General features: G+C 42.2%; 13 protein-coding genes across 20 annotated transcripts in view; 7 read left to right on the plus strand and 6 right to left on the minus strand.

The window, feature by feature from the left end:
• The first annotated feature begins 7,635 nt into the window (after positions 1-7,635).
• Positions 7,636-11,108, plus strand: vsx1 (visual system homeobox 1 homolog, chx10-like). The gene is made up of 5 exons (XM_087803255.1): positions 7,636-8,055; positions 8,414-8,489; positions 8,936-9,059; positions 10,097-10,277; positions 10,828-11,108. The coding sequence occupies exons 1-5, from the start codon at positions 7,641-7,643 to the stop codon at positions 11,106-11,108; spliced, it is 1,077 nt and encodes a 358-aa protein (XP_087659381.1). The 5' UTR covers positions 7,636-7,640.
• Positions 11,109-19,021: 7,913 nt separating this feature from the next.
• LOC148069049 (adipocyte plasma membrane-associated protein-like) lies at positions 19,022-22,765 on the plus strand. 2 transcript variants are annotated; one of them, XM_087801950.1, is made up of 9 exons: positions 19,022-19,212; positions 19,585-19,701; positions 19,799-19,914; positions 20,082-20,174; positions 20,796-20,912; positions 20,973-21,147; positions 21,202-21,336; positions 22,117-22,309; positions 22,454-22,761. In XM_087801950.1, exons 1-9 carry the CDS (start codon positions 19,121-19,123, stop codon positions 22,664-22,666), a joined length of 1,251 nt encoding a protein of 416 aa, XP_087658076.1. In that variant the 5' UTR covers positions 19,022-19,120; the 3' UTR covers positions 22,667-22,761. The 2 variants fall into 2 exon arrangements, with proteins under 2 accessions (XP_087658076.1, XP_087658075.1); XM_087801949.1 differs by having other exon boundaries at positions 20,796-21,147; positions 22,454-22,765.
• Positions 22,766-23,341: 576 nt separating this feature from the next.
• On the minus strand, positions 23,342-24,465 carry cst7 (cystatin f). Its single transcript, XM_087801951.1, has 4 exons — positions 24,358-24,465; positions 23,729-23,913; positions 23,548-23,664; positions 23,342-23,487 (listed from the first exon to the last, which is right to left on the minus strand). Exons 1-4 carry the CDS (start codon positions 24,413-24,415, stop codon positions 23,410-23,412), a joined length of 438 nt encoding a protein of 145 aa, XP_087658077.1. The 5' UTR covers positions 24,416-24,465; the 3' UTR covers positions 23,342-23,409.
• Positions 24,466-26,507: 2,042 nt separating this feature from the next.
• cul9 (cullin 9) lies at positions 26,508-57,300 on the plus strand. 2 transcript variants are annotated; one of them, XM_087801948.1, is made up of 44 exons: positions 26,508-26,819; positions 28,580-29,272; positions 29,718-29,872; positions 31,560-32,150; positions 33,254-33,395; positions 33,467-33,654; positions 34,302-34,491; positions 34,789-34,977; positions 36,445-36,643; positions 37,489-37,690; positions 37,777-37,967; positions 38,036-38,232; positions 38,302-38,441; positions 38,906-38,994; positions 39,062-39,167; positions 39,295-39,522; positions 40,395-40,485; positions 40,560-40,731; positions 40,800-40,905; positions 42,037-42,132; positions 42,201-42,376; positions 42,449-42,582; positions 43,426-43,611; positions 44,592-44,716; positions 45,161-45,343; positions 45,408-45,565; positions 45,637-45,829; positions 46,814-46,982; positions 47,129-47,274; positions 47,345-47,471; positions 48,837-49,039; positions 49,098-49,339; positions 49,412-49,517; positions 49,941-50,189; positions 51,693-51,833; positions 51,890-52,054; positions 53,088-53,251; positions 53,320-53,413; positions 54,267-54,341; positions 54,405-54,515; positions 55,574-55,691; positions 55,765-55,898; positions 56,598-56,668; positions 56,735-57,300. In XM_087801948.1, the coding sequence occupies exons 1-44, from the start codon at positions 26,741-26,743 to the stop codon at positions 56,952-56,954; spliced, it is 7,734 nt and encodes a 2,577-aa protein (XP_087658074.1). In that variant the 5' UTR covers positions 26,508-26,740; the 3' UTR covers positions 56,955-57,300. The 2 variants fall into 2 exon arrangements, with proteins under 2 accessions (XP_087658074.1, XP_087658073.1); XM_087801947.1 differs by having other exon boundaries at positions 26,510-26,819; positions 56,577-56,668.
• Positions 57,301-57,534: 234 nt separating this feature from the next.
• On the plus strand, positions 57,535-71,688 carry LOC148069052 (uncharacterized). Of its 2 annotated transcripts, none has more exons than XM_087802000.1 (20): positions 57,535-58,360; positions 58,435-58,485; positions 58,553-58,707; positions 58,774-58,816; positions 60,076-60,201; positions 60,269-60,373; positions 60,443-60,655; positions 60,778-60,924; positions 61,017-61,235; positions 61,572-61,790; positions 62,108-62,410; positions 62,484-62,627; positions 62,961-63,218; positions 63,303-63,407; positions 64,683-64,820; positions 64,901-64,987; positions 65,119-65,156; positions 65,236-67,141; positions 67,882-67,966; positions 70,923-71,688. In XM_087802000.1, the coding sequence occupies exons 1-20, from the start codon at positions 57,746-57,748 to the stop codon at positions 70,961-70,963; spliced, it is 4,998 nt and encodes a 1,665-aa protein (XP_087658126.1). In that variant the 5' UTR covers positions 57,535-57,745; the 3' UTR covers positions 70,964-71,688. The 2 variants fall into 2 exon arrangements, with proteins under 2 accessions (XP_087658126.1, XP_087658125.1); XM_087801999.1 differs by lacking the exon at positions 70,923-71,688 and adding an exon at positions 69,938-70,658.
• Positions 71,689-72,245: 557 nt separating this feature from the next.
• On the plus strand, positions 72,246-82,676 carry znf318 (zinc finger protein 318). The gene is made up of 10 exons (XM_087801998.1): positions 72,246-72,601; positions 73,304-73,395; positions 74,347-74,815; positions 75,942-77,102; positions 77,176-77,275; positions 77,349-77,623; positions 77,932-78,123; positions 79,004-79,094; positions 79,191-79,309; positions 79,421-82,676. The coding sequence occupies exons 1-10, from the start codon at positions 72,368-72,370 to the stop codon at positions 82,367-82,369; spliced, it is 5,682 nt and encodes a 1,893-aa protein (XP_087658124.1). The 5' UTR covers positions 72,246-72,367; the 3' UTR covers positions 82,370-82,676.
• A 734-nt stretch (positions 82,677-83,410) lies between these two features.
• ppp2r5d (protein phosphatase 2, regulatory subunit B', delta) lies at positions 83,411-99,730 on the plus strand. 2 transcript variants are annotated; one of them, XM_087802241.1, is made up of 17 exons: positions 83,411-83,733; positions 87,683-87,787; positions 89,537-89,711; positions 89,782-89,981; positions 91,283-91,393; positions 91,497-91,589; positions 91,801-91,931; positions 92,121-92,180; positions 92,758-92,866; positions 92,980-93,033; positions 93,105-93,275; positions 94,252-94,379; positions 94,470-94,571; positions 94,631-94,703; positions 96,847-96,882; positions 97,158-97,268; positions 97,337-99,730. In XM_087802241.1, the coding sequence occupies exons 1-17, from the start codon at positions 83,707-83,709 to the stop codon at positions 97,472-97,474; spliced, it is 1,824 nt and encodes a 607-aa protein (XP_087658367.1). In that variant the 5' UTR covers positions 83,411-83,706; the 3' UTR covers positions 97,475-99,730. The 2 variants fall into 2 exon arrangements, with proteins under 2 accessions (XP_087658367.1, XP_087658368.1); XM_087802242.1 differs by having other exon boundaries at positions 87,686-87,787.
• On the minus strand, positions 99,630-101,879 carry mea1 (male-enhanced antigen 1). The gene is made up of 4 exons (XM_087802243.1): positions 101,702-101,879; positions 100,984-101,305; positions 100,183-100,288; positions 99,630-100,120 (listed from the first exon to the last, which is right to left on the minus strand). Exons 2-4 carry the CDS (start codon positions 101,287-101,289, stop codon positions 99,945-99,947), a joined length of 588 nt encoding a protein of 195 aa, XP_087658369.1. The 5' UTR covers positions 101,290-101,305; positions 101,702-101,879; the 3' UTR covers positions 99,630-99,944.
• Positions 101,880-103,548: 1,669 nt separating this feature from the next.
• Positions 103,549-107,502, minus strand: dlk2 (delta-like 2 homolog (Drosophila)). Its single transcript, XM_087802805.1, has 5 exons — positions 107,271-107,502; positions 106,274-106,331; positions 106,089-106,219; positions 105,881-106,025; positions 103,549-104,657 (listed from the first exon to the last, which is right to left on the minus strand). The coding sequence occupies exons 1-5, from the start codon at positions 107,323-107,325 to the stop codon at positions 103,964-103,966; spliced, it is 1,083 nt and encodes a 360-aa protein (XP_087658931.1). The 5' UTR covers positions 107,326-107,502; the 3' UTR covers positions 103,549-103,963.
• A 2,751-nt stretch (positions 107,503-110,253) lies between these two features.
• LOC148069057 (tight junction-associated protein 1-like) lies at positions 110,254-121,553 on the plus strand. 2 transcript variants are annotated; one of them, XM_087802728.1, is made up of 9 exons: positions 110,254-110,458; positions 112,890-113,012; positions 114,854-114,882; positions 114,946-115,107; positions 115,177-115,243; positions 116,663-116,770; positions 116,837-116,920; positions 117,387-118,055; positions 119,346-121,553. In XM_087802728.1, the coding sequence occupies exons 2-9, from the start codon at positions 112,899-112,901 to the stop codon at positions 119,937-119,939; spliced, it is 1,827 nt and encodes a 608-aa protein (XP_087658854.1). In that variant the 5' UTR covers positions 110,254-110,458; positions 112,890-112,898; the 3' UTR covers positions 119,940-121,553. The 2 variants fall into 2 exon arrangements, with proteins under 2 accessions (XP_087658854.1, XP_087658855.1); XM_087802729.1 differs by having other exon boundaries at positions 112,894-113,012.
• An 854-nt stretch (positions 121,554-122,407) lies between these two features.
• LOC148069058 (uncharacterized) lies at positions 122,408-128,096 on the minus strand. Of its 2 annotated transcripts, none has more exons than XM_087803124.1 (3): positions 128,016-128,096; positions 126,825-127,425; positions 122,408-123,978 (listed from the first exon to the last, which is right to left on the minus strand). In XM_087803124.1, the coding sequence occupies exons 2-3, from the start codon at positions 127,406-127,408 to the stop codon at positions 123,093-123,095; spliced, it is 1,470 nt and encodes a 489-aa protein (XP_087659250.1). In that variant the 5' UTR covers positions 127,409-127,425; positions 128,016-128,096; the 3' UTR covers positions 122,408-123,092. The 2 variants fall into 2 exon arrangements, with proteins under 2 accessions (XP_087659250.1, XP_087659248.1); XM_087803122.1 differs by lacking the exon at positions 128,016-128,096 and adding an exon at positions 127,497-128,009.
• Positions 128,097-129,328: 1,232 nt separating this feature from the next.
• Positions 129,329-137,795, minus strand: ncoa4 (nuclear receptor coactivator 4). 2 transcript variants are annotated; one of them, XM_087803029.1, is made up of 11 exons: positions 137,467-137,792; positions 133,919-134,027; positions 133,355-133,495; positions 133,195-133,286; positions 132,655-132,763; positions 132,532-132,582; positions 132,343-132,465; positions 130,895-131,545; positions 129,938-130,168; positions 129,784-129,876; positions 129,329-129,723 (listed from the first exon to the last, which is right to left on the minus strand). In XM_087803029.1, the coding sequence occupies exons 2-11, from the start codon at positions 134,024-134,026 to the stop codon at positions 129,718-129,720; spliced, it is 1,605 nt and encodes a 534-aa protein (XP_087659155.1). In that variant the 5' UTR covers position 134,027; positions 137,467-137,792; the 3' UTR covers positions 129,329-129,717. The 2 variants fall into 2 exon arrangements, with proteins under 2 accessions (XP_087659155.1, XP_087659154.1); XM_087803028.1 differs by having other exon boundaries at positions 132,532-132,763; positions 137,467-137,795.
• Positions 137,796-140,410: 2,615 nt separating this feature from the next.
• Positions 140,411-141,131, minus strand: part of LOC148069060 (adipocyte plasma membrane-associated protein-like) — a 3,676-nt gene continuing 2,955 nt past the window's right edge. Inside the window, exons 8-9 of the mRNA XM_087802498.1 lie at positions 140,878-141,070; positions 140,411-140,734 (exon numbers count right to left, since the gene is read on the minus strand). Coding sequence (XP_087658624.1) covers positions 140,522-140,734; positions 140,878-141,070 — 406 coding nt within the window. The 3' untranslated portion in view covers positions 140,411-140,521. The remainder of the gene's footprint in view (positions 140,735-140,877; positions 141,071-141,131) is intronic.

Genomic DNA, 141,131 nt, shown 5'->3' on the forward strand with positions numbered 1-141,131 from the left:
ATATTACTGTAGAATATCACTATCATAACATCATCATCACATAATTAAATTACTTTTGTTACAGTCCTTACAATGTTATTACTGTAGAATATCAGTACTATCATAACATAATCATCATGTAATTACATCACTTTCGTAACAGTTGTTACATTGATATTACTGTAGAATATCACTATCATAACATCATCATCACATAATTAAATTACTTTTGTTACAGTCCTTACAATGTTATTACTGTAGAATATCAGTACTATCATAACATAATCATCATGTAATTACATCACTTTCGTAACAGTTGTTACATTGATATTACTGTAGAATATCACTATCATAATATCATCATCACATAATTAAATTACTTTTGTTACAGTCCTCACAATGTCATTACTGTAGAATATCAGTACTATCATAACATAATCATCATGTAATTACATCACTTTCGTAACAGTTGTTACATTGATATTACTGAACATCATTATCACTATCATAACGTCATCCTCATCATCACATAATTAAATTACTTTTGTTACAGTCATATCTCACATCAGCAGCACCAGTACGCACTCACACCAAGAAGTGGAGGCCCCAGAATTGTCCGGGGACAGGATTGAGGTCAGGAGGGCGGCGGGGTATGAAAGGGAGTGGGGTGGGGCGTGAAAGGGACGGCTGGTGGTCGGGGGCGCGAGAGTCTTTCAGTGAAACCTAAACTCCCACTTAAATACATCCATCCATCGTCTTCTTTCCCCCTTCGTCTCCATCCGAGTCATGACACCGACTCAGCAGCCACACCTGTTGACACCTGTCATCAAGACTCACCTGGCGCCCCCTAGCTGCCATCATCATGGTTAAGATGTAGAGCGCCAAGAAGAAAAAGGAAGTTGCTAATTAAATTAATGAGCAAACTCATCGCATGCGTTCGACACGCGGGCGTGGCGGTGAATTAGCATAAATCCGGAGGTCGGCACGCGCTGGCGTCGGGCGGCGTCACGCCGGCTGGTTAGACCCCTGGGTTATGGTACAGTATTAAATTTTTTAATCATTAGCCTTTAGTGCTAATAGCGACGGGCAGTCTGTAGCTTTCCCTGCTTGTTTGTCTGGCGTCTGCACTTTCAGACCAGATTACGGATGTAAATGAGGCCGCGGCGGTGGCGTGGGGGGGGCATGTAAGAGTATATGGTCCAGACTTCCAGACTCTAATTTAAAAAACTTTAATCCCACAGTTGTTTACATCAGTGAATTAGGTTAATCTATCACAGCTATTTGCATAAATGTGCATTTATGAATAATTAGTGGGCCACAGGGCACCAAGGTGGTGGCCACGGGGTGTCTGCAGGCGGGGCCCCGGGGGGCGACGCGTGGCCAGACTTCTGCTGCCGTTAACAGCAGGAAACAATGGAGCGCAGAAACAATGAACAACTAACTGGCGGGAAGATGATGCCGTCTGGATCGCTTACAGACGACCCGCTGACCGCCGTGCAACCGCCTTCATTTAATCACAGCTGCCGCTCTAATTGGACTCATTAGCTTCCCGCGGCTCCTGCAGACACAGAGCTCAGACTCCTGGGCTTCACTGCAACTTTAAGGGCAACTAATGTGAAACTTTTCTGACTCACATGTTTCAAAAGTTGAATCTTCCTCTCCAGGACGCAGTCATCGTGTTTTCAACTTATTACTTTATAAAGTTGCTCTGAAATCTGGGCGAACGAGAGGTTACGAGAGTCCATTATGACGTAGTAATGGCTTCACTCCTCCTCCAGCTGTGATCACGCCCCGCTTTGTTTATACAACGAGTCCCTTGGAGGTGAAGACTTCAAAGATTGATAACACGCAGTGACAAACCTCCATGTTTGACCAATCACAGCAGAGTGGGTGTAGTTATGGTCAACAAGATTTCATCTCCAGAACAACAAAGTGTGTTCAGTGGGCGGAGCTTAAGATCATTTTCTAATGTCAATATTTCCATGAAAATAGAGTTTTGTACAAAAACACACTGATGATACAATAGAGTCACACATCACAACAACACACACACACACTGATGACACAATAGAGTCACACATCACAACAACACACACACACTGATGATACAATAGAGTCACACATCACAAGAACACACACACACACTGATGACACAATAGAGTCACACATCACAACAACACACACACTGATGATACAATAGAGTCACACATCACAACACACACACACACTGATGATACAATAGAGTCACACATCACAACAACACACATACACACTGATGATACAATAGAGTCACACATCACAACAACACACAAACACACACTGATGATACAATAGAGTCACACATCACAACAACACACAAACACACACTGATGATACAATAGAGTCACACATCACAACAACACACACACTGATGATACAATAGAGTCAAACATCAGAACAACACACACACACACTGATGATACAATAGAGTCACATATCACAACAACACACACACACTGATGATACAATAGAGTCACACATCACAACAACACACACACACTGATGATACAATAGAGTCACACATCACAACAACACACACACTGATGATACAATTGAGTCAAACATCAGAACAACACACACACACACTGATGATACAATAGAGTCACACATCACAACAACACACACACACTGATGATACAATAGAGTCACACATCACAACAACACACACACTGATGATACAATTGAGTCAAACATCAGAACAACACACACACACACACTGATGATACAATAGAGTCACACATCACAACAACACAGACACACACTGATGATACAATAGAGTCACACATCACAACAACACACACACACACTTATGATACAATAGAGTCACACATCACAACAACACACACACACTGATGATACAATAGAGTCACAAATCACAACAACACACACACTGATGATACAATAGAGTCACACATCACAACAACACACACACTAATAATACAATAGAGTCACACATCACAACACACGCACACTGATAATACAATAGAGTCACACATCACAACAACACACACACTAATGATACAATAGAGTCACACATCACAACACACACACACTGATGATACAATAGAGACACACATCACAACAACTCACACACTGATGATACAATAGAGACACACATCTATTTAAGACACACTTACATCAACACATTAGTTGAACTTTGACTCATATTCTTCTGATACATTATTTCAAACACTGTTACCATAACATGATAATAAAGATCATTTGATATTTAGAATTAATTGTTGATTCCACTGATGGCTAAACAATAATCTCTACTGTGAACTTTTGAATCTTGATTTAACACGACTCCTCCACAGCGCCCCCTACATTTTTTCAACAGATTGTCTTGCTGGACTCTGTAGAGAAAGTAAAGGTCATGACAGTAGTGATTCCCAACCATTCGCAGCAACACAGAAGTTCCTTGAGAAACAAAGGTGTGCCATGAAGAATAAAGAAAAAGAAGAAAAAATAATTTTAAATAAAGAAGAAAAGAAAAAAAAGATGCTACTCCAGGAGAGTCCAAGCAAAACTAGTTATTTTTGAAACAGGCTTCTAAAGTTTCCATCGTCTCCTTTGACTTGGTCTTCATTGACTCATTTATGCTCCAGATGTGTTGGTGGAGTATATTTTATTCAAATCCGTGGCGTGAAAACAGGCCCAGAAAGACCCACAATGGTCTTTTTGGGCCTGACCCTATTCCCGCTAGAGTCATTTTAAGGAAGTAGTCACTTCCTACTTCCTTGAAATGACAATAGCGGGAATAGGCTCAGTTTTTTTTTTAATCTGTTGCAATCGGTCGAAAAGTGACACTAACATATCTAAAACTTTAATTCATTTGAACTATTTATCATGGTTTTCTATCTTATGCCAGGTACTTCAGATACTTTTGTTTATACATGTCACAGTTCGGATCGGAATCTAGTAGGATCTGGAATCCTACTAGTACAGATTTAAATTCCTAATACGGAACTGGGATCTTAAAATTGGAATTCCAATCTGTCCTAGGAGAATTCCAGATCCTACTAGTGAATTCCAATCTGTACTAGAAGAGATTGGAATCCTACTATTGTATTGGGATCTGAATATTGGAATTCCAATCTATTCTAGGACAAATGGGAATTCTACCAGGACAATCTCCAATTCTAATTGGAGAAATTCGGATTCGTTGGCGTTTGATTCGTAATCAAACCCTAACCCTAACCCTAATCCTAGTTCAGTAGCAAGATTCCAATCTGTACTAGTACATTTTGGAATCCAATCTGTAATAGTAGGATTCCAGATTCTACTGGATTCCAATCTGTACTGTGACATATATATATATATTTTGCAATATTTCTGTTTGATGCCGTGTGATTTTTCCAACTTGAAATATGTGCCGTGACTCGACAAATGTTTGGAAACGCAGCAGAGATGTTAGGATCATCAGAAGCTATTACCCCACGAATGGGCTTCTACGTCTGAGACCAAAGTCGAGTCGAACGAAGGAAAAGCCTCATATTTTTTCAGTGATAGTCGCTTCACAGCTGGTTAATCCAGATATTGATCCTCGGGGTCAGTTAGCTGTTCGCCCCCACGGATGCAGAAACACAGCCAGTGAGATCCTGAGCTCCTTGACCTCTTCCTTCCTACGTGGGATTGAACCGTGGTCTCCAGACTGGAGATAGAACACCTGACTGTCTTTTCAAAGAACGATCTCATGACAATTATCCGTGGTCTTGTCATTAAACCAACACATTTGACTAACCCGTGGTCAGGGCACCAAATAAATGTATGTTTCCTGCCGGGAGGTTGGTTTAAAATCCAAGTATATTCATGTTGATATCATGGCCTATAAAGATACCAGTGATTAAGATAAGATAAGGAATAAAGATGATCCATTTCAACAATTGCAAAGAAATATAAAATGTGTTCAACCTGCCACCAAAAGTGCCAAAAGGTTTTGGCTCTTGTTAGTTTTACATCCTTGGTCTATGCTCATGGGCCATAATAGTGGTCAGGTAAAATGATTAGCTGTAACTTCTTTATTGATTAGATTAGATTAGATTAGATTAGATTAGATGGAGTTTATAAATCCCTCTGGAGATCTCCTTTAGGAAACACAGCAGATGATGTTTTCGTAAGAACAAGGTTCAAATGAAAAGAACAAGTGCAAGGGATGACAAAGTGCAAATAAAAAGTGATCTCTATTTGCAAAAGTCTTGAGCTGTGTCTCAAATCGCATACTTGCGTACTTAAACTTAATATGTTTAGTGCATAAGTGTGCATCTCAATTTTTAGTATGTGAAATGTAGTGCGCACTAAATTGTCACTAAAACGCCCATAAAACTGAGTCTGGATCGATGGACACTTTCTACCCTAAACGGCGTCATCTTAGTGACGATATATATATATATATACTTGTATACTTGTAAGTATATTCATATACTTACAGGTGTATTTTCAGCAGCAGTAGGAGGATGACACGTCTTCGCTGCTGATACCGGCATATATTTGGTTTCTAATATTTCTTGAAACCAAACGTGCTGCCAGCAGGTGTTGATAGTGTTCCTACAGTTGGTTGAAATCATCGTTAAAAAGTAGTAGAAGAAGAAGCTGTCGAGTCATTTCCTGTTAGTGTGTAGCAGCAGAGTTTGATTTGAGACATACTATCTGTGGAGAATTAGTTACTAGTTAGTATGTACACTATCCTGATGCATACTAACTTCTAGTTTACTGAGAGAAGTATGCGATTTGAGACACAGTACCTGGTCTTTCTCAGTGTTAACACTCTCAGGACGAGCTAGCATGTTAGCATAATTAGCATCTAGTTCTGGTTATTACCACTGCACACCTCAACCCAAACTGTAAAAATGTAGGTTGAAAGTTGTTTGTTAAGAGCGAGGCGCGGTGATTTAGGTTAAAATTAAAGTGATAAGAGACGAGATAAACTAGGGATAAGTTAAAAAATGTAATCAATGTCAAATATTAATTAATTGCTTTAAAAACATGTCGTGTCACGACAGAGTCTACGAAAGACAAGATGTTTGATTGACATTTACGTCGGACGATGACATCCCTCATTCACTTGTTCATTTACAGACAAAGACTATGAAGATGAAAGTTTAATCTGAAGATTATTAAAAGCAACAAAATCAATCAATCAAATCCTGGTAATCCAAGTCTGAACATAAGTTTCTCCCTGTCACGCCCAAACACACACGCACACACACATGCAGAGAAACACACACTCACCTACACATTAATCCAGCACCTTCTTTTCAGCTTAAACGAGTCAAACTGATGTGATTTTGTATAAACCTTTATAATCTGTGAAATTGGGAACAATCAAATCTATGATTTATTATGTGTGCATGTGTGTGTTTTGCGTGTGTGTTGTGGGTCTGCCTCTGTCCTTAAATGTTGCTTTAAACATCTGGACAACATCTCCACTTAAATAAACGGAAAATAAAGTAACAGTAATTATTGAACACAATTAAAATATATATATATATATTATTATATATTCTCGCGTATGACATAGTCCTGACCTTCAGCAATTACACTATAACCAAGTTTTCCGAACAGCAACAATCAAGTATATAAAAAAATTTTTTTCCTTTTGTTAAATGGCGATTAAAAAACCGTCAAAGAAAATATGATTTTTGAATAAATTATGAACAACCAACTGGAACTTTTAGATGATACAAATAAAATAAAATAAAATAAACACAAATAACAACAGGATAACTTTCAATTAAAAGTAAGAATTAATACTAAATAAAACAACACATTTTAAAATGTATATATTTAAGCATTTAAATCCTTGCAATCAAATTGTTTTAGGGCTTTTTAAGAAATGCAGTAAAAATAAAGCGTTCTTAGACGGAAATCTCGTACCTTTAAGGATCTAACTGCTCGATTTAATACGTTTATTACGTTTATCTCGTAATTATCTCGTAAAAAACATTATGCAGCGTTAAACAGAAAAGTATACTGTTGTCTCCGCGATCGAAAATTAAATATATGATCAAAGATCAAAAATATTATTCGATTTATATTTTTAATTATTTGTTTTTTTCTTGTCGGATAAAGAGCCTAATAATAATATATAATATAATATAATGTATGCTTTACTATTTTAACTATTACTATTACTACCATTAATAATATAAATAATAATAACAATAATAATAATACAGTATTATGATAATAATAATAATAATAATAATAATAATAATAATACAATATAATACAGTATAATACAGTATAATAATAATAATAATAATAATAATAATAATAATAATAATAATAATAATAATAATAATAATTGATATACATATTGTAAGAAGTTGAGCAAGAATGCGTGTGTGCACGTGTGCACGCGTGTCTCCCTGTGTGTGCGTGCGTATGTGTGTGTTTGTGCGCGCGTGTGTTTAAATTAAAAAACTCTGATCGGATTGTAGGAAAATTGGTGCAATTAATCCTCTGAGATTGAGAAAGCAGATCTGTGCTGTGATTGGTCGCCAGACTGATCCGTGTCCGCGCGGGTCTATAAAGTCAAGGCGGTCCAGCCCGGCCGGTCCTGTCCTCTCATCGGTCCAGTTTTTTTTTCTTCTTGAATCGCAGCATCAGCTGAAGTGAACATGGCGGGTCGGGAGGACGTTGGAGAAGAGAAGCCGAAAGTGAAGATCTTCTCGCCAGGTTTTGGACTCGATAAATCCCGCATCCACGGCTCAGGGTTCCGAGCGAAAGGATTCGCCATCACCGACTTGTTGGGCCTGGAGTCGGACCTACAGGTGCGCCAGCAGCCCGGGGGTCACCCGGGTTCGGTGCTGCCGTCCACTGGGACCTTGTCGGACCCGCAGGTTCCGTCCGGGCTCGGAGGCTTCTCGTTCCCCGGCGGGTCTCTGCCCCTCGGCCTCGGGTTCCTGTGCAGTCTGGCGGCCCAGCAACCGCCGGGGGCCCCCTGCTTCCTGCCGGGGCACCTGCCGCTCCTGCAGGCCCGGCCGGACCAACACTACCTGCAGAACCTGGAGGCCCAGAGAGACGCTTATTCCGGTACGACCCGTTTCTTCGTCCAGGACGGATTTATCCGTTTGACCTGTTGATTTAAAAGTGTTTCTACGAGCTCGGTTTGATAAAATGCGGATTTATTACACTAAATAAAAATGGAAATACTACTTCAAAACGACATTTTGCATTTTAAACGAGATTTATATTGAGATAAATTGTTTTTTTGACTTTTGTTTATTTATTAAATCCGCCAAAAATGTTATTATTATTATTTTTATTATCATTATCATTATTTCTATTTCGTATCGGTGAAATATTTCCATTTTTTTGGCCCTCGATACAACAGTTCAAAGTATTGTTTTCGTCGTAATATTTTTGGTACTAATGGTTGTACATGTTGCAGATGAAGAGTGTATGTCAGATCACGGTGAATCCAAAAATTCTGGCAATTCTCAGAAGAGGAAGAAGAGAAGACACCGGTGAGTGCGGATCATTTTTTCGATACAAATCCATCGAGTTTGTTTTAATCGAATGTTTTAATAACAAGAAAAAATGTTCATTTGTTTTACAAAACGGGTTTGATAATTGATAATTTAAAAAACGAATAATTATTTTCTAAAGAAAACCTTCAGTGATTTGCGATGATGTTTTAATTCCAGATGTTAAACAAAAAAAAAACGAATCGAAATTAAATTGTAGAAAAACGAACAAATACAGAAACGGTATTTAAAAATATTTATTTGAATGCAGCATATTTCTTGTTAATATTAAAATCAATGTATAACGTTTTTATATTTTAAATTTGACTTACTTTATAAACGCGCGGGAAAAAAGTGTTGTTTTTTTTATAATTAGTTTTATTGAATGACTTATTCATTTTATTGACTCAAACAAACTAACCACGTGACCTCCTCGGCTCGTGCAGGACGGTGTTTACGTCGCAGCAGCTGGAGGAGCTGGAGAAAGCCTTTCACGACGCGCACTATCCTGACGTGTACGCGCGGGAGATGTTGGCCATGAAGACAGAGCTGCCAGAAGATCGCATCCAGGTGAATATCTCGTTTTTATCCAACGGATATCAGTACCTTTTAATGACCAGAACACTACACACATCCGGGTCGGTACAAGAACCAGAACCAGGATTAAGACAAAATAGTGCAAAATAATTAAGTAAGTAAGTAATTCATATTTATAGAGCGCTTTTCTAGACCAGGCTCACAAAGCGCTTAAACAATCAAAACAATACTCAATAAAATATATACTTTAAAGGTCAAGATAACACAGAGACAAACACAAGAGTCTCAGAGAATCAAGGAAAATCCTGCACGAATAAAAATGTCTTGAGATGTTTCTTGAAGGAGTCAGTAGATCATCAAACACAGATGTTTCTTGAAGGAGTCAGTAGATCATCAAACACAGATGTTTCTTGAAGGAGTCAGTAGATCATCAAACACAGATGTTTCTTGAAGGAGTCAGTAGATCATCAAACACAGATGTTTCTTGAAGGAGTCAGTAGATCATCAAACACAGAGATGGTTCCAAAGCTTAGGAGCAACAGTCTGGAAGGATTTCTCTCCTCTGGTCCTGAAGTTCAGGAACCATCAGTAGATTCTGATCCACAGACCTCAGAGCCCGAGCTGGGGTGTAAGTCTGGATCAGATCACTGATGGAAGGAGGATAAATAAAAACAATTATAAAATTAAATTAAATTAAATTAAATTAAATTAAATTAAATTAAATTAAATTAAATAATAAATAATAAATAATAAATAATAAATAATAAATAAAATAAAGATTTATAGATTGTGACTAGAACACTACATTAGGCCTGGAAACAGATCCATAGGAAGACAATTGTAAGAAGACATCTTGGCAAAGTACACAACAAACAAGTCTGGAACATTTAAGGCCAATAAAGGTAAACCTGGGACTGGTTCTGGTCAGTTGGGTCACCTGGACTGTCAGTGAACTGAGATGAAATGTAGAAAATTATTTTGGGATCTTATTTTTAGCAACAACATTTTTGTCAGCCTGATGAGGGTTTTTTTTTTACCCATGGACTGAATCTGATCCATCTCTGTCTCAGGTCTGGTTCCAGAACCGCCGGGCCAAGTGGCGCAAGCGCGAGAAGTGCTGGGGCCGCAGCAGCGTCATGGCCGAGTACGGCCTGTACGGGGCGATGGTTCGACACTCGATCCCCCTCCCAGAGTCCATCCTCAACTCCGCCAAGAATGGCCTGGTGGGATCCTGCGCCCCCTGGCTGCTCGGTGAGCCGCATGCACGTCAGTGGCACGCACGCGCACCACACCAGCGCGCAAATAACACACACACACACTCACAAGACAGTTTGCACTAGACCTGAGCAAAGTGTGGCCCTTTGACTGTATTTATGTGGCCCTCGTAATGTCAAAGTATGATCATGTTTAAATGGTTCTAATGCATGTATTTTGTATTTATTATTCATTTACATTTTCCCTCCTTTCTTGTGTGTAATTTTTCGAGTATATATTAATCCCTCAAAACATTTTTTTTAATTAGTTGAAGAAATGTTTTGAAAAAAACTCATATATACAAGAATAAACTTGCAGCTTATTTATCTTAATAAAAGTCACGGCCTAATGACGAATGTCCTTTTTTGAGGGATTTTCTCGTCTTTCTTTTTTCTTGACGGCCCCTAACAACATTCACAGAATTTAATGTGGCCCCTTGAAGAATTCTAACCGCCAACCCCTGGTCTACACACTGACACACACACAGCTAATGATGACCTGATCGACCTCACAATGATATAAACTGAACGTGTGTTTGTTTCCACAGGAATGCACAAGAAGTCCATGGAGATGTCCAAGAAAGGTTCGAGTCCCGCCGAGTTGGCCTCGAGTCACTCGGACTCGTTCCGCGACGCGTCGGATCGCCTCGGCGCCAAGAGGCAGGAAGTCAAACACGAGGAGGACGAGGAGCCGCCGGAGGACGAGGAGCTGCAGGAGGAGGACATCGCCATCGACCTGTCCAGCTCCTCCAAGCAGCCGCAGGAGGAAGTCTTGCTAAGACCCGCTCCGTCACCCCTGAGGCCCGGCAGCCCTCAGTCCGACCACTGAAGACTTTTTGAAGGAGATGAAATGTTCGATTTCCTCCATATTGTGCGGAATATTCTCCGGGTCACGGCACCACTTGAGCTAACTTGCTAACAATGACCTTGATAGAAATAAAAAACATTTTTAAACACATTAATAGCACAACAATGACGTCTAAGCGTCAGGTTTACTTCCACCCTGGAACTCTAAGAAGCTACATTTCTACAACACAAGGCTCAATTGTCGACATAGCAAATGCTACAGTGATAAGCTAACAATGAGATTTTAAAATCCACTACATTCTACTGTATGACTGAAGATATCTGTGAGTTTTATCCATTCATGTCAGAGAAACCTTTTTATGACGACTTAAAAAAAAACACTAGGCTCATTTTAACATTGACTTATTGTTTGTTTTTTTGTCCGTGATCATGAATGTAACTAAATTATTGATTGTTTGTTTATTTATTGTTGTATACATATTTGTGTGGATCATGATTGTTTGTGTAAATATCGGTCGTTATTATCGTCAAAAATATTTAAGTATAATAAAAAGATCATATTTTTTCAATCGTTTTTTTCTGTCGACATTGAATTAATCACGCGACACTTTTTTTTTTGCAAATGTGGAATAAGTAGGACAGTTGTGTTGTTGTGTTTCTTCAACATGTGTGTTAAAAAAGTATAAATATAAATATTAATAAGTTAAAAATAGGGCAAAACAGAATAAATGAATTATGTTTTTAATATTGCATTTAATAATGAATGTATATAAAAGTATAAATATAAGAAGACATCTTAAGTACATAGCAAATAAGTCCAGAACATTTATGCCAAATATAAGTAGACTTTGGGAATGGTTGTTAATTGGATCAACTTCCTTTGAGACACTGTTTGTCTAAACATTCAATACAACATTCAATACTTTTAAATTCAGACTTTCCTCTCCCGGGCTACACAGTCCAGCTCTTTCAAGGGGACATTCGAAGGCCAGTTGAGGGACATAGTCTCTAAGGTTTATTCCGGGTCTCTTGCACGATTTAAAACGCTGACTCGACAAAACTTTTACACACAAAAAAGAATACAGAATATCAACATCAAAAGTTCCATCCAGGATTCATTATTACCACAAAACACCACAGGACCAAACACCAATTAGGACACACACCAGGGCCGGGTCTAGACAGGCATGTATGAGGGGGCAGCCACAAATCTTGAGGGGGCATTGTGCTGTTACTTACTTACTTACATGTAAGTTTGAGGGGGCACAACATTTATTTGAGGGGGCCAGGCCCCCTCTTGCCCCTGCCTAGACCCGGCCCTGACACACACAATAAAACATCCTCATCAACCACACAAGTTGCAAATGATTAATGGTCTCTTTGTTTTTTCCAAAATCACAGCAGGAAGTTCACTTAATAAGTATATTAAATGTACTGATAATGGACGATGAATATCAACAGGTTTGGTCCAAAAGTTCCAACAATAAATACAGTAATACAACAGGAAATGGTAAAAGCTGCACATAACAGAAAATAACAAAAAATACAAGGTAAGAACAAAAGTGAAATTCACAAAAATACATTAAATATAAAATAGAATGGATAAACTTTATTGATTTGTTTTTCCAGCACACAACAACACAAGACGATAGATTTAATAAACAAGAACAAGAACAAAGTGCAATAAAAGAAAGTGCAAGATAACACGATCTAACAACGATAATGACACGATAACAAAGAAAATAATATAAAGATTTACATAGAATATCATCTTTTCAATTCTGCCCCAAAACTCAGAATTAAACAATCTAATAACAAGAGGAATGAATGAGTCCCTGAGTCTATTAGTTTTGCATCATGGGAGGAGCATCTGTGCTCCATCTGCTTCTCTATTCACTGATGACAGTGTTCAGACGATGACTGTCAATCATCCATGATGGACACAAACACTGGCCGAAGACAAAATGAAAAGGTGCTTGACAAAAACAATTTGACAAAAACTGGTTTCCAATAACTTTCACTGCTTTTCTTTTGACGTACGATCATGTGTTTACGATTAAAAACCTACTTCATTCGTGACCATAAACAATATATCTCAACGGCTCGGAGCAGCAGACAATGACCACATCCTCAGAAGTGTTTAAGGGCTGTAACAACAAACCACAAATCGTGTCAAAACTCTAGTTTCCAGGCGAGAAAATGGCTGACGTTGACTGTCGTGAAGCGATGATCGTGGATTCAACCTGTCAACTCCTCAGTGGTGGTTCTGGGCTCAGGTGAGGAGTTGGTGATCTTCTTGAAGCAGGCGATTTCAACCACAATAAACCAATGAGACACAGCAATGATTTCCCTATTTGCGGCCGAGAGTGCCAAAAGATTTTGGCCCCTTGTATCATGGAGTTTGACACGACTGGTCTAATGTTTGGCAATGAGTTTGTATTCTGTAAACTAGAAAGAAAGTATGTAAAACACAATCTCTATAAGGCCGATGTTGTCGCAGTGTTTTGAAGGAGTGTATTTCTGATGCACTGAATTATTTGTCATGCCGTTTTATTTTTGACGTTTTTTTGCAAACACCTTAAAGGGCCCCTAATGTACTGATTTAAGTGTTTCTTGGTTTGTTCTAGAACCTCTATAGTACTCATCAGTTTCTTTTTGCACAAAACTCTCATTTAATAAAGATATTTACATTAGAAAAAAGGGTTAAGCCCCGCCCACTTAAAATGCGCTGTTTTGGCTGAGAAGAAATCTTGTCCAAGCAACCACGCCCACTCTGCTCTGATTGGTCACATAAACACAAGTTGCATTCAAGGACTCACGTAAGTTTCAAACTCACCCCTGAAACTCCCGTTTTGTACATTAAAAAGGAATAATAAAAATAAGGTTTCCTGCTTAATGTACACATTACAAAAACACCTAAAGGCAGAAGTAACTCTCACCATGTTTACATAAATATTTATTTTGTTTATTAACATGTAGGTTCTTAACTGATTTAGATCTTCTAGGGGAGGACACCTGCACCAGAGTGATGTCAGAATGTATAATTTAAACCGTGATCTGGTTTGGCGAGATTTCAGAGAGAACTTTATTAAGTAATAACTTCAAAACAGAGCAACGTCATGATGAATGAACTACTGCTTGAAGAAGACAAATTCAACATTTACAACATGTGAATAAATCAGGAGAGTTTTCACATTAGGTGCACTTTAAATTGTCTTCAAAGGCAGGATTTGAACAGTACCTAAGACTCCTCCTTCCAGGCATCGCCAATTTATCTCAACAAACACTGGTCAGTTGACAGATTAACAATCGCAAACGCAGCTTAACACTACGCTGACACGGACACACACAACTACTGTCTGTTTTCCGGACACACACACAGATCAGTGACCTGATTCTGGTTCAATCAGACGGCTTTCCTCTCTAATCTTAATTCTGCGACAGCTGCTGCTCTCAAGAAAGTCAACGAAGAAATTAAAGGAAATTAAAGCAGCAGGAGGGAAAACATTAGCTGGTCCAACCCCCTCCTATGGCCTGAGACCACCAGCCACAGCTGGATGTTGGAAGGTCTCCGCGGTTAGTTGCCTCACAGTCAACACAATTACAATGAGCATTATGACCACATGTATGGCGTTTACAAGTTAGTAAGTAAGTGATAGTTATTTGTGAAGATCTTTCTAGACCAGGGTCACAAAGTGCTTTAACAATTAAAACACAATACACAGTTAAAATGTATACTTTAAAAGATCAAAGATTTATGTACTGACAGTATCTAAACTTTAATCTTCTGTCAGTTTAAATATTTAATACTAGCTTTAAAGCACGTTTGCTGGGTATGATATGATGATTTTATAACTATGTTTCCGATGTTAAAAGTGAGAGATGAGGGAGATCTTGAACAGGGTCCCAGCTAGTCGGGGGGCTACACTTGTGGATGAACCATTTTTCTGACACAGCTATGGGCTATTTAGAATTAACGATTAACATTTTCCGATTGTGTCTAAATTATATGTCCCAGAAAATGCTATTTTAAAAAACGGTAGTCTTTAGGTTCTAAGGTTCGTCTTTTTATAGAAGCTCTATCCATTGGAAATTCTCATGAAAAGTTATGTTAAACTTTGCGAAGTTCTGCTACATTTTTTAAGTCTACATTAACGCCCAATTGTTGTTCATATTTGTAAAAAAAAAAAAACCCATCCATAGTGATGCAATCTGCCTAATCCTGGATTGACAGCTATCTTTCATTTCCAGAAGAAGGTTCTTTAGACTTTCTTTAATTGTCATTGCAGAGAAAACACAGTGAAACTGGCAACGAAATTCCGTTGCTTGGCAACCGTTAAAAAACACAGCATAGTGATGTATATATAAAAAGTATAGATATAAATTTTAAAAGTTAAAAATAGTGCAATATAGTATAAACAGAATAAATAAATAACATTATAAATATTGCATATAATAATTAATGTATATAAAAGTATAAATACAAATAGGTTAACAATAGTGCTAATATGTTTTAAATAGAATAAATACATAATTTTAAAATAGTGCATAGCTCAAGTCATATTTTCATTCAGCAGTCTGTTGGCAAGAGGAAAGAAGCTGTTTCTAAATCTTTCTGTTCTGCAGCAGATGCTGCGGAACCTTCTGCCAGACGCCAGGAGAGAGAACAGTCCATAGTAGCACAGTTCTGATTGAATGGAAGTCTATGCTTGTTCTACTTTGTGACTCACTTCTTTTCATTAACCAAGCTTGACTGAGCTACTATTTGGGTACAATTTACAGACACTTCAATTAATTCAATGAACCCATTTGTCTATCTTTATCTGAGCCTGAGAGACCTGGGTGTTGTATTTGACAAAGACATGTTTCTAGTTCAAGACTGAAGAAAACTGACCACAAACTGTTTCAACTGAGAAAAATCTCTAAACTTAGGAAAATGATGTCACAACATGATCTGGATCTTATAATCCATGTGTTTGTGTCGTTTACACTATTGTAACAGTTTATTTTGTGTCCAAACAAGAAGGATCTTCTCGCCTGCAGTTCATACAAAACTCTGCAGCCAGAATTCTGAGCCGCTCTAGTAGAAGAACTCACATTTCTCCGATCCTTAAAACTCTTCACTGGCTGTCAGTTTCTTTCAGGATGATCAGTGATCTGATCCAGACTTACACCCCAGCTGGGGCTCTGAGGTCTGTGGATCAGAATCTACTGATGGTTCCTGAACTTCAGGACCAGAGGAGAGAAATCCTTCCAGACTGTTGCTCCTAAGCTTTGGAACCATCTCTGTGTTTGATGATCTACTGACTCCTTCAAGAAACATCTGTGTTTGATGATCTACTGACTCCTTCAAGAAACATCTGTGTTTGATGATCTACTGACTCCTTCAAGAAACATGTTTGTTTGATGATCTACTGACTCCTTCAAGAAACATCTGTGTTTGATGATCTACTGACTCCTTCAAGAAACATCTGTGTTTGATGATCTACTGACTCCTTCAAGAAACATCTGTGTTTGATGATCTACTGACTCCTTCAAGAAACATCTGTGTTTGATGATCTACTGACTCCTTCAAGAAACATCTGTGTTTGATGATCTACTGACTCCTTCAATAAACATCTGTGTTTGATGATCTACTGACTCCTTCAAGAAACATCTCTGTGTTTGATGATCTACTGACTCCTTCAAGAAACATCTGTGTTTGATGATCTACTGACTCCTTCAAGAAACATCTGTGTTTGATGATCTACTGACTCCTTCAAGAAACATCTGTGTTTGATGATCTACTGACTCCTTCAAGAACCATCTGTGTTTGATGATCTACTGACTCCTTCAAGAAACATCTGTGTTTGATGATCTACTGACTCCTTCAAGAAACATCTCTGTGTTTGATGATCTACTGACTCCTTCAAGAAACATCTGTGTTTGATGATCTACTGACTCCTTCAAGAAACATCTGTGTTTGATGATCTACTGACTCCTTCAAGAAACATCTGTGTTTGATGATCTACTGACTCCTTCAAGAACCATCTGTGTTTGATGATCTACTGACTCCTTCAAGAAACATCTGTGTTTGATGATCTACTGACTCCTTCAAGAAACATCTGTGTTTGATGATCTACTGACTCCTTCAAGAAACATCTGTGTTTGATGATCTACTGACTCCTTCAAGAAACATCTGTGTGTTTGATGATCTACTGACTCCTTCAAGAAACATCTAAAGACATTTTTATTTGAGCTTTTCCTTGATTTTCTGGGATTCCTGTGTTTCTCTTATGTGTCTTGACCTTTTAAAGTATATGTTTTAACTGTGTATTGTGTTTGATTGTTCAAGTGCTTTGTGACCCTGGTCTAGAATGGTGCTTTACAAATAACCATTACTTACTTACTTGACTTATTTGTAAGTTAGGTATTATTGCAGCAGATGATCGTAGAATGAAGCGTATACATGATCGGATCAAACTGTGTCCGTAACTGAACGATCGTCTCCCATGAATCCTCTCGATCAATCAGTGTCTCCTTAGACCTCGGTGGCAAATTATCCTTTCGAGCAACACTTCTTAAGTCGGGTCTAATGACGCGAGAGCATCTGTTTGCTTTGATTAACAGATCAAATTAATTATCCGCTCGTTTGGTCCGTCTGCTAACGACTTTAATCTGTCGAGGTTTTCTCATCATCTCCTCGTTCCTGTGATCCTTGAGGAGGTCAAGATGACTTTCTCTGGAGCGTGTCAGTCACACGACGTGTACAGTTACTTGAAATATAGGTTTGATGTGTCATTACTCCACTTAAGATAAGTGTTTGCTTGTAATCCATTCAGGATTAAAGCTCTTTCAGGACGATTATGATGGAACATGTTAAGTTAAGTATAATAACTTTTGATCTTAGAGCTGGAATTCAGCTGATGCGAGGATTCTTATCGACGTCCCAGCGAGAATGTAGCAGAAAACTTACGGATTCCATGACGCTTCACATCTGTTGTTCTTCAAAATGATGATTCTAATGCCTCGAAAGACCCTGAAAAAAAGATAAATGAGGAAACTTGCAGAATATACTGAGCAAATACGTCAATAAACATCAGCACGTGCCCAAATGACATTTATTTCATATAATTAAAGACAATAGCAAAATAGCTACAAAATAAAAACAATTACTGCTAAGATACTTTATTATAACCGGAAAACCACAAATACTACCAAACTCACCCAACACCGCCCCCTGGTGACGTCAATCAACAACCACTTTAACTACTAACAGCAAACTGAAACATACTAAACAGACAAAAACAAACAACCAATGACTGAAAATAAGATATATAATATATAAGATACATAACATATCCACCTATGTAACAACTATGAAACAGAATTATATAAAACCGAATAATATTTGAAAGTGTTTTACTTATTTTAGAAATAGATTCTCCACAATTGAGTGTCCTGAACCATTTTTTTGTAACCATTCATTTAATTCACAATATTTTAGACACGTTAAAATTTAATTTAAAGTTTTTTTATTGTCAAATATACATGTATGCAAGACGTATATAAAAAATACTACTGTGGCTCAGAACTGCAAAACTCTGAAACAAATATAAAATTATCTGTAACAAATGACCTTAAAAATATTCAGAGTTTGTACATTTGTTTCAGTAAATCTATTCGGTTTAGATCGATATAAAAATCTTCCTAAGAAACGATCAAATTAATGGCGTTTACTTTTCTCTGCTGCCATCTGTTGGTCATTATCTAATACTGCATGATAACCTTGATAATTTCTCCTTTACCACCTCGAACTGCTTTTCTATGTATTCTCTCTTATTAACTGTATTTAAACTGACGCTGAATAAATGTGAACCGCAGCAATATTCTGATGATATTATGAACGTAGTATTTTATTGTGAAAGGAAACCGGAAGTCCAATCGAACGGTGTTTGGAGGATGATTCGGCGGCACCGCTGGATCCCTGACCTACTACCCGGCTACACGTGAACTGGGTCAGGACGACGGTACCGTTCCGGACCGGGGGGCAGCATGAATGAAGGGGCGGGGCTTCGCTTCCGGCGGCACCATCGACCCAAAATCATCACCGACGACCTGCCGGGGCATCGACACAAGAGCACCGGGTAAGCACGGAACCGGCGATCACGTGACGCCGCTGGTTCCGAAACGTGCATTAAAATAAATGTGATTTGACACATGAATAAAATGTGGAATAACATGAAGTCAACGCTACACATCAGAAGCTAGCGTTGATCTGACAGTAACGTCACTTCCGGTGGAGTCCAAATGGGTTCTGGTTGTTCTGTGATCTCCTGGTTCTTCTGTGACCTCCTGGTTCTTCTGTGATCTCCAGCTGGCAGTGGTCAGTGGTCAGTTCCCAACAGAAGCCAAATGAAAGTGAAACCATCCAAGAGAACATGTTTATCATTTAAAAGCATCCAATGACATCCATGTTTTAGTTTGACTTCACAAGGTCTGACGTCCTTGTGCTGCAGAACCTACAGCGGGAAAGTCTTCCAGGTGACGCTGCTGTCTCTGGGGGGTCTGGTGCTGCTGCCACTGCTCGTCATCACGCTGGTCCTGGAGTCCCCCATCCAGCCGGACGTCTTCAGGTGAGGCCCTGACAGAAGAGGGGGGTCAGGAGCTTTTTGGTGTGTTGGACCTTCATGTTCTGTGTGCGCCACCTGCTGGTGGTCTTCTGTGCTGCAGTCTGAAGGAGCCCCCGATAATGTCCGGCAGCTGGGCCCCCAACCTGAGACTACGAGAGGCTGAGAGACTTTTCAAGGACCAGCTCATTGGACCGGAGTCTATTGCAGCAGTGGGAGGTGTGTGCGTGTGTGTGTGTGTGTGTGTGTGTGTGTGTGTGTGTGTGTGTGTGTGTGTGTGTGTGTGTGTGTGTGTGTGTGTGTGTGTGTGTGTGTGTGTGTGTGTGTGTGTGTGTGTGTGTGTGTGTGTGTGTATCATTGTGTTCTAAGTGTTCTTCTCTCTGCAGATGTTTTGTTCACTGGAACAGCTGACGGCAAAATAGTGAAACTGATCGGTCGCAGGATCTTCACTCTGGCACGACTTGGAAAACCACCCTGTGGTGAGATGTCTGACCTTAATGACCTTTAACAGTGACCTACATATCTTAGTAAGTAAGTAATAGTTATTTGTAAAGATCTTTCTAGACCAGGATAACAAAGCGCTTGAACAAAACTTAGGAGCAACAGTCTGGAAGGATTTCTCTCCTCTGGTCCCGAAGTTCAGGAACCATCAGTAGATTCTGATCCACAGACCTCAGAGCCCGAGCTGGGGTGTAAGTCTGGATCAGATCACTGATGGAAGGTCTGACCATGAATAGATCTGAACGTAAGAACCAGAATTTTAAAATGATCCTGAAAGAAACTGGCAGCCAGTGAAGAGTTTTAAGGATCAGAGAAATGTGAGTTCTTCTACTAGAGCGGCTCAGAATTCTGCAGAGTTTTGTATGAACTGCAGGCGAGAAGATCCTTCTGGTTTAGACATGAAAATAAACTTTTACAATTAAGTGTAAACTAGAAGACACAAACCTTTGTTTGTTTTTGTTTGTTTCTGGCATGTTGTGTAGTACAGTTGTCCTTGGTTTATTAGGGGGTTACCTTCTGAACCCCCAGCCCTGGATTACTGAAGTCCATGATGTGTCATCAGACGATTCTAAGTGAGACTTTCGTCTGCACTGTTACAGGGTCTCTGGAGGAGGAGCCCACCTGTGGGAGACCTCTGGGCATCAGAGTTGGACCTAATGGCACTTTGTTTGTAGCCGATGCATACCTGGGCATTTTTGAGATGGACCCGAACACAGGTGAGCGTGTGACCTTGACGCTCTTCTTCATGTGTAGACGAGTGACAGGTGTGTTTGCAGGCGCCTCCACCCGGCTGGTGGCGGGGGGTCAGGAGGTCGCCGGCAGAAGGTTGTCCTTCATCAACGACCTGGATGTGACGCAGGACGGGAAGAAGATCTACTTCACCTCCTCCAGCAGCAGGTGGCAGCGCAGGGACTACTTGCACCTCCTGATGGAGGCCACTGCAGACGGACGGTAGGAAGTGATGTCACGCGTGAAGAGACGCAGCCACTGTTGTTGTGTCGTCAGAGTGCTGGAGTACGACCTGGAGAGCAGAGAACTGTCGGTGCTGATGGAGAACCTGCGATTCCCCAACGGAATTCAACTGCTTCCGGACCAGGAGTCGGTTCTGGTGGCTGAGACCACCATGGCCCGGATACGCAGGTACAACTACTGTGTATTGAAGGATATAAAGTACCATTAGAACATTGAATGGTTGACCTTAACATTTCAAATGTTGCCTTTGCAACGAACCATGTTCTGAAGTTGCTTCCTTGACTCAAGAGGCAACACAAGGGATACCTCAAACACATTTGTTTTCGGCCTTGGACCTGGGATAACACTAGGGTTGAGCATTTGAAAATTAATGTATGGTTGAAATTCGAATTCAAATATTTCCAAAAAAACTTTTTTAAAATTTAATAAACTTTAATTCGTAGCCTTTTAAATTTAATATAACAATGTTGTTATTATAGTTATAATCAGTGATGTGTTGATGAAGCTTCATGAAACAGTGTCATTATCTTCAGTGTCCACTAGATGGCGATTCTGCAATATTTTCCTTTGTTTTGAACAACTGTTCTGATGAAACATCTTTTTTAAACAGATGACGCCACCTACTGACCTCTGAACAACATGACACTGTTTCATGAAGCTTCACCAACTTATCACTACCATCTAGTGGACTCTGAAGATAATGACAGTGTTTCATGAAGCTTCATCAACACATCACTAGTTATAATAAGAGACGATACCAAAGAAGGAACTAAATTCAACCTTTCAATATACAAATAATTTAATTCAAATATACAAAAAAAAACCTCAATGCTTTGAAAAAAACATCAAAAATAAATACTGATGTACTTTCATGCTGGAGATGCATAAACCGTAGAATGATGACGAAAACAAACCAGTGACCTTGAGCCTCTGTCTTGTGACCTCCAGAGTCCACGTGGCCGGTCTAAACAAAGGTGGCATGGACACATTCATCGACAACCTCCCTGGTTTCCCGGACAACATCCGTCCCAGCTCCAGCGGAGGGTACTGGGTGGCTATGTCGGCCATACGCCCGAACCCTGGGTTCTCTCTGATGGACTTCCTGTCTGAGCGACCTTGGATCAAGAAGCTCCTTTTCAAGGTGAACCAACAACTGTCAGTTCAGTGTAAGGTAGACGAGCTTCTTGTCGAGAAGATAGTTCCTCGAAAAGGAAATAAAGTCACAGCAAGAGTATGTTGGACCAACACTAAGCAGCTGAGAATCAAATACTTCTTCTGCCTGCAGGTGTTCAACCAGCAGGTGCTGGTGAAGTTGGCTCAACCCTACAGTCTGGTGGCAGAGCTGCACGAGGGCGGCGTATGTTCCCGTAGTTTCCACGATCCAGGCGGCCTGGTGGCTCCGCACGTCAGCGAAGTCCTGGAGCACGATGGCAAACTGTACCTCGGGTCGTACCGCTCGCCGTTCGTCGTCAGACTGGATCTGCGAGAGGAAGATTGACCCGATCCTGGCTCTGACTACTGTGAGGGACACTAACTAACGCCCCCTGGTGGAGAGAATCACACTGTTTTATCTACGACTTCACAAATAAACATGTTTGTCTACACTTGTTCGAAATTGTGTGCGTCCTTGTGTCCATGAGAATGTGTACGTTTGTCAGATGGGTTACAGTGTATGCAAAGTTGTGTGTTTATTGTGCCCATTCTAATGAATGTGTACATGAATTTGATCGTATAAGTTAGTGCGTTTTCATAAGTTCAGTTGTGTGTTGAACTTTGTGTTAACATGTGTATCAGCCGTCATTATTGTCCTCCACAGCTCAAGGAACAATGAAATCCCTTGATATCCCTAGTGACTGAGGATGAGAGGATACAGTCGACTCAAGCTGGTTTTAAAAGCTGATGTTTGGGCATATTTTGCTGAAGGCTGCGTGGTTGTCGGCAAAACCACTGCTGGTGAATTTCAAAGGAAGGAGGTACAAATGGTGATGTTTTAAGAAAAGGTAGGACTTTCTACCTGCTGTTTCTCGGGGGCAGAAGTTGAATAAGTGGAATAAACATTTACTCCACTATTTTAAAGTGACCTTCAACAGTTTCAACACATTAATTTCAACCAGAAACCAATGCTGATGTCCGTATAATGCAGGTGGAGTAGAAATAAAGTCATCTTATGTCCATTCATTTTGGTTCGCTATTGTAAAACGGTCTTTATTTTCAGAATCTTTCCCACTGACACTGTTCACTTCAGGGTCTGCATTTGATTTGTGTCTGAGTCCGGTTCATCCAAGGAATCGACCAAATGTCAGAGTGACAGCGAAATGTCTGGAACCACAAAAACATGAATTAACGTCACATCGGGACTCGACACGGTCGAGGACTCACCTGGTGCAGGAGTCCGGGCGGTTGGAAGTCACACTGGCTCAGACTCATGTTGACTTGTTTTTTGCACACAGTTCTAGAAAGGTCCAAGTCCACGATGTAGAGAATCCCCTTGACGATCTGAGAGACACAACACCGTGGTTTCACTTTAATCTCACGTCGAGCCGCTTCCAAGGCGTCTCACCTGCCGCTGAGCGCCCAAGATGGCGGCTGGTTTGAAGAGAAAGGCGTCATTGGTTTCATTGTTGAACTCCTGGGCGGCGATGAAGACCAACTTCTGAAGGTGTCGGTCGTTCAAGCTGATGTTGCACGGAGATCCAGGGATCCGGCAGCCATTCTTGTGATGTCCTCCCACAGTAGCCATGACCTCTAGTAGGGAAGAGAAGGAAAAACTGGAAGTGAGTGGCAACCAGAAATAAACAATTATGAAACAATACTTGAATATATATGAATATTCATGAACAGACAAATGCACTTGAGTTAGAATTGATTTCCTACCAGCAGGGGGCGGTGTCTCCCTGGAACTATGTCGTTTGAAGATGACACATTTCTTTTGTAAATCAATAGAAACAATTAACAAAATGTCTAATTTTGCAACAGCTAACAATCCCAACACAACACGTGCTTTCCAACAGACATAAAAGCGAGACTCGTGGCACTATTTGTTGTATTTGTTTCGATCAGGAAGTAAATTATTGTTGTTGTTATTGTATTGTTTAAAAAAACAATTTACTACAAGGTTGTGTTCATTGAGTCACATTTGTCTTGTTGTTTAGAAGAATTGGAGAAGGTTCAGGGTCGTGAACGACTTACCGAGGACGAGGACGAGAGCAGCGAGAGTCGTCGTGCTTTTGATCAGCATCTTCACCATCTTTACTGCGACATAACTTCCTGTCTGTGTTGAAACAGCTGTCACCGGGTCTGCGATTATAGTCATTTTAGTGGATGGTTATTTTTCATTGGATTTTATTACGATAAGTTGTTTTTTTGTTTTTTAAATAATATGAAATCATTTTCAGACAGCTGACCCCTGAACATAAAGTAAATGGAAATTACTATTTGTTATAAATACACTGCGAATGTCAAGTGAAACAAACAATTGTGGCCCAAATACATGCAGTTTTTGAAAACAGGATTTTTCATCTGATTGTTTCTTAGATGAGTGGAAATAAATGCTGCTCAGAATTAAAATGTATCTTATTTATCTACCAAGATATCTTATTTATATACCGAGATATAATTTGCATTTAGACCATATATTGAAGACATTGCTTGGATGTTTTCAGATAGACCAAGAGTGGGTTTAATTTCTCAAGGGGACGCATATTATACTGTGAAATTCATGATATTCTTCAAACGTGCTTTGAATTAAATTAAAAACGAAAATATAGGCAGTGTCAAACTTGCCACCTCTGACCTCTGACCTTAATTACCATCAAGTACTCTCTGACAGGTGTTTTGTGCATCCAGATATAGCTCAAAATCTCAAAACACCAGCCCTGTTTACATTTCTATCACTGTGTAGGAGAATTTTACTTTAATCATCTGTAGAAGTTTAAATTAATATAGAAGAAAAACTATATTATTCATTATTTTACTTTAATCATCAAAAAAGGACAGGTTTTTTTTATATTTAATTTCGACAACAACAAAAGAAATCCCAGTAAATCCTATCAAATATAGTTCTTTCCAGTGTAACAGGGACTCCACGTGAACTGTTTCAAATGTAACTTTACAGCTTATTCACAAACATTATTATTATTCACTTCACCTTATCTCATTTCAGCTCACATTACTTTGCTTTGTTACCCACTAATTTAGGGGTCTCTAACCAGAGGCCATTTTTGAAGTTCATCTATGAAAAATTGCATTTATATATTGTTGATTAATCTTCTAGGATTTTTTCATTGTGAATTTTGACTAATTGTATGTGTAGTTTTATTGTAGGTTCCATCTTAACTATAATCCTGCTGATGTATTGCTTAGGTTTGTTGTGCATCCTCACTTTGTTGTTCATGTGTGTTTATTCCTGCAGGAATACTGTGGAAAGTAAACGTCTGCTCATATGTTCGTTTCATAGGCGGCGTCTGTCAAGAGTTCACCGGAGGCTCGACTGTCACCTGGAAGTTAGTGTTTGATATTTTGTTTAGTTTTAGTTCATTTTTCAAGTATTGTTGATTATTTATTTCATTTTGTTGATTATTTAAAAAAAATTAAAAAAAATTGAAATGTCCTTTCATTGTCTACTTCATGTTTTGCATCGTGGCTCTGAGAGGACTACAATTTCATCTATGCTCATTCATTCATTGTCTACCACTTTATCCCGGGGTCAGGGTCGCGGGGAGACTGGCGCCTATCCCTGTATCATAGGGCGAGAGGCAGGGGACACCCTGGACAGGAGGACAGTCTGTCACAGACAGACAACCATTCACACACACACTCATACCTATGGACAATTTCAGAATCAGAATCCTTTATTTGTCCCGCGAGGGGAAATTCGGTTCAACAACAGCCAGAGCAATATACCAACAAAATAAAACACCCAGAAATAAAAAATAATAAAAGTTCTCAATCAATCTCTGTATGTTCTTGGACTGTGGGAGGAAACCGGAGTGCCCGGAGTAAGCCCACACAACACGGGGAGAACATACAAACTCCATACAGAAAGGTTGTCTGTAATAATAAAATAAAAGATTCTTGAACTTTAACTTGAACAGGACGTTAGTGTAATTGCAGTTTCGCCTCCAGCCTGTAGGTGGCAGCACAGCGCTGTCGACCAATTGCTTCCCAGAATGGGGTCAGAGGATTCGTCACTGTTTTGTGCGCATGTGTCACTCACTGTGAACTTCTCTTCTCTGGGAATTGGACCGACAGTTCGCACCCAGGTCAGTGACAAATGTACAATTCAACCTGGAATAAACCGACAAAAAGGTGCGTTGACTAAAGCGTAGCTCGGAGCTCCAGCGCGCAGAAGAAGAGTCGCGGTTACTCAGCGTGTTCGCCTGAACATCAACTTTCCCACTGGACGAGATAAGCGAGTTAATCGTGACGCCTTCCGATGTGACGCGACATCTGTCAGCGAGCTTCCGCGTGACGTCCCTCGGTTGAAAAAAAACACCCTTTTGACGTGTCTCCGCTCGTCTGGACGTGTGTGGCCGCAGCAGGAAAGTAAACTTCCGCTTATTGACCGTCTCGTATGTTCGTGTCATGGGCGGCGTCTGTGGAGAGTTCACCTGAGGAACGACTCTCACCTGAGCAACGACTGTCACCTGGAAGTTAGTGTCACACGTAGCGCGGGGTTTGTTTCATATTCACGACGCTGAAGCCGAATATAAACACTATTGTTAGACTAGCTTGAGCTGCTCGAGGACAGTGGCTTTCGGTTTCCATTTTCCTGAAATCGTGGCGAAATGCAGTGACGTAGGTGCGAGAGCGTCATCGGAAAAAGGGTAGTTTTGCTTCTGTGGTCATTAGGTACGCCCTCCTTTCCAGTGTGTCCCTTCCCACTCAACCATTGTCGGCGTGGATTCAAAACAACACTGCTGGACCATGTTTATCTTTCATCCATCTTGCAGCACTTACCTGGCGTCAGGTTGAGGTTTTATAGATCGATTTTATAGATTTATTGATCCCTCAGGAGGTCTACTTTGGGAGATTGTTTTTCCAATTAGCACACAGCAATAATTCATAAAAATAAGAACAAGAACAAAGTTTCTATAAAAAGAAAGTATCAAATTGAATTAAAGGGGAAGAGACTATCCCGAATCCAGGGGCCCTCTTTCAGCTCCAACAGCCAGGGGCCCTAAATCTTTGGTCTAAGACAGATTTAAACAAGGTTTGGCACATGAGGCCCCTTCGCTTTATTTGTGTGGCCCTCAAGAGGTTGAAGTATGATTCTCTAACTCAGGGGCCAGATTATAATCTGTGGTAAGGGGCCGTCAGGAAAGACGGAACAAAGCCAAGAAACCCTAAAATAAAACAAAAAGATAAATAAGCTATTTAAAGAAAGTCATTATAAAAGGCTTGTTTTTCAAAACATTTCTTTGACTTTAAAATTGTTTTCAGGAAATTAAAATAGTAACCAAGGACTTAGTTCACTAATATAAGCTTGTCTAGTTCGATGATCATACTCTCTGTGTTTGATGATCTACTGACTCATACAAGAAACATCTGTGTTTGATGATCTACTGACTCCTTCAAGAAACATCTGTGTTTGATGATCTACTGACTCCTTCAAGAAACATCTGTGTTTGATGATCTACTGACTCCTTCAAGAAACATCTGTGTTTGATGATCTACTGACTCCTTCAAGAAACATCTGTGTTTGATGATCTACTGACTCCTTCAAGAAACATCTGTGTTTGATGATCTACTGACTCCTTCAAGAAACATGTGTGTTTGATGATCTACTGACTCCTTCAAGAAACATCTGTGTTTGATGATCTACTGACTCCTTCAAGAAACATCTGTGTTTGATGATCTACTGACTCCTTCAAGAAACATCTGTGTTTGATGATCTACTGACTCCTACAAGAAACATCTGTGTTTGATGATCTACTGACTCCTTCAAGAAACATGTGTGTTTGATGATCTACTGACTCCTACAAGAAACATCTGTGTTTGATGATCTACTGACTCCTTCAAGAAACATCTGTGTTTGATGATCTACTGACTCCTACAAGAAACATCTTAAGACACTTTTATTTGTTCTTTTCCCTGATTTTCTGAGACTCTGGTGTTTGTCTTATGTCTTGGCCTTATAGAGTTTTCAAATCTGTATTTATTTTTCACTGTGAATTGCTTTCGATTGTTCAAGCACTTTGTGACCCTGGTCTAGAAAGATCTTTACAAAAAACATTTACTTACTTGACGACCCCTTAAGATGGCATGTAAGGTGTTCCCTGGTCTGAGACATTGCTGCAGATACTCACATATTCACAAATAAATCCTAATTCGATGCACTTTAAAGTAAAAACATGTCTCCTCATTTAGTGGTATAAATGTAAATAACGATCATATGCTTCTTCTCCTGCAGCCATGATGGTTGGTGAACGGCGAAATGGAAATCTGTTGGTTCAACTCAGCCCACATCTGCAAGCTTTCCCAGAAGAACTGATTCGTCAACGCAGAACCTACGATGGCCAGACGGAGTACCTGATCCGCTGGTGTCTCATCAACACCGGTGAACGTTCAGGTGGAGCGGCTTGGGTCGCCAGCGGGGCCAACGGGGCCTGCACACGAAACGTTGGCTCCACCAGCTCCTCCTCGGGGGATGCCAAGCAGGAGAACATCCTCATGTGGATGACGACGGAAGATGTCTACGCCAACTGCCCCACCCTGCTGGGTAAGAGGAAACTCGACTCGCAGCGCCCCCTGCAGGAGAATCTGCACTCCAGGGATGCATCCGCGGGTGACGCGGGGCCGAGGAGTCTGGAGGAGATTTCCAACAACGTGACGTTCGACGAGGTGGAGCTGCTGGACATGAAGGAGGACGTGAAGAACCTGGTGCTTCGCGCCCGGCGGCAGATGGCCAAGACCAGCGAGTTCTCCATCAGCATCACGCACACCATCCACGTGCTGAGCGCCTACGCCAGCATCGGCTCGCTCGTCGGAGTTTTCAAAGAAACGGGGGCGCTCAACCTGCTGATGGAGCTGCTGTGCAACAAGGAGACCCAGACCAGGCGCAGTGCTAGCAAAATGCTGCGGGCGCTAGCATCGCATGATGCTGGTGAGTAGGTTCACTTATCCATTATTCCCAGTCTAGATCACTTGTTAAATAAAATATCAAAATTAGACTACAGTGTGGCCCAGGACTGAGACCGCTAGAGGATTTTTTCCCTTTTTGTCATTAAGTCTGACCCCCTCTGGTCTAGAGAAGATTCTTTTTACATGGATTTACAATTCAAGTGTACTTAAAGTTCAACTAACTGTTGAAGTTTTCCTCTCCAAGATGCAGTAGGTCCCTCATCATGACCATGTTTTTAACTTGTTACTTTATAAAGTTGCTTGGAAATCTGGGCGAACAAGAGGTTACGAGAGTGAAGCTCATTGTGACAGAATAATGGGCTTCACACATTAGTTGCCCTTTAAAAAAGCCCAGTTTTTCTGAAAAACTCCACTGATTTAATATTGAATATTTGTCAGATAATGACGATGTTCTTCATGTCCTGCAGGAAGTCGCGCCTACGTTCTATTGTCTCTCAGCCAGCAGGACGGAATTGAACAGCACATGGACTTTGACAACCGTTACACACTCCTGGAGCTGTTTGCAGAAACCACCTCGTCTGAAGAACACGGCATCTCATTCGAAGGGATTCACCTGCCTCAGGTAAACACAGTCTTTACACTTGTCCTGTAGGGAAATGGTAGAATTAATATAATTTCTGTGACCCATCCCTCTTTTCCTATCATCCTGTTTCATTTCATATACCACTTACTGTGTGATCCACTTAAAATGAATGGTCTATTTTTATCATTTTAACATTTCTGTTTGATGCATATGAAGACATAAATATAGAGTTCAGACCAACAATACACAATCATTGCGATGTAAAGCCACACTTATACATGGAAGGGCACTTGTTTGTTGCTGCTGTTGTTTACTATATACTTTGTTGTCAGTTGTCGTTGTCGATCTGTCATGTCGTCGATCTCTGTCTTTTCTTGTTATTGATCTCATTCTTGCTGCTGATGTTGTTGTTTTTCTTACTTTCTTTGTTTGCTTTCGGTACCGTCAATACTTTTAACAGTTACATGTTTTTAATATTCATACTTATTTATATTTTAGCTGTTGTTGTTTCTGCTCTCAATTTTTAAACTGGTGCACGTGATAACAATAACAGACAACACCTCTGGGTTCTGATGTAATTGGTTCTTAGGTTATTTAAAACTATAATGGTAAATCTAAAGATGTTAGGTATTGTGTATTGGTGTGTATTGTATTGTCGATACATTTTGCATCATGATACACTGGCAACCATATGATATCTTTTAATATATAGTGATACTGTAGTAACAAGGATATATTTGTAGTATTGTCGAGTACTTGACTCTGGTGTTGTGATACTGTAGTAACAAGGATATATTTGTAGTATCATCGAGTACTTGACTCTGGTGTTGTGATACTGTAGTAATGAGTATATATGTGTTGTATTGTCCAATACTTGACTCTGGTGTTGTGATAGTGTAGTAATAAGTATATATGTGTTGTATTGTCCAGTACTTGACTCTGGTGTTGTGATACTGTAGTAACAAGTATATATGTGTATTATTGTCCAGTACTTGACTCTGGTGTTGTGATACTGTAGTAATAAGTATATATGTGTTGTATTGTCCAGTACTTGACTCTGGTGTTGTGATAGTGTAGTAATAAGTATATATGTGTTGTATTGTCCAGTACTTGACTCTGGTGTTGTGATACTGTAGTAACAAGTATATATGTGTTGTATTGTCCAGTACTTGACTCTGGTGTTGTGATAGTGAAGTAATAAGTATATATGTGTTGTATTGTCCAGTACTTGACTCTGGTGTTGTGATACTGTAGTAACAAGTATATATGTGTTGTATTGTCCAGTACTTGACTCTGGTGTTGTGATAGTGTAGTAATAAGTATATATGTGTTGTATTGTCCAGTACTTGACTCTGGTGTTGTAGTATTTACAGACCACATGACTCTTGACGAAGTCGTAACTGCTTTCATTTGTTTTCAAACCAAAATATGTCCAAACATCAGCTTTAAAAACTGCTGGAGCTACTTGTATCCTCTTGTCCTCAGTCAATGCCGAATCTCACTGGATTTACCTGTCCTTTTAGCTGACGTAATGGCCTCCGCCATCTAGCGTCCGGAAGTTTAGTTGCAATACAAAAATGACATTTTGACGTGAATATTTGCATGTTAATTGTAAAATTTGTAATAATCAATAAATATGATTTAAAATGATCTGATTGAAGGAAAACACAAAAAGATAACTTTGAACCGTTTATCAAAACTTTGTGGTTTTTCTGTCTCCGTCCAGATTCCTGGAAAGCTGCTCTTCTCCCTGGTCAAGCGTTACCTGTGCGTCACGTCTTTGATGGACATGCTGAACTCTGCAGGGACCGAGCCCTGCTCCGAGAGACAGGAAGTCGGCTCCGCCTCTGCCTTCCCGTCGTGCAGCTCCTCTCCCCACTCCGAGCGCCTTCAGATCGAGCGGGAGTTCGAGTTCACCATGGCGATGGCGAACCTGATCTCGGAGCTGGTGCGGGTGATGGGCTGGGACCGGAACCGCCAACCGCCGGTTGTTCCTGGAGCGGCAGTCGATCCGGAGCCACAAGAGGACGACGAGTCCCGCCCCATCCTGTGCTCCATCTTTCAGCCTCGGTTCGGCACCGTGGCGGTCCCACAACACACCGACTCCAACGCCCCCCTGAATACGCTGCTCAAGAAAAAAAGCGGGAACGTATACAAGAGGCGCCCGGACTTCTCGTCCCGTTCTTCCTATGTGGAATATGTCCAGGATCACCTGAAGAGTGGCATGGCGGTGCGCATGCTTGAGGACTATGAGGAAGTTAGTAACGGAGATATCGGAGAGTTTCGCTACAGTAACGACGGCTCGCCACCTGTCCAGGTCAGTGAAATATCAAATCTTTTTCGGGTTTAGTTGTGTTTGTGTGTAAGTGTCATCATCACAATATTGAATGGTTGAGTTTAACATTCAAATTAGGGCTGCACGATATTTGATTTAAAAATGCAGAAGCAGGCGTGCAGGAGTGAGTACTGTAGGTGAGGTCCTGGGGTGTAAAGAAGGAAAACATTGCGATATTTCCCTTTTATTTATTACAGCACTTTTAGTGCCCCTGGACCGGAGAAAAATATCACTTATGACTTTCAGTTTGGCGGGACTTGCATCGGTTTCCCACGAAACTGAGCGACATCAGAGAGGAGCCGCCGGCGCATCATGATGTCACCAAATCAATAATAAATCCACCTCCTTGTACACACACGCATAACACTTTATAAATGACCTGAAGCTAACAACTTAGCTTGTTAGCATACGACGAAGATGGACATGTTTAAAACTTGTTTGGAAGTTCAAGATCTTATAAGAAAACAACTGAGACGAGATGAAAAGTTCTTACAATATGTTTCTTTAACAAAGAGGGTTGAAAGAAACGAGTGACTGGATCACTAGTGTTTGACTAGATCATAAGTTAGTATTACTTCCTTGTATAAACTGAGCCGATCTAAGCTGGCAAGATGTTGAAATTTTTTATTTTTTTTATTGAATTGTATTTTTAAGCATTTAATTATGATTGAATTCCATAACTTTTATATTTTTAATTCAACAAAAAATAGTTGGTAAAATGGTGGAGGCAGACAATACCAGAATAGTACAGAGCTACTTCATGTGCTCCTACGTGGTCACGTGACTGTCTGTGCGTCGCTTGATTGGCTGAAAGTTCAATACAATGGTTGGTGTTGTCTGTTGGCCAATATCAAACCATTTTATATAACTATGAATTATTAATAATTAGAAAATATTTAATTTAGCGTGTGTATTTTCAATATACTTTATTATATAATAAAAACAAATTTAATTGTTTAAATGTACATTTTGTTTCTATTAAATGATTTAAAAATATATATGCTTAATTATTTTTAAATGATAAAAAAACAAAGCATTTTAAAATCAAATACAACCATTCAATATTCTAATGGAACTTTTCCCAGGTTTACTGGAGGTCACTAAGCCGGACTTACTGGGTCCACTGGCACATGGTGGAGATCGTGGACGGAGACAGTAGTAGTCAAGCCGACAAGGAGACGCAGGAGAAGGCTTCCAAACTGGCCGAGACCATCAAGATGATTACCGGTGGGTTCTTATCTCTCCTGGCGGTGAGTTAGGTCTTCTTTCAGTCCTTCATTTCTGTTTGTCTTCCACAGTGAGCTCCAGCTTTTTTTCCAAACCCCCTGGTGGTCTGTACTCGTTGCCATACATGTCCAATGACCATCACACCATCACGAGTCTTAGTCGAGCTGAATGGTGGGAAGTTTTGTTCTTCATCAAGAAGCTGGAAACAAACCAGCAACAGGCGGCGAATGTCATACTGCAACAGTCTCTGGAGGTGCAGGTGAGGGTACAGAAGATATTTTAAATGTTCTCTATGTGTCTTTGACTTTTTTGTACCTGTACCGTGTCTCAAATCGCATACTTGCGTACTCAAAGTTACTATTTTTAGTGCATCTCAATTCTTAGTATGCGAAATTTATTGCGCCATACACACTAAATTGTCACTGAAACGCCCACAAAACTGAGTATGGTTCGATGGACACTAACTACCCTAAACGGCTCCATCTTGTAAACGGAAGTTACATCATATATATATATTTGAATATACTTACAGGTGCATTTTCAGCCAACAGTAGGAGGATGACAAATCTTCGGTGCTGATACCGGCGTAAATATCTTGCGTAAATATTTCTTCTTTCAAACTTGCAAAACGTGCTGCCAGCAGGTGTCGCTAGTGTTCCTACAGCTGGTTGCAACCATCGTTAAATAGTAGTAGAAGAAGAAGCTGTCGCGTCATTTCCTGTAAGTGTGTAGCAGCAGATTTGATTTGAGACATACTATCTGTGGAGAATTAGTTACTAGTTAGTACGTACACTATCCTGATGCATACTAACTTCTAGTATACTAAGAGAAGTATGGGATTTGAGACGCAGCACTGGTTTCCGTAGATTGGTTCGTTAAGCCCGTGTCTCTCTTATGGTCCACCAGGGGGCAGAGCTGGATAACGCTGCCCTGCTGAGCGCATCGGTGTCTGCGTCTGCGGCCAGGAATCTTCTTCACTTCTTGAAGCAGAACCTGCCACCAACATGTCTCAGTGACCTGCTCTGCTCTCATACCTTCTCCAAGTTCTACCTCCAGGAACAAGGAGGAGAAGCAGCACATGTGGAGATGTCTGGTGGTAAGACATTGAATCCCCAAATTCCTGTATCTTAGTGATTTAAAATCTTTTTAAATGTTTTATTAGTTTTATTTAAACACTTAAAATGGCTAGATCTCCAACCACAACTCACAGAAAACAGGAGGAGAAACAAAAGATAATGGTTTAAACATAATACTATTTACCAATTCCAGAAAAAGTGATTTAGCAGTGATTGTGTCAAATTAATTTTAATTTTTACATTTCCGGGTCCATCAGTCTAAGTTCAAATGTCAATTGGTCCAACTCACTGATTTGAATCTTTGTCTCTTCTTGAAGGATCGTTTGACTCGACAGCCGTCGACGGTCACTGCTCCTCCTCAGTGTTGTCCACGATGGGCTCCGTTTGTAAAAAAGCCAAGAAGGAGCTCTCTGTGGACTCGACCTGCAGCAGCCCCGAGGAGGAGAGCGAGCTCCCCACGCTGGACACCAGCATGTTTCCTGACGACCTGGAGGAGAAGATGAAGGGTGAGATATCCTGCTTGAGTTGGTTTCTGCCTTGGAGTTTAGAGAGTTCGAGACCAGGGGTGTCAAACTGAGTCACACAAGGTCATGTGCTGAAAAATGTACCAATCTTTCTGCACCAAGAATTGTGATGATGATGTTGACTTTATATTGTCTTTGTGTTTGGTATTATTTAAAAAACAAATGTATTTTCTTCAACACAGTTTTACTAGCATTAGAGATCTCTGTAGAACTGTAAACATCTCTAATCTCTTTTCCATAGTTTATTTTAAAGAGCAAATAATGTCAAAACACTCCCAAGTTAAATTCTCCGGACTCACTCTGATGTAGTAAATGTTGAATCTTCCTCTCCAAAGACACAGTAAGTTCCTCATCATGACCATGTTTTCCACTTCTTACTTTATAAAGTATGAAATCTGGGCGAACGAGAGGTTACGAGAGTCCATTATGACGTAATAATGGTTTCACTCCTACTCCAGCTGTAATCACGCCCCGCTTTGTTTATACAACGAGTCGCTTTGAGGTGGAGACTTCCGGGATTGATGAAGCACAGTGACAAACCTTCATGTTTAACCAATCACTGCACAGTGGGTGTGGTTATGGTAAACAAGATTTCATCTCCAGAACAACAAAGTGTTTTCAGTGGGCGGGGCTTAAGATCATTTTCTAATTTCAATATTTGAATGAAAAGAGAGTTTTGTACAAACACGCACTGATGATACAATAGAGTTACACATTTAAGACGCATTAAATCAACACATTAGTTGCCCTTTAAACATCTTCACAAAATGAGAATTGATCTAATGTTTAGGAAAACCAACTGGCGGGCTTCATAAAATGACCCAGTTTGACAGTGTTCTGTACTAAAAGATTTTGACGTAACAAAGTTTCAACTGTAAGTTTGTGAACACGTAAGAAACGCATCTTGCAAGAACAAGATCTCATTGGCACAATATTTTCTTTTTTCTTTGCAATTTGATATCGACTAAATATTCGACAAATGCAGCGCAAAATATTTTAACATTGAGTCTCTAAAACTAGATTTTTTTTAATATATGCAGTGATAAGATAAGCAAACGGCAATCATGGATATTATAAAACTCACTATTACATTTGAATGTCAAATTGTAACATTCACTCTAGAGCGCACTTGTTCTGTTGAGACAGAAGAGATGAAGATATATAAAACAATTTGTCTTGTTTATTTTACAAAAATGTCAACTAAAATTCATCCTTTTTTTGAGAGGTTGTGTATGCCAGAAAACAAACCGCATAGAATAACGGAAGAAGAACTGACAAATCAATGCATGCGGCTACACCGATCAGATGTCGATGGACCATCAAGAATTGCATTTAAGTGTAAATGAGTCATTGGCTATTTCTTAGAGCTCTCAGTCTAAAAGGGTAGTTGTCTGGGACTCGCGAACAGGGAACTGCTGCAGGTTTTTCTAAGTCTTCGTTCTCTTGCAGCTTTCAGTGTTTTGCACATCCAGGGCAGGAAGACGGTCTTGGAAAGGATCGGGGCGGTGGTGGACATCCTGAGGAAGAGCTGGACCACGTCTGACCAGGAGCAGCAGCTCGCTGCAGTCGTCGTCATCACCAGAATCCTGGAGGACAAAACTCCTCCGGACAAGAACTTTGGCAGGAGCGACTTTTCACAGACGATCAGGTGAGGCTCGACCACTCACAGCTGCTTGTGTACATTTAATACATACATGAATGTATACTTTTAAGGTCAAGGCAAGTGTTACCTTAAATAAGAGCATACATTTTAGGGCATCAAGGGAAACATTTCTTTCGAAGTAAGGGCACCAAAGTAAAAGTGAACAAGCATTTGAAAATGTTGAATTCAATAATGTTTATATATGGAAGGTTGTATTTTTTTATTTTATTATTATGTTGATTCAATGCTGTTTATTAAAAGGTTGAATTTGTTTTTTTAATAATATTTTCCAAATATTTTTCAACACAGAAATTAATATTTGAATCCCAATAATTTAAACCAAATATTATATTTATTAATCTACTACTCAATTTTAAATGCATAGCCTTTTAATTTCAATTTAATAATGTCTGTTTAATGAAGTCCCACTAGACGATCAAAGAGTCCAGAGCTACTCGACCTTTTGTAGTATTGTCTGGTGACACTTTATTAAACCCACTCTTTTAAATGTATGAAGAGGCCATTTAAAAATCTGAAGTGATTAATCAATTATTATTTTTGTTTTAATCATTGCAATTAAAATGTCTGTTTTGTGAACTATTTGGAGAATATTCATTTTTTTAAGTCAACAGTTTAATAAAGTTTTACCTTACCTTACCTTAATACACACATAAACACTAGAAATTAAAACATCATTAAATTATGAAAATGTATTTTCAATATTCAAATGATTGAGTTTAATTATTCAAAAGTTTTAACACTTGAAATGTTAAATCCAACCGTTCAATATTTGATGACACCGACATGCTTCCATGACAACGACTCACAAATCTGCTTTGACTCTGGACCAGAGACAAGGTCCTGAAGCTGCTGGTGGAGCTCTTGGCCTCGTCCAGCCGGACCGTCCTGGTCTCCACTCTGGCGCTGACGCACAAGCTGATGCTGCAATATGACTGGAGGCTGTGTTTCGCCACGGAGGGCGGGGTCAAGGCCGTCCTCACCTGCATGCAGGAGCAACCCACGGACACTCACCTGCAGCAGCTGGGACTCGTGGTGAGACATCAATGATGATGATGATGATGATGATGATGACGATGATGACCAAAGTGGTGATGTAACTTCCTTGCACCCCGCCTTAGACATTGAAGGTTGTTACTGGAGCCAGTAAACATGACATGCGCAGCATGGACGGAGGTCCTCCTTTATCTGAACCCGACTCTCAGATGATGTTGGAGATCTTCGCCAGCATCGGCTCAGCCACTCCTAAAGGCTCTCGCTGTCTTCTCGCCGCCATCCCAGCTGCCATCAGTCTCGCACTCAAGACCAAAGGGTACGATTCCCGTAGCCTGTCCATACTGACGCCTGCTGACCTGTTCTGTGTTTGTGTCTCGTCCACAGATGCATGTCTGCAGTCAGGAATGGTCTCCTGGTCCTCAATATGCTGGTGTCCACTCACAAGGGTCTGGCAGCTCAGCTCATCGCCTGTGACGTCTCTGAAGTCCTGGACAAGTGTCTGTCTCTGTCCCGCTCTGAAACCATGCTGGCCATCATCTGTCTCAACCACATATCGTCCGTGCAGAAGCCTGACAGAGAAGGTAGGAAACATCTGCTCCTTCACAGCTACTGACCCGTGTCTGGACTGACATGCTGTCGTCGCTCTTCAGAGGCTCAGTCCCCTCAGCTGGTCTTCAATGACCGCGAGCTGCGTGTGCTGATGATTAGTCTGAAGGAGCTGAAGGCCATGAAAGAAGTGATCCAGACCATGGAGAAGCTGCTCTGTCAAGATGGCACACATCTGGAGGAGGTGCGCACACACACACACACACACACCTATTTATACACAGCCATTCAAACACACACACAGGCATACACACCTATTTATACACAGCCATTCAAACACACACACACACGCACACACACACCTATTTATTCACAGCCATTCAAACATACACACAGACATGCACAAACACACACCTATATATACACAGCCATTCAAACATACAAGCTCACACACACACACACACCTATATATACACACAGCCATTATAAACATACATGCTCACACACATACACACACACTTGTACAAAAAGACACACAGAGACATACGGAAATGCACACGCACATATACACACCTTTGAAAAAATACATGCATATACCCACACGAAGACACACTTGCACAAAGAAATCACACACACACACACACACAAAGGACACAATATACACGAGAAGACACGCACATCTCTCTCAACGTGTTGTGGTGTCTCCAGGTGACCCACAGCCGGGACATCTACCAGGAGCTGGTTAAACTCTTGGAGCAGCAGAGATCGGACCGAACCATCTTCATCTCAATCATCAAGTCGGTTCCAGAACTTGATTCTTCTGTTGATTGTGTTGTTGTGTCTAACGTCAGTTTGTCCTCATAGAATTCTCATGAAATTCCTGGACAAGTACGTGGAGGACGTTCTGCCGTGGCACGAGAGCATAGAGGCCTGTGTCTCCTCCATGTCTTCCTTCATCGGTGACCGAGAGGTGAGGTTCTTGAAGTTGGAGGTGGCTCTGTGTCTTGCTCAGCCTTTTTTCCTCAAGAATTTTGCTTCACAACAAAAATGCTACGTTCTTCACACATGAGGTTAACGGCACGTCTCTGGTTCTCCAGGTGGTGCAGCTGCTGGTTCAATTTCTCTATCAGCTGGCGTCCCTGAACAAGGACTACGCTGTGGTCATGAGTTGCCTCGGGACAAAGGAGGTTCTGGTCAAAGCTGTGGATAAACACGGCTCTAGTCTGCTGCTGGTCACCGAGCTGCAAGACCTCATCTCTGACTGTGAGAAGTATGCAAACCTCTACAGGAAGATGACCACCAGTGTCCTGGCCGGCTGCATCCAGGTCAGTGGTCCACCTCTTTGGTGGTCTTCTACTTGTTGTTGACCTGCTACAGTGTTGTTATTGTCTGTAAATGGACACAAATGAATTAAGGTTTTACAAATATGTACATGTATCTGCAAATGCTTTACTGGATTTAGAAATGTAAAACAGATGTGTTGCTCAATTTATAAATGTGTAACTCGATTTCCTAATGCGTTACCAGATTTGAAAATGCATAACTGGATTTACAAATGAGTGACTCAATTTACAAAGGCATAACTTGATTTACAAATGCGTTACCAGATTTACAAATGCATACCTAGATTTACATATGCGTTACCAGAGTTACCAGATGTACAAATGCGTAACTCCATTTTCAAAGGCATAACTAGATTAACAAATGCATAACTTGGTTTACAAATGCATAACTTGATTTACAAATGTGTAACTTGATTTACAAATGCATTACCAGATTTACAAATGCATACCTAGATTTACATATGCGTTACCAGAGTTACCAGATGTACAAATGCGTAACTCCATTTTCAAAGGCATAACTAGATTAACAAATGCATAGCTTGATTGACAAATGTGTAACTTGATTTACAAATGCGTTACCAGATTTACAAATGCATAACTCCATTTACAAATGCTTAAATCCATTTACAGAGCATAACTTGATTTACAAGTACATAACTGGATTTATAAATGTGTTACCAGATTTACAAATGTGTAACTCTATTTAAAAATGCATAACTAGATTTACAAATGCTTAACTTGGTTACAAATGCATAATTAGTTGTTAGTGTTTTGCGCAATTTCGCATCAAAATGAACAATAATCAAAACGCAAGTCAACTTCATGTCGTTTTTACTTCCTGTTTAACCCCTCAGATGGTTCTGGGTCTCGTTGAAGACCACCGTCGGAACCACCTACCCATTAACATCCCCTTCTTTGATGTGTTCCTCAAGAACCTCTGTCAAGGTATGTGATTGGATTGTGTACCTGGTTCTGTCATCAGCAAGAACTTCATTATGATCAAATGTGTTCCTGCACAGGGTCCAGTGTGAAGGTGAAGGAGGACAGGTGTTGGGAGAAGGTGGAGGTCTCCTCCAATCATCACAGGGCGAGCAAACTCACGGACAAAAACCCCAAAACCTACTGGGAGTCCAACGGTTGCACGGGGTCACACTTCATCAACATCATGATGCACAAGAGTGTCATCATCAGGTACCGACTTCACTCACGACACGTACATCCTGAGCTCGGATGTGATCCGTCTCCGTTTGTGCCGGCAGACAACTGACCATCCTGGTGGCCAGTGAAGACTCCAGCTACATGCCGGCCCGGATCGTGGTTCTGGGAGGAGATAACCTGACCAATATTGACACCGAACTAAAGACTGTGAGTGTGTCGGTTGCTCCTTCAGTCATTCTGGTTCTGGGGGTGTGTCTTCAATCTTTTCATTCATGGATGGAAGTTTATTCTAGTCTCCAGCCAGTATGTGACACTTCACCTCAAAAGTCTGGGTTTGAGACGTGTCTAGTTATTGTCATTTTTACGTTATTGTTTTTAAAATCTTATTGTGACGTAAGAGATGGAGAAATATTACATTGTATGTTGTTAAAAATCTTGATATTGTTACAGAACTATTATAGATCATAATGTTGTTAAAGAGATTTTCATTTCTGCTTCAGATAAATGCAACTTTTTTCTCCAGTATTCCTGGTTAAGTACACACATAAAAACACACACACACACACATAAAAAAGACCAGAATATGGTCACCCTAGACCTGGCACGTGATACCTTTCCTGGACAGCTGGGTAAAAAAACCAAGCGCACCTTCACTGGAAACCACAACCAAAGTCTTTCCTATTCTGTGTAAATATTTTTTATAGTTTTTTAACAAAATGCAATGTAACATCCCTCCTTTAGTCCAACAAATGATTGTAATATTATGGTACTACATTCTTCAGAATAAACTCTCTGGTGTCAATAACTTGAGAATATAAATAATGTCTAAACAACAAAAAAAAAGAGTTATAATAATAATTATCGATTCTATCTGTATTGCTCTTTACATTTGGTTAACAAATCTCAAACTGCTACAGTTTTAAAGCAGGATATAGACATTAAAACAAGATAAAGACATTGAAAACGACATGAAACATTACACTATTACAAGTAACAATATTAAGTTATGATCAAAATTATCCACCATCTGAGGTGGTTAGGAAGGGGAGCAGAGACTTCAAATCTTAGCCTATTTTTAACGGCTATTTATTCCTCAAAACAATGTCTCTTATTGAGAATAATGACCTAAATATTTAACTCTCAACAACACAATGAGATTTTAAAAACAATCACGTAATCTTTGAGGTGACCATGTGAGCTGTAGCCATTAGCTATAGTAGCTGTTGACGTGAATGGGCTGAACTGCCATCCATGCATTCAAATATTGAAATCAACTCATTAATTTCGTAAGAAAACCACCGTGATATTTAACTTTGTTTTCTCTTGTTATTCTCTCAGGTGAACGTGGCTCCATCTGCCGGCCGTGTGGTTCTTCTGGAGAACATGACGCGGTTCTGGTCCATAATCCAGATCCGTATCAAGAGGTGTCAGCAGGTGAGAGGATGTCACAAACCTCTCTAGCCTCGTCCTTGAGTTAATCCGTTTCTCTGCGACGCTGACAGGGCGGCATCGACACTCGCATCCGAGGGATAGAGGTTCTGGGTCCGAAGCCCACGTTCTGGCCGGTGTTCAAGGAGCAGCTGTGCTGCCGCACCTTCCTGTTCCACAGAATCAAGGCTCAGAGCTGGTGTCAGCAGGTGGAGGAGGACCGGACTCAACTCCTGCACCTCTTCAACAAGTACTCCCCCGGGATCTCTTGCAGGACCAGCTGAGTCGACTCGCTCTCTAACATGTGCACGTGTGTGTGTAGGTTGAACTCCACGCTCAGACACGAGCAGACGTTTGCAGAACGATTCCTTCCAGACGTCGAAGCCGCCAAAGCTTTAGGACGAACCTGCTGGGAAGCTCTTATCGTCCCCATAGTTGCCTGCATCACACAATCAGGTGTGTTCATGCACATGCAGGCACGCACACACACACACACACACACACACACACACACACACACACACACACACACACACACACACACACACACACACACACACACACACACACACACACACACACACAGAAGGACATACGAAGACAAACATGCACATACACACATGCATACATTAACACACACACAGAAATGCATACACACATGCACACACACAGACCCACACACATGCACACACACAGACCCACACACATGCACACACACAGACCCACACACGTGCACACACACAGACTCACAAAGAAATGCATACACACAGACCCACACACACACACACACACACACACACACACACAGAAGGACATACGAAGACAAACATGCACATACACACATGCATACATTAACACACACACAAAATGCATACCCACACAGAAATGCATACACACATGCACACACACAGACCCACACACATGCACACACACAGACCCACACACATGCATACACACAGACTCACAAAGAAATGCATACACACAGACCCACACACATGCATACACACAGACCCACACACATGCACACACACACCCCCACACACATGCATACACATGCATACACACAGACTCACAAAGAAATGCATACACACAGACCCACACACATGCATACACACAGACCCACACAGAAATGCATACACACAGACTCACAAAGAAATGCATACACACAGACCCACACAGAAATGCATACACACACACACACACACACACACACACACACACACACACACACACACACACACAGAAGGACATACGAAGACACACAAAGAAATCCATACCAATAATGTAATGTTGTTGCAGAATCCTCAGATCTCAGTCCACTGTCATGGCTGCTCAGCGAGTACCTGAAGAACTCGGACGCCTCCTGCCGCAGCAAAAGCCGCGCCTCCGTCTTCAACTCCCGCGTGAGACGTCTGACGCACCTGCTGGTCCACGTGGACACACAGCGGGGAGAAGACGAGGAGCTCAAGCCTCCAGTCAAGTCAAGTGAGTCCAATAACGTGAAACGGTCGGTTATTGTTTCCGGATCATGTAGGTTTGTGTATATTTTCCTCTTCCTGGTTATCAAGAGCGGTCGATCAGTCACTTTTGATCGCACAATCCAAAGAACTGCAGGATCGATGTATTCGCAATCAAAAACTGCCTTCACTTTTTTTTACGTCACTAATATTTACTGATGACGTCGAAGACGAGTCATAGTTCATATGTAGAATATTGAAATGTCCAGATTGGTCCAGTATACGTGCCACAAATCACTTTTGACAATTTTTCGCTCGACAAAACTCCCTCGCAAAATCTCTTAGGTGAGTTAAATATTCTTTGGAACCCCCATTATATTATAAAGTATATATTTACCTGTTAGTCTGCCAAATATCTTCTAAATTGATCGATTCGCACATCGTTTTTTTGGACCCGCCGATTTCCTGGTCGATTCATGCAAGACGTCTCTGCCGACTAATGTCATGAAGTTCATCAATTTAATACAACGTCAATTTGTTTTATGTATGCATTATTTTACATTAAACAACTTAAAATGATTAATTAACATTTTTAACATATTTATTCAGTTCCGTTGTTAATCAAGCTTTCCAATGACACCAACCTTTTTAAAATTGAGCAAATATTGAAGTTATAACATTTTCAAAGTCAGGTTTAAAATATTGACCCCATTGATCAGTATTGAGTAGTTTGACCAGACTTTTTCAGGTGATATTATAGTCCATAACTTTCTTCATATTTGTCGCAGAAAAAAAAATTCTTGCATCACTGGAATCGTCTTTACAGGATATTTTGTATGATACTGGTATCATAAAAATAAATTTACAATTTTACACACATACCTAAATCATGGGAATGTTGATATTTCACATACATAACATTTATATTGTTACGTGACATTGATCAAAATCAAGAAACTTTTTTTCTACCTACGTATCTGCTCTTAGTAACTTTACTTTATGGTTCAGATGCCAAAGAAGCAAGAAACAGAGAAGCTTCCTCGTCATCTTCCTCGGTACAGAGCCCTGTGAAGAGTTGCAGCAGCAGCATCTCAGCCATCGCCCTCTGCTGGCAGGGAGTGGTGGAGCGACAGGTGAGTGATTGTTTTCTTCCTCAAATTTGTGTTACAAGTTGTGACTATAAGGGTTCCTGCGGATCCTTAGAAAGTCTTAAAATGCATTTAATTGATGGATCTAAAATACGGCTTTAAATGGCGTTAAAATGTCTTGAATTTATTTTTTTTAAAGTTAAAAGAAAACTTGTGATAAGTTATTTGTTAGTTTTTAAATCTGAAAATATGTTTATTTAAAAAATGATCCCCTAACAAAACAGTGAAGTGGTTGCACAGCAGATGCAGGTCTCGGTTCAGCTTCAACACAGTTCATGTAGCAACATTTTGGTTAAAATGTTTAAGTTTTAGCTTATTTTCGAGTTTCGACTTAAATTTAAATAGAATCACTGTTGTTGTTGTTGTTTTTTAAGTCTTAAAAATTCTTGAATTGAACTGGTCTTAAGCTGTAGGAACCTCTATCTTCAGGTCAAGGTTTTCCTGGATGCCAGCAGCAGTCTACCAGACTTCGTGGAGCGCTACGTCGCCCTCTACCTGCGGCTGAAGAACTCTATGGAGGAGCTGTTTGGCCAGCAGCCGCCTTTCTCCCTCGCCCTGCGGAAGGGTTTCTCAGCAGCACTGCTACAGTTGTCCCTGATCCAAGCCATGCACGTGAGTCCCAAATGCCATCCGGTCCGGGTTCTTCATGTTGTCTCACATGGATGCGGGTCTATAGGTCAGCGAGCGCTTCGCTCAGTACATTGATCACATGATCCAAGCGAGCAGTGGTGAGTGGACCAGCAGCAGGTGTCTGGAACCATTGCAGCAGTTTCTGGAGCCAGTTCTCTTCCTCTCCGGCCTGGAGCTCGCCAACACCTTTGAACACTTCTATAGGTGTGCCCAGCAAGAGACCCCCCCCCCCCATACTATCTTCCTACCAGCAGACTCACCTCTGTCGTGTGTAGGTACTACATGGGGGACCGGCTTCTGTCTTTGGGCAACATATGGCTGGAAGGTTCCGTGTTGGAGAGAATCGGCAGCTGCTTCCCAAACCGCTTCCCTCAGCAGATGTTGAAGAACCTCAGCCAGTCGTCAGACCTGCAGCAGGAGTTCCACCTTTACAAGCTGCAACAACTGGACTACAGTCTGCAAGAGAAGGTGCGATTCAGTTCTAGGGATGTTTGATTTGAGGGGAAAAATGGGATTGTGATTTCATCACATTATTTATTTTTTATTGTGTTATTACTTTATATATTTAACGTTTGGTGGATTCTGCTTCACTATGATAGGATTAGCCGACATCAAAGGATCATATCTTGATTTCATCTTTGAACTATAATAATGTTTGTGGATGTTTGTCTGTTCCAAATATTGAATGGTTGATTTTAATATTTCAACACATATTCTAATAAATAAAATTACATTTTCTAAATTCAATATTTATTCATTCATTGTTTTTTTTAATTCAATTTTAAGAAGTGTAAATAATATTGCCACCAGACAATACTCTTGCTTTGGAATCTGCCAGGTTGAATTGATTCGCCAGTTCCTTTCTATGTTGTCACATGACCATCTACGTGTCACCTGATTGGCTGAAAGTTCGATCAAGTATCTCAGTACACTTATGTACAATCTGGTGGCCACTACTATACTAGCATTTCAAATTCAATTTAAAAGGCTATAAATTAAAAAGATATTGAATTTAGAACTTTTATTTTTGAATTATTTGAGTGAGAATATATAACTTTATGTGTAAAGAGATGTATTTCTGGATGTATTCATTTTGAAAATGTTGTTTCTTAAAGCATTCAATTAAACAATATATAAATAATTAAATTAAATTAAAACAAACAATAATGCAAGGCTCAAAAAATAAAAACAAAATTTCAATAAATTGACTTAAAGGTAAAACATTTTCAATTTTAAGTTTAATCATTCATCAACACCCGGAATGGTAAATGTCACAAATAATTATAAATATCACAAAAAATAGTGCAAAAATAACTCACTCACCTTCAATGACTGGAGATGGAAATGTTTAAATCTTTAACAAGTCACAGAAAATAAAGTAAAAAAAACTGAACCGCATGAAGTTTCAACATTGAACGTGTCTTTGATGAAACATCTGATCTGTTGCTTCAGGTGATAGAAGAATGGACCGGCCCAGAGGAAGAAGCTGATGTCCAGGTTCTGGTTCTGTCCCCACGTTGTTGGGCCGTCTCGCCGCTCTGCTTTCTGGACAAGCCGTCGAAACACTTTGCAGCGGAACTCTGCATATATTTGGACGAGTTCTCCGAGTTCTACGCACACAGTCAGTATCAACCCAAACACGCTGATAATCTGTAGTGGGAGGGGCTTATGACGGGTGGGAGGGTTCTGGTGTTAACGGGGTTTTGAATTGACGGTCATATGACTTGTTACCAGATGATGTGTTGATCGTGGCTTGTTGATGTCCAGGTCAGGCCATGTTCATCCAGGACCACAGCCAACCACGACGTCTCCAGTGGACCTGGCTCGGTCACGCCGAGCTGAGCTGTGGAGTCAAGACGTTCCAGGTGTCGACGCTCCAGATGTTTCTGCTGCTGCTGTTCAACACGCAAGAAGTAACACAAACGTGTCCCTTTTGACCATTTCTTACGATGCCCACACTCTCTCTTTGACGTGGCTCTTCAGGAAGTGAGTGTGAGCTCTTTGCTGGAGGACGACGGCCTGAACTCTTCCTTGGTGCTCCACGCTCTACAACCACTTATCAAGGACGGAGGACCCCTGACCTGCAGTGACCCTGAAGACCCCGCGACAGGTTTGTTTCTTACAAACACACTATAAGAAACGGTCTCTTGGAATGATTAAACAAGCGTTGAGTTTCAATACTTTGAAATGTACATTCCTCCACCGAGCGTGTTCCCGCTGTAAATACATATATAATACTTCCCATGGCCTCCCCACGGATTGTTTTGACTCACAATGATCCCATAATGGCAGTGTTTAAACCCAAAATTGCATTGTGAGTTAGTTGTTCTGTATCCTGAATTAATAAATGGCACCTTTATTGTACTTATCATTTATTTGTCTTCGTATTGAACATTGGCTGTAGTACATTTCTATTTATAGTAAATTTCTATTTCTATTTTATCTATCAATTTGTATTAATTATTCATTATTTATTTGAATGTATTCATTTTATAAAAGTTTCAAAACAGCTTTCATATTGAATAGCACTGTCCCTACATAAGAACTAGATCTTATTCTATTGTGTTACACATTAGTGCACATTGATCTACATTTTAGATATAATTTTGACAAATAAGATGGGATGAGATATTAATTCATCATTTCCACTGTGTGGGAATTCTGTGTTGACAGAGCAGCAATAGAATCCACATATTTAAAAAATATATAAACTATTTATATATATATATATATATATATATATATATAATAATCATTGTTTTTAAAACCTCCTTCGTCAGTTAAGGTAACCTTTAAATGTCAACTGAAATAAAAACCCAACTCTACTGTAATGTAGTAAATGTTATCCAAGATGCAGTAAGTCTCTCATCATGACCATGTTTTTAACTTATTACTTTATAAAGTTGCACTGAAATCTGGGCGAACGAGAGGTTACGAGAGTCCATTAGGACGTAATAATGGCTTCACTCCTCCAGCCAGCTGTAATCACTCCCGCTTTCTTTATACAACGAGTCTCTTAGAGATGGAGATTCCGGGATGGATGATGCGCGGTGACAAACCTCCATGTTTGACCAATAACAGCCGAGTGGGTGTGGTTATGGTAAACAAGATTTTAGCTCCAGAAAATTGTGTTTTCAGTGGGCGGGGCTTTAGATCATTTTCTAATGTCAATATTTCAATGAAAAGAGAGTTTGTCTGGTGTCAACACACAAGCACCTCCATGAACACGTGTACAGAAAGAAAAAAACAGGAAACTCTTATTCACACCACCAGGGGGCTCCACAGTAGAGTGTCAGATATAGGTCACATTGACACGCAAGGACTTCAAAATAAAATCAGAAGCAGATCAGGATGAAATGGAAACAACTTCATCCGCTCTTTTACAAACTTGTTAATATGAAGATAATGATTACATTTTTAAAGTGCAGGTCACAATCATGTGTCAACAAAGTTAACCAACTCACTTTTCTTCCAGGTGTGTTGCGTTTGAATGAGCAGGTGACGTCGAGTGAGGACGGAGTCCAGAAATACTTTCGACTTCTACCCGGACAGAGGTATCTGAACGTGGACAAGGATGCTGCAGACGTCCTGGAGAGGAAGAGAAACTTCATCTACTGTCGCGTCGTCCTGGTGATGAAACAGGAGAAGAGGCTGCACATCGACAATCTGGTCTACAAGGTCGGGATGGCGAGGTTCACACCATTTATTTAACTCTAACGAATGCAACGACGTCCAGGTCCTGGATTGGTGTCAGAAGCGGTCCGCGTGCGAGTCGGCGGGCGTCGGACACTTCGGCTGCAGCAGCGGAGACGTTCTGTCCAGCATCCTGCACGTGATCAGCCGTGGTTGCCTCCAGCGCAACCAGGATGACCCGCACATTCTGGAGTATCTGCCAGACGACCCTCCCACTCCCACCAAAGGACACGCCCACTTGTCCTTCAGCCAGGCCCAGGTCAGCAAAGACGGCCTGCAAGCGAGGTAACGTAAAGTCTGTGTTTTGTTGGTCAGTTGTCGTTGTTTTTTTGTATTCATTGTGGTGATTTGTTCCAGCTCAGGGCAGTTTGAAGATGGTATCCTTGATGAGGTTCTCTTCTCAATGGGCAAAACCATGTCCAAGGAGGAAGTCCATGAGCTGATGCAGAGGACGGTCCAGCAGGTGTGTGTGGTCAGAGCGTGATCTTGTGTCTGAAAGTAGATCAGTGCCTTCAGAATATTGAATGATTTCAACATTTAAAATATTGAAACCTTTTAACACTTGTGTTAACTCAGGGTCAAGAAATACATATGCAGTGGTGGAGGTCGTTGACCTGGACCCAGAGATAACACAAGGGATACCACAAACACATTTCTTTTAAGGTCTTCAGGTCACCTTGACCCTGAGATAACACAAAATGCTAAAATGTTTTTATATTTTGAAGCATTTTTTTCATATCCTTCATTAAAAATATTAAAAACAAAACTATTTAATGTTTCAACATTTATAATGTTAATACCAACCATTAAATTATGTGATGCCACTGATATAGTTCCATACGAGTGCATGTGTGTGATGGTGTGTGTGTGTGTGCGCGCTCCCCAGATTTCTGAGACTCTAGGCGTGGACTTGGACTGGGCTGAACACCTGCTGGTCTTCTATAAGTGGAACGTTGACCTGCTGGTGTCCCGCTACACAGAAGACCCGGACTCCATCCTCATTGCAGCTGGACTCAGCAGCAAAAATCCGGAACCGCCCCCAACCTGCACCTCCACCTGCCCCGTCTGTCTGAGTCCACGAGGAGGCGACGTTGAGGCTGTTCCCTCGCTCAGCTGCCAGCACTACTGCTGCAGGGTGAGTCTGGTGCTGATGTGTATTAGAACCTGCTGATACTTTCTATTGCTCTTTTTTTTCATATATATAAAGAAATACTGCATTATCGAGGATATACGTGTAGTATTGTCAAGTACTTGACTCTGGTGTTGTAGTATTTACAGACCACATGACTCTTGACGAAGTCGTAACTGCTTTCATTTGTTTTCAAACAAAAATATTTCCAAACATCAGCTTTAAAAGCGGCTGGAGTCACTGTATCCTCTCATCCTCAGTCGTAACTGCTTTCATTTGTTAAAACCAACATATGAACAAACATCAGCTTTAAAAGCTGCTGGAGCCACTGTATCCTCTCATCCTCAGTCGTAACTGCTTTCATTTGTTTTCAAACCAAAATATTTCCAAACATCAGCTTTAGAAGCGGCTGGAGTCACGGTATCCTCTCATCCTCAGTCGTAACTGCTTTCATTTGTTAAAACCAAAATATGAACAAACATCAGCTTTAAAAGCTGCTGGAGCCACTGTATCCTCTCGTCCTCAGTCGTAACTGCTTTCATTTGTTAAAACCAAAATATGAACAAACATCAGCTTTAAAAGCTGCTGGAGTCACTGTATCCTCTCATCCTCAGTCGTAACTGCTTTTATTTGTTAAAACCAAAATATGAACAAACATCAGCTTTAAAAGCTGCTGGACTCACTGTATCCTCTCATCCTCAGTCGTAACTGCTTTTATTTGTTAAAACCAAAATATGAACAAACATCAGCTTTAAAAGCTGCTGGACTCACTGCATCCTCTCGTCCTCAGTCGTAACTGCTTTCATTTGTTAAAACCAAAATATGAACAAACATCAGCTTTAAAAGCTGCTGGACTCACTGTATCCTCTCATCCTCAGTCGTAACTGCTTTCATTTGTTAAAACCAAAATATGAACAAACATCAGCTTTAAAAGCTGCTGGACTCACTGTATCCTCTCGTGCTCAGTCGTAACTGCTTTCATTTGTTAAAACCAAAATATGAACAAACATCAGCTTTAAAAGCTGCTGGACTCACTGTATCCTCTCGTGCTCAGTCGTAACTGCTTTCATTTGTTAAAACCAAAATATGAACAAACATCAGCTTTAAAAGCTGCTGGACTCACTGTATCCTCTCATCCTCAGTCGTAACTGCTTTCATTTGTTAAAACCAAAATATGAACAAACATCAGCTTTAAAAGCTGCTGGACTCACTGTATCCTCTTGTCCTCAGTCGTAACTGCTTTCATTTGTTAAAACCAAAATATGAACAAACGTCAGCTTTAAAAGCTGCTGGGCTCACTGTATCCTCTTGTCCTCAGTCGTAACTGCTTTCATTTGTTAAAACCAAAATATGAACAAACATCAGCTTTAAAAGCTGCTGGACTCACTGTATATTTATTGTTCCTGAAGCTCAAAGGACACAGAAGAACTTCGGTACATGAATAATAATGTCAAATGTGATACGAGGCTGAAGAACTTTCTTACCCGACACTAACTGTGTGGGATGTAGTCTTGCTGGCAGGAGTACCTGTCGACCCGGATTGAGCAGAACCTGGTGATGAACTGCAAGTGTCCGATCACAGACTGTCAGGCTCGGCCCACGTCCAGCTTCTTTTTTGGCATTCTGAAGGACCAGGAGACGGTTGAGAAGGTCGGTAGAAGATATTGTTTGGTCTCCCAGGTCTTCACGGTCGACTGTGTCCTCAGTACAAGGGAGCTCTGCTGCGCAGCTACGTGGACAGTTGCTCCAACCTGACCTGGTGCACCAACCCTCAAGGCTGTGGTCAGATCCTCTGTCAGGAGAACATGAGCAACATGGGAACCTGCAGCAAGTGCTGCTGGTCCTCCTGCTTCAGCTGCAACTTTCCAGAGGTACCAACACGAAACCCACGAGCCCTCAGGGCCAGTCGTCCACGTTTAAACATGGCATCAGTGACAAAACATTTGAAAGCTGGAAAAACAAAAGATTGACAGCAAATATTGAAGTCCTTTGATTTAAACAAGAATTCCTTTTATAAAATAATGACTTTTATTGATATTTACAACTGAAACATTTTCATGACTCGGAAATTAAAGGTAATTTGTCAACAGATGAATGAGATCATAGATCTAATATCAGATGCATATAAACAAAGTTGTTTCAAAACTCTACCAATGTTTCCAGAAATGAATGAAAATAATTCACTTTATGTTAGCGAGAGAAAGAGATGCAAATAGAAGTCTGTGGAGGATCAACACACAACGAAGAACAACATGCTCCAAAAGATGGAGAGAGTTTGGATGGAAAAACATTATGCGATTCTTTATAACGACACATATGAAAAATAAGCAATTAAACAAAGAACAATATTTTTGGAGACGGTGTGGATGGAGAGCCGATCACACACCTTTTTTGGTCCTGCACCGGATTGGAACGATTCTGTAATGATGTCATTGTTGTCTGCAAGTAGATTCTGGGCTACAGGGTTTCTGAAGGATCCAAGATACAGTATCTGTACCTTGGTCTGCCTTAGACTGCGGTAGATAAGAAAGATCTTTATCTTTTCAACATTCTTACTATAGCTTGTAAAAAAAACAATCACGAGAAATTGGCTGAAACGTGGATCTCCAAGACTGGATCAGTGGCTGGACTTAGTGGAGGAAATATTTGTCATGGAAAGATTGACATTTTTTCTCAGAATTAAGACTGAAAGCCACAATAAGCACCGGAAACAGTGGACTGACTATCAAACACTGAAAAATGCAGCATAAGGTGTAGTGAGCATGTGACACCCCTTGTTTTGTCTTTATTTCTTTCTTTTCTTTTCAATTTTTTATTGTTTTGTCGTTTGCTTGTACTGTGTTTTCTTTGTGTTTATCTTGAAAAAACCCAACTCTACTCACACACATGATGTTTGATTGACAGGCCCACTACCCAGCCAGCTGTGGTCACATGTCCCAGTGGATGGACGACGGAGGATTCTACGAGGGCATGACGGCCGAGGCTCAGAGCAAACATCTGGCCAAGCTGATCTCCAAACGCTGCCCCAGCTGCCACGCCCAGATCGAGAAGAACGAAGGCTGTCTCCAGTGAGTGCGCCTCGGTTCTTCTGTCCGTCGACCCCGCGCTGACCCCGCGCTGACCTCTCTCCCCACAGCATGACCTGCGCCAAGTGCAACCACGGCTTCTGCTGGCGCTGCCTGAAACCATGGAAACCGACACACAAGGACTACTACAACTGCACTGTCATGGTGAGCTGCTCTCACTTGTTCTAACGCAGGGGTCACCAACGTGGTACCAGAGGAGTGACCTTTGACCTGTTAAAATAACATTAGTTCAAAATATTTTTCATTAATCTCATAATATTTGGGGGGGTTTTTTTCTGTGTGTGCCTTTTATTGAAGATTTATGTTTCATTAATGTATTCGTAGAATATCATTTATCATCCCTTATAGTATCCATGCACTTGTTTCTATAGTAACATAATGATGGTAGAATTTCCGGTCACGTGATTCGCGCTGTTCTAATGTTTGGTAGCGCCCTCTTCTGGATGTAAATGTCAATTACATTAAGTTTTTTTTAGAGTCTAAAGATAAAATATTTGATTCACAAAACTGTTTCAGCATTTCCCAGACCTTGACCTTGTTTTGAAACAGTTTTGCATTTTTTCAATTACATTCAAACAATCTATTTGAAAAAATATATATTTATAAACGTTATTAATTTTTAATGAATATTTTCTAAATTAATAATATTTTTACACACAGTTTGATATTTGAATTATAATTATTTAAAATTTTCTAAATTCAATGTTTTTTTTTTAAATTTATAGCCTTTTAATCATTAATTAAAAAGAAAGATCTAATCCAACCTTGTAAAGAAAGAAACGTATATATATACATATATACTTCCAGAAGATCATAAGAATATAAATGTATAAAAACGTAGCTTATGTAAATATATATGTTCCACAGTTTATTATTTAAAGTTAAATCAAATTAAAATCACATGACTATATGTGTTTATATTTAGTTCTGGCTGTAGTTTAATGGTTTATAATTGGCTGTCGTTGATCATCGACTAACGAGTGCAAACTTCCTTCAGGCCAGTAAAGCCGCTCGACACGTGAAGAAGTTCCAGGACTTCAACGAGAGATGCACCTTCCACCACCTGGCAAAGGTCCCACCGCAGCATGAACTTCCCACGCTTTAGATTCTTAACTCACGAGTGCGTGTGTTTCAGGACTTCATTGTCAGCCTGGAGAAGAAAGTTTCTTCCATCAGTGAAGCTCTGCATATGAAGAATCTCACCTTCGTCATCGATGCCTGTAAACTCTTGAACCAGGCTCGGAAGGTGATGACATCATCATGCTCACGGCTATAAGCATCATCTTCATCATCATCTTCATCATCATCTACATCTTCATCATGACCATCTTCATCATCATCATCATCCTCACGACAATAAGCATCATCATCATCTTCTTCATCATGACCATCATCATCTTCATCATCACCATCTTCATCATCTTCATCATCATCCTGACGACAATAAGCATCATCTTCATCATCATGACCATCTTCATCATCATCATCATCATCTTCATCTTCTGTATCATCAACATCTTCATCATCATCATCATCTTAATCATCTTCATCATCATCCTCATGACAATAAGCATCATCTTCTTCTTCATCATGACCATCTTCATCATCTTCATCCTCATGACAATAAGCATCATCTTCATCTTCATCATCATGACAATAAGCATCATCTTCATCATCATCTTCATGACAATAAGCATCATCTTCAGCATGACCATCTTTATCATCATCAACATCCTTATCATCATCTTCATCTTTATCATCATCATCCTCACGACAATAAGCATCATCTTCATCATGATCATCTTCATCTTCTTCATCATCAACATCTTCATCATCATCTTAATCATCTTCATCATCATCCTCATGACAATAAGCATCATATTCTTCTCTATCATCATGACAATAAGCATCATCTTCAGCATGACCATCTTTATCATCATCATCATCTTCATCTTTATCATCATCATCCTCACGACAATAAGCATCATCTTCATCATGATCATCTTCATCTTCTTCATCATCATCATCATCTTAATCATCTTCATCATCATCCTCATGACAATAAGCATCATCTTCTTCTTCATCATCATCATCCTCATGACGATAAGCATCATCTTCATCATCATCAACATCCTTATCATCATCATCATCTTCATCTTTATCATCATCATCCTTACGACAATAAGCATCATCTTCATCATGACCATCATCATCATCTTCATCATCTTCATCTTCTTCATCTTCTTCATCATCTTTATCTTTATCATCATCATCATCACCATCTTGATGTGTGTTTTGTTGCAGGTGTTGTCGTACTCGTGCGTCTACAGTTTTTACAATCAGGACACGGAGAAGATGGAGGTCATGGAGCAACAGTCTGAAGCTCTGGACTTGCACACCAATGCACTGCAGATTTTGCTGGGTACCTACCCATCATGCATCTCTGCCATGATATATGCTCATCACTTTCTTGACCGATGTTTGTTTGTTTCCAGAAGAGACGCTGTTACGCTGCCCTGACACGGCCACATGCGTCCGCCTCCTGAAGTCTGAGCACATCGAGACGGGACTGGAGCTGTTCCGGCGCATCAGGGAACGCCTGCTGGCCATCCTGCAGTACTCCACACAGGTGAGCCTCAGCTGCCGGATCCTCCTCACTGGTTCAGAACCTCTGGAGCCTTCAACTGGTCCAGATCCTCAGCATGACAACAGAGATTTTGATTTCTAAATATTTTATTGAGCATTGGTAGTCAGTGCAGGTAAACTAGAATATGGTGGAGTGAAAATCAAGGCATAAAACAGTGCTTTTATTTATTTATTTATTTATGTGCGTTTTTATTTTTCTTCTTTCCCTTATGTTATATAAATATATACTGTATATTTCATAAAGTAAAGGGAAAGAAAACTAATAAAAACACACATGAATATTATATACAGTTGGATTCAAAATAAAGCAAATACAAACCATATAAACGGCAGCAATAGAGAAAAGTTAAAGATCTATAATAATAATAGTGTATATATATATATATATTGTTTTTTTAATTAAAAGTTTTAAAAAATCCCTGTCACATCCTGGTCACTATTACTTGCAATAAAATTATCAAAAATATCCTAATAGTCTTAAATAGTTAAAATAGTTTCATGGAAAGTTTTCAGGGATTTTCTTTTGGATTTTTATGAATTCTCTAATATTTTGCGTTTTCGAAAAAAAAAAAAAAAAATAGATGTAAATTTTTTTTTAAAGTGAATTAAAAGTGTTTCCAGGATGTATTTAGGCTTTGACATAAATCCCTCTTACCTCCAGGACTTTGGGGTTGGTTTTCAGATGAAAAATGGCGAGGGAGCAGAATCCAGTGTAACTCAGGAGAAGTCGAACAACAATAACACCAACAAACCGTGAGTCTGAAGGTCCATTTAAACGGAGATAAACTCCACATACTCAGGGTTTGTTTTCATCGACAGTTCAAGGACAGACGGCGACTCGGACTCTGAGGAGTCGTACAACAACAACAACAACTGTGGCGAGGAGGACGAGGACGCCCAGGACGACGACGATTACGACGAGGACTACGTCCCCGAGTGGCACGAGGACTACGACGACGAAGACATCGACGAGGACGACCTTTTTTCCGAGGGGGACGAGTCCGATAACATGGAATTGGACTTGGGCCCGTTTCACTGAGGCGACCAAAGACGTCTTCTGGCCCTGGATCTCCAGCATGATTCCAACGACATTTTTTGTTTGTGATGCCAAGTCTGACGTTTCTGCTGTAACTAGTTTTGACCTCTTGGTTCGGCGCTGGGTTCTGTTTTTCTTTTTCTCGTTCACATGTCACTCTTTCTGTCGTCAGCTCGTCGGTTCACATGTGATTGGTTAATAAACATGTTGAACTGAGCTGACCTTCAAACTCATGTACAAACTATGACTAGAGAGGAGAACACCTAGTATTAGTTACTTCCATGAGCACTTGTGTTCCCATCAACCCTTTAGAACCATCTAAATATGTATAATAAAAACATATTTCCTCGTTTGAGTCAAGTCTATGTCACTTTAAGTTTTTATAAATTCTATAAAAACAAAGTATAACAAAAAAAATGTAATTTCAACAAATGCATATTCACTGAATAAAATATTTTGCTTCGTAAACTCGCCTCCTTTTGTCCCTTTTATCGAAGAACAGAAACTATATGAAGATGTAGTTCCACCGCCAGTCCACAAGGGCGTCTCGTTAGTTGGATGTGACTTTGCATGAATACGCGAAGAAGAAGGAATCGTGTTGGAAATAAGGCCGAAAGTTGCTTATAATTTAATTATTCTACATAATTCTAATTACACGTACCTTGATATTGACCGACACACTATTGAAGTGTGTATTTAAATGTTCTCCGACTTTATATATTCACCCGCTAAAGGTGTATGAATGTTTGTAAACACGCAGTTAGCTTAGCCCTGTTGGCTCCTGTAGATCTATCATGATGAACAGGCCCCCCATGATGCCTCCTGGAGAAGACTTCCCTCCTTACGGTATGCGCCCACCGAACTGGCCCCCGGGAGGATGGGGTCCTCCGCCACCAGAAGCGTTTAGACACCCTTCACATGGAGAGTTTGGACCACCTGGAGGCTGGGGTCCCCCGCCGCCGGAAGGTTGGGGTCCACCACCTCCAGGAGGTTGGGGTCCCCCGCCACCGGAAAGTTGGGGCCCAGCTCCACCAGGAGGTTGGGGTCCACCCCCACCAGGAGGCTGGGGTCGACTTCCACCAGAAGAATGGGGTCCTCCAGGTATGGGACCCAGGAGACCTCCACCCCATGACTGGGGTCCCAGAGGCCCCCCGCAACACTGGGTCCCCCCACACGATGACTGGTTGCCCCCCCCGGACTGGGGCCCAGCAGCTGCGGACTGGCGCAGTTACCAAGACTACTGGAGACATCATCGTGGTCTTCCCGGGGCCGTTGGACCTCCTGGCTGGGATGTACCGGGGCCACGGGGACCAGAACCTCTTCCTCCACCTGCCATTCCCCCCCCGGAACATGCAGCATTTGGACCAGTGCCCCCGTTTGGATTTCCACCGACGTTCCCCCCTGTGGCAGTGAGTTGGCGTCGCCACTAAACCAGAACACGTGAAGAACAACATTTTATACTTCATTGTCTTTGTTTCCACAGGATCCCGCGACTGCGGTGATGCCGAACCTGGGTTCTGATCAGCCCGAGTGGGTGAGTTCACTCTCTGCCTCACGATGCCTTTAATGTGGATTAATATAGTTCTTAACATTGTCTGCAGTTGAAAGCGTTGATCATCGCTCCACCCGCTTTTCTTCTGAAAGAAAAGTCTTCTGATGGAAAGACGTCTGCCCCAGAACCTGCTTCTTCTGAACCAGATCCCAGCAGGTCTTCCAAAGAGCCTGTGCTTCTGGGAAAGCCAAGAGTTGCTGCAAAGTGAGTCTCTTTGTTGATCAGTTTCTTCCAGGCATCACCTCTGACCCCTGTGTGTTTGTGTTCTAGGCCGCCTCCAGGACTCTTCAGCGGGGTCATCTTGCTTATTGAGGTGAGATGCTTTCTTGAAGGGGGCGTCGCTTTTTTTGCTGAGAGATCAATCACATAACTTCGTGTACAGTTTTTTATGGACTAGAATTTTCTCCATAGTATAACTCCATAGTGAATCTTGATCGTATAACTCCACTAAGCTCCATAGTATTACACTGTGAAGCTCCGTAGTATTACTCTGTGAAGCTCCATAGTATTACTCTGTGAAGCTCCATAGTATTACTCTGTGAAGCTCCATAGTATTACTCTGTGAAGCTCCGTAGTATTACTCTGTGAAGCTCCATAGTATTACTCTGTGAAGCTCCATAGTATTACTCTGTGAAGCTCCATAGTATAACTCTGCGAAGCTCCATAGTATTACTCTGTGAAGCTCCATAGTATTACTCTGTGAAGCTCCATAGTATTACTCTGTGAAGCTCCATAGTATTACTCTGTGAAGCTCCATAGTATTACACTGTGAAGCTCCGTAGTATTACTCTGTGAAGCTCCATAGTATTACTCTGTGAAGCTCCATAGTATTACTCTGTGAAGCTCCATAGTATTACTCTGTGAAGCTCCATAGTATTACTCTGTGAAGCTCCATAGTATTACACTGTGAAGCTCCGTAGTATTACTCTGTGAAGCTCCATAGTATTACTCTGTGAAGCTCCGTAGTATTACTCTGTGAAGCTCCATAGTATTACTCTGTGAAGCTCCATAGTATTACTCTGTGAAGCTCCATAGTAGGTAGGTAGGTAGAACTTTATTGATCCCTCAGGAGGTCTCCTTTGGGAAATTGTTTATTTTTAATATAACATTAATTAATTATTTAATCAAGGACTCATTCATTCCTTGGGCTATTAGATTGTACAATTCTGAGTTTGGGGGCAGGAGTGGAGCGATAGTATCTTGACATTCTATTCCATGTTAAACTTTGTATCCTTAATAATTATTATTATTATTATTATTATTAATTTATTAATGTATTTAATTATTTATTTATTTATTATATATATAGTATTATATTTATTATTATTATTAATTTGATAATAAATTGATGAATTAGTATAACTCTGTGAGGCTCCATAGTATTACTCTGCAATATTTGTCTTATAACTGCTGGAAGGGTGTTGCTCTAATGGGATTAGCATGTGTTTGAATTGGAGATGGAACCCTCCAGTGGTCGGCCCTACTACCAAAGTCCACTTTTGGCTGTGATATCTGCTCATAGTCTGTGAGGTGTTGTGCGGCAGAACTAAAATGATGTTTCCTTTTCTCCAGTCAAACGTGGGTCAGATCAAACGGGAAGATCAGGCCAAGTTTACCTTCGACTTAAAAGACTTCCAAGGAGACACTGAATCCTTGAAGCCCGGAGTCACTGTTCACTTTGCTGTTGACAGTAAGAAGGTGTGTTTTTGTGTGTGTGTGTGGGGGGGGTGGTTATGATCTTGGTCTGATGGATCTTCTCATTTAGGGCTACAATGTGGCTACAGACGTAAAAGTAGCTCCTGATGGAACTGAGACTGTGGACCTGGAGATCTACGAGGCAGTTGTCAGTCAGCCTATCCCGGAGCTACAGGTGACCCTCGAACCCCTTTTTCTGTCTACTGGTCCTGAAGGTGCACGTCATTCATGTTTTTGTCCACAGTCTGGAGACGACCCTGGTCAAGTCACCGTGAACATTGGACCCCTGAAGACCAACCTGACGTTCCTTAGAAAGGACAGCAAGGTCACGCTTTTGAAGAACGACCGGGTGCTGATTAACGTTCTGACCGACATAGTCAGTGACAAGACGAGAGCAACAAACATTCACCCGCTGATCCCATCCTCGTTCACGTTCACCAAGGAGACTCGTCTGAAGGTGAGACTAGATGTTCTCCATCCCAACTTACTTTAGCTGTGCTTCTGTCGTTCCTGCAATTTCTGTGATTTGGATATCTTTGTGTTTTTGATCAGTCGATCACACGTATGATTGTTACACAGGGCGTCATCCTCAGTCTTAAGATGGACAAGGGTGTCATTAAGTCGGATCAGTATTCCGGACTCCCCTTCAGTGCCTGTGAGAACTTCAGCGAAGTGGGTTTCACAGAAGAGGACTTGAACGAGGAGGTGGAATTCTCTGTGGTCACGGTGAGAATTTGGAAGTTTGGCCTCGTTCATCGATTAGATTAGAACAATTACGATCTTTTTAAAGGTTTGATTAAACACTCGATCGTTTCCAGGCGCAGACCGGGCCCCGTGCGGTCCGTATCAAGCGTGTGAAGGAGCGAATCCTCCTCACCTTCTGCTCTGCCACCAAAGAACTTGTGAAGGTCACCGGCGAAGGCAGGTCTAACGGGACCATAAAGACGTGTGACCAGAAGCTGGAGATGGAATCCAAAATGATGCTGGATCCAGAACTCTACGAGGGCGTGGTCGTGGAGCCTGTGGTCAAGGCCCATGTAAGTTTCTCTTTAAGGGAACAGATGTCATAACTTAACAAGGGTTTTCAGGACCAGAGGAGAGAAATCTATTCAGGCTGTTGCTCCTAAGCTTTGGAACGATCTTCTTCTCTCTTTGCGCTTGATGGATCTACTGACTCCTTTAAGAAACATCTCAAGACGTTTTTATTTGTTCAGGCTTTTCCTTGATTTTCTGAAACTCCTGTTGTGTTATCAGTTTTATCTTGATCTTTAAAGTATATACTTTATTGAATATTATTTTGATTGTTTAAGCGCTTTGTGACCCTGGTCTAGAAAAGTGCTATATAAATAAAAATTGCTTACTTACTTCTGCAGAAGGGCAAACCTGCCGTCTTAGGAAAGATCAAGGCCAACATCGGCAGCAGCAGAGACGTCGTGACCTTCGACCAGCACGACTCTGGAGTTACGCTCCTGAGGAACGACCAGGTCCTGGTGAACCTGTTGGTGGACGCGACCACCAAAGAGAGGAGGGCGACCAACATCCGAGCAAAGATCCCCTTCACCTTCAACAACACGCAGGAGACTCGCCACCTGGTGGGTCACTTACTGTCACTTACTGTCACTTACTGTCACTTACTGTCACTCTCCTTCATTTCAACTGATTGTATCTGGTAACGGAGCCAAATGATTCTTTAAAAATGTTCGGAAATCCATCTAAAAAACCTTAGTTAAGTAATATATAAACCACTTTGAACTTGTATTAATATTGTCTTTTGGATTTATTGTGTATTTATTAGAGGTTTTGCCAAAAGATTTCTGATGCGGAGTGAGCATTAGTAACTGTTCTACTCTATAGTCTTCACACGGACGCATCTTAACTATAAGTTGAACTTGGTCTTTTGCTCCATCAGGGCATCATCACTGATCTGGGACCAGCAGAGGGCGTCGTGAGCTCGAAGGAACATGGAGATCTTTCGTTCGACGTGTGCGAGAACTTCAGCGACACAGAGTTCTCCTCCAGCGACGTCCAGAAGGAGGTGGAGTTCACTCTGTCCGGTGAAAAGCTTGTTCCGGTGAACGAAGAGGAGAAGCAGAGAGCCATCCGGCTGAGAAGGACGAGGATGAACGACCCCAAGAAATCCAATCAACGTGTGAACGTGGACAAGAAGAAAAAGGAGGAAGTGACTGCAGCGCTGAAAGCTGCGCTAAACAAGGTGCAGACATTTTTGCTGACTCGTACTTAAACCCACAAATATAATTGAGACTTAAGGTTCTTTTTTACCGCAGTGGACCCCCATCGGCTTCAAGTTTCATCGGCCAAACACGAACGACGACGTGAGCAAGGATTCGTTTGAAGGCACCGTGCTGCGAATCATCAAGGATACCAAGAAGGAAGTAGGAGGTGCAGCCAAGGACCAGCTACTGCCACTGGTACACTTTTAACGCTGCTTCCCTGGAGGCCAACGTACTCTTCTTTACAGTAGTGCCGAGTCATGTGTTATCTTGCTGTTGCAAATGGATTATAATGATCTTATTTGGTGCCAACATGCAAGTGAAACCGGCCCAGTTTGGTCTGAGCAAAAATGTACATTCACCAAACCTCCTAACAAATGAGGTTACATCGTTACACTGGTTGCTTAAACACATGCATCCTCATAGATCATCAGTCTTTATGTATCTACTGATCTACTTTGATTTTGAACCTACCATCTGGTGTGCTTGAGTTTGACACGTGTGCTGTAGATTGTTTTATATACTTTGCAGGTGAAAGTGAAGGTCGAGGTTGATGGAAGCGGGAACACAGAAAACAAGATGAACAACGATGCGGAAGGAGACGAGAAGAAGGATGTTAAAATGGAGCAGCAGGAGGCGAAAGATAAGAATTGTGAGGACTCCTCCAGCGGGGGGGAGCTCGGCGAGGATGCCGGGCTTCTGGTTACAACCATCTCTAGCGAACAGAAGCAGCTTCTGTTTGGACCCGAGGACCTCATGAGCTCGGCTACCATGATGGTGGGAGACAAGGTGAGGAGTCTGTGTGTCCGTCATGTCCGGTGAAGTACCTGGAGTGGGTTCCCTACAGTGCTGTTTGGATTCTTTCACCCACAGGTGAAGTTCCACATATCCACTCATAGAGATTCTAAAGCGGAAAGAGCGACTTTCGTTGAAATACTTCCAGAGTCTTTTCAGGAGTCGACAGAAGAACGGCATCATGTAAGTGTTTGTGTGTTTGCATGTGTGTGTGTGAGGGATAAATCATTGACAAAAGCAACCTCCACCTTCACGATGTCATAAATAATTTTTCTTGTGGTGACACCGAGAATGTTGTTTCACATCAGACTGCTATTGCAGTAACTTAACAGTTCCATGGTGGAACTTTTGTCCGGCGTAGACACGTCCATGACCTCTGACCAGAACTACTCTGCTGAACATGGGGTGTCTCTTATTCTTTAACTTCAAGCTTTCCTCTTTTCATATACTTTTTGTTGTTTTCAGGATTTGCACTACCCTGTTTTGTTGACCCCAGTACCCCCGTGTCAAACTCAAGGCCATTTTATTTGGCCCGCTAGATAGTTTGCTCAAAGAAGATAAATTGTTATTTTGGGACCAATTTAAATGTTTAAGATGAGATAAGGAGCAGGTTATTGATGTCTACAATAGACTACAATACAATACATGCAAACTGAGACTTCTAATGTGTTTAAAGGGCACTTAATGTAAAAACCCTCCTGACTTATTCACATGTTGTAAATGTTGAAGTCGTCCTCTTCAAGATTCAGTCGTTCATTCATCATGACGTTGCTCTGTTTTGAAGTTATTTCTTAATAAACTTCTCTCCCGTCTGAAATCTCACCAAACGAGATTACGGTTTAAATTATACATTCTGACATCACTCTGGTGCAGGTGTCCTCCCCTAGAAGATCTAAATCAGTTAAGAACCTACATGTTAATAAACAAAATAAATATTTATGTAAACATGCTGAGAGTTACTTCTGCCTTTAGGTGTTTTTGTAATGTGTACATTAAGCAGAAAACCTTATTTTTATTATTCGTTTTTAATGTACAAAATGGGAGTTTAGGGGTGAATTTGAAATTTACATGAGTCCTTGAATGCAACTCGTATTTTTGTGACGAATCAGAGCAGAGTGGGCGTGGTTGCCTGGACGAGACTTCTTCTCAGCCAAAACAGCGCATTTGAAGTGGGCGGGGCTTAAGCGTATTTTCTAATGTAAATATCTTTATTAAATGAGAGTTTTGTGCAAAAAGAAACTGATGAGTATAATAGAGGTTCTAGAACAATTTAAGACACACTTAAATCAGCACATTAGATGCCCGAAAAGATAACAAACACGAAGATAATTGAGAAAAAAAAGAACTCTCCAAAAATGAAACGTCAGCAGATGTTTATTAAATATACATTTTGGCCCCTTGTGTGATTGAGTTCGACACCTCTGCCCTCGTACAACACTAACCAACTTTCGTGTTCAGGGTATTGTGATCGAGTTCTCGGAAATGTCGGGTGTCATCAAGTGCTCCGAGAACCCTTTGCTGTTCTTCTCCATGCTGGAGGTGATGGAGAAGAAACGACTGCAGCTCAATGAGAAGGTTTCGTTCAGCATCACGAAGGTAAAACACTCTTTCAAAACAACTCTTACCCAAAACAATTTGAGTTGCTAAATCATTTTCTTTTTGTCTGGAAACGACAGACCCCAGAGGGAACCGACCAGGCGACCCGGGTCAAACGCTATGTGGAGAGCTTCTTGCATTCTGTCCGTAAATCGACGAAGGAAAAGGTGACGTCCTCTTCTCATCATCAACATTTATTCTTGACGGAAATGATCATTATCACCATTCACTTCTCAAATTAACATTCACTTGAATGAAATTGTAGTTTTCACTCAACTGTTCTCACTTTTATGACCAGATGACCTTCAAACTGATGAAAGTGGGGGAAGAGTCGGAGTAAGTTGTTGTTTTCTTTTCTGGCAATTTAGAGATGATACAGTATCTTTGAGGATAATCAACTTTTGTTCGTCCGCAGTAAAGTTCAATCGGAGGCAGAGAAAATGAAAGCAGTGGTGAAGAGTCTCCGTGCAAACAGGGAACCCAGGAGTCCACCGCGGCGTCGTACTCGCAGTCGAAGCAGGAGTTCGTCCAGAGACAAGTTTGGCCGAGTCTTTAAGAAGAGAAGCAGCACTTCAAGAGATAGAAGCGGCCGCAGTCGAGATCGATCACACATGAGGACCAGGAGCCGCTCGAGGAGCAGCAGCAGAAGCAGGAGCAGGGAGAAGAACCGGAGCAGGAGTCGTAGCAGGAGCAAGAACCGAAGCAGAAGTCGTAGCAGGAGCTGGGACCGGTCCAAGAGGAGAAGCTACTCCAGTCAAGAACATGACGGCCTGAAGAGAAGGAGGGAGAGGAGCCCACCACCACGAGGAGCTGCAGTGGTGGATAATGAGTTGGTTCGAAAGAAGCGAGAGCTGGAGGAGCTGAACGAGATGATTGCTTACAAGAAGTCTCTGGTGGATTTCAGAGGCCCGGACCCGGGTCAGAAGACTTGCATTGACTACGACCATGGTCGTGTTGCTAACCCAGTCACGGAGTACAAGCAAATGAGGCCCATCTTGAAAAGACCAGAGGACCACCCAGACTACCGCTACCCGTACCCTTACGATGATCCGTACTACAGCCATTATAACGACCCGTATAGAGATCCGTACCGAGACAGCCGTCCAGCCTACAGCGACGCACCACCCATGAGCCACCGTTACAACGACCGCTACGATGTTTATGACGAACCGTACGACAGTCAGTACCACAACCCAGCATATGTAGATCCTCCGCACCACATGGATCATAGGCGATCGCCAGAGCGACGAAGTCCGGTCCGGTCGTCACAATCAGAACTTGTGATCGTACCATCAACTCAGCCGTCCCGTTCTTTTGAACCTCCATCCCCAAGAGAACTGTCTCCCCGTGGACCCTCCCCCAAACGTAGTTTACCCGAATATGAAAAACCTCCACTTGACCGTTTCCTTGGGATGCTCGGAAGAAAACCTGCCGAAAGCAAACAAGAACCAGTCGGTCAGGATGAACTGCTGCCACATGAGCGCGCAGTCGTAGATGGTCAGGGCTTCTCAAGGATCGTCGGACTTGCTCCGGATGAGTCGAGGAAGGGGATGCAAGTCGAGGGGAACCAGAAACTACCTCTTCCAGGGGTGTCTCCGAGCGTCACTAGTGAAGCGAGCCAAGAGGAGCCATACCAAAAGATACACAGTCTGTTGCGGAACATTGGACTCAAGCTGGGTTCTGGTGAGTTGTCCAGATCCAAATCCTCTTCCCTAGAGAGAGAGGACCAAGGTCAAGCCATTAAACAGGATGAAAACTTGGAACAGCAGAAGAAAAACCTGACTAATAAAATTGAAAAAGAGCTACATTTCTCCAAACCAAGTGGGACTCCTAGACCTCCACCTGGACCTCCACCCACAAATTATGATCATCCACCTGTACCAGTCACTTGGCCTTTTTTAGGGAACAGCTCTTCATTCAACAGTCAAGCTTCATTAAATACAGGAAACCCTTTTGCAACCTCGGAAATCCCTCAGACTTCAAGGCTACCTCCAGGACCACCCCCGGGACCTCCACCACGGCGTCCAGAGCAGCCTAGTGTCAGAACTCCTCCGGGACCTCCACCTGGCCCTCCACCCCGGCGGTCATCTGGTCAGCCCCCGTTGTCGCTTCATGAAGGTCCATCTCTCAGCTCGCCGTCATGTCCGCCCACGATGACTACGCAGAACCAAGCAAACCTGTTGATGAAGGCGGTGAAGTCCTTGGCAGCTCAGCAGCCGGCTAAAACCACCAAGTCGGTGCAGTTCAATTTACCAGTTCAGACTTCACAAATCTCAAGTCCCTCCAGCTCTGAGACTGAGGACGATCATAAGACCAAGCAGGTGAAGTCCAAACCCATTTCCATTCTATTTAGAAAACATGCTGTGTCTCCAATCGCATACTAGCGTACTCAAAGTTAGTATTTTTAGTGCGTAAGTTCGTCTCAATTCTTAGTATGCGAAATTTAGTGCTCCATGCACACTAAATTGGCATACTAACACGCCCACAAAACTGAGTATGGTTCGATGGACACTAACCACCCTAAACATCTCCATCTTAATGACGTTTTAAACGGAAGTTACGTAATGTGTATATAAATGCATATATATTCATATACTTACAGGTGCATTTTCAGCAGCAGTAGGAGGATAAACACGACTTTGCTGCTGATACCAGCTTAAATATCTCGCAAATATTTCGATTGGTGGCGATAGCGTTCAAACAGCTGGTTGAAATCATCGTTAAATAGTAGTAGAAGAAGAAGCTGTTGCGTCATTTCCTGTTAGTGTGTAGCAGCAGAGTTTGATTTGAGACATACTATCTGTGGAGAATTAGTTACTAGTTAGTACGTACACTATCCTGATGCATACTAACTTCTAGTGTACTAAGAGAAGTATGCGATTTGAGACACAGCACCAGTGTTGCAAGCATAGCTTTCTTCTATTAAATCCATTTCATCTTTACTGTCGTTTAGCTTTACTACTGAAGTGCAGTCAAAATGAGTACATTTCCTCCTGGATTCTATATAAAAGTACTCAAGATATGTGATCAAGTGGTGAAGACAGAATTGTTTCTCTTACAGATGAGCAGTTACAAAACAAAAGCGTTGGCCAAGGAGATAGATTTCTGCAAGAAGCTCTGTGTTGAAGGGGATGGAATCTCTGCAGGTACAGGACTTTAATCAACCATTTACTTATAGACCCGCTTGTGTAGAGTGCTAGATGGAAAACTAAGTTAAAATATGTTTGTCACATTAATATCTTTCTCTTCAATTGTACTAGTTCACTTTAGTATGCAGCCAATGTGAGTATGTCTCCTTGCTAAGTTACGTCTATAATACGGTGTCGACCGTGGCTACGTTTCTAAGGCCCTCCTGCTAAGTGTTTTGAAGTCGACCTTTGTTCATTGTGAGAAGTTTTTGTAACTTGTGATGCGTTGTGGATGTCTAGTATTATACGTCGTCGTTTATATTGTGGAAGGAATGTGAGCTTATGAAGGAGTACCAGCAGCTGAGGACAACATCTCAGTCGTCTAGCCACTGTAATCTCGAACCGCTCGTCGTCCTCCTGAATCACAATCATTGCGTAATTATTCCACTCGCCTCGTCTCTTTACTCGCGGTTAAGCCTTCGTCCTTCAATCAAGAATCACCTGCACAAAGTAATGTCTTCCATTTCCTAGCGTTTATGAATCTTTTAGGACAAATGTGTTTTGGAATATGCGGTAAATGACTTATTGTAAAGGTCCCATATTATGCAAAATTACATTTTTTATGTGTAGTTTCGGGTCTTTTGGTGCCTTTGCATGAATGTAAACGACGAGTTACCTTTCATCCCCACTTTAAATAATGTCTTTGGTCAGAATCGAACATTTATTGGCTCAACAACAACCGCTTGTACAATTACAATGTGCGGAAGATGAAGCGATACGACTGTTGGCAGCCGTGTGTTCATAGAGATAAAGCAGCTGAAAGAAACATTGTAAATTTCTACCATAGAAAAGCTTTTTCCAGGGTAATATGGGACCTTTACGCTCGACTGTTATAGCTAAGATGCGAAAGTCATAAATAAATAATTGATTTTACCTCACATTGACTCTTTAAAAGAAAATACTCTTAAGTTAAATGCAAGTATTCGTTTTGTTGATTTATTTAATTTAAGTTTGAATATCAGATTTGAGCATTTATCCGTATGTAAAATGTTTCTGGGTTAGTCCAGTCGATGCAAGTATATATAACTGCTAATGGACACTGATCTTTGACGCTCCTAAGTCTGTTTTATGTATTTGTATGACATGTGTTTTCGGATCGGCTGCCGTCTTGATGTACTTATTAACAGTCAAGTCAGCATTTTATGTGATTGTCGGAAGAAATATCGGTCTAGTGTCAAAATTATCAACGACGTTTCGGAATCAATACGCGCAGCTTTCCTGCAAGCATCCAGTCAGTTTCCGAGGTAATGCTGGTCTGAACCTTTTTATGGTAAGTTCTGTTTGTATCATTTTATTGATTCTCAAATCATGCTAGTTGGTGTCTGTTTTTAAGACCCGGAGATGAACACGTTTTTCTTAAAGTCCAGGTAAAGTGAATCAGTTCCTTCAGACTGACTGTTAATATCAGACTTTAATCCAAACATTGATGACTTGAAGTTGTTTTGATTCATTTGAAAATAACACATTTTTCTCGAGACATGATGAATTTTTATTTTACAATCTCTTGAATTCATATTTCGTTAAAACTACAATAAAGCAGTAACGGTGACGAGTCACTCCATCGCGAACAAACGTCTAGAAAGCTCAGTTCTTGGTGACGTAATGTAGCCGTGTTCACTCGCCTTCCATCCCCCGATGCAGTCGAGACAAAGATCGTAAAGTGTGAAATGATTGCGGTTATACGGTCCGTGTACTTTCCCACTGAGCGCTTGGACCTGGTCCACTTGAGTATAATTTGAGCTAATATCAAACTTCAATATCGTTGATGCCTGTACTGTGAAAGCGTTGTTGATCGATAAGAATCGGTCGTAACCAGGTTCGATTAAAAGTTCTGCTGAAATTAAGCCCGGACATAAACAAGGGCTCGCTCGGCCACAACCAAAGATCTTGACTGCGTCTCTGATGCCTGGCTTTTCTCTTTCTTTTAAGGTCGCCCAGGTGGCAGTAAGAAGGCCCAAAATGTTTGGATCTGTGGTCACTCGCTGGTGTACTGGGCTGAGGCCCAGGCTAAGTCCCTGGAGATGGGTACCCAGCTGGGCTTGGACCCCAGTAGGGTGACCGTGTGGTGGCAGGGCTGGTCGGGTATGACCTGGTCAAAGCTGCTCTTTCAGCTTCAACAGCTGTTGGTCTCGTGGCCCCGGCCACAGGTTCTGATCCTGCACCTGGGCGGGAACGACCTCAGCACCGAGAGTCCCACCAATCTCCTGGCGTCTGTTAAGAAAGAATTGATGTCCATAAGAAACCTTTTCCCAGACTGCGTCCTAGTCTGGTCTAACATCTTACCCCGTAGGACCTGGGCACACTCTTTGGACAGCCACGAGGTGGACCTGGTCCGAACGACGGTAAACCGCCGGATCCACAACATTTTCAGCGAGATAAGCGGGTCGTCGCTCTCTCACGACAACATCCGCTGCGGCACCAACACGGGTTTGTACCAGCCGGACGGGATCCATCTGTCGCACAAAGGCGTCAACGTCTTCAACCAGAACCTGCAGGACTTCCTGGAGAAGTGGGAGAAGTGCCAGTCTGGCTAAATCTCTTGGTAAATATTGTGTTTGGTGTCTCTTAGTTACTCTTTATGTATGTGATGCAGAAACTAAAAAGGTTTCACATGTGTCTGGACAAGATCCAAATAAAGTTTTCAGTTTCACTTTTCTGTGTCTGGTTTGTTTTTCTTCCGTGTTCAAAGCAACTAATGCCCATTTCATAGCTGCATAGTTGGACAGAACTTGAAGATATTTTGTCTTCAAATGATTGGTAAGTCCCGATTCAATTGAATAATTGCTGCTAATGCTGGCATCTGCTATTGTAGATTTTACAAGTGAATATTGATCGTATATTGTTTATGATGTAGCAGTTTGTATCACTGGTTAGGCACTGATTTGTAAATCCATACACTGACTGTTCAATCTAGGCCATCGGTCCAGTTTCCCTGGTATCTGTCGTTACACATAGAGGTGAGTAATGAAAATGATTGAGTTAAGTTATCTCCTCAGCAGTAAGTACATTTATCCTCTGCTAAATTGTCAATCCCTTGAATTAACAGTTTCTTGCTCTATTATTTTTACAGAACTCACTTCTGTCTCACAATCAAGGATGTCTTCGTTGTTAGCATCTGAGTTGCATGTTTGCCAAGTACTTTCCACTGCGGCCAATAAGAATTTATTGATGTATTAATATAATGTCAAAGATTATTTATACCTTTTTTGTGCTGTGATTAAAAATGAATTACTGGGAGAAAACTTTTCTTCTGCCCATGAAGTTCACAAGGAATTGGGATTCATAGTTAAGGACGAGGTAAGTTGTGCACGTGACATGGTTTGTCAGGTTCACTGATTTGTATATTTTATCATTCATGATAAATGCCATAATAGTTATGCTAGCACCTTAAATTTCCGCCATTTATATTCACGCAGACCAAATGAGCCCACCTTTCTTTTATGGACTGGTGGACTTTGATCTTGAGTTTTCTTTTTAAACTCATGGCCACGAGACTAAATGTAAACATGTGGTGTCTACTTTTGCTATTGTGTACACATGTGCACTCCAGGAATGGCAAATACAGATTTTGCCATTATTAGAGTTTGAAAGACTTGCGTGACTTTTTTTTTTCTGATTTTCTGTTTGACTGTTGAATAAATATGTATGATCTATTATTTCTCCTCCACAAGAAACTGTAACGTTGTATTTCTTTTATCTTGCCCCACGCCAATAAATAACAAAAATGAATAACTATCAGGACTTTGAATCATTTTTTTATCATCTCTATCTCAAGGAGGATTTCTGTTGTCCTTAAATATGTTTTTTAAGTGAATTTTTTAGAACACCAGAAATGATCCATGAGTCAGGATATCAACCATTCTGGAAGACGAATGAATTACAATTTTAAAAATAACATTTTTGGGTACAAATATATGTATTGTACCTTTTAGTTTATATAATTCAATGTATAAAAATGGCGCCGCCTGCTGTCCGTGGGTGGAACTTTTGGCCCCAAACAGGTCCCTTTTGGCAGCTCTCGTGATACACTTGTTCAGAGCAAATGGCGCGTTATCGTCTTCAGTTGTCGTAACATAAACAAACCGCTTTTCAAAAGTGTCTGTTGCTTTACGAGAACTTTCCAGCGCCATGATTATGAAAATATGAACATTGTAGTGACGTGACCGTCCACGCGGGGGCAGCAGCGAGTCCTCCATCTCGATGCCGAGCAGTAGAAGAAAACAAAACATCCGTTTGTTTGTGGATGTAGAATGAGATGTGGCGCTCACCCGAGTGTTCAACCTAGACCAGCTACACCTGCTGGATCCGCTCTCTGCCCCCCCTTTTGGATTTAGCGGCCGCAGTACCCGGTAGGTCAGGATGTACCGCGGCCGGGCCCCGATCCGAGGAGGCTACCGGCCGCCATTTGTAGGCCGGGGACCCCGACCAGACAGGCCGTATAACCCACAGCCCTACAGGGACGAGAGAAACCCGCCCAAGACGCCGTACCAACCCGAGTATCACGACCACGGACATTCTGCGTACCGACGCTCGCCGCCACGGAAGAGGTATCCCTCTCCCGGGTCCAACTGGTCCGTGGATCCATCCCAGGAGGTGAGAGGGTCTTCATGGTCCACACTTCAGGGTCCAGCTCCGAGAAAGTACTGAGAACCTACAGACACAGACCATTTGCATCTTCTCGTTTTATTCAATGACTTTATTGAGGTGTGTCGTTTGTGACCGATTCGTTCATTCTGAACGAGTGTTTACCATGACTGGCACTGAACGAGTCGTCTCCGTGAAATACTCGTTTGTTTTTGCGCTTGCGCGGATACCGAGTTCCAGGCGTATTTTCCGGTTTCAAATGTAGTTTTATTTTGAAAAGGTCATTGTGACTCTACCGGGGCTCGGTCACTGCAGCGATGATCGATACATCACATCAGTCCGATCGATCTTTTCATCAAGTGTTCCTGAAGCCTTGACGCGTGTGTCACTGTCAGGTGGACGTTTCCTGGGCTTTTACGAGTCAATGAACCGCTTCATCTGAGGAGACCTTCTGGTTCTTCTTCACCAATCGATAGTTGTTGCTCATGACCGAAGAACGAGACCAACTTGAAGTCTTCAGATGAAGTAAAAATAGAAACATTTATAAACGTGTTTATATCTTCTGGTCCTTCAACATAAATTATTTCTTTCAAACCTCAACACTTGCAGTTGTAAGACTTGGTTTATCCGTTTTGGTTTGCTCGTGTATTTAATGGAGACCATTAGTTTATTATGATGCTAAATTCCTTATCATTAATTCTTCTGTTGCAGAGATCTCCAGCATCACTCCCTGTGAACCACAACTTCGCTGTCACTCTGGGCAACGAGCAGACGGGGACAGCGTCTCCTCTTCAACATGACCGGTACTTAAGAAGTTTCTCTCATTTTGTCTTGATTATGAAAAGGTTTGTTTTGAACATGTCAACCAAAAGTCTGATATGACGTATCGATGATGTATTGGTAGGAATTTGAATTTCAGTTCCTCACGTCACAGAAGTCGGTGTTATGTTTAGTTCTGTTCCCCCTAATAAGACTCGACTGGTTCTGGAAAGAATATCAAACGAACTCTACGCCATTAAACTTGCGTCTGCAGAACATGGAACGTATCACGGTTGAATCTTCTGTTGTGACTTCACTCGCAGTAGGCGTGATCTCAGAATCCTAACTATCAGCTGCTGACGAAAGCATAGCTTGCATCATAACGTTTGTGTTAAGAAAGCAATAATATTTAAAATGTACAATTTAAATGTTTAAATGCTTCCTTCAAGTGTATTCTTCAGCCCAGAGCTACTAAATGTTTGATAAATACCAAATAAACAAGCCGTAAATTAATTGCTAAGCATTATATTAAACACAACATATTTTGATAATGGTTTGTCAGTTCTCTTGTTTGTTTGTTTTTAAGTCTGTAATAAGATTGTTTTAAATTGCATCAATTTGCCTGAAGAAAATGCAAAACCCCAAAAATCTTAAATTCAAATGAATCAACTTATTTATGTTTTAATTTTCACAGCAGTTTTTCTCATAGTGAAGTCAGGATTAATGATTTGTTGATCCTTATGTGATGCTAATGGTGCTCAAATATATTTCCTTGTCCAAGTTTCACTTGACTTTCTCTGCGAGGGACTTTCTCTCATACATTGCCAGGGATGAGGATTCCTTCCATATTTAATGTTTTGTTATCTAGTATAAAAAAGCTATTATGTCTTTAAAAAATGAGAAATAAAAAAATCGCTCTGCAATGAGCAGGATATATTGGTCGAGGCTTCGCCTGGTGACTCCACTCGATCTCAAAGTCCCGATTTGTTTGGCAGGACTTACGGAGGTCACGGCGGAGGACGAAGCTGGAGCAGAGATGAAAGTCCGAGCCGGAGTCGAGAAAAGAGCCGCGGCCGCAGCAGAAGCCGTCCTCGCGAGGATCTGAGATCCAAGAGTCGTGGGAGAAGCAAAAGTCGTCCTCGGAGCCAGAGCCGCAGTCCCGGCCGAGCCAGGGCCAAGAGTCGTGGGAGAAGCAAGAGTCGTCATCGCTCCCGATCCAGATCCAGCTCCAGAGGGCGGAGCAGAGCCAGGAGTGGAACCTCGAGTAAGAGACGACGCAGTAGTAGCAGCAGCAGTAGCAGCAGCAGCAGTTCCAGGAGCGGCAGCAGCGACGACTCGGTCCACAAACCCAAGACCGGCAAACTGCAACAGAGCGCTTGGGGTAAAAAAGGAACTGAAGAAGTTCAGAGCCAGCCGACCAAATCCATTCTGAAGAGACGCAACAACTCCGACAACTCGCTCGCGGTGGGTCATGGGAAGCAGATCCCTTGTGTCTTGCAATCTGTTAACTAGTCAGCTATAAAAGTGTTAACTAGTCAGCTATAAAAGTGTTAACTAGTCTGCTATAAAAGTGTTAACTAGTCTGCTATACAAGTGTTAACTAGTCTGCTATACAAGTGTCAACTAGTCTGCTATACAAGTGTTAACTAGTCTGCTGTACAAGTGTTAACTTGTCTGCTATACAAGTGTCAACTAGTCAGCTATAAAAGTGTTAACTAGTCTGCTATACAAGTGTTAACTAGTCTGCTATAAAAGTGTTAACTAGTCAGCAATACAAGTGTTAACTAGTCAGCTGTACATGTGTTAACAAGTCAGCTGTACAAGTGTTAACTAGATTGCTATACCAGTGTTAACTAGTCGGCTATACCAGTGTTAACTAGTCGGCTTTACCAGTGTTAACTAGTCGGCTATAAAAGTGTTAACTAGTCGGCTATAAAATTGTTAACTAGTCGGCTATAAAAGTGTTAACTAGTCCGCTGTACAAGTGTTAACTAGTCAGCTGTACATGTGTTAACTAGTCGGCTATACCAGTGTTAACTAGTCGGCTATAAAAGTGTTAACTAGTCGGCTATAAAATTGTTAACTAGTCGGCTATAAAAGTGTTAACTAGTCCGCTGTACAAGTGTTAACTAGTCAGCTGTACATGTGTTAACTAGTCGGCTATACCAGTGTTAACTAGTCGGCTATACCAGTGTTAACTAGTCGGCTATAAAAGTGTTAACTAGTCGGCTATAAAAGTGTTAACTAGTCCGCTGTACAAGTGTTAACTAGTCAGCTGTACATGTGTTAACTAGTCGGCTATACCAGTGTTAACTAGTCGGCTATACCAGTGTTAACTAGTCGGCTATAAAAGTGTTAACTAGTCGGCTATAAAAGTGTTAACTAGTCCGCTGTACAAGTGTTAACTAGTCAGCTGTACATGTGTTAACTAGTCGGCTATACCAGTGTTAACTAGTCTGCTATAAAAGTATTAACTAATCGGCTATACACGTGTTAACTAGTCAGCTATACACGTGTTAACTAGTCAGCTCCATGCCGCCCTCACTGTTGTTTATATAAAACTTCATCTCATATTCCTCTGGTGTTACAGGCCACAGACTCGCTCAGTCAGCCTCAAACATCGAACATGAACCAGTTTGCCGAGCAGTTGCTTCAAGCCGTCAAAGGGATGGAACCTCGCGCTGTGGCGGCCATGTTGTCGCAGCTGCGGTCCGACCCTGAGATGGCTCATCGTGCAGACCTGGATGCGGAGATCAAAGAAATCCTGAACCTGTTGGGTCCGGCGGCCAGCACCACCGGTCAGCGAGAGAAGGCGAACGACATCGAGGATGAGGAGAAGTTCCTCTATGGGGACTGTGAAGATCCACTTCCTGCTGCTGCTCCCTCGGCACCGCTGCACCAGCAGGGCTTGGACCTGTACAAGGACGTGACGGAGGATGATATATACGGCGAGTGCTCGTCTCAGAGACTTCATGCCTCCAACTCCGGCCAAACTCTTCCTCACGCTGCTCGCCACCTTCATGCACCTGCCATCAGCACCACAGTGGACATGAGCTACACGGATGTGAAACTACAGACCCAGAACCCAGCAGTACCACCCGTTGATCCAGAAAGTGAGACGGACAGAGAAGCAGCGGAAGAGTATTCAAAGATCCAAGACCTGCTGAAAACCATCGGGCTAGACTTGGGTCTCAGTGACATCACCAAGATGGCAGCAAGGACCAAGGAGCGTTTGCACGGAAACAAGCCTCCGAAGACGCCGACCCGGCGTAGGCGCTACTCTTCAGGGAGCTCGGACAGCAGCCCGCCGCACGGCAGGCAGAGCCACAGCAACAGTCGCAGTCCGAGTGGCGACCGGGCCAAAAGTTGGAGCAGTGAACGTGGCCAGAAGAAGGGCAGCGACCCACCGAAACCCCCAGAATATCCAAGGAATGATTGGAATCAAAAGCCTGTTACAGCACAGGTCCCTGAAGCCAACAGTGGACTTCCTATCAGCACCGGGCCCGTCCCCAACTACCCCCCGCCTCCGGTGCACGGCATGATGCCTCCACCTTTCCCACCGTACGGCCCGTATGGTAACTTTCTCCCCTACGTACCCCAGCAGTGGCCACCCATGCACCAGATCCCCACCATGATTCCGCGCCCCACCCTTCCGCCCCCGGCCCCTAGAATCACCCCCCCGCCCAAGACGACTCCACCGCCGAAAGAAGACCTCTCAGAAAAGCAGAACATGGAGAGTCAGAAAAAGAAGGTCGGTCGCCTCCGTGGCCGAATAGTGGAACTAAATCAGGTGGTTTACTGTCTTGAATGTGTCGCTCTCTTAGGTCCTGGAGGAGCGCGAGAAGCTGAAGGTCGATCATGAAGAACGAATGAAGAAGAAGGAACAGCTGATGAAAGAGCTGGAGATGCTGCGGAAACAACAGGGTCAGTTGACACTTGAGGTCACTGGACGATCACCTGAGACGCAGACGTCTTTATGTTGCTCTTGGTTTTTCAGGTGAGCTTCTCAGAAAGAAGCGGCGGGAGAAGGACGGCCACAAAGACCCCCACTTGCAGCAGATCAACAACCTGCAGGAGAGGCTGATCTCTCAGATCCAAAGCCTGCGTAAGGAGCACGAGTCCGCCGAGAAGAAGCGAAGTGAGATCGACAAAGTGGCTCTGATTCTGGGACTCAGCCCGTCGGACCGGCCTCAGGGCGCAAGTCTTCCCCACAAGCAGGAAGAGGAGAAGCAAGAAAAAAGTCCAGAAGTTCGTTGCAAAACTCCACCGACGGTATGTTTGCTTTCAAAATCGGCATTAACTCTCACATAAACTTGAATCAAGTGATAGAAGCTAAAATTGTAAAATCTTTGAAAACGCTTCAGATCCACACAATGAGCCTCTAGTAACACAAGATCAATTCCCAATTAGGAGCGAAAACAATTATTTTATTACAGAAGTTATTAGTTGGTTATAAAGCATAAAGGCACGTAAAAGTGTCTCCTTGGCTCACTTTACTACTTTTAATACTCCTTTGATCTTGTCTAGAGTTGATTTTCTGCTTCTGCTGTCTAATATCATTTCACATTTGTGTCTTTCAGACCTTGAACCCGTCGGCTCAGCAAGCTACATCGAACTCTGACAGGAAGTCTTCTACGGACAAAGGTTCAACTCCACCTCCGGAGCCGTTCGAGTACTATGATGCTGGGAATCATTGGTGCAGAAGCTGTAACGTCACGTCAGGATCCATGTTTGACTTCTTCACACATCTGCACAGCAAGCAGCACCGCAAGGTTTGTCCTGCTCTTGTTTGGCTTGTTGTGTAGTTGACTTAACTCGCTAAAGATTAAATATGTAAAACTACGTTTTCCCCATATCGTCTGTAACACTAAGGGCCAAAAACACTATTTTTACATATGACACGTTTGCACATGTGTATCAAGGCTTGAGGGTCAGATGTTGCAGAGCAAGTCATTTTTCTGGGGCTTTTTTCAAGAGATTCATGTTAATGTTGATATGGTTTAAGCTAAGATAAGATCATTCATTTGATTGATTTCAAAACTTGTATGGAGACGACTATTGACAATAAAACTGAGGTTGAAGGCGGAAAACGTGATACTTTTTGTTGAATACTGTTCGGTAAAAATGAAATTAGTTTGAATCGGACAACGTATACAAATATATGTTAGCACTCTTTGTCGTGGGCCAGTTTCTCAGCCTTGACATGAGGTCTTAAAAGACTTCTTTCCAGCTGGTCTCATGGAGAACACTGAAGGCTCGGGTGATGTATGACATCTTAACGCATTCAAACTCTTGACTGCCCTACAACCATTTCTCTTTAGAATGTTTCATAACGTCATTGGCAAGTTTTCGTTGTACTGTTTAGAGCAGGGGTTCCGAGCCGGTCCTCAAGGGCCGCAGTGGGTGCAGTTTTTTGTTCCAACCCATAAAGCATGTGCAGTTTAACCAATGAGGTTTCAGCGTAAACAAGCAACACCAGACGGACAAATGATTTCACTCCTTAGACTCCGGACTGGTGAAAAGGTGTCCTCGTGATCGGTTGGAACGAACACCTGCACACCTAGTTTAGAGGGATCAGATTTTCATGAAAAGTCTTGAGTGTTTGTTTCCCAACATTTATTTGTCAGTGCAGCTAACTTTGCGTCCTCACAGACTCTGGATCCTTACAACCGGCCCTGGGCGTCCATTCCCAACAAGGTTGCCAAGGATGTGCGGCAAGAGAGGTTGACAAAGCCAGCCAAAGGTAACTCACTCACAGCCTCTGTGCCGATCAATCCCAGCGTTGGTGGTTTGGTCCTTGGTCCAACAGGGTTGAAGGTATTGCTTTTTTCCCCTCCAGGGTCAGAGTTCATGCTGCCCGTCAGAGGGTTCTACTGCCTGCTGTGTAAGCAGTTCTACGGCGACGCCATTTGTGCAGAAGAGCACGTGACTCGACACGCACACAACGAACAGTACAAGGTATCTGAGCTGTGGTCGCGTGTCTTTGTTCTTCTCAGACAGTGGAGCCTCATGAATGTCTTCATCGATTGTAATGTTACTTTATTTTGACTTATTATTCGTCTCCCTCAGAAAATGACGTACGAGGATCATCTTTACGAACAGAAGAGGAACCTCGACCGACAAGCGGGCCTCAGTTCCGATCACAAGAAACGAAAACATGAGGATGACAAAGAGGAAGAACTCAAAGAGAGGAAGGAGAAAAAGGAGAAAAAAGACAAGGAGAGGAGGGAGGAGGACTTGGAGGAGGAGGACTGGAGGGACAAACAGAACAAAGTGAAGTCCATGAAGGTGGAGGCTGGAGCGAAGGGAGCCTGGAGCGCTGTGGACGAGAAGGCCAAGTACAAACCAGACGAGGACGGACGTAAGCACAGCAGGGAGTCGGAGCCCAGGGCCCGGCACTACAGGGCGGACGACAAGAAGTCCCACCATGAGGCCCGGCACACCAGAGAGAATGAAAAGCCGTCCAAAGGCCAAGATTTCAAACCCAAATATGAACCGGTCCTGGACAATGGCAAGCAGAAGTCAGAAGGGCACAGTCGGGATGTTGAGAAAAAAACAGAAGCGGTCTTTAAACCCTATGAGCCGCCAAAGATCTTCTGTGGCCCGAGTCCGGCTATGAAGGCCAAACTTCGCAAGCAGAACATGGAGGCCACCAAGCCGGTGGAGAGTCATGCGTCTCCAAAGGCTACTTTTGGAAAGTTCCAGTGGAAGAAAAAGGAGACTCAGCTGAGCAAGGAAGCTCAGAAAATGGCAGCCAAGTACATCAAGGAGGAGCAACAGTCGGTCAAGGGAAAACCACCAGAGGACGCTTATAGCAAGTCCGTGGCAATGGCAAGAGAAATTGCTCAAAAGCTGGCCGACCAAACTTACTGCCCACCAGCAGCTAACCGAGGGAGAGGGAGGCCCAATTTCCAAGCCTACAGTGCAGCGCCCCAAGTCATGCCTCAGAAACCTCCAGACTGTACCTCCTACCCGACGATTACCCAACAGACTCAGGCTGTGAGCCCCACGTTAGGACCATCACCGTCAGTCCCAAAACCAGGTCCGACCATCTCTTCCTCTCCGAGTAAGGTGCCCCCTCCCCCGGTCCACTTACCTCCATCGCTAAGAAGTGTCCCCCCACCGTCCATGTTGCATGTCGCCCCTCCCTCCATGGGCTTTCCAGCCTCCTCCATCAGTGTCCCACCTCCGAATGTTTTCACCCCTCCTCAAATGATCGTCCCACCTCCTATTTTTAAAGCCCCGCTGCCGGTTACCAGAAGCCCTTCTCTGTCGAAGCCTGAACCACAAAAACTGACCCTGGACTCTTCAGCTGAACCCCTTTCCTCAGAGGAGGGTCCGGACGTTGCAGCTCCAGGAGTTCCAGAGAGTGAGCAGGCGCAGACGGTGTTGGTCAAGCCTCCCCCTTTCATGAACATAGGAGCGGGGGCCCCAAAACCAGACATGCCCAAGCGCAACTTGGCAACAGCGAAGGCTCAGGATCTGTTCGACATTTTCTATAGCAGCCTCGGCCAATCGGGACCCTCCCTCATCAAGCAGCCCACCAGTATGGACAGTAGCACTAAGAGTACTGCGAAGCCGCAAAGAACCCCCCAAGTTACAGAGCTAACTCGGCTTCCGACTCGGATTGCAGAAAAGTGTGACCCACTCCGGGTTCCAGACGTTCAGGCAGTCACTCGGACTGCTGCTCCGATTTTGGCAGATGTTGAACCTCAGACCCAGCCTCGCCCAGAACACGACCAAAGTGATGCTGCTCCATCAAGTCCCTCAGAGATGAAGTCTGGATCACCTCTACCTTCAAATGAAGAGGTTTCTTTACAGATCGCATCTTTGTCGTCCCCAAACATCTCTGCGGGTATTGAACCCAAGACCCAGTTTTCCCCGGAGCCCCACCGAAGTGAGGCCCCATCAAGTTCCTCCAAGTTGAACTCTGAATCTCCACTACCTCCTGATCAAGAGGTACTTCCACAGGTGGCTTCTGTCTCGTCTCCCAACATCTCTTCTGATGTTGAGCCTCAGACTCATCCAAAGCCCCACCAAAGTGAGGCCCCATCAGTTTCCTCAGAGTTGAGGTCGGAATGTCCAACTTCTTTGAGTCGTGACGTTCTTCCACCAGCTCTCACAGAAGCACAGGTTGCTTCTGTCTCGTCTCCTAACATCTCTGCTGATGTTGAACTTCAGAGCCAGACCTCCCCAGAACCTCATCAACGTGAGGCTGCACTATCAGGAACCTCTAATGAATCTCAAACACCTTCAGGTCCAGAGGTTCTTACACAAACCGAGACAGATTTTCAAATTGCTTCTGTCTGGTCAATGCAAATCCCTGCAGATGTAGAACCACAGACTTTACCTGAGCCCACCCGATGTGAGGGGTCCCCACCAGAGATGAAGTCTGCATCTCAAACGCTTTCCAGTCAAGAGCTGCTCTTGCCGGCTCAGACCGAGGTCCAGATTGCTTCTGTCTGGTCCATGCAAACCTCTGCAGATGTTGAACCTCAGAATCAGGCAGAGTCCAACCAGTGTGACGGTCCCTCGTCAGGTTCCTCAGAATCTCAAACACCTTTGAACCCTGAGGTCCATCTCGAGGCCCCGCACTCTCCGTCTTCAAGCACACCTGAGACGTCGCCTAACTCAAAGAAGGGGACAAAACAGAAAAGAACACCAGCAAAACGGAAACCACGCTCATCAGGACCCGTTCAACAGACAAGATCTCAAACCAGGTACCAAACAAGGCGGCAACAGGTGCATGTGGAATCGGAACCAGAACCCGACCTGGCCTGCGTGCACTCTGACTCTGCCGCCCCAGACATGGAGGTGTTGGCTGAGCCCACGTTGCTTTCATTTGACTCTACCCTGGAAAACTCTCAGTGCGGTTTGTTCGACACAGAATCTCTGGACCCAGACCTACTTCCGGTCTCGTTGGATTCTGAGTTGATGACTCGGGAAACCTCGCTGGACTTCATCACGGCCGAGTTCCCGGGGCTCCCGCAGGACTCTGAGATGTTCAACTTTGATTAGCGGCGTCTTTCTGTGGTCACGTCCAGTTGGTCGTGACGAGACTGAACTGTTGTCCAGAAGACATCCTTGTATCTCAGAATAAAAATGTGATCACGTCAATTTTCACGTTATCTAAAAAAAAAGACAAAAAAAGAGAATGTTGAGAATGTTTTTTTTACTCTATATTTTTGTTTACTTTAGTCGTCTCTGGTCCACGATGTTATTTTTTTCCCATTGTGTTCCCTTGGTTGTTGGTCCAGACATGGATCCTCATAACTTTCTTGTAAAATGTTCATTTCATGCTTTTATTAAAAAAAGAAAACTTGGATTATTTCTACACTTTCCAGTTCGTTTGATGCGACTGAAGCTCTCTTGACGTTCACTTGATACGGTCGTTTGCAATAAAGTCCTTCAATGACGAGTCGAAATACAAATGTACGTCCAAGTGACTCGTACAATTTAGGGGAAACAAAAGTGTTGATTTAAGTGTGTCTTAAATAGATGTGACTCTATTGTATCATCAGTGTTCGTTCGTACAAAACTCACTTTTCTTCGAGATATTGACATTAGAAAATGATCTTAAGCCCCGCCCACTGAAAACGCTTTGTTATTCTGGAGATGAAATCTTGTTGACCATAACCACACCCACTCATTGGTCAAGCATCAAGGTTTTTCATCAATCCTCGTTGTATAAACAAAGCTGGCGGGAGGAGGCGTGAAGCCATTATTAGGTCATAACGGCTCTCGTAACCTCTCGTTCGCCCAGATTTCATCTTTATGATGAAATAAGTTGAAAACATGGTCATGATGAGAGATTTACTGCATCTTGGACAGACTTTAACATTTCAAACATGTGAGTCAGGAGAGTTGGGTTTTACATGAGTTTCCCTTTGAGTCATTAGGAAGTGAGTCTTTTTTCCAAATGGAAAGTGATGAGTCACCCATGAGTTGGAAAAAGAAATATTTGTGTCCACTAGACGGAAGCGTCTATAGACGTCAAGCGTTTACGCGGTGTGACGTCACACCAGTGGAAAGCGTGACCGCGATTCCTCACGACCGCAGAGACACCGACACGCACGCTCCGGGTGCACGAACACGGGAGTCCGACCTGACGCGCGTCAGACTCGTTCATGAACAGTTTGCGGTGAAGGTTGTGTTTGTTGCTGGGAAGAATCAAGTCGTGTCTCGCCGCCGGACGGACCAATGGGAAAAATGCACTTGTGGATCTCCAGGCAGATTAGTTTATCGGCAGCCAATCGGCTGCATCGGGCCGGAAGCGGTGTCAGGGAGGTGCGGCAGTCCGTCTGACAGCGTCCGAGTCACGGCTCCGCGGAGGAGAACACGCCGCTTGGTTCAAGATGCCGAACAAAGTCAAGAAAGAAAAGGTGGGACCGAGTTCGTTTTCTATTCCGATACAGCCATAGGTGTCATGGAGGGACGGGGCGAGCACCACAGAGAAGTTAATACCCCAAAAAAGAGGCCCCGCCGAGGGAGCTAGCGGAGCTAACGGTTAGCATTAGCTCGATGGATGGATGTGACCTGTGATGGTTCCTGACGTCAAGTTCTGTCAGTGACGGTTGAGGGGGAAAGTTCTGCAGCAATGTGGGGATTAAGAAGAAGAAGTTGCTCAAGGACACCTACGATATAAACTGTATTATCTTTGATTCTGTGATTCTGGTTTTATTCTGCAACCATTGTCAGTCACAAGTTTGTTGTTTATCATGAGTATTTGAACGTGTCATGCTTGTGTTGAATCACAATGTCTGTACTTTGTTGTTTATCATGTGTATTTGAACGTGTCATGCTTGTGTGGACTAAGAATGTCTGTACTTTGTTGTTTATCATGTGTATTTGAACGTGTCATGCTTGTGTGGACTAAGAATGTCTGTACTTTGTTGTTTATCATGAGTATTTGAACGTGTCATGCTTGTGTGGACTAAGAATGTCTGTACTTTGTTGTTTATCATGAGTATTTGAACGTGTCATGCTTGTGTGGACTAAGAATGTCTGTACTTTGTTGTTTATCATGAGTATTTGAACGTGTCATGCTTGTGTGGACTAAGAATGTCTGTACTTTGTTGTTTATCATGAGTATTTGAACGTGTCATGCTTGTGTGGACTAAGAATGTCTGTACTTTGTTGTTTATCATGAGTATTTGAACGTGTCATGGTTGTGTGGACTAAGAATGTCTGTACTTTGTTGTTTATCATGTGTATTTGAACGTATCATGCTTGTGTGGACTAAGAATGTCTGTACTTTGTTGTTTATCATGTGTATTTTAACGTGTCATGCTTGTGTGGGCGAGGAATGTCTGTACTTTGTTGTTTATCATGTGTATTTGAACGTAGTTTTTCATGTGTATTTGAACGTATCATGCTTGTGTGGACTAAGAATGTCTGTACTTTGTTGTTTATCATGTGTATTTGAACGTATAATCCTGTGTGGACTAACAATGTCTGTACTTTTTTGTTCATCATGTGTATTTGAACGTATCATGCTTGTGTGGACGAGGAATGTCTGTACTTCGTTGTTTATCGTGAGTATTTGAACGTGTCATGCTTGTGTGGACTAAGAATGTCTGTACTTTGTTGTTTATCATGAGTATTTGAACGTGTCATGCTTGTGTGGACTAAGAATGTCTGTACTTTGTTGTTTATCATGTGTATTTGAACGTGTCGTGCTTGTGTGGACTAAGAATGTCTGTACTTTGTTGTTTATCATGAGTATTTGAACGTGTCATGCTTGTGTGGATTAAGAATGTCTGTACTTTGTTGTTTATCATGAGTATTTGAACGTGTCATGCTTGTGTGGACTAAGAATGTCTGTACTTTGTTGTTTATCATGAGTATTTGAACGTGTCATGCTTGTGTGGACTAAGAATGTCTGTACTTTGTTGTTTATCATGAGTATTTGAACGTGTCATGCTTGTGTGGACTAAGAATGTCTGTACTTTGTTGTTTATCATGTGTATTTGAACGTGTCATGCTTGTGTGGACTAAGAATGTCTGTACTTTGTTGTTTATCATGTGTATTTGAACGTGTCATGCTTGTGTGGACTAAGAATGTCTGTACTTTGTTGTTTATCATGAGTATTTGAACGTGTCATGCTTGTGTGGACTAAGAATGTCTGTACTTTGTTGTTTATCATGTGTATTTGAACGTGTCATGCTTGTGTGGACTAAGAATGTCTGTACTTTGTTGTTTATCGTGAGTATTTGAACGTGTCATGCTTGTGTGGACTAAGAATGTCTGTACTTTGTTGTTTATCATGTGTATTTGAACGTGTCATGCTTGTGTGGACTAAGAATGTCTGTACTTTGTTGTTTATCAAGTGTATTTGAACGTGTCATGCTTGTGTGGACTAAGAATGTCTGTACTTTGTTGTTTATCATGAGTATTTGAACGTGTCATGCTTGTGTGGACTAAGAATGTCTGTACTTTGTTGTTTATCATGAGTATTTGAACGTGTCATGCTTGTGTGGACTAAGAATGTCTGTACTTTGTTGTTTATCATGAGTATTTGAACGTGTCATGCTTGTGTGGACTAAGAATGTCTGTACTTTGTTGTTTATCAAGTGTATTTGAACGTGTCATGCTTGTGTGGACTAAGAATGTCTGTACTTTGTTGTTTATCATGAGTATTTGAACGTGTCATGCTTGTGTGGACTAAGAATGTCTGTACTTTGTTGTTTATCGTGAGTATTTGAACGTGTCATGCTTGTGTGGACTAAGAATGTCTGTACTTTATTGTTTATCGTGAGTATTTGAACGTGTCATGCTTGTGTGGACTAAGAATGTCTGTACTTTATTGTTTATCGTGAGTATTTGAACGTGTCATGCTTGTGTGGACTAAGAATGTCTGTACTTTATTGTTTATCGTGAGTATTTGAACGTGTCATGCTTGTGTGGACTAAGAATGTCTGTACTTTATTGTTTATCGTGAGTTTTGAACGTGTCATGCTTGTGTGGACTAAGAATGTCTGTACTTTATTGTTTATCGTGAGTATTTGAACGTGTCATGCTTGTGTGGACTAAGAATGTCTGTACTTTGTTGTTTATCATGTGTATTTGAACGTGTCATGCTTGTGTGGACTAAGAATGTCTGTACTTTATTGTTTATCGTGAGTATATTGAAGGTGTCATGCTTGTGTGGACTAAGAATGTCTGTACTTTGTTGTTTATCATGAGTATTTGAACGTGTCATGCTTGTGTGGACTAAGAATGTCTGTACTTTATTGTTTATCATGTGTATTTGAACGTTTCATGCTTGTGTGGACTAAGAATGTCTGTACTTTGTTGTTTATCATGTGTATTTGAACGTGTCATGCTTGTGTGGACTAAGAATGTCTGTACTTTGTTGTTTATCATGTGTATTTGAACGTTTCATGCTTGTGTGGACTAAGAATGTCTGTACTTTGTTGTTTATCATGTGTATTTGAACGTGTCATGCTTGTGTGGACTAAGTTGAGTCAGTACTTGGGTGACTTAGGTCAGTCTGTCAAACTGAGCCTGAGAAACCTGGGTGTTGTATTTGATAAAGACATGTCTCTTGTTCAACACTGAAGAAAACTAACCAGAAACTGTTTATTTCAACTGAGAAAAATCTCTAAACTTAGGAAAATGTTTTCCGAACATGAACTGGAGCTTGTAATCCATGCGTTTGTTTCTTCTCGTCTGGACTATTGTAACATTTTATTTTCATGTCCAAACAAGAAGGATGTGTCTCGCCTGCAGTTCATACAAAACTCTGCAGCCAGAATTCTGAGCTGCTCTAGTAGAAGAACTCACATTTCTCTGATCCTTAAAACTCTTCACTGGCTGCCAGTTTCTTTCAGGATCAACTTTAAAATTCTGGTTCTTACTTTCAGATCTATTCATGGTCAGACCTTCCATCAGTGATCTGATCCAGACTTACACCCCAGCTCGGGCTCTGAGGTCTGTGGATCAGAATCTACTGATGGTTCCTGAACACGGTTCAGGACCAGAAAAGAGAAATCCTTCCAGACTGTTGCTCCTAAACTTTGGAACGATCTTCTCTCTCTTTGTTCTTGATGGATCTACTGACTCCTTCAATAAACATCTTAAGACGTTTTTATTTGTTCAGGCTTTTCCTTGATTTTCTGGAACTCCTGTTGTGTTATCAGTTTTATCTTGATCTTTAAAGTATATACTTTATTCAATATTGTTCTGATTGTTTAAGCGCTTTGTGACCCTGGTATGAAAAAGCGCTATACAAATAAAAATTACTTGCTTACTTACTTTCTTGTTCATCATGTGTATTTGTACGTATAATCTTGTGTGGACTAACAATGTACTTGTCTTCACTGTTGCAGCAGGAGTCGAGCAAGTCCAACAAAAGCGGTGCAAAGAACTCTGGAGGAGGCGACAGGGATGTTTCCGCTGCTGCTGCTGCCGCTGCTGCCGAGAACTCCGAGGAGGTATAAACATCCCATGATGCACTCCTGGCACTTTGAGTCACATTTTAGTCGCTGCTTTAAAGCCAGATTCTAACTGGAGGTCAGGGTCTGACTCGTCGTCACGACCATAGGGTAGATGTTCTCGTGAGATGCACCGTCATGAGTGCTGCTCACATGTGACATGAGTTTAATGTAAAAACTACAGTTTTGATCTCATTGGTTTTCAGTGAAACTGCCTGAACATCTGAGCAACTGATTGATGTTGTTGAAGATAAAGAGCCATTAAATGTTTTCTAAACCATCTGTGAATCTAATAAAAGCTCAAACACATGAATATATAACCACATAATGTCAAATGAAAGTTGTCCACACAGGCCTGGTAGTTTTGTTGTTTTTGTTTAATTTTTTATTAATGTTTTTGTTTTTTTTATTAACGATTTTGTTGTTTATTCGTCATTTTGTTCATTTAATGCCTTCATTCACACAATGATATTATGATCCACTTCTGCTCCTCTGACCTAAACTTAGTACAACATCGATTGGAATCATTCAAACCTTTTTCAATACGGCTCGTTCTCAAAAACGGTGTTATGTACTATCTTTCTTTTATCTCTTCTTCTCTTTCTTCTATTCCTCTTTTTCTACCCTTTTTTCCCCCATTCACTTGAACGATAAAACTCTTCAACTCCCTCCGCTTTGACCTTCAGGTTCATTCATCTACTCGCACCTACAAACTTCATTCAACTTTAAAAACACTTTTGTCTACTTTCTACTATTTCTTGTACTACTTTTTGTACTACTACTTCTACTACTTGTACTTGTACATCTACAACTCATTCTACTACTGCTTTTACTACTTATGCTTCTACTTTTACTACTAATTCTACTACTTTTTCTACTCCCACTTCTACTTCTACTATAAATTCTACAGCTCTATAAATAATAATTACTTACTTTCTTCTTCTAGTTCTACTACTTCTTCCGCTGCTTCTTCTACTTCTACTACTAGTTTTACTAATTATACTTCTACTTCTACTACTTCCATTTCTACTACAAATTCTACTATTTGTTTCTTCTTCTCCTTTGGATTCTTCTTTTCCTTCGGAACCATTTCTGTTTACTTCAACGTCTTCACATCATTTTTTCTCAGTCATGCCATCATTTCAAGTTTCCACACGTTTTCACTTTGAATACTCGTAAAATACTTTCAAGCATTTCAGTTTACAGCTTCAGCAGATTCAGCATTCACACTACATTTTCTTCTCGAAATGCAGATTTTCTAGTTTTATTTTTAATTTAATTAAAATACATTGATACTGTCAGTTTTTATGTAATCCATAACATGAGCTCTTACAGTGAAATGCAAGTTATATAAACAAATACTGTAAATTATAAAGCACCAAACATCTGCACGAGTCCATCACGACAACATTATTGAGTTTCAAAGATTATTCCCAACAATGTACATTTTCTTGCTGCTATTTCAGCAGCTTTCTTGCACTTACTTGCCTGGTTCCAAATATCAAAAGTACAGAACAAAGTCTGACACAAGTTAGGAGGAGAAAGAGTAAAGTGCGACTAAAGTGTTGATTTGAGTGTCTATTAATTGATCTCCAAGGGACTCATTGTGTAAACAAAGCATAACTACTTCAAAGAGCAGGTACTACAACTTTGTGTCAATGTACAACTTGTCTATTCTTGACTCTTTAACTGCCAAGAGTCAAAGTTCTTGATCGACGAATGTTTTGTTTTGGTTCATCTCGTGGTCAGACGCAGCAGCAGAGCGGCAGTAAGCGACCCAGCAACAGCACGCCGCCGCCAACCCAGCTCAACAAGATCAAGTACTCTGGAGGGCCACAGCTGGTGAAGAAGGAGAGGCGTCAGAGCTCGTCCCGTTTCAGTCTGACCCGGAACCGAGAGCTGCAGAAGCTCCCGGCTCTCAAAGGTGTGTGTGACGAGTCCAGGTCTCTCTCTCTCTCTCTCTCCCCCGCTGACCTCTTCGCTCGCCCGCTCAGATGCGCCCCCGGTGGATCGCGAGGAGCTGTTCGTGCAGAAGCTGCGTCAGTGCTGCGTCCTGTTCGACTTCGTGGCCGACCCGCTCAGCGACCTCAAGTACAAGGAGGTCAAGCGAGCCGGGCTCAACGAGATGGTGGAGTACATCACGCACAACAGCGACGTCGTGACCGAGTGCATCTACCCCGAGGCCGTCATCATGGTAGTGTTCGTCTGTTCACACACTTTCACGCGCTGACACAAAACTACACAAAACTACACTCTCTGACAACACCTGAGAAGTTGAGGGACCAGAAGATCTTCTTTCAAGATGAAGTTCTGAGTCGTTATAGAGGTTGATTGAGAACTTGGGGAAATTGTCCATATGTATGAGTGTGTGTGTCTTTTTGTGTCCCCCGACCGACTCCTGGCCAGGGTGTCCCTCGCCTCTCACCTTAAGAAACTGTGATAGGCTAGAGCCCCCCTGGGACCCCCCTTATTATTATTATTATTAAGCTTTGTGCTGCTAGGTGGCATCAGTCCATATGTTGTCAGCACCTAAGACACTATAAAATCCTGTGATATCTCAAAGATGACTGAGGACGAGAGGATACAGTGATTCCAGCAGCTTTTAAAGCTGATGTTTGGACATATTTTGTTTTTTAAAACAAATGAAATCAGTAACGACTTCGTCAAGAGTCATGTGGTCTGTAAATACTACAACACCAGAGTCAAGTACTGGACAATACTACACATATATACTTGTTACTACACTATCACAACACCAGAGTCAAGTACTGGACAATACTACACATATATACTTGTTACTACACTATCACAACACCAGAGTCAAGTACTGGACAATACTACACATATATACTTGTTACTACACTATCACAACACCAGAGTCAAGTACTGGACAATACTACACATATATACTTGTTACTACACTATCACAACACCAGAGTCAAGTACTGGACAATACTACACATATATACTTGTTACTACACTATCACAACACAAGAGTTAAGTACTCGATTATACTACATGTATATCCTTGTGACTACAGTATCACAACAACAGAGTCAAGTACTCGACAATACTACACATATATCCTTTGTGACTACAGTATTACAACAAAACTGTCATTTTGTCGCATAAAGAAATGATTGTGGAAAGAAAGGAAAGATGTTGTAGGAGTTTGTCGTTTTCATATTTTGTCTTTCATGTTCACTTCTTTCAAAAGAACTGCAACTTATTAAGTGAATAGATTTGAAAATGTAGTTGTTTTTTTGTCATCTTACCTTTGATCACAACTACTTCAGATGGTGATGTTTATAATGTTCTTGAGTCGTCACTTCACAACTGTACTACTTAGTTTTCTTACTTTCTGTTCTATATTTCACTTTTTTCACAATTACACCTACTTCAAAATGAACTTGTCCCCAGATATACCTTGTTTATTCAGATATAACTTGTTTATTCAGATCCTCTATTGTTCACTGACTGACCTTTGTTCCTCAGTTTTCAGTCAACTTGTTCCGGACTCTGCCGCCGTCCTCCAACCCGACCGGTGCAGAGTTTGACCCGGAAGAAGATGAGCCGACCCTGGAGGCAGCCTGGCCGCATCTGCAGGTTCGTTCGATCAAGATGTAGATTTTTTTAAAGACATTGTTGTCGTCACTGGAGTCTGGAAAGTAGTTTCCAGTGAGAACTTTGTCGTCTTCTTCTTCTTCAGCTGGTCTACGAGTTCTTTCTGCGGTTCTTGGAGTCGCCCGACTTTCAGCCCAACGTAGCCAAGAAGTATATTGACCAGAAGTTCGTGCTCTCAGTAAGTGTGTGTGTGTTTGTGTGTGTATGTATGTGTGAGTGTAAGAATAGAAACGAATACAACAATATTTTTTTAAACTGAAAATATTGTCGTATTGTTTATACATTTTTTTGTATGTATCTATTTTTTTTACATTTAATAATTAGTTTTTATTGTAAACAAAGCGTTGTTGTACTTTGAGGGTAAACAGAGAATCTTGTATATTCTTCAGCTGCTGGAACTGTTCGACAGTGAAGACCCGAGAGAACGAGATTTTCTCAAGACGATCCTTCATCGCATCTACGGGAAGTTCCTGGGTCTGCGTGCGTACATCCGCCGGCAGATCAACAACATATTCTACAGGTGTGAGATCAGATCCAGAGACACAACTTCTCTTCTTCTTTTATTTTCAAACACAACTTTTTTCTTCTCTTGTTCTCAAACACAACTTTTTTTCTTCTCTTATTTTCAAACACAACTTTTTTCTTCTTTTATTCTCAAACATAACTTTTTTTCTTCTCTCGTTCTCAAACACAACTTCTCTTGTTCTAGTTTCATCTATGAGACCGAACATCACAATGGAATTGCTGAGCTTTTAGAGATCTTGGGAAGGTAACACACACACGCACACACACACACACACACACACATCTCAACGCACACCTAAACACACACCTAAACGCACAGACACACACACAAATGCACAGACACGCACCTGAACGCACACACACACACACGCCTAAATGCACAGAAACACATATAAATGCACACACACACACCTTAACGAACACAGACACACACCTACACACACACACACACCTAAATGCACAGACGCACACCTAAACGCACGCACACACACGCACAGACACACACCTAAATGCAAAGACACACATAAATGCACAAACGCACACCTAATCGCACACAAACACACACACATACACACACACACAGACAAACACCTAAATGCACAGACACACACAAGAACACACACATCCACAAGATCATTTATTTTTATTTAAAAACTTGGATCAAATCTCGTATTCTCTGTAAAGTCAATCATCACAACACCTGGAGAAAACTGTTGTTTGTGTGTCCGTGTGTGTGAGAGGATTCATCATTTCAGTTGTGCGTCTGCACGAGCAGGTGACGCTGACAGACACTGACCTCTGACCTCTGACCCTGCCCTCAGCATCATCAACGGCTTCGCTCTCCCTCTGAAAGAAGAACACAAAATGTTTCTCATCCGGGTTTTACTGCCGCTACACAAAGTCAAGAGTCTGAGTGTGTACCACCCACAGGTGAGTGTGTGTGTGTGTGTGTGTGTCACCCACGGCTGAGTGTGTGTGTTTGTTTGTGTTGGTCTGTTAACACAACAACATGTTAAGAACGAAGATGGTTCTGTGTTCTACAGCTGGCGTACTGTGTGGTCCAGTTCTTGGAGAAGGACAGTAGTTTGACAGAACCTGTGAGTCTCACTCGACACCAGCATGACTCCTGTGCTTCTAAGTGGACTCTGACCTTTTGACCTTTTTGCAGGTCATCGTGGGGCTGCTAAAGTTCTGGCCCAAAACCCACAGTCCCAAAGAGGTGATGTTCCTCAACGAGCTGGAGGAGATCCTGGACGTGATCGAGCCGTCCGAGTTCGTCAAGGTCCAGGAGCCGCTGTTCAGGCAGCTGGCCAAGTGTGTGTCCAGTCCACACTTCCAGGTACCAGAACCAGAACCGGCCGGCTAGTTTGAAAGGTTGACTTTAATTGATTTTTAAAATTAAAAAAAAATCTATATCTTTTAACACAGAGTTTGATATTGTTGTTCCAATAATTATTTAGTTCTTAGTTTATCATTTTCAAACTGTTAGTCTTTTAATAATTCTGTTCAATAATTACATCAATAGTGTTAAGAGACGCATCAGTTATTGAACCAACATTTTAGAATTGATAAATATTTACACACACACAACTAAACACACACCGAGACGCACAGAAACATAAACGCACAGACACACACCTACACGCACAGACACACACCTACACGCACAGACATGCACCTAAATACATGCACACACACACACCTAGATGCACAGACACACACCTAATCACACCTAAACACATGCACACACACACACCTACATGCACAGACACACACCTACATGCACAGACACACACCTACATGCACAGACACACACCTACATGCACAGACACACACCTACACGCACAGACACACACCTACATGCACAGACACACACCTACAAACATACACACCTAAACACATGCACAGACACACACCTACATGCACAGACACACACCTACATGCACAGACACCCACCTACAAGCATACACACCTAAACACATGCACAGACACACACCTACATGCACAGACACACACCTACATGCACAGACACACACCTACATGCACAGACACACACCTACATGCATAATTTATCATTCATAAATATTTAGTTTAGAACATTTTTTCTTTCAATTATTTGAATAAGAAGCTTGAACTTGATGTAATAAAATAAAATAAAATACTTGAAAAAAACTACAAATTCAACCTTCAATACACGCTTTTGATTTCAATGGTTGGCGACATTATAAATGCTTGAAAACCCATTAGTTTAACAATGTTGGCTTCAATATTGTGATGCATACGATGGTTCTGATCCAGACGTGGGTTCTGTGCAGGTGGCAGAACGGGCTCTTTACTACTGGAACAACGAGTACATCATGAGTCTGATCAGTGACAACGCGGCCAGGATTCTTCCCATCATGTTCCCGGCACTTTACAAGAACTCCAAGACCCACTGGAACAAGTAACACACTCACTTCCCACGCACACACACACACACACACACACTTGACTCACACACTCGACTCACACACTCGTCACGGCGTGTGTGCAGGACCATCCACGGCCTGATCTACAACGCTCTGAAGCTCTTCATGGAGATGAACCAGAAGCTGTTCGACGACTGCACGCAGCAATACAAGGCTGAGAAACAAAAGTAACACACGTGAACACGACCCTTGATGCAGACGCACAACTGTGTGTTGTGTGTTGCAGAGAGAAATACAAAGTGAAAGAGAGAGAGGAGATCTGGAGCAAGATAGAAGGCCTCGCTCGCTTGAACCCACAGGTACGAAGTGTAGTGTCGTCACAATATATTTAATGTTGCTTTTATTGATTTCGTTTTTCTCTCCAAGATGCTCTTGTTACTAATAATCACTTAAAAAGTTCTCCCCGAACGACCAATCACAGCAGAGTGGGCGTGATTAGTGTTTTCAGTGGGCGGAGCTTAAGATCATTTTCTAATGTCAATGTTTCAATGAAAAGAGAGTTTTGTACAAACACACACTGATGATAAAATAGAGTCACACACACGCACACACAACAACACACCATTCAACACATTGGTGTTACAATTAGTTTGATGTTTTAATTCCACTAATTTAAAAATACATTTTCTAAATTCAATATTCTTTAATCCTTGTACATTTAATATAAATATGTAGATATATAATTGTTTTTTGATTTATGTGTAATATAAAACGAATCTGACTAAACGCACGGACACACACCTAAACACACACACACACAGGTGCACAACTAAACACGCACACAACTAAACACACACAGAGACGGCGACATACACACACCTAAATACACACATACACACACCTAAACACACCTAAACGCAAACACATACACACACCTAAACACACCTAAACGCACACACATACACACACCTAAACACACCTAAACGCACATACACATACACACACCTAAACACACATACACACACCTAAACGCACATACACATACACACACCTAAACCCACATACACACACCTAAACGCACATACACATACACACACCTAAACGCACATACACACACCTAAACGCACATACACACACCTAAACGCACATACACACACCTAAACACACATACACACACCTAAACCCACATACACACACCTAAACACATACACACACCTAAACGCACATACACATACACACACCTAAACCCACATACACACACCTAAACCCACATACACACACCTAAACGCACATACACACACCTAAACGCACATACACACACCTAAACGCACATACACACACCTAAACGCACATACACATACACACACCTAAACCCACATACACACACCTAAACCCACATACACATACACACACCTAAACGCACATACACATACACACACCTAAACCCACATACACACACCTAAACCCACATACACATACACACACCTAAACGCACATACACATACACACACCTAAACGCACATACACATACACACACCTAAACCCACATACACACACCTAAACGCACATACACATACACACACCTAAACCCACATACACACACCTAAACGCACATACACATACACACACCTAAACCCACATACACACACCTAAACGCACATACACATACACACACCTAAACCCACAAACACACCTAAACCCACATACACACACCTAAACGCACATACACATACACACACCTAAACCCACATACACACACCTAAACCCACATACACACACCTAAACGCACATACACACACCTAAACCCACATACACACACCTAAACGCACATACACATACACACACCTAAACCCACATACACACACCTAAACCCACATACACACACCTAAACGCACATACACATACACACACCTAAACCCACATACACACACCTAAACCCACATACACACACCTAAACGCACATACACATACACACACCTAAACCCACATACACACACCTAAACCCACATACACACACCTAAACCCACATACACACACCTAAACGCACATACACATACACACACCTAAACCCACATACACACACCTAAACGCACATACACATACACACACCTAAACCCACATACACACACCTAAACCCACATACACACACCTAAACGCACATACACATACACACACCTAAACCCACATACACACACCTAAACACACACACATACACACACATACACATACACACACCTAAACGTTTTGTCTGGTCACTATTTTAACAACATTTTTATTTTACATTTAAAATAATACTTTAAAAACATGGAATTTAGAAAATTTAGTTTTAATTATTGGAATTATAATCTCAAACACTGTCTTGAAAATGTAAAATGTGTTTATTAATTTAGATTTAATTATAATATTCAAACTTATAATGGACATTATTGAATTATTATTATCACTTCTTGGGGGGAAAAAAACAATCAAAGTTTGACATGTCAATCACTTGTTTCCTGTCAGATGAACAAGCTCCGCCCAGGACTCCACAGAGACGAGGTACTGTGACTCTTAACTGTCTTCACATCCACGGCTAACGTGTGTGTGTGTGTGTGTGTGTGTGTGTGTGTGTGTGTGTGTGTGTGTGTGTGTGTGTGTGTGTGTGTGTGTGTGTGTGTGTGTGTGTGTGTGTGTGTGTGTGTGTGTGTGTGTGTGTGTGTGTGTGTGTGTGTGTGTGTGTGTGTGTGTGTGTGTGTGTGTGTGTGTGTGTGTGTGTGTGTGTGTGTGTGTGTGTGTGTGTGTGTGTGTGTGTGTGTGTGTGTGTGTGTGCGCAGCTGATGGTCTACAGTGACGGTTCGGTCGCCGTCTACTCCATGGAGACGGAGACTCCCACCGCCGAGGACATCCAGCTGCTGAAGAAGACGGTGGAGACGGAAGCGTCACAGGTAGGATCCGCTCGGCCCCCCCGTTCTCCGGACCTCTCATGACGTCTGTGGTGTTTTTGTGTTTTCAGGGACAGAAGGACCTGAAGCAGGGCAAGGTCCTGATGAGAAGGAAGTCCGAGCTCCCTCAGGACGTTTACACCATCAAAGCTCTGGAGGCCCACAAGAGAGCGGAGGAGTACCTGACCGCCAACCAGGAGGCGCTCTGACCAGGGGGTGTGGCTTAGCGGGTCACCCCGCCCCCCCTCTACCTGCCTGAAGAAGAACTGGATCAGCCCAGATGACTTTGAACAATGTGTTTTTTTTTCGTCAGCGGGGACCAGAGCTGACCTAGGATCAGGACCCTGAAGACTTTGTAGTAACAAAGAAGAACCGTAGAACCCAGAAGTCATTCATCAGACCACGACCTTCTTGGTGATCTTCTTAAGATCTTCCTGGGAAAGAACACACCAGCCTTTCAGCTCGAGACGGAGACTTTCCACCGGATGCTGAGATCTTATTGGACGGCGTCAACATTTCATGTTGGTACTCGCTGGGTCACGCACCTGCCCTCCATCCATGCCTGCTCCTCCCAGTCCAGGACCACCAGTGTCCCAAGAACAGACGCACCCCCGGACCCGCGCTGTTCTTTCACTGACTTCTGCATCATGCTAACACCAACTCCTCCGTTGTGTCCACAAATCACAGATGACCAGTACACACTTCCACGTACCAGTGAGACCAGTTTGACGTGCTAGCTGGTGGCTAGCTCGTGGCTAGCTCGTGGCTAGCTCGTGGCTAGCTGGTGGCTAGCTGGTGGCTAGCTCGTGGCTAGCTCGTGGCTAGCTGGTGGCTAGCTGGTGGCTAGCTGGTGGCTAGCTGGTGGCTAGCTCGTGGCTAGCTCGTGGATAGCTCGTGGATAGCTCGTGGCTAGCTCGTGGCTAGCGTCAAGATAAGAACAGGTGTCTTTATCTTTAATCTGTCAATCACAGAACCACAAACGTATCGACCCACTAAGTATTATTTGTAAAGTGGTCCCGCAATAACAAATGTCATTTGTAGATAAGAAAAAAAAGTTTAATATTTTAACATTTTATAGATTTTAAATAGAGAATTATATTGAAATCCACAGAAATCTAAATCTTTTGGAAAATATTTCCCTGGTTGAGAAGCTACACAGAGTATTTAACCTCAAATCATTTTTATTTACTTCCAAAGGAATGTCGGTCGTATAATTTCTTTAAAATGTTGCCTCCTTTCCAGGGTAACCACGTTGTAAATCGAGGACGCTGGAGACGTCGCAACATTTTGAGGGTTTTTCAGTTTATAAAGTTTATAACCGAGTCAAACTCGTTCTCTGAATTCCCCCGAAAGACACTTTACATCTCAGAGATGAATGAAACAAAAATAGAACATGTCCGTTGTTAAAAGACGACGTATGGTCTTCCCACCTTCTGGTCCTCGACACTCCCGTGCCACCTGACCAGACGTGTCCCCCTTGAACCCCCCACTCGACAACCATGCTGCCTAGTGACGCATCCTCTCGACAATCATCACATCTACCTCCACTCTTCCATCACCTTTCATGTGTAGTTGCAGCCATTTCTGCTTCTCTTTCAAGACTGAAACCATGACCTTCGTGATCGTAGGCAGGTTCAAACTCAAGTGACCCACCGGTGTGATGGGGTTACTGCCAGAGGTCAAGAAGGTCAAGAGTAGTAGCTAAAATAAATCGAGCCTCAAAGAATTATATGAAAAACGACATCGTGTTTGGTAAATATATACATTTCGTTTGACCCGGGATTTGAAACTTCTGAAACATTTTGGCTCCTCGTGTGATTGAGTTTATCTTCATCTTCACCAGGCCTGGGTATCGATCAAACATTTACGATGATGGTAACGAAACCTTCATATCGATACTGGTTTCTGAACAAACTGAACTTATTTTCATACAATTTCTTTTTCTGTATCAATGACACATGGTAACAATCTGGAGTTTCTTTTCCAGCGTTGGTTAATTTTCACTTCAAGCTGTTTTCTTAAAGAAAGAAATGGACAAATAATTTCAAGTGCAAAAGAACAAATCAATCTTATGTTCACTGCATTTGTCTGTGTTTATTAAGAGACATGTTCGGATCACACCTGGATGATATGGACACTAAGCACATTTGGACGATCAATTCTTCTGAAGTTCCATATCCAGGCCTCGTCATCCGCGTCGATCACTCTCTTGGACGCTTGTTTCCGTGGTCGTATACGAACATTTGAACGTTTGTAAACGAATCGAATCATTCCAGCTGTGGGTGTTTTTAATCGTCTTCATGGAGAAGGTTTGATGTTCCACAGGGTTGGACTCACGTTGACCGTGTTGGACACAAAACTGTATTTCGCTTGAAATGCACCTTTTAATGAATATTATACTTAAGTTACGTCACATTTACGCTCAGTTTTGTACAGAAGAAATAAAAGCTTTCATCCAAAAAGTACACACTTGGTTATAACGCGTCGGTTGTCGAGCAGGAATGACGACGCGTATCGTTTTAAGTGTTGACGACAAAGGTTAAAATGGGTTCGGGTCGGGTCGGGGCTTTAACATTAACCAGGTTTTCCAGAGAGGGAAGTGTTGCATCATGGGTTATGTACGGTAAATTCACTTTCGTTCCCCACAGTCACGCTGTGGCGACGCCCCCTCGGGGGGCATTAATGCTGCATGCCACGACGATGCATCCGTAACGTGGCGGCGGTCTGGTGGCTCTGCATGGCGTTCTCCACCACGTCCTTCCACTGGTCGTCCGAGATCTCCTGGGCCCACGCCGGCACGCCCAGAGAGGGGAGCGCCACGGCAGCCATGGTCCGCTTCACCAGCTCCACGTGGTCTGTCGGGAGGAGGCCTCGGGTCAGAGCCATGTTCGCTAAACACCTGTGACGACCAACGAACCTTCATCCATAGGAATGGAGGCGTGGCCTGTTTCTGACGCGGCTCCATCAGCGTCGTCCTCGTCATTGTCGGACGCCGGAGCTTCAGGCAGATGGAGCCCCATCGCCTGTAGGGGGCGAGAGAAAATATTGATGCTCTTGAATATTGCAATCTTTTCTTCCAGATAGCGTATGAATACTGTAACAGCAGTGTACACGCATTTTTTGGCTATCAAATAATTTTATTTTTAATCAGTTACGGTTGAGTTATGGATAATTAACATGCAAATATTCAGTGTTTGTGTCGCAATAAAACTACTGGCCTCTAGATGGCAGCAGTCATTACAACCGTCCCAGCTTAAGGAACAATTAAGTCCTGCGAGGTCCCAGCGATGACTGAGGACGAGAGGATACAGTCGACTCCAGCAGCTTTCAAAGCTGACATTTGGACATATTTTAGTTTGAAAACAAATGAACGCAGTAACGACTTCATCAAGAGTCAGTCAGTCATTCATTCTTTTTCTATCGCTTTATCCCGGGGTCGTGGGGAGACTGGAGTCTATCCCAGTACCATAGGGCGAGAGGCAGGGGACACCCTGGACAGGACACCAGTCTGTCACAGGACACACAAAGACAGATAACCATTCACACACACACTCATATCTACGGACAATTTCCCAAAGTTCTCAATCAACCTCTGTATGTTTGAGTAAACCCATGCAACATGGGTCATGTATTGTGATAATTATCTCCTTAACTGCCCATCGATCGTCATGTGACCTGAGATGACTGACAACGGTCTTGCACCACGAAAGAAACTCACCTGAATCCTCTGCTGCACCTGCTGCACCTGGTCGTCGTGCGACGGCTCCGGGTCGTCCTGCGCGTCGTCGTCGTCCAGAGTCGGGACGCTGGTCCCGTCGGGGTCCTGGTTCAGGGGCTGGTAGTAGTAGCCGTTGTTGGCCGACTCGTCCTCCTCTCCCTCGATCTCCTCCACGTCCTCCGCCGCCTCCCCGGCTCCGTTCCACGAGACGGCGCCCCCCGGGACCTGCACCCCCTCTCCGGGGCAGTCGTTGTCCGAGTTGGGAAAGACTCTTTCTGGACCCATCGCTGAGAGTAACTCTTTCATCCACAGGTGCTGGAGCCTGGAGAGCAGGAGGACAGGTGAGGACAGGTGAGGACAGGTGAGGACAGGTGAGGACAGGTGAGGACAGGTGAGTGTAGGGTGTGAGTGTTGGGCCTCTTCGCTCCATCTGCTCCCCCGTGACCAGATCTCGCTGGACCAGTAGAAGATGGTGGACGTTCATGTATTTATCAAGAAGGTAATAAAACATTCCTCAGCTAAACTGCATCACGTGACGTCATCAGCGGGCGCCAGCCGAGGCACCTTTTTGCAAATCGGTAACCTTTTACATGTACATAGACTCTACAGCTGCAGCGCATGACGTCATTATATCAACATTTATATGTTCAAAGAAAGAAGGACACGTGACCTTATGATCCCAAACACGTCAAGTCCCCGAACATTGACGCCTCTTTACCTTCACGGCTGGTTCATCTGACTCGGCCGCAGTTAGCAAACGTCGTCACAGCTCAGCGACGAGAATTCACTCGCTTTTCTCCAACTTGTTGTTGTTTTTAAGCATCAAACGTCACAGATGTCCTGATGTTCCTGTTGTTTCTCGGCTCTCAGAGCAGAGGCGTCTGCTGACCGAACACTTCCGGGTACGTCACAGCTGCGTCGATTGTTTTTTTTTTCTTCTTCGTTGATCCAACAGGTGGCGACTGTGTGCGGAAGTGAGTCAGAATATTGAACGGTAGAAATGAAAGTATTACATTTTCTAGCGTTTAATTTGTTTTTTATTTTTTATTCAATATCTTTTATGTTAAAGGATTGAATTCCTTTTTTTTGTTGTAAATAATTCAATTTGTTTTTTGCTTAAGAACAATTACATTAAAAAAAATGTAATATTCTAAAAAACAATTGATTAGTTTACACATAAATATTTGATATTATAATTCCAATAATCAAAACATATATATTTTTTAATTCAATATTTCTTTAATTGAGTAGCCTTTTAATTTAAAAAAAAATCTGAAACCTTTCAAATAAAAAATGTTACAATACCAAAAGAGCGCTGAGCTGCTTGAACTTTCAGCCAATCATGCGAAGCGTACAGGATCACGTGACAATAAAAAAGCACCGACTCATCAATTTAGGTTTATACCTATATTTTTGTTTAAAAAAAATTATTGAATATTGAACATTTATATTTGAATTTTTAGAATTAAGCGTCGTAGAATGTCTGCTTTGCTGCTTCTTTACGTTGTTTTTCTGTTGCTTCTTTTTTATAGTTTTTTTTTTTATCATTTCCTTCTGTCCTGACGCCACAACAAACAGTGACTATCAATGTTTATGACGTCATGATTATAATATCAAACTCTGTGTGTAAAAAAACATTTAATAGTCAAATGATGAAATTAAATTGTGCAATAAAAAACAATTCAACCTATATAGAAATAATAAAACTCAATTATTAAAAAAAAATACAAATACAAATAGAAAATACAATTATTTCAAAAAGTAATTCAAAAACGAAATGCTTTAATAAAACAACATTTTCAATAAAACTTTATTTTTATTATTTCTTTAGTGTCCTGTGTATGGATGATCCGTTCAAGATAAACCAGACTAAACCAGTTTTACTACACATAGTGTTTTCCTGTTAATGAGCCGTTCATCTAAAGTATTCAGTTTATTGACACGTGGGACTGTTAATAATAATAATAATAATAATAATAATAATAATAATAATAATACACAAGTTTAAAGGACGTTTTTAATGGTCAGCAAATATTGATTTTTTTGTTTCCCTTTGAAGCTCACATAGTCCAACATAATAACTTCCAACATTTCGGGGCTCGTCAAGGTCGTGTTCATGTTGTGATGTTCCACAATTCTATGGAAGTATATAGGTTAGGGTAGGTTAGGTTAGGTTAGGTTAGGGTAGGTAGAACTTTATTGATCAGTGTCATCATGGTTTTGAATGAACTTGAACTTTACTTTTCAGAAACTTTGATTTTTTTTCTTTTTAATTGACTTTTATTTATTTATTTAAAGCATTTAATTATTATTTATTTAATAATTAAATTAAATATTTATTTAATTTGTGTGTTTTTGAAAATATTGCGATTAAAAAAAAAGTCATATTCCAATCGTTCTAAAATATTTTTCAAGTGTATAATTTCTTAATTTTTTGCCTTAATTTCAATATGAAAACACTGGTGTAATAGTAACACTAGACACAACCAATAGAAAACCGAGCGACTTGATCACAGTGTCAGTCGATCATGTGACGCACAATTCTTAAAGGTACAGTATTGTCTGGTGTTACTTTTGAACACTTTTATTGGATTGAAATATTGAATTTAAAAAGCTACACAATAAGAAATAATATACTTGGAAATTTTATTTTTGAATGATTGGAATTAAAATGTCAAAATCTATGTGTAAAAAAAATGGCATTCATTAAAAAACAATTAAATAAAAAATAAAAACTTATAAAATAGAAATTATTTAATTCAATTGTTGGAAAAATAAAAATAATAAAATGCTTAAAAACGTAAACATCGTATTAATACATTCAAAGATTTGAAAAAGTTTCAAAAAAGATTAAATATGCCATGTTTTTCTTTCAGCGTCTCAGCGACTGTCAATCACTGGATCACATGACAGATCATCACTTGAATGTCGGACGGAAGACGAAGCGGGTCGGAGATGATTGACAGGTGACCTCTCTGGGTCACAGCTGGTCCACTCGCTCGGACACAGTTCGACTCCGGTCGGCACCAGAGTTCGTCTTTTCCTTCTCCGGTTCCGCCGGCGTCGGGTTCGGACCCGTCGCCCTCTGCTGCTCCTCGGCGGCGGGCGAGGGCGGGCGAGCGACACCGCAGGCCCGGCAGTGGCTGCGCAGCACGAGCGCGGCCGTCAGCAGAACCACGAACAGCGTCAGCCCGGCCAGAACCAGCAGCAGGATCAAGTAGCCCTCAGTCAACCTGGAGCCGGCCCGCTCGCTGATGGTCACTCGGAACGTCCTGTCGGGACTCTTCTCGCCGCCTCTGGTGGTGAAACTGTTCCGGACCCTCTCCGGGATTTTCTCCAGCACCGTCTCGCACGTGGTGCCGGTGAACCCGGGCCGGCAGAGGCAGCGGAAGCCGGCGGCGAGGTCCAGGCAGCGCCCGGCGTGACGACACGGTTGACCGGCGCAGTCGTCCGTGTTGACCGTACAGAAGCGTCCGCTGAAGCCGGTCGGACACACGCAGGAGAAGCGGTTCACGGAGTCCAGACAGGTGGCGCCGTTGGCACACGGTTTCATCAGGCAGTCGTCCACGTCCGTCTCGCAGCGCCGGCCCGCAAACCCGGCCAGGCAGCGGCAGGTCCAGTTCGAGGCGAAGCCGTTGGCGTCCTCGCAGAGACCCCCGTTCTTACACATGGACCTGCAGACAGAAGGTCGAACCGTTCGTTTGTAAAGTGATGAAGGTTCGATCCAGTCGCTCGCTGATCCATTGGTTCTGGCTGCACGTTACTGTTACACCAACATTTATATTGAATTTAAAAGACTATTCATTAAAAAGTATTGAATTTAAAACATTTATTTTTTAATTGTTGGAATTAAAACATTAAAGTCTGTGTAAAATGTTATTTATTTAAAATAATAAATTAAAATTATTTTAGAAACAAATTCAACTAGCATAAAAATAATTGAATTTAAGTATGTTTAACCCCTGTGTTGTCTCTGGGTCATGTTGACCCGAACGCCTAAAAACAAAGATGTTTGTTGTATCCCTTGTGTTGTCTCTGGGTCAAGGTGACCCGAAGGCCTAAAAACAAAGGTGTTTGTGTTATCCCTTGTGTTGTCTCTAGGTCAAGGTGACCCGAACGCCTAAAAACAAAGATGTTTGTTGTATCCCTTGTGTTGTCTCTAGGTCAAGGTGACCCGAAGGCCTAAAAACAAAGATGTTTGTGGTATCCCTTGTGTTGTCTCTGGGTCAAGGTGACCAGAAGGCCTGAAAACAAACGTGTTTATGGTATCCCTTGTGGTGTCTCTGGGTCAAGGTGACCAGAAGGCCTGAAAACAAACGTGTTTATGGTATCCCTTGTGGTGTCTCTGGGTCAAGGTGACCCGAAGGCCTGAAAACAAACGTGTTTGTGGTATCCCTTGTGTTGTCTCTGGGTCAAGGTGATCCGAAGGCCTGAAAACAAACGTGTTTGTGGTATTCCTTGTGTTGTCTCTGGGTCAAGGTGACCCGAAGGCCTGAAAACAAACGTCTTTGTGGTATTCCTTGTGTTGTCTCTGGGTCAAGGTGACCCGAAGGCCTAAAACAAAGGTGTTTGTGGTATCCCTTGTGTTGTCTCTGGGTCAAGGTGACCCGAAGGCCTGAAAACAAACGTTTGTGGTATTCCTTGTGTTGTCTCTGGGTCAAGGTGACCCGAAGGCCTAAAACAAAGGTGTTTGTGGTATCCCTTGTGTTGTCTCTGGGTCAAGGTGACCCGAAGGCCTGACAATGGTGATTAGAGTTACATATAGAATAATTTTGATGGTTATATTTAAATTAACTGATTTTAAAATGGTATATGGATTACGTGGTGTGTATGTTTATATATTATGTGTATAATTGTGATCAGGACTTTATCAGGATCTCTCACGAAGGGTGTTTACCGTCTCTGTTGACAGGGTCCAGTCTTTAATTGACAGTGGTTGCCATGGAAACCAGACGGACACAGACAGCTGTAGTCGCCGTTATCTTCCATCACACAGGTGGCGCCGTTGAGGCAGGGCTGCTGCTCAGAGCACACCTGCAGATCTGAACAAGCGTCGGGTTCAAGGCCGTCCGTCAGACGTGATGATGTCATCAGAGGTCACTGACCTTTGTCACAGAAGCGCCCCCCCCAGCCCGCCGTGCAGTGGCACTGCCAGGGCTGCCGGCACCAGCCGTGCACACACCCGGGCGTCGGCAGGCAACGGTCGCAGCGCTCGCCGTCCCAGCCGGGGTCACACCTGCAGGTGAAGCCTGGTTATGATTGACAGGTGTCGATCTGTGAGGACGCTCACCTGCACGTCCCGGCGTCATCGCAGCGGCTGTTGGTGATGTTGCAGCCGCACTCACTTCCTGTGCACAAACAAAGCACTTCCTGTCTCCAGCTGTTTCGATATCACACTGATATAGAAGTATATTGAATTTAATGTTTTAAAATGTTGAATAACGTGAATATTTTCACAAAATTAACTAATTCATTAATTAATTTATCAAGAATTATCTCCTTTTTTAAATCATTAAATAAAATATTTTCTATAAAGGTTAAATTTGCTTGTTTTTGCAGCAAAAAAATCGTATTTTCAACATAAAATAACATATTGTAATTCCAATAATTAAAAAAAATACATTTTTCATTTGAAGCCTTTTTAATTCAATATAAAATATTGATATAATAGTGAAACCAGACCAAACCAACAGAGCACAGAGATACTGGATCATCAATCATGTGACACTATTATACAACTTTTTTTTAATTTAATTCAAAAGGAAGGGATTAAAAAAATGATTGGATTCAGAATTTTGTAATTATTGTAATTAGAATATTAAACTTAAAAATAATTCATTTTGAAATTATTCGATTTTTAAAATTCAAATATAAAAAAATAAGCAAACTTTCAAAACACAAAAAACTATTTTAAATCAATTATTTAATAAAATGAAATATAGTTTCAAATAATGGACTTTATTAATAAATAAATGTATTTCAACCATTAAATAAAGAAATTATTGAACTCAATTAGTCAATAAAAACCTTTAAGTTATTCAGTTAAATTACTGAATGTTAAAAAAAACAACGTTTTATTAAAATAACATTTATAATGTTCAATGTTTGCACTGATACATAAACTTATATATACACTTCCATACACTGACGAATCAAGAGGTTTCTTCAAGGCTGTCATGCCAACACAAGTCGCTACAGTTTGACACGTGACCGTGTGCGTGTGCGTGTGTGTGTGCGTGTGTGTGTGCGTGTGTGTGTAGTGTTGTTGTCATCCTCGGAACACTCACCTCTGCCGGACAAGAACTCCAGCGAGAGCAGCAGGACGGTGGGAAACAACAACATGGTGTGAGCTCTGAAGAGGGAAGAACTCTTCAGGTGTGCGACACATGGACCCGCACCTCGTGCGTTCACGTCGTTTGATGCTTCCTGTACCTCGGCGTCTGCACTTCCTGTCACATAAGGTCCCGGTGGTTGTCGTGGACATGGAGGCTCCAGGTCTCTGCCCACTCGTTCAACTGGTGGCAGAGAAGGAGGTAGAGAATGGAACCAGTGACAGGAACTGACATGTCTGCCTGTGTACGCACATACCAAAGACTCACACACACACACACACACACACACACACACACACACACACAGGTTAGACACATCATGAGTGTTTGTGTGTGCGGGGGAGACGTCAGGTGCTGAGATCGGTGTGTGTCCGTTGCCAAGGTTACCGGAGAGAGTTGATAACGGCTGAAGTCAACATGTCAACAGAGAGAGAGAAAAAGATCCGACCGACCTGAGAGTCCGAGCGTCTTGTCTTCTGCCGGCGGACGAGTGACTGCGACGCTTGACGGAGGCTGACAGTCGGAATTCCAACCTGCTGCATGAAATGTTGCTGCAGCAGCTGAAGATTCACACACACACACACACACACACACACACACACACACACATGCACAATAGCTTTGTTTATCCAAGGGGTCCTTGACCCCGTTGCGACCACAGCAGCTGACACCCGTCCATTCCTCCTCTTTGTCTTCTGCATTGTCTCCTTCTCTACCTCCTTCTCTGTCCCTCGTCTCCTACACCTCACCTCCTCCTTTTCTGCTCTTCATTCCTTCTGCTCTTTCTTTTATTCTGTGTCTTCCTCGTCGTCTCCTCGACCACATGTCTCATTGTTCGTCCACTGCTGCACCTGCTCGTGTCCTTCTCTTCCTTCTTCACCTTCTTTTCATTCTCTCCAACTTCATGACGTGATTTTCTCTCACTTGTTTGTAGAAAAAAAAAAGTAAATGAAGACGTTTGTCAACTTTATCACGACTTGAAGCTCGAGTGATCATATCCTGAACCTCCCAAAAAAAAGAGGAGACAACTAAGTCGTTGCATGATTGTGAAGGGGTTTTTGTGTCGGGGGTGACCAAGGTCACGAAGCGCTTGAACAGTCGAAACAATACTTAAAAGGTCAAAACAACAACGAGACAAACACAAGAGTTTCAGAAAATCAAAAGAAAAGCACAAATAAAAGTGTCTTCATTTGTTTCTTGAAGGAGTCAGTAGATCATCAAACACAGATGTTTCTTGAAGGAGTCAGTAGATCATCAAACACAGATGTTTCTTGAAGGAGTCAGTAGATCATCAAACACAGATGTTTCTTGAAGGAGTCAGTAGATCATCAAACACAGATGTTTCTTGAAGGAGTCAGTAGATCATCAAACACAGATGTTTCTTGAAGGAGTCAGTAGATCATCAAACACAGATGTTTCTTGAAGGAGTCAGTAGATCATCAAACACAGATGTTTCTTGAAGGAGTCAGTAGATCATCAAACACAGACGTTTCTTGAAGGAGTCAGTAGATCATCAAACACAGATGTTTCTTGAAGGAGTCAGTAGATCATCAAACACAGATGTTTCTTGAAGGAATCAGTAGATCATCAAACACAGATGTTTCTTGAAGGAGTCAGTAGATCATCAAACACAGAGATGTTTCTTGAAGGAGTCAGTAGATCATCAAACACTGATGTTTCTTGAAGGAGTCAGTAGATCATCAAACACAGATGTTTCTTGAAGGAGTCAGTAGATCATCAAACACAGAGATGTTTCTTGAAGGAGTCAGTAGATCATCAAACACAGAGATGGTTCCAAAGCTTAGGAGCAACAGTCTGGAAGGATTTCTCTCCTCTGGTCCTGAAGTTCAGGAATCATCAGTAGATTCTGATCCACAGACCTCAGAGCCCGAGCTGGGGTGTAAGTCTGGATCAGATCACTGATGGAAGGTCTGACCATGAATAGATCTGAAAGTAAGAACCAGAATTTTAAAATGATCCTGAAAGAAACTGGCAGCCAGTGAAGAGTTTGAAGGAGAAATGTAAGTTCTTCTACTAGAGCGGCTCAGAATTCTCACTGCAGAGTTTTGTATGAACCGTAGGCGAGAAGATCCTTCTTGATGTCGCTCTGACCCAGAAAAAGGTATTTATCCAGTTATTTTTACAAGCAATATAGTCATTTATCTAAAGCCTTTCACAACAGAATGATCATTAAAAACATTGCTGCATTAGTTCTTGATAAATCTTCAGATGTTTAACAAAACACAATCGGTCGACTGGGCGGCAAAGCATTTTGGGAGCCGTTCCGGTCGATTTCTGGTCACCGTCACTGAGAGTGAGACGGACGGCACCTCATGTTCAACCTTCTGATGGAAGTTCTGTTCAATATTTGTTCTCCTTTATTCTCATTCCATCGAGCGCATGTTCAAACCAATCATTAATAATCTCATTAATATAAACCGTGTCCTCATGTCATCACCCACCATATAATGTGCTTCATGGTTACCATAGCAACCATACTTGCCATAGCCCTGACTGTCGCAGGGACATTGTTGTGGAACAGCTGAACATTGTTAGTAATGATATACTGGCAGCTGCGTGCGTGCGTGCGTGCGTGTGGAGCGACATAAGCATGTACAATGAAACATAATGATATATGAACAAATACCTACACGTGTGACAGGAAAGAAAAAAAAATGTTTCAACTTCTATCTTGTCATGTTGGCGCCAAAGCCATCAACATCATCTTAAAAAACTGTTACAGAATAATACTTTTTTGTTTTCATATGTTTTAATGTTTCTATTCAATTCTACTCTAAAATCGACTCCAGATCAGTAGCGACCGCAGAGACGTCGTGTGACGTCATCACGCAGCCCGCGTAGGAAGGGGCGGGGGGGGGGGGTGGAGAGAGGGGTTTCGGGATTCCAAAGGATTACCCATCATGCCCTGCGGGTAAAGATGGCGACGGCTGGGGGGGATAGTGGATCAACTTTCTCCGGGTGACGAATCGTCTTCGCTGGTTGTAGTCGCGGTTGTTTTCTCGCCTCCGCGCGTGCACAGAGCCACGCACGCGCCGCCGTCACTTCCACGGCCGGAGAAGGACGTCGCGTCCCGGTTCTGTTCGCTCCACGAGCGCGTCCACGGAAGTTTCCCCCAGACCGAGGTGTGTGCGCGCGGATGAGACGTGTGTGTGTTCGCGTGCGTGTGTGTGTCTGCGGCAGCGAGCGACTTCCTGTGTGTGTGTGTGTTTGTGCACAATAGTGTTTTTGTGTGTTGATTAACGGCGTGTGTGTGAGCGCGTGCATGTGCTCGTAAGGGCGAACTGCTGTGCGCGTACACACTGGAGTTACTGTGCGCGTGAGTCGCTGAAGGAGTGTATTGACGTTTGTTTGACAGCTCGACGTCACGTGACCACTCGTCAGTGCGTGAGTGACACTTTTGTGTGATGTTGGTTTGGTTAACCACTAGTTATACTTAACTAGTTGAGTCATGACGTTTGTACCTAATGATGTGTCACTAGTTAAACTCTTAACTGACTCACTAACTAGTGGTTGTTCGATCTGTTATCGTTGATGTGTTTTATAAATAAAAACGTGTTGAAAGTTAAGAAGCATCGACTTGAAAAACAGACATAAACAGTACATTTATTTTTCAATTTAAATGTGAGTTAAAGTTAACGTTGAGCTTGTAATCCAGAACAAACAGGTTCAAACCTGTTGCTCAGCATCTCCACTTGATGTCATACGAGACCCGGGTACAGTTTCTTTGGCCCTCATGAGGTCAGAGTAAAACTACAAAACTGATATCTGACACTTTATTCTGTACTTGATTAAGAAACGAATTCGAAGTACATTTTATTAAAACGTTTTATTTAAAATACCCTATCGGTGTTCAAACGCACTGTATCGATATTAAACAAAATATATGTATTTTAAAATGTATTATTCTGTTTTAAAATTACATTTTCTTTTTATCATGCTATTTATGATTTATATTTGTTGATTTATGCTCTATATTAGTGTGTATAAAATAAAAATATTTTTTGTTTACAATTAACATGCGAGTAATAGTTGATTAATTTATGTGTTATTAATTACACCGGTAGACAGCAGTCATTGCCTCCTCCATAGTTAAAGGAAATCTTATGAAGACTGAGGACGAGAGGATACAGTCGACATTATTATTTATTTTTATCAACATGGAAATATTTTCAGCGTTTCTGCACAATTATGCTTTTGTGATTAATGGCGACTGAGGACGAGAGGATACAGTCGACTCTTGCAGCTTAAATCTGACGTTGAGAGAAATTTGATTTTCAACACAAATGAAATGAGTTTATTTATTTTTATTAACATGCGAATATTTTCATTGTTTGTGCACAATATATATTTTTCTGATTAATGGCGACTGAGGACAAGAGGATACAGTCGACTCTAGCAACTTAAATCTGACATTTAGACAAATTTGATTTGCATCACAAATGAAATTAGAAATTGAGGACTTCGTCGAGAGTCATGTCGTCTGTAAATCCTGCAACATCAGAGTACATCAAGTACTGGACAATACTACACATATATACTTGTTACTACACTATCACAACACCAGAGACAAGTACTCGACAATACTACACATATATACTTGTTAATACACTATTACAACACCAGAGTCAAGTACTGGACAATACTACACATATATACTTGTTACTACACTATCACAACACCAGAGACAAGTACTCGAAAATACTACACATATATACTTGTTAATACACTATTACAACACCAGAGTCAAGTACTCGACAATACTACACATATATACTTGTTACTACACTATCACAACACCAGAGACAAGTACTCGACAATACTACACATATATACTTGTTAATACACTATTACAACACCAGAGTCAAGTACTCGACAATACTACACATATATACTTGTTACTACACTATCACAACACCAGAGACAAGTACTCGACAATACTACACATATATACTTGTTACTACACTATCACTATATATGGTATTTATTCTTAACTTTCTCTTCTATTTTACTGTACGTCTGTAAGTCTATACGTGATGTATTTTCATATTTGAGATGGTCATGTGATCCACAAGCTACACACACATCGTCACAGGTGGTGTGTTCAGGTACCATCGGAAACTTGAGAATAACAAGATCCGTGTGTAACCCGTAAGTTACTGGCCAATGTTTGAATATTATTTTATTTTATATCATATTATATTTATTTCTATCTTAATTCTTCCCTTTCAATTTTCTGAGGCCCCTCTAGCGCCCCCTGGCGGTCCCCACGAATGTCAGCATCCCGACCCTCATTAACAAAAGTCTTCCAGAGCTGGAAAAATGTTGAGCTCACATGACCTTATGGAGCCAGAGTTTCCAACTGGACCGACTATTATTAGCATCATAGGATCAATACACACACAGACACACACACACACAGACACACACACACACACACACACTTTCATGATCGAAGCGATTGAGACAGTGGTGTCACCGTCAGTTGCAGTGGTGTCACGCTGGCTGGCGGGCGGCTAGTCCTGGGTTCGGGTTCTGACTTTGTTTGGTCGGCAGGAAGTCAGGATGACGAGCGCGGCTCCAGCCAGGAAGCCGTACCGAAAGGCTCCGCCGCAGCACCGGGAGACACGCCCGCCTCAGCCCGCCGTGCCGCCTCCACCAGCAGCACCACTCAACCAGGTAATCCCGCCTCAGGTAAAGTCCTCCTTTTCGCCGAGAAATTCTGGCGGTCGGTGGCCCCGCGGTGCCGAGTCCAAACCGCTCGTAGCGTCCTCGGGTCTCTCCGACACCGACGAGGAATTGTCGAGCGTGTCCAGTCTGGAGCGCTGCGTCTCGCCCGTTTCTACCTCCAAACCACACTCCAGGACCAAGGGTTCCTACCCGACGCATTCCAGATCCATCCGAGTACCCGTACCTCATCTGGCCCGGGGCGTGACCCGCTCCGAGACCCACGTCTTCTCCCAGAACCCGCTGCCCAGAGGGATCCTGAAGCAGCTGGCGTCTCTGCAGGAGGATCCACCCGGAGACACTTTCAGGAAATCCAAGTCGGTGGATTTACTCAACGAAGGATCTCAAGGCTCCAGGCCGAGCCGGACCCCGGGCCGGGCGTGGCCCCCCTCCTCCGCCCCGCCCTCGCCCGCCCTGCACTTCCACCAGAGGCGCGACGTGAACTGGAAGATGCATATTATAGAGGAGAAGGTTCGCTTTTCTCAGTTCCTCGACGAGATCACGTGTCGGGTGTTCAGCCCGGACCAGCTCAGCATGCTGGGCCGCGAGAACCCGGACCGGGTTCCCCCGCCCTGCAGGGGGCCGCAGGGGGGCTCCGTGGACCGCATGTGGGACAGCTGGGTGGAGGAGCGTCACCGGGGGAGCGGCTCGCCTCGTAAACCTCAGCGTCAGACTGAAGGATTGGAGAAAGTAGTTGATAATAGAGTTCGGAAACAAAACTGTTCGGTTTCTAATGCAAGAAATGTTCAGGTAAAGTATTGATACTCTTGAATGTCGCCGTTTACAGTTTTTCAAGATACAACAAAACTGTTCTTATCATTATTATTATTATTAAATTAAAAAATAAAAATCTAATTTTGATCATAGTTCTGTTTTTTTATATTTAAATAAATTGTAAATAATAAATTCGATTACATGTATTTATTTTTATTAAGTTTTTTTATTTTTTATTATCAAGGAAATATTTTCAGCATTTGTTCATTTTGGTGTTGCATTTAAACTTGAAACAGCTACTAAAGGAACATTTAAACTGGCAAAATCCTGTGTGGACTGAGGACAAGAGGATACAGTGGACTCCAGCAGTTTTTTTTGGACATATTTTGGTTTGAAAACAAATGAAAACTGTTACGACTTTGTCAAGAGTCATGTGGTCTGTAAATACTACAACACCAGAGTCAAGTACTGGACAATACTACACATATATATACTTGTTACTACAGTATCACAACACCAGAGTCGAGTACTGGACAGTACTACACATATATACTTGTTGCTACACTATCACAACACCAGAGTCAAGTACTGGACAATACTACACATATATATACTTGTTGCTACACTATCACAACACCAGAGTCAAGTACTGGACAATACTACACATATATATACTTGTTACTACAGTATCACAACACCAGAGTCGAGTACTGGACAATACTACACATATATACTTGTTGCTACACTATCACAACACCAGAGTCAAGTACTGGACAATACTACACATATATATACTTGTTTCTACAGTATCACAACACCAGAGTAAAGTACTTGACAATACTACACGTATATACTTGTTACTACAGTATCACAACACCCGAGTCAAGAACTGGACAATACTTCAAATACATTCTTGTTCCTATAGCATTACTATATATCACAGTATATAGTATCGTGATACATGTAGTTTCGTCATATTCCTAAACGTTCACGCCCCTAGTGGTCTCCCTCGTTACTGCACACGTCTTGGTTGTAGAATTTCATGGAGAACTGACGGTTCTTTCTTCCTCCTTCTCCAGGAAGAGATCTCGGACTCGGACCGGATCAGGTAAGACCTGGCAGACGTCTTCTCACCAGGGTGTCCTCGACTGACCTCTGACCTTCTCTTCAGGATCCTGCAGCAGCAGAACGAAGACCTCCGGAGGCGACTCTCTCTGTCCACGCACAAGATGGACGCCATGGAGGCCGAGTTTGACAGCAACCGCCACTACATGGAGGCGGAGCTGGGCCGGACCCGGGACGACCTGGAGAAGATGAGGGACAAGTTCCGCAGGTGATGGTCTCGAGTCCCAGGGTCGAGTTGAGGGAACTTTTCATTGGAAGCTCATCATTTGTGCTGCAGACTCCAGAACAGCTACACGGCGTCACAGCGAGCAAACCAGGACCTGGAGGAGAAACTACATGCTTTGGTAACAAACTCTTCTCATCCTTCTCTTCCTCGTCATCACACCATTCTTATCACATCTGTCTCATCCTTCTCTTCCTCGTCATCACACCATTCTTATCACATCTGTGTCATCCTTTCTTCCTCGTCATCACACCATTCTTGTCCTCACATCTGTCTCATCCTTCTCTTCCTTGTCATCACACCATTCTTATCACATCTGTCTCATCCTTTCTTCCTCGTCATCACACCATTCTTGTCCTCACATCTGTCTCATCCTTCTCTTCCTTGTCATCACACCATTCTTATCCTCACATCTGTCTCATCCTTCTCTTCCTCGTCATCACACCATTCTTATCACATCTGTCTCATCCTTTCTTCCTCGTCATCACACCATTCTTGTCCTCACATCCGTCTCATCCTTTTTATTCTCATCATCTCATTCGTCTCATCCTTTCATCCCCGTCATCACATCCGTCTCATCCTTTCATCCTTCACCTCACGTCCTAGAGTTGATACAGGCTGCATGATACGTTCCGTCTTCTCTAAATATTTACTCAACTTCTAATACGACTCATTTAAATGTTGCATCATTGTCTCCCTAAACAAACATCATATATTCTCTGTAACGTCTTGACACATAAAGCCCTTATTTCAGTCCATATTACTCAAAAATAAACCTGTAAACTAGTGAAAATGAGTCAAATAAAATATTGTCTTCATGATTCCCACAAAATATTTTGTCACCAGACTAATGTTACGAGAGATTCAGTCAAGATTGAAAGGTGTTAACTTTGTTAAACAGTCAGTAAAGTGATAAACGAGCTCAGAGGAAAAGTCTGAACTGGGACACGAACAAGTGTTTCCTGACATGGAAGGAAGTGGAGGCTCGTGTGTCGCCTGCAGGCCAATTGTGTGTCTGATCCCAATCAGCTGCGCGTCATTGATCCGACAGCCAATAGGGGTCAACGGAGCTCGTTGTGAATCGATCAGCTGTGGGAAAGTGTGTTGAGTCGCGAGGGACGCTGGAGTGCAAGGTCACAGGTGTTGTGGCTCAGATTGTTGAGCTGCCGTCGTCACGGTGATCGTCCTTCAGATTGAAGAGTCAACATATTGTTGTGTTCACAGATCTCCCCATTTTCTCTGTTGTCTTTGCATGCTGCCTGTTGACCGATGCATCATCATCATCATCATCATCATCCTCCTCATCTTCATCATCACCAGGCTGCTATCAGTCAAACCTGGGCCCATGCAGTTGCGTCACCAGCTCACCTTCTTCCCTTTTTCTCCTCCACTTGAGCTTTAGTTTGATTTTCTCCGTGTGTTTTAGGACGATTTAGTCTGTCTTTGTAGTCATGTGACCTGTCAGTAGTAGCGCATCAGCCGGCGCCAGCTTCCTTAAAATCACATTAGCTGGATGCTAACGGGAAGCGTTGTTTTGCAGCTGCGGACGGTGGAGCGGGACAAGCGTACGATGGACCAGGAGATGGTGGAACTGACCAACAAACTGCTGGACGCTAAGAACGTCATCAATCGGTTGGAGGAGCTGAATGTGAGTGTATGGGGTGGAGGCCCCGGGTCCAGCCGGGTTTAGCTAACGTCTCTGGATGTGTCTCAGGAACGTTACCGTCAGGACTGCAATCTCGCCGTGCAACTGCTGAAGTGCAACAAGTCCCACTTTAGGAACCACAAGTTCTCCGACGTGAGTGATGTTTGTCTGCGGAATCTTGAATGAATTTAGCATTTCTACTGTTGAAACTTTATAATGTTTTTAGGTATTTCTTTTTATAATGATTGCATTAAATGATATGTACTTTGAAAAAAATGTTTTTTTATTAAATTAATAATAAATCAGAAAATCAAATTTTATTAAAAATATGTTTTGATATTTTAACTATTAATTATTCAAAATTAATATTTTAATTTCAATATTTTTTATTTGTAAATTTAAGAATGATTATGAAAATATAATATTAACACAAATTGAAACTTATTGATCCATAAAATCCATTTTTTAACTGCAGTTATGGGGAAAAAAAGAAGTTTCAACATTTTAAATGTTAAATCCAACATTAATCCGATGGCACTGATCTACTTCCATATATGTCAAGTTGTTGATTTATGTGTGTGAGTCTGATCAATGTGTGTGTGTGTGTGTGTGTGTGTAGTTGCCCTCAGAACTCCAGGAAATGCTGAACAAACACATGAACTCGCTCTCCGTGGCCAGCTGCACCCCCGCCGGTCAGGACCCGGACTCCCTCAGCCTGACTCCGGCCGACGTGGTTCCGACCTCCGTGATCGCCCGGGTGCTGGAGAAGCCGGAACCGCTCCTGCTGAACTCGGCTCAGTCCAGCAGCTGCGGGCGTCCCGTGGCCGAGGACGTGTTCGTGCACGTGGACATGACCGGCCCGGCGGCCGGCGCTTTCGGGGGTCACCACCAGAACGGCAAGATTCCGGCCGACGAGAACCTCAACGGCTCCTGTCGCAGCCTGGACCGGGAGGAGGGAGGCGCGGACCGGGCCTTCGACAAGCTCAACCCGTACCCGCTGCCCCCGCCGCCTCTGCCCCCGCCCCCCCACTACCAGGGCCGGAGGGTCATCGAGTTCTCGTCGGACGACAAGGTGAAGATCCCCAAGAACAGTCCTCTGCCCAACTGCACGTACGCCACGCGACAGGCCATCTCCCTCAGCCTGGTGCAGAGCGAGGAGGAGCGGCTGCTCGCCGGCAGCCCCGTCCCGTCCTGCGGCAGCGTGGACGTGAACCAGTGCACGCCGCAGCCTGACGCCGCTGGAGAGCCTCTGTCCAGCCAGTCCAGCCCCTTCAGCAGCCCACCACAGGTACGACCCTGTTTCAGTGCCGTCAGAAGATTGAGTTTCAAATGTGGAAACTGTGAATATACCAACATGTAGCTCAGAGTAAACGCTTAGCATGTGCTTAGACCTTTCTGTGTGGGTTTACTCTGGGCACTCCGGTTTCCTCCCACAGTCCAAAAACATACAGAGGTTGATTGAGGACTTGTGGAAATTGTCTGTAGGTATGAGTGTGTGTGTGAATGGTTGTCTGTCTTTGTGTGTCCTGAGACAGACTGGTGTCCTGTCCAGGGTGTCCCCTGCCTCTTACATCAGTATCAGTATTTTTCTGTTTGTAGAAAACTCTCTTTTCATTGAAATGTTTACATTAGAAAATGGGATTAAGCCCCGCCCACTGAAAACACAGTTGAAATCTTGTTTTATCATAATCGGCCCACTCTGCTGTTGTTAGTCGAGGATGGAGGTTTGTTACAGCATCTCATTATTCACGGAAGCCTTCACCTCCAAGAAACTTGTTGTATAAACAAAGCCGGTTGTGGTTACAGCCGTCTGGAGGAGGAGTGAAGCCATTGTTATGCTCTTGTAACCTCTCGTTTGCCAAGATTTCAGACAGTGGAGAATTTTATAAAGTAATAACTTCCAACATCGTCATGATGAGGAAAGTTGAGTTTTTGTATAACTTGCCCTTTAAGCTTATTCTAATAATGTCACCAGCATTTAAATATTAAATTCCTTAAAATACTTTAAAAAAATTAAAAAAAACTCAATGTTTTCTTATCTCAAGTCTATGTAATTTTCTCCTCTGACATCATTTTATGAATGTACTCATAAGTTTAAAGACGTGCAAAGACAGAATGTAGGATAAAGGATAAAAAACTACTTTTTTTTTCTTTTAATGTTAGTATCGCTGTAAATTAAAATTCAATTGATACAATATTTAATACAAATACAAATGATAGAATAAATGCTTAAAACAACAACAAGATTTCAATAAAGAACATCCAAAGATTAAACATCTTAAATGTTAAACTATTAAATATTCTGATGACACTGATATACTTATATATATATCGTATAGAATTTATTTATTTCTAACATGAATAAAATGTAGTTTTTAATTAACTGTAGAACATACAAAAGAAGGAACTAAAAATAAAAGCAACTAAAAAGGAAACATAACCAAACACTGTAGTTCTAAGAAGGAGTAAAAAGATTAAGATTAAATCCTATTTTTGGTGGTACTAACCCTTTTTATTTTATTCTTCAGTTAGTAGCAAATTTTCCAATATTCCTCTGATCTCTGTGGTCCACGCTCAGGCTCCCAGCATGCTGGCCAGCTCCGCCAGCTCCGAGGAGGACCTGCTGGCCAGCTGGCAGAGGATGTTCGTGGAGAAGAAGCCTCCTGGAGCTGGAGCTCTGCAGCACCGCACGTCCTTCAGCAGCCAGACGGCTCAGGAGCTCCAGAGACGCCAGCCCGCCGGGCCCGTCTCCTCGGACCACCGGGCGGCGTACTCCGACGGCGAGGAGGGCTCGTCCGCCCAGAGCTGGACGCCGAGCCGCGGCTCCAGCCTGGACACGGACACGGACACCGAGACCCGGCCCTCCAGGAGCGGGCGCTGTTCGGCCGACGACGGCGAGCGTCTGCTGATGACGCTGGAGGACGACACCGGCAGCGTCGACACGGCCATCACCGTCGCCACGGCGCCCGCCAACTCTCACTGGGACGAGGAGGAGCGGGACGTGCTCCCGCAGGACTTGCCCACCATCGCGCCTCGTCTCCTGGACCTGGACCCCGCCCTCGCCGCCGCCCCCCCGCGTCCACAGAAAAGCCCGAAGCGAATGGGAGTTCACCACCTGCATCGTAAAGACAGCTTGACCAGAGCCCAGGAGCAAGGCACCCTGCTGGACTGATCAGCCCACTGTCTCCATGACAACCGGTCCCAACCTTGCAAACAGGAAATAGCCATATACGTGCGCGTGAGCTTTTCTTTCTCCAATCGCTCAGGTCACCTGGACAAACACTCTGTGCCTCTTATTCTGAAATGATGGCAGTCACTTCCTGTTATTGAGTCACCCGATCCGTTTCTCATCGTCATGGAGACAGGGGCGGGGCCACAGACTGGCGTGTGTTTTTATTTGTTTTAGTTTGATCGTTCGTTGTGTTCGTGTAGATGAGCTTTATTTTCAACACTGATCAATGAATGTCCTTGAATGTCTTACATGTTGGTCCTGATGTTCTCTCGCTTCACACACATCGATCACGGTCGCTCTCCGCCGCACACACAGTATTTTTATAACCATTTCAATTGACCTTGAACAGTATATAGTGGATCCATGTTTTTATTTTTTAACCATGAGAGTTTTCCTCCGTTGTCTCACTAACGATCATCTGCACCCGTTCGTTGATCACTTATTGATCACTCGTTCGTTGATCACTTATTGATCACTCGTTCGTTGATCACTCGTTGATCAGATGATTGTAACAAGATTGTCGCTCGTGTGGTCAGTGGTGGTCACTGAGATCTCGTCTGTACTGATGCTTCTGCTGTTAACCAACCAAAACTGTCCAAGATGGATGATGATTGTCCTGCAGTGTCGGCCTGATCGTATCAATGATCTCGACACACACACACACACACACACACTCACACACACTCGAAGATCATCCATGAAGACATTGCACGAGTCACTGAGTTGGGGCGACACGGGCTCGAGTTGCTCGTCTAGGTCCACGAGAACCACCGTTCCGAGCTGATAAAAGATTGAACGCCGTCTTCGGCTTAAATAATTGAATGTTTGCGCTGCTGAAACATGAAGCGCTAGCATCGCCGAGTCACACTCCAGCGCAGCCGTCGTAAATATTTGATCACGCAGAGACTCCGACTAAATATAGACTCGATAATGGCTCCCATTTAAATGAGCGGCACCTTCGTCGTCAACAAAAACATGTTTCAACATCACTGATCGGAGCATTAAAGTGTCTTTCACGCTGTTACACTCCTCGGTTTCCAAGAGACGGTTTACAAACGCTAACCTTAGCATCAAGATGTTTTTGTTCTTTCCACTTGATTTTGTGAGTTTTTGTTTGTCTTGGTCTTCTCTCTCTTGCTATGTTTGAGCTGGATTACCTTCACTGAATGTAAAAAACTATGTTAATTTGAATTAACTGCACCAGTTTCGGCAGAGGTTTAGCGGCCGGTGAGTTGCTAACATTTAACTGGAAGTTTCCATGCAAACTGTACATGCTGATGACGTCCCTGAGGAGCTCAGCCAGGGGTGTTTGGTTGGGTTTTGTGCATCAGAAAAAGTTGTGCTCGCCTGTGTAGTTGTGCTCACTGAATGTTCAGCACCGAGGGGCTGACACTGCTCGAGACCGGCGGAGCCAACATGGCCGCCTGCTCCCTCCATGCAAAACGTTGGAATGTTCACGAAGAATAATGTATCGTAGTGTCAGCGACTGTTATACCGATGATTTTATTTTCTCAATTTGTAAACTGATGTATATTTTAAATAAATATTTTCAATCAGATGCTGTGTGTGTTTCTCACACGTGGGCTTACTTTTGAGCCAAGATGGCTGCTTTCTCGAAGTCTACTCACTTTTTTGATGAATTATATTAAAATAAGATTTTTTAATTCTATTATTTAAATTAAATTTTACTCTTTCTATACATTACTTTCTCTCGCGTTTTTAAACGCTTTAGCTTCATCTTAATCCCGCCGATTTAAAAACAATTTAAAAGCTTTACTACGGGGACAAACATTCGTTGCACACCTCGCTCATGTGTGGACACTGCCATCTACTGGTAGGATCACAAACTTTTAACACAATGTTATTAAAAATGAAAGCGTTAAATTTCCAACAGATTCACCTTCTTCTTCCTGTTCCTTTGCCAGAAACCTACATCTGAATAAACGAGAAACACTGTATATGTCCACAGTGATGACAGTCATGAACCATAGGGTCTATATTATAATACATAAATAATACATTATATGATTATATTATATAAATATATGGTATTATATATTGTTCTATGTATTATATACCATATCTAATTATCGTGCTAGTCGGGAACGGAACATACGTCTCTGTTCTCTGGTGCAGAAAACTAGTTCCGCGTGGCTGACGTTTCCGCACGGACACATTTCTCTGCGGTGCACAACAAACTATTCAAGAGCGTCTGTTCGTCTCTTGTTGTGACTTTAAAGTCACGGAGAGTGTTTTTCACTTAAAAACATGTACATTAACGTTAAGTTATTCAACATCTATTGGTCATATTTATTATCGTATTATCAACCTATGAAGAGTTATGTTGCATTTAACGTGAATTTACCTCGAATCTTAACGTGTTTTAATTAAAAACACACATTAACTACTGATTAGAAAAGAAGATGAACATCTTTATTGGAACACAACACTAGAGAACAAACAACAACAAGAACAACATTAGAATGAGCAGCAAGGTGTAAGGGGGGGGGGGTCCTCTACAATTATGTGACCAATGAAGTGGGAGGAGCTTCTTAATTCTCGTGGCATATTAAGTGGGGGGTCTGGGGGTCTTTATTACTTACGTGACCTTATGAAGTGGTATGGACTTCCTTGTCTAGTGACATATGCAGTGGGGGGGGCTTCTCATGTATTTGAAGGATCTTCTCGAGTCACGGGACAACAGAAAAAAGAGGATTTGTCAATATTCGTCATTCTTATATTTAAATACGTCAATATTTATATATTACAATGTTCCAAATTAATAAATATAGCATAGGTAGTCTGAGTCCTGCCGCGGAGACCAGTCAACTGGTGCTGATGATGCCTCGTTGTCGTGAACAACCACCGACAAACTACAAACATGGCCGACCAGGTTGAGGATACGATCTTCATGCAAACATGAACAACTCTTGAACGTCTCAGAATCCAGATCAGAGTCAGGGACCCAGACATTTCCCAGTATGCTTTGTGTGACGTGGCCCGTGGAGAGGGGAGGCGGGTCGTGGCGGCGTTACCCACTTCCTTCAACACCCGTTAGTTCGACCTCTGACCCTCTCCCTGCACTCGTTGATCTCACTCAGAGTCCGTCTCCAGCGGCGCCGACTCGTCTAGCTCCTCCCTCTTGCGGTTCTCCTCAGCGTCCTGCAGGTGAGCCTTCTTGTGTCGGGAGAAGCTCGACGAGTGCATAAAGGTCTTGTTGCAGGTGCTGCATGTGTACGTCCGGGTCTTGGTTCCAGCGTGTAGCGTCTTCTGCTGCCTGGACTCCTGGTGGCTCTGCTGATGACGCGCTAGACTGGACGCGTGACTGAACCACTTCCCGCAGACGCTGCAACCGTGGCGAACCATCACGCTGCCCGACTCCTCCTGCTCCTCCTCCTCCTCGTCCTCCTCCTCGTCTTCATCCTCCTCCTCCTCCTCCTCCTCGTCCTCCTCTTCCTCCTGCACGGGCGAGTTGCTCCTCTTGCCGCCCTGCCTGCGGCGCCTGTTCCTTTTGCAGAGCGTGTAAAAGTTGGGTTTGTCCCGGGAGCAAAGTTTGAGGCGGATCTTGAGGTCCGACGACGACTGGGCCAGGTTCTCTTTGTCGGGCGTGTAGTTGTCCAGCAGCTGCTTCACGTGCGTCACCTGATGTTTGGACAGCAGCGTGGACGTCCTGAAGCTCATGTCACACTGCGGGCAGGCGTAGAACTTGTCGCCCCCGTGACCCCCGGCGAGAACCTGGACCGGAGACGTGGCGGTCGCCGGCCTTCGTTTGGTTCTCTTGTTTTTGGCTTCGCTCTTGAGCGAATAGTGCAGCATGGCCACGGTGGGACGAGGGCCCGAGTCCTTCATTAGACTCTGACCCTTCTTGTGGATGAGCCGATGGCGGGACAGGCTGGAGCTGTGATTGAATTCTTTTCCACAAATGTTGCAGGGATGGATCCGCCGCTGCCCGTGGAGGCGCAGGTGGCTGCCCAGCATCCTGGACACACACGGACGCACACAGTTAGAAAGTTTCATAATCCAGAAAAAGAGGAAAAATCATCTCAATAATTCATCAACATCCATAATGACCGTCAACATCATCCTCTCCAGGGGCCTCATGTACTAAGGGGTCGTCAAACAAAAACGTTAATAACTGTGTATGTGAAATATAAACATTTACACCGGAGCTCGTCTGCACTCATTAAACGCAAGTATGTGGTCGGAAATGTTTTAAATTAAAGAATATAAACTGTTAATCCAGTTTAAATTCATGTTTTCATTTGTTTTTTTCTGATTGCGGAGAAAAAAATGACAAACTCTGCTTAAGATATGATTTAAATATGTAAATGAGGGCGTGGAAAGAGATGAACAAGTCCATGTTGATTTGGATGAACAGTGGAAAAGTGCTTGTATTTGTATGCACGCGCAGATTCATACGTCTGAATATTTTTGTACGTGCACCATTTTCTGGATTTGAGTGTCGTTTTTAGTAGAAGATCCAGTAACTTCTTTGTACATGAGGCCCCAGGTTTACGGCCTGTGACTGGGCTGACGGGGTGAACGCAAAACCAATGACATAGTTTGTTGAGACCCAGACCATCAAGAACGACACCAAAGATAAGTTATGTCAAGGTCGGTCTCTAGGGACCAGGACCACCAATTGGTGGGATCAAGTGTGGTTAAGCCTCCTTATCTTAATGAATTTTCCCTTTTGCAAAGTTCTACATCGCAAGCTGCGAACAAGAAAGTGAGACTAAGATTAGATCAGGCTCACAAAAATAAGACAATAAAGATTTGTAGACCGTTGGTCTGGTAAGTCTTGATTTTCCACTTTCTTTTTTAAAATAATTCAGTAAGACCAGAATTGTATCTACTCTTCACTAGAGTCTTGCAAAAAGAAAAAATGTCAACGTCTCAATAAACATGAAGCCAAGCCAGTCCTAGAACGGGAGTTAGTACGAGCAGAAAGTTGAGACCAAGACTAGTTTAAAACATTTAAAATAGGGAAAGAGCAGCATCTGCTATATAAAGGAGATGCCAGGCATCGTAAAGTTTCTCTGGCAGCAGCTGAAAGTTGTGGCTTTAAGGATGAAAACCTCTGGAAAAACAATCACTATATTTCTTCCCCATCAACTTGGACTTCCTTCAGTATTTTGACCCGTAGAGTCCGAGTCTTCCCACCAAACACACCTCAGTGCACAAGAGTGTAAAGAGTTTTCTCAGGATTCCTCACAAGATGTTTCCCTGCATCTCAACACACTGGGACGTCACTACATGGCTTTGGGTTTATTTCATCGTTTTGAAATGTGTATCATAACAATAAACGCCTTATTCATGTATTACACATTTGTCCTTCAGAATTTGTAAATGTTTCAGGAATTTTTTAAATATACTAATAAGTCATAAAAAGAATCCTTAAGTATTTTAAATCTTTTTTTTTTTTATCCAAAATGATTTGTTCTAAAGAACTGCATCGCCGCCCCTCTTAATCCAATCCTGATTTATTAAACCAGCTTGTCAGAGTTAGTAGTACAAGAGGCCAAAATCCTTTAAGAGTCAAACAAAAGTTATACTGTACTTTCATACTCGTGATGGCTTGATCTGCAGTACTTGAACCATCTCTGTGGTTGTGATCCTTCAACAAACAATCCTTCAATCAGTTTCACTCTCTATGGTCTCCGTATGATTGTTTAGATCCATAGAATCTGTACCTTAAACACGAGCTTCCTCACAGATCAACCTTTATCAACATTAACTTTTATCTGCTTTGATTTGAGGCAACGAGACGACGGACGACAGGAAACCACACTTTGCATTAAACGGCTAAACAAGCTACTGAGTTGATTATTCATTAAAGCAAGTTTGACTACGAGAAAATTCTGAGTTAATTTAAAAAAACAAACTGGTTAATTAAGTGACAACAGGAAGAAGAAGTCGTGACAAAAGGGAGGACGGACTTTCCGAGCAGCTCACTCTAGTAATGTCCGTAATATACTGCGACTGCTCCGAGGAGTCATCAAGCCAAAGGAGAGCAACAAGGCTCCATAGTAAGATTGAAATTAAATAATCCAAAATATGCCAATAAAATATTAATAAACCTTTCATTTTCAAAAAAGTAAGCAAGTAATATTTGTACAGTGCTTTTCCAGACCAGGGTCACAAAGCGCTTAAACAATCAAAACAAAACTCAATAAAATATATACTTAAAAAGGAAACAAATCTCCTCAACTACCTTGTTTTTAGAGTGTATACAATAGTAATACAAACATTCTCTCCAGCTCCTCCATGGACTCTCCCATACTCTCCTCTTTTCTCTCACTATATCCTCCCTCACTCTTCTCCTTATCCATCTGTCTCCCCCCCCATCCTTCCTCCCAGCCAGTCACAACAGGAGGCCGTCAACAATGAGTCTGGTTCTGCTCGAGGTTTCTGCCTTCTAAAAGAAATTCTTTCCTCGCCATAGCTCACTGCCGGGTGTTTCGCTTCTTGCTGGGATCTGTTTTTCTTTAATCAACTATAGTCTTACTTTAACTGTAAAGTGTCTTGAGATAACTTTGTTATGATAAGACACTTTAAATACAATTTAAATGAATTCTCATCAGACACATTTTCTCCTCGGATCAGTTCCACTCTCACAAAAACACAGTCAAATATCGAATATTGCACACGACTGCTTTAGCAAGTACCAATCAGAGGAGGCCCTCCTTCCACTCTCAAACCCACAACAGCTGACTGGGCAGAACTTGTCGTGCTGACCCCCGTGACCTTCCATCACAACAGTGAAACTCACTAACAACAAACTTCACAGACTATCAACCATCAGGTACGAAGACTCGTGATCACCTGCTGCCCTTGAAGCTCATGCCACAGTGTGGACACGTGTGTCCCGTCTCTTTGAGCGAGGCGTCCAGCGTCCTCTTGGTGGCGGCGGTGTGGACGTTGCTGTGTCCGGCGTGCGTCTGCTGGTGGCGGTACAGGCTGGAGGCGTGGCTATAGCACTTCCCGCAGTAGCTGCAGCGGTACTGCCGCTCGTCCAGCTCCAGGTTGGCCAGGTCCGAGTCGTCCTGGTCCGACTCCTCCTCGCCGTCCAGGTGAACGTGGCTGGCCTCCAGCAGCGTGTCCCCCTCGTTCTCCTCCTCCTCCTCGGAGTCCATGGTGATCTCCACGCTCTGCTCCGTCACCTCGCAGGGGTACACCTCCTCGTAGGGCACGAAGAAGGGCTCCTCGCCCTCCACCTTCAGCGGCTCGCCGCTCAGCTCCACCGTCTCGTCGGACTCCTTCTTCAGGCAGGCGATGGTGAACTTGGACCCCACCTCCGCCCACTTCACCACGTACTCGATGGGCTGCGTGTCCATCTCCACGGTGATGAAGTCGGCGCCCAGAGCGTCCGACTCGGCGACCGTCAGCTCTGCCTCGGAGTCGTCCATCGTCCATGCACCTGCACCTGCGGGTCATCCAGACACACACGGGGTTATTATGGTCGGTTTCACTGGGTTTTAATGCTGGGAACTTCACCCTGTCGCTTGAGACGCATCAGAACCACTGCACACACCTACAGACGACTGGCGTCTTCAGGGGCCAACGTCACGTCTACATGACGTCACTACCACGCATCCGGTTCACAATCAAAACTGACGTCAGAGATTTACCGTCGTTTAAAATAAACGTCCACTTTTTCTGTCCTCTATGTCATCCACGTTATGTGGCGTGATGACGTCATAAGCAGATGCGTCTGATCCAGATGTGATCTGCGGGGGAGGGCGAACCGCTGCCGTAAAACCGCGCCGAAACCCCCGGTTCCGTTATGGGCTCGCCCGAACGGACGAGGAGTGGCTCGTGCACGGACAGGTGCAGGGACACCGTCGGGCATCAGACCCGTGTCGTCACAGAGCCGGACGACACTGAGCGGCGGGATTTTGGGGAGGAGTTCGGCCTCCGCGGCTGCGGGCGGGTTCGCTCCATTATTCTGTCAAAAATAAACACTACCAGCCGCAGGGGGTTCGGTTGTGCACCGGTCCTGACCCAGGTACTCACCGTTCTCTAGTCCAAATACAGTGGAACGACACCGAGAGACAGAACCGGCGGACACAATAAACAGGAAGCACAAAGCATTCTGGGAAAGGATTAAATGCTAGCGGACAACGGAAATGTGCGTGTGTTTTTCAAAATAAAAGCACCGAAGCCTAAAAATTATTATTATTATATATATATTAAAATGTACTTACTGTCACACTCGTGCGGGTCAGTCCACGTCAATGACGTGCCTTCACACATACAAATATAAAGTATTGTTAAACGCAAATGTCCCTCGACTCACGAACGGAAGAATGACATTCGCAGACCCTACTGTCCATTAAATGTTATATTTATCTTAAACAAAGACTATTAAACATGAGGGTTGAAAACATTCGTGTTAAAGTGTGACGTCATAGCCGAGCCACAGCGCGGTGATGACGTCGAGCTCTGACATTGACCCTTCGAAGAGACTTCCGTCTTTCAAAAGTCATTCCTCCTTCTTCTGTAACCATGACGTAAGCAAGACTCACACCGGGCTCCGCTAAAGTCTCATGAAGTTTATATTTAAACACCATGTTTTTCTGAGGCCTTCAGATCCTTCGTTCTCATCCAGTCTGGTCGCGGGGGCAGCATTGAGAGCGAAGAGACTCAGTTCTGTATCACAGATGATCCATCTGACAAATCCAGAGGACACTGAAGTGCTATTTTAATTACATTTATCTATTCCTACATCAAAATACAGCATTTAAATAAAATAAAAAAAAGTTAAAATACACACAGAGGTACAATTTTAACTAGTTAATAACAAAACAAACACTGTGTAAGGGAAGTGATTTCACGTCACTCTATATCGTTTCTATTTAAGCAGTAGTTGAGCTTTGAGACTGAACCATGACAACAGAGTTGACTTTCTTACAAACACCTCAGAATCTACTGATGGTTCCTGAACTTCCGGACCAGAGGAGAGAAATCCTTCCAGACTGTTGAACGATCTCTTGTGTTTGATGATCTCCTGACTCCTTCAAGAAACATCTCAAGACACTTTTAATTTGTGCTTTTGCTTAACTTTCTTGAGGCAATTGTTTGAGATACAATAACAGAGATTATTAAAATCTATAGACTTCCAATAAGGGTTAAATTGATAAAAGAATAAAAAGTAAATATTGCGTACTTTTGGTTATAGAAAGTTTGTCAAATACACATTTTGTAAAGCCTGTGACCTTTTTTGCTAAAACACTTTAAACCGTTGTACGATCGAGTTCGACCTCCTGCTCTACATGAACGGTTCCTCAATAAGTAAGTCCATGTGTAGTCAGTGACGTGGCACACGCTTATTATGTCAGCAACTTTTATTTTGAAAGAGCCGCAGAAAAGACATCCTCAACCCAGCAAGAAATTAAAAGCAAAGAGAAAAATAAAAATCTGCCAAAGAAGGCAGAATGGATTTCATGACGTCCCGGCAAACGGGAGGTCATTCAAATCACTTGTGCAGAAAAAGTCCAAATAAAAGATCTGATAAAAATAATCATCTGCATTAAAACATTGCTAAACACGCACACGTTGTTTACTCATCAAGTCGTGAATGTTTTCGGACCCCCCCCTCACTTACTGAAGATTCAATGCATTTTCTGTTAGGAGTATTAATAGCAGAATATAAGTCGGTGACTAGTAATTTAAAGATCTTCACTCGTCGGGACGGTGCAGCATAATCCAGACACAATCAAATCTGAAAGAGAAAAACAACAATGAGTGTCAACTTCAGACCAAGAGCGTCACACGGACTCACCTCTAGCGATGACTTGTGAAGCCACTGCCCTTTGTCTCCGCCCACTTTCAAACACGAAAACAGATCACAGACCAGCGGTAACTTCAGGCGCTCCTGCGACATGGATCGATAAGTCATCGTTGCACTGGAACCTCGGTCGTGTCGGTCTAGTTACCTGAGCCTGACTCCTCTTCTTCAGCAGCCACTTGTCCTGGTCTTCAGACGGCAGGGGTGTCGCTGGTGATGCTGCCGGCTGGACCCAGTGATCCAGAGGCAGCTGGAAGACTGACCGGGACTTTGTCTCCCTGCTCGCCTTCTCTTCCCCTGGAACGTCCCAGTCGGACAGGGCACAGGAGGCGGAAGAATTGATCTGGGGGTGGAGCCAGGCTTCCAAGATGGCATGAACCTGCAATTGAAGTGACATTAGTCTGATGCTGTCCACAGAACATTTTCTTACATTAACAAATTAATTAATTAAACACAGAACTTACAACCTTCCCTCGTTGGTTGAGGCAAAATAGTGACCGTTTTATTTTAAAAGTTCAACTCATGTGTAGATTTAAGTGTGTGTTGTTGTGATGTTGGACTCCGTTGTAATATTTGTGAAAATCATCTTAAGCCCCGCCCACTGAAAACAGTTTTTCTAGAGATGACATTTCACTTAACATAACCACACCCACTCTGCTGTGATTGGTCAAGCATTTCTCACTTGCAGTCCCGGAAGACTCCACCTCCAAGGAACTTGCTGTATAAACAAAGCGGGGCGTGACTACAGCAGGCTGGAGGAGGAGTGAAGCCATCATTACATCATAATGGACTCTGATCCCGTAACCTCTCGTTCGCCCAGATTTCTTACTCTCTAAGACGCAGTAAGTTTGTGGCTTTTACGTCACAATCACAGCTGTTGATTGTGTTTAACGCAACAAAGACAGACATACAATTTAAATACAGTGTCGTAGCAACCAATCAGCCCTGACCAAAAGTTTGTAGAAATGCATCATGGGAGTTGACTGTTTTGTTGGCACCATAAGTAAGGCGTGTGTTGTAACGAGTGCGTCCACGAGGTTCTGTGAGCCGTGACATCACTGTAATATCTATGAAGTAAACAAACATGTTTCTGGTTCATCAATACCTTGTCCTCCTTGGCTTGAAGGTTCAGGACAGGAGGCACTTTCTTGGCTAGACTGACACCGTTCTTGTCTCGACCGTCCTTCTTGAGCAGCCACAGGTCCAGGGCCTCTTTTCCACAGTTTTGGTCACAAACGCACTCGGAGTAGCTGCCACAGGTCTCGTTGGCCCGGCACACCTGCTGGACCGGCGGAGCTTGCTGAAGCCACTCTTCTAGTTCTTTGGCGGGGCTGGTGTTGGGGCTCTTCAAGCAACGAAGCAGACCCAGGTTCTCGATCTCCAGAGGCTTGGTCACCTGACAGCACGAGGTGCAGCTGGACGTGGAGCGACCGGAGGAGACCAGCCAGTCGCCGCTGGACCAGTTGGCCGCGAACGGCTTCAGCACCCGCTGCCAGCGCTCGGCGTCGGACGTCTCCGCGACCACGTCAGGAGTGACCACGTCCGGAGTGACCAGCCAGTCGCTCAGCATCTCCTCTTGCAGAGCGTCGCTCAGGTCCGACTCGTCGATCTTCTCGATGGAGAAGGTGGAGCTGCAGCTGCTGATGCTGCGCTGCCGACTGACCGGAGCTCGATCTTGATGAAGCCATGCGTCCAGGTCCTGCAACTGACCCCAGGCCTTCAGGAAGTCCACAGAGTCGTGCCTGGAGCTGGAATTCTGAGAAGAACAAATCATAGTGAGTGACAACAAGAGTCATATTAGCCTGACGTTACCAAAACATTTTTTTATATTTGCCGATAATGAATCGACATGTTCTGCTTATTTTTTAGAGAAAGAAAACATTGCTCTGATATCTTAAAAATAAAAGTTTACTTTGAATTTCCAATCAATAGCAAGGTTGACCTACTTGACAACCAATGGTGAAAACAGGCCAATTGATTTTTTCCAAGAGTGTAAATATTTACATTGTGTGTTGGAGGAAAAACGTGATTCATTTCACTGGAAATGTTTATCAGTTTTTCATCTCTTGGAAAAGAGTTGAGGACTTTTTTTATATTGAGCATAATCTACCATCAGAATATTTAATAGTTGATTTTAAGGCATTTAATTATTGTTTTGAATAATTTAATTGACTTATTTGTAATATGAAAGGTAGTTTTTTTTCTCTCCATTTTGAATAATTGAATTAAATCATGGAGATATCTTTTCAAAATGAATTGTTTTTGTTTGATATTCTAATTCCAATTATTGGCCTTTAAGTTGTGTAAAAAAATTGTTTTGTTTTTTTAATATTCGCTTTTTAAAATCAAAATATAAGAAACTAATTCAATGTAAAAAAAAAAACGATTGAATAAACTAATAAAAAAACAGGTTAATGCTTAAAAAATGTAAATAAAATAATTTTCAAACATTGGAAACCTTGAAGTCAACTATGATTTAAACAACTTCTGATATCCTTCCATAGCATACATACCTTTATTATCATTACGAACAATAACAAATGCAGTCTTTACCTCGTCCTTCCTCCTGTTCAACAGCCAATCCTCAGGGGTCTGTGTGCGTGGCGGGGCCACACGAGCGGTGCCTGGTGGTCTGGCCCCCAGAAGCCACTCACTGAGAAAACTCGAGTCCATGCTCTGAAGAAACATCAGACGATCTTTCACAATCTTGCACAGGTTTAAACGCCGCTCTTACGAACACACCTGCTTGATGTTGGCTGAGATCGGAGATTCTGTGATGACTTTCTCCGACTCCTTCAAAATAAAAGAGTAGACGACAGTCAGCAGGTGAACAGAGGAGCTTCTGTGTGAAAGTTTCACGCTCGCCTGTGAGGTGACGTCTCCGAACGAGGTGATGGCGTCTCTCAGAGAACGTGTGTTGGCGTGGAAGCGAATGTCGGACGTTTCCTCAGGAGACAATGACAGAGACGAGAACCTGAAGGAAAGAAGTCACAGATCAGTGTTTGTTTACGTGAACAAAATATTCAAAATATTGTGTGAATATCTAGTGAGTGACTTATACTATTCAGGATTAAACCTATTCAAAACCTACTTTATCTACTAGTTCTACTTAAACCAACTACCGTCTTAACACAAACCTTAATATCATCAATAGAAAAACCAAAACACACAACAGTACTGAACAAGCAGAATAATTACTTCTATTCAGAAGCTAAAATGTTCTAGAAAAGTGTTTTGATTAATGAAAAGGTTTAAGAATGTAAAATAAAAGCAGCTTTAGTCCACACTGTCGTCGTTTGTCACGTCGTCCTCAAACAAGCATCTTTTTGTCTGACATTAAAATGTGGAATCTTTCATAGTTTCATCAAACCGTGTCCGACAAGACGCATCAAGAGAGAAAATTACTTTTCCATGCAGCCGCTCAGCTGACTGTCGATATAATCCCTGTTGTTGTGGTTCTGCAGCTGCTGAGAAACGGCATCGAAGCGTCCGCGCACCTGAAACACAGACCACTCATCAGGCTTCTCTTGAACATGTAGAAGCTCGCATGGATCCCGGTCCGTACCCAGTGTAGCTTCTGTAGCTGTTGTTGCAGTGATTCACTCTTCAGCTGCTCCAGCAGATCTATTTGACTGAGGAGCCAAACCTCCCGGCAGCGCAGCGCCTCCTGCTGGCGGCTCACACTGCTCTGCAGCTGCCAGCGGACCTTTGAGAACGAAGAACAAACATTTTTTATAAGAGGGAAAAGAAGACCTACACAAGTCACAGACTCAGGAGAGACCAGCGGGAGTTCTAGTCACATCTCACCGTTGAAGATAAACGTCGTGGAAAAGAAGTCAGGATTCTTAGAAATGAAGCTCAGCGTCACAGGAGTGCATGCACACGAGTGATAAGGATATGCTTCGCTCCACTTTTATACAGCACCCATTCCCCACCTCCCATACACACACACACACACACACACAGCTGACTCAGCAAACCACTTTATGAATCATATGACTCGACAGGAACCACACAGTGGGGGGAAAAAAATCAGGCTCTTAAAGAGAAAGAGGTGACAGAGTTGACAGAACCTGCGGAGAGACTGACGTAATACAAGACTCGGCACCGGCAGAGATAAGACCCTCACCTCTCGGGTGTTGTCCCTCAGCTGCTGCTGGGTCTTGGTCACAGCGGTGATCGCGTCCTCCAGCTGGTCCAGAGCCTGGAAGAACTGCTTGTGCCCGGCCACCTCCATCCTGGGAGCCAAACAGAGAAAAGTCTCACGTCTCGACCCACACATGGAAATAAATGTTTCGTGACTGTTGAAGGCAAACTGACGGTTCAGGAGTCACTAGTGCGAGAACAAAAACAATGTTTCTAAGAGTGTGTTTTTAACCACGTTTAATCTCTGCCGGGGTCCTCCTTACCCCAGTTAAGCTGTAAATAACGGTTGAATAAAACGTGTGTTAATCTCAAACTAGTATCGACCTGCCAACGAATTCTCAGACCACCAGATCTCATGACTGTGGCTCAGGTGTGTTTATGGCATACATGGAATCAAGTGGGATATGAACCCACTAACACCAGCAACCACCAGCTAATACCCGTCAACAAAGACGCTCATGACTGTTGCTGCTGGTTGACAGCCAGCTGGTGAGAGGCCAAAACACAGCTGATATCAGTGGTTACAGGGCGTAGTTCAAGGGCGAAGTATCAGGAGGATGATAAGACTTACGTCATGAAAAGAAGCTTCATGCACAGGACAGCACACGTTAAACATTAACAAATGTTTGCACTCACGGTGGAGAGATGTTGTTGTTAACTTTTTATACACAAGTATTTAAATGGTTATTCTACATGCAAAATATTACCATAGTGACCTGAAAGCTCAGATAAAGTCTTGAGCGAGTGACAAGTGGCGTTAAAAGCCATTTTTAAAACATTGTTATAAAAGACAATTTTGCTTTAATCTATGGATTTGAAACCTCAAATGCAGAAACACGACAAGGGTTTTTAGTGAAAATCATAAGCACAAGATCGTTGATTAAAACATAAAATAAAGAAACATTGTGCAAACAATTCTTTCCATTCTGTTCCATTTTGATTCAGTTAATCGAACAGGTTTAACAATTTGTATATTTGAAACACCTAAATAAGGATTCTTCCCGGACAATATATGATAAATAGCAACACACAAGCAACATCAAATATGAGAACTTCTTAAGACGTATCATATCCATTAAGCTTCTTTTTCTTCCAAGTTTCCCTGATCTTTACACCAATTACATAAAGGGTTGGGAGTTCAGTGAAAGTCTGATAAGTGTTTTGGATTCACTCCACGGTTATTGCAGTTTCCAGTTGACGAAAGGTTGGCAGAAGTTACAAAACAACAACTTAATGACACATAAAAGCCGTTTTTGTATTGCGTGCGTCTGTATTTAGTGTTGAGTCTGTGTTATTTTTAGCTGACGTAGGTAACTATGTAAAAGTGATGTAAATGACTAACACAAGAGAGACATGGTCTGCAGTAAAAGAGGCTGCGTTTGGTCAGTAAAAGAGCCATTGCCGGATCACTCCTAGTTGTTGATGCATGTTTTTTATCTGATTAAATATGACATATTCTTTGCTTTAAGAACACAATAGATAAACACTGGACTCGTTCAAAGTATATCATAAAAATCCACAACACAAACGACAGTTTTGTGTATACACTGAAACCATTCAGCACATGTCACAATAACCAACGAAGCATCTGAATGTTTGAGCCACGATAAATAAAGATCGTTCCTGCTGTGACGTTAAAAGTACAGAATTGACCTCCAATTGGTTGAGTATAACTGAGGTACTTTTGTGGCACCGGGTATCAAACATGCTTTGTCTTTTGATGCGCAGTTCCAGGACACACGCATGATTCATTTTTGAGGATGTGTGAATTTTGTTTCCGTTTTCTGCACTTGAAATTTAACCAAAGCTGAAAAATGTAACTTCGTAGCAGATGCAATGTCATTACATTTTTGTTAGAATTGATAGTATTAAATTACCATCCAAAAAAAAGGATTGTTCAGTTTGTAGCTCAATCAAACTTATTAATTGAAATTACACATTGAAAACATTTTAATTTATTGTTCACATTTATCAAAATAATGGCAAGAAATATTTTTGCGATTGTCCAGCAGGTTTAATTATTTTGTCAAATCGTTACACAACCCTTTTTTGGGGGGTTTCACTTCCCTCGCTCAGTCTCTTCCTCGATAAACAGTGGCTTTTGTCTCGCATTATCTGGGAACTTGAAAAAGTTTAGGCATAGATAGTCAATCTGGAAAGTAAAGTGTGTAAACGATTATCTTCATATAGGAACATGTACACCCATCTAAACTGCAGATTGTATATTATTGTGGGTATCACTTAGTACACTACATTTCAATCATTTATAAATATACAGAACAGAAACATTCTTTGGGATCAAAAAAGTTATTTTAAGTGTAGTAAGAAAGCGTCGGGATGGATGTGCCTTTTTGTTATCGTGTATTCTGTTTACATTTAACTATCAGACAATAGTCTCCTAATTGGCTGTATTATCTTAATACATGTTTGCTTGAATTCACTTTTAGATTAGATAAACTTTATTGATCCCTCTGGAGGAAATTGTTTTTCCAGCTCAAAGCAACACAGACGAAAGGCTCATAACAAGAACAAAGTTCAATAAAACGAAAGTGCAAGATGACACAAACTAAATCTAAAGATAAGGAACATATTTTAAGTCAACATAAACGTTTAAGGCCCCTACAAGGGCCCCTGGTGACACCAGTAACTATCTCTTGCTGTTGGAAACTCATGACACAGCTCAAGGTTGGTGACCCCTGAGGACCCCTGGTCACGTTTCTTGTTGACAAGAAGTCAACAATGTCTAATTCTGTTATCTTTCCGTTGATGGGAAAATATACACGACGTTCAGTTCAAAAAATATTTAAAAGGGGAATTGATAACGTGTCTCTGGTCCTGCAACGTCATAACAACTGTTTCCAGAGAAAAACACTGGCTCAAGATTTCCGCCATTGTTCTGGTACTGTATGCACACACACACACACACACACACACACACACACACACACACACACACACACACGTATGAAAACACACCTGACTCCTGCTGCATACCTCAATATTACCATCATTATTACCACCATTACTATGATATTTTCTTTCTATATTTCAGTAACGCGGAGGAGAAAACGAAACAAAAGCAAACAACTAGCATGTGTTTCCATTATTGTGTTCAACAACAACCCTGTGGTGACAATAGAAAAAACATAGACACTCCCCATACTTTCATTCTAAAACGTGTTCCCGCCTGGATAGAACCTGATAACCTCCAGTGGTACCTTCAGTGGTACCGAAGATGATGCGTGTATCGAACACTTTGGTGACATAACGTTACACGAGCCGCCATGATGTTCACTAGCTTAACGTAGAGGTGAAGCACACGGTTGTGTTGTGTCTTAACATTGACTTTATTACAACACACCGTTCATGTGTAACTACACTTGCAAGCGTCGAACACACAAACTGTCGGCGGCGAGTGACATTTTTTTATTGTTTAAGATTTTGAGGTTAAGACGTTGAAGTTGTTGGTCAAAGACGCCATTTTGTAACGTTAGCAATCCTCGCAGCCGGACACATTCGGCAGAGACTCACCGAATAGTCTTGATCTTATCCTCCAAATCCTACAACATTGATTTTCGGAACTTGTTCGGAAAACCCAACACGAGGCAGGTGCGGTTGATTCCTTCCAAAAAATTCAGTGAAGCAGGTACTATTCACTTTCTCCTGAGATGTCGATGACACCAGCGGTGCTGAGGCCGGGGGAAGGGGCGTCCTCGGCGCAGACGCGATGACGTCACGCACGGTTCCGGAAGCAGTCGTGCGACTTCTTACTTACAGCATCATGCGACTGTTCGACTGAACAAGTGGCTCCAAAATACGTGTTTATATGAATAAAACAAGTGCTGCCTTGAGAGTCCAGGCTGTAAAAGTGCATGAAGTCCAGCCTGGTCATATTTAAACACAGTTTATTACGTAATACTGGGGCGTGTTTCCTGCATGAACTGATAAGGAACTTAACGAGCAACATTTTTAATCACGTGACTCGTCGCATTATTTACTGAGACTCTTACTCTGTTCCAGAGAAGAAAGTGACTAATAAATAATTTTAAATGATGGGAAAACTAAGATTAATAAACATCATTTTATTTAGAGATCCTTTTTTTTTTTGTTGTTGCATATTTCATATATTTTATGAGTCAAAATAAATAAATTAATAAGAGTTATTTTTGCTTTGAAATAGGAAGCGTTATATAAAGTTCAATACATTGAATTAATAATTAAAATAAACATTTGTAAAAAATCACTACAAAAAAATATAAAACCAAAACTCAAACAATAACAAGTTATATGTAGAGTTAAACTAGTAATAACATTGTTGGATGACTGCATGGAGTCAGAGGGTCGCATGTGGCCCCACAGGTCTGACAATAGGTCTTTTTATTTTACACTATTTTTTAAAAGCTTTATGTTATTAATATAATAATACTTTTTGACCCGTCCCAGGACAATGCCAATGTCCAAAATACATCCACACTACATACTTTCTTTACTAGCGTCAACAATTGATAGACAGATGTTTTTTTGTTAGTAGATTGTTTATTTAAAAAAAAGTAAAAAGAAAATAATACGTTAAGTTGAAATCATTTGTAAAGATAAATAAGCGTTGGCACTGGAAAAAATATTGGCTAAAAAAAGAAGACTGTAATTTTAATATTTAAATATTAGTTGAAAAAAACATATTGGAATACACATAAAGTCATGTAAAATATATATATATATATAAAATATTTAAAAAAAAATAGTTACATCTATATTTTTTACGTCAATTCAAGTAGGAATTATTCCAAGATTCATGCTTTCTGTTTAACTTTATTTGATGGACTACTTGTATGTTGCTGTTGAAAATGACATTCTCGACACATCATTTATTTCTTATTGCATGTGAGGGATCAGTGAAGTTTTATCTATCTATATATCTATATATATATTTCTTAATATTAATATTATAACCTCTCCTACTACAGGAATTGCACTGATAATAAAGCAAGACAAACTAAAAAAACATTCATTCTCGAGTAGCATTATAAACTAAAAAGAAGGAGAAGAGAAGAAAAGAGAGACAGAAATACTATATATACATAGATATAAAAATAGTACACAAATAGTAAAATGGGAAAATACGTGATGATTTCTTTTTGTAAAATTATTGACTCTCTCTTTGTTCTTTTGTTTTAGTGGTTCGTGCGTCATTATTTTAATTATTTATCTATTTGGAGTATTTGTGATTTGGTCTCTGAGATAGGACTCTGGCGCCATCTTGTGGATATTTGTTAGTTTTGCAATAGAAGTAGAGCGATTGCATCATACCGTGTGTAAAGAGTTGCCATTTTAACAAAACCTTTCTGAAGTAAAAATATTATCTGGAGATATGTGGGTAAAGTGCAAGCTCATACAATGATAGAGTGGGTGGGGCAAGGATAAATCAAAAATATAATACACAATAAACATTTAAAAAAACAATCTTCCTTGTGACCCCCAGATATATGTTGAACAATAGATGAATATAATTGTCTTTTCGATGAGTTTTTCGTCAATAAAATGCTTAGAAATTGAGCTGTTGTGATTTTAACAATTTCTTTACTGTCAACGTGAAGTTAAAAGCATTCCAAATAATTAATCAATAATAATTATCAAACGACATCAAATATGTGATCATAAAATAGAAAATAAAAATGCAGTGACAATGTAATGGTTTTAAACCATTTTAAAAATGCGAGGAAGCTACTATTGACCAGTAGTGACAAATATTGGATAGAATCAAATAGGTATCATCTGACAATAATATTGGACACAGAGTGATTGACACCCAAACAGGAATGTTAATATGAATAAGAAACAATAAATGTCCTATGATAGACCCTTGTGGTACCCCACAAATCTCGGTTTGCTTTATTTTATATATAAATAATTATTAAACCATTTACAGATGTACTCATGAAAACTACATGCAACTTTCCAAGTATAATGTCGGGGTTGACAGAATGTATAAATAAATGTATAACTAAATGTATAAATATGTAACAAAATTTATAAATGAATAAATAAATGTATAAATAAATGTATAAACACGTAAAAAAAATGTTTAAAAAATGTATAAATGTATTAATACGTAACAAAATGTATAAATAAATGTATAAATACGTAACAAAATGTATCAATAAATGTATAAATACATAATAAAATGTATAAATAAATGTATAAATAAGTAATAAAATGTATAAATGAATAAATAAATGTTTGGATAAATATCAAAATGTACAAATAAATAAATGACTTTAGATTTAATTTTTGTCAAAGAATGGAGCTACTTTACGCATAAATACACATTTTGTTTATACATTTAAACACTTATTTGCCCTTTTAATAAGTGCATAAAGGTGCAATAAGGCACAATAAACACACAACTTTGCATACACTGTAACCCATCTGACAAACGTACACATTCTCATGGACACAAGGACGCACACAATTCGGAAAAAGTGTAGACAAATGTGTTTATTTTTGAAGTCGTAGATAAAACAGTGTTATTTTCTCCACCAGGGGGCGTTAGTTAGTGTCCCTCACAGTAGTCAGAGCCAGGATCGGGTCAATCTTCCTCTCGCAGATCCAGTCTGACGACGAACGGCGAGCGGTACGACCCGAGGTACAGTTTGCCATCGTGCTCCAGGACTTCGCTGACGTGCGGAGCCACCAGGCCGCCTGGATCGTGGAAACTACGGGAACATACGCCGCCCTCGTGCAGCTCTGCCACCAGACTGTAGGGTTGAGCCAACTTCACCAGCACCTGCTGGTTGAACACCTGCAGGCAGAAGAAGTATTTGATTCTCAGCTGGTTAGTGTTGGTCCAACATACTCTTGTTGTGACTTTATTTCCTTTCGAGGAACTTTCTTCTCAACAAGAAGCTCGTCTACCTCACACTGAACTGACAGTTGTTGGTTCACCTTGAAAAGGAGCTTCTTGATCCAAGGTCGCTCGGACAGGAAGTCCATCATAGAGAACCCAGGGTTCGGGCGTATGGCCGACATAGCCACCCAGTACCCTCCGCTGGAGCTGGGACGGATGTTGTCCGGGAAACCAGGGAGGTTGTCGATGAAGGTGTCCATGCCACCTTTGTTTAGACCGGCCACGTGGACTCTGGAGGTCACAAGACAGAGGCTCAAGGTCACTGGTTTGTTTTCGTCATCATTCTACGGTT

Source organism: Callionymus lyra, chromosome 11 (assembly GCF_982586985.1).
Source record: "Callionymus lyra chromosome 11, fCalLyr1.hap1.1, whole genome shotgun sequence".
Lineage (NCBI taxonomy): Eukaryota > Metazoa > Chordata > Actinopteri > Syngnathiformes > Callionymidae > Callionymus > Callionymus lyra.

Excerpts from the sequence above, each read along its gene's own strand:
- LOC148069058 (XM_087803122.1), bottom strand. Across the intron at positions 123,979-126,824 it reads ATGAGCTTCAAGGGCAGCAG|GATGCTGGGCAGCCACCTGC; the intron begins GTGATCACGAGT and ends GTGTGTGTCCAG.
- cst7 (XM_087801951.1), bottom strand. The coding sequence starts at position 24,415 with ATGGTGAAGATGCTGATCAAAAGCACGACGACTCTCGCTGCTCTCGTC. Across the intron at positions 23,665-23,728 it reads TCTTGGGCGCTCAGCGGCAG|ATCGTCAAGGGGATTCTCTA; the intron begins GTGAGACGCCTT and ends TGTGTCTCTCAG. Across the intron at positions 23,488-23,547 it reads CGCCCGGACTCCTGCACCAG|ACATTTCGCTGTCACTCTGA; the intron begins GTGAGTCCTCGA and ends TTGTGGTTCCAG.
- LOC148069052 (XM_087801999.1), top strand. The coding sequence starts at position 57,746 with ATGATGAACAGGCCCCCCATGATGCCTCCTGGAGAAGACTTCCCTCCT. Across the intron at positions 60,202-60,268 it reads TTGCTGTTGACAGTAAGAAG|GGCTACAATGTGGCTACAGA; the intron begins GTGTGTTTTTGT and ends CTTCTCATTTAG. Across the intron at positions 61,236-61,571 it reads AGCCTGTGGTCAAGGCCCAT|AAGGGCAAACCTGCCGTCTT; the intron begins GTAAGTTTCTCT and ends TTACTTCTGCAG.
- LOC148069057 (XM_087802728.1), top strand. The coding sequence starts at position 112,899 with ATGACGAGCGCGGCTCCAGCCAGGAAGCCGTACCGAAAGGCTCCGCCG. Across the intron at positions 115,108-115,176 it reads ATGAGGGACAAGTTCCGCAG|ACTCCAGAACAGCTACACGG; the intron begins GTGATGGTCTCG and ends TTTGTGCTGCAG. Across the intron at positions 116,921-117,386 it reads GGAACCACAAGTTCTCCGAC|TTGCCCTCAGAACTCCAGGA; the intron begins GTGAGTGATGTT and ends GTGTGTGTGTAG.
- ncoa4 (XM_087803028.1), bottom strand. The coding sequence starts at position 134,026 with ATGGAGGTGGCCGGGCACAAGCAGTTCTTCCAGGCTCTGGACCAGCTG. Across the intron at positions 132,764-133,194 it reads CTGAGCGGCTGCATGGAAAA|GTTCTCGTCTCTGTCATTGT; the intron begins GTAATTTTCTCT and ends TCTTTCCTTCAG. Across the intron at positions 131,546-132,342 it reads TGAACAGGAGGAAGGACGAG|AATTCCAGCTCCAGGCACGA; the intron begins GTAAAGACTGCA and ends TGTTCTTCTCAG.
- dlk2 (XM_087802805.1), bottom strand. The coding sequence starts at position 107,325 with ATGTTGTTGTTTCCCACCGTCCTGCTGCTCTCGCTGGAGTTCTTGTCC. Across the intron at positions 106,220-106,273 it reads GATGACGCCGGGACGTGCAG|GTGTGACCCCGGCTGGGACG; the intron begins GTGAGCGTCCTC and ends CTTCACCTGCAG. Across the intron at positions 104,658-105,880 it reads GGACCCTGTCAACAGAGACG|GTCCATGTGTAAGAACGGGG; the intron begins GTAAACACCCTT and ends TTCTGTCTGCAG.
- znf318 (XM_087801998.1), top strand. The coding sequence starts at position 72,368 with ATGTACCGCGGCCGGGCCCCGATCCGAGGAGGCTACCGGCCGCCATTT. Across the intron at positions 72,602-73,303 it reads CCGTGGATCCATCCCAGGAG|AGATCTCCAGCATCACTCCC; the intron begins GTGAGAGGGTCT and ends CTTCTGTTGCAG. Across the intron at positions 73,396-74,346 it reads TCTCCTCTTCAACATGACCG|GACTTACGGAGGTCACGGCG; the intron begins GTACTTAAGAAG and ends TTTGTTTGGCAG.
- cul9 (XM_087801947.1), top strand. The coding sequence starts at position 26,741 with ATGTTCGTGTCATGGGCGGCGTCTGTGGAGAGTTCACCTGAGGAACGA. Across the intron at positions 33,396-33,466 it reads GACCATCAAGATGATTACCG|TGAGCTCCAGCTTTTTTTCC; the intron begins GTGGGTTCTTAT and ends TGTCTTCCACAG. Across the intron at positions 42,583-43,425 it reads TGCCTGCATCACACAATCAG|AATCCTCAGATCTCAGTCCA; the intron begins GTGTGTTCATGC and ends ATGTTGTTGCAG.
- LOC148069049 (XM_087801949.1), top strand. The coding sequence starts at position 19,121 with ATGAATGAAGGGGCGGGGCTTCGCTTCCGGCGGCACCATCGACCCAAA. Across the intron at positions 19,702-19,798 it reads ATCCAGCCGGACGTCTTCAG|TCTGAAGGAGCCCCCGATAA; the intron begins GTGAGGCCCTGA and ends TCTGTGCTGCAG. Across the intron at positions 22,310-22,453 it reads TCAAGAAGCTCCTTTTCAAG|GTGTTCAACCAGCAGGTGCT; the intron begins GTGAACCAACAA and ends TTCTGCCTGCAG.
- vsx1 (XM_087803255.1), top strand. The coding sequence starts at position 7,641 with ATGGCGGGTCGGGAGGACGTTGGAGAAGAGAAGCCGAAAGTGAAGATC. Across the intron at positions 8,490-8,935 it reads AGGAAGAAGAGAAGACACCG|GACGGTGTTTACGTCGCAGC; the intron begins GTGAGTGCGGAT and ends CGGCTCGTGCAG. Across the intron at positions 9,060-10,096 it reads TGCCAGAAGATCGCATCCAG|GTCTGGTTCCAGAACCGCCG; the intron begins GTGAATATCTCG and ends TCTCTGTCTCAG.
- mea1 (XM_087802243.1), bottom strand. The coding sequence starts at position 101,289 with ATGAAAGAGTTACTCTCAGCGATGGGTCCAGAAAGAGTCTTTCCCAAC. Across the intron at positions 100,289-100,983 it reads AGGTGCAGCAGAGGATTCAG|GCGATGGGGCTCCATCTGCC; the intron begins GTGAGTTTCTTT and ends CGCCCCCTACAG. Across the intron at positions 100,121-100,182 it reads CTCCATTCCTATGGATGAAG|ACCACGTGGAGCTGGTGAAG; the intron begins GTTCGTTGGTCG and ends TCCTCCCGACAG.
- ppp2r5d (XM_087802241.1), top strand. The coding sequence starts at position 83,707 with ATGCCGAACAAAGTCAAGAAAGAAAAG. Across the intron at positions 89,712-89,781 it reads GAAGCTCCCGGCTCTCAAAG|ATGCGCCCCCGGTGGATCGC; the intron begins GTGTGTGTGACG and ends TCGCCCGCTCAG. Across the intron at positions 94,380-94,469 it reads TCCAAGACCCACTGGAACAA|GACCATCCACGGCCTGATCT; the intron begins GTAACACACTCA and ends GCGTGTGTGCAG.